General features: G+C 32.5%; 2 protein-coding genes across 6 annotated transcripts; one reads left to right on the forward strand and one right to left on the reverse strand.

The window, feature by feature from the left end:
* Positions 1-1881: 1881 nt before the first annotated feature.
* Positions 1882-17183, forward strand: LOC124534376 (delta and Notch-like epidermal growth factor-related receptor). The gene is made up of 12 exons (XM_047110184.1): positions 1882-2110; positions 2783-3378; positions 5422-5624; positions 5831-6003; positions 6597-6715; positions 6797-6950; positions 8024-8278; positions 12167-12309; positions 13386-13508; positions 14502-14604; positions 15041-15219; positions 15679-17183. Exons 2-12 carry the CDS (start codon positions 2878-2880, stop codon positions 15886-15888), a joined length of 2163 nt encoding a protein of 720 aa, XP_046966140.1. The 5' UTR covers positions 1882-2110; positions 2783-2877; the 3' UTR covers positions 15889-17183.
* A 2059-nt stretch (positions 17184-19242) lies between these two features.
* On the reverse strand, positions 19243-105663 carry LOC124532587 (protein grainyhead). 5 transcript variants are annotated; one of them, XM_047107688.1, is made up of 15 exons: positions 105076-105663; positions 102633-103261; positions 55719-55922; positions 46708-46870; positions 45918-46334; positions 42723-42880; positions 37176-37338; positions 27597-27708; positions 24380-24474; positions 23068-23124; positions 21955-22053; positions 21403-21737; positions 21061-21262; positions 20465-20529; positions 19243-20107 (listed from the first exon to the last, which is right to left on the reverse strand). In XM_047107688.1, the coding sequence occupies exons 2-15, from the start codon at positions 103163-103165 to the stop codon at positions 19966-19968; spliced, it is 2745 nt and encodes a 914-aa protein (XP_046963644.1). In that variant the 5' UTR covers positions 103166-103261; positions 105076-105663; the 3' UTR covers positions 19243-19965. The 5 variants fall into 5 exon arrangements, with proteins under 5 accessions (XP_046963644.1, XP_046963555.1, XP_046963786.1 ...); XM_047107599.1 differs by lacking the exon at positions 105076-105663 and adding an exon at positions 103510-103527; XM_047107830.1 differs by lacking the exons at positions 45918-46334; positions 105076-105663 and adding an exon at positions 103510-103527.
* Between the last annotated feature and the right edge of the window lie 2366 nt (positions 105664-108029).

Genomic DNA, 108029 nt, shown 5'->3' on the forward strand with positions numbered 1-108029 from the left:
TAACAAGAGAAGTAGCTCAGATGCCTCCGGCGTTCAGAGTGCGAGACATTTTTTTTGCAATATTTACGATTTGACTTCTATCGTCCTCATTACATAATTTTTTTCCCGTTATTAGTATGATTATAAATTAGGTGATATTTCAGTCAGTTACTAGAGTAGTTTTTTCCAACCCGCTATGTATCTATGTGACGAGTATACGGATAACATATAATTATAAGTTTTTTTTAAATTTCTGTAAAATAATAATAAAGGGCTAAATTTGCTGCCCTTCTAAATCTGCCGCCCTAGGCTTCAACTTATAGACTAACTATTGGTAAATCCACCACTGTCTTTCAATATTTGTGTATAAAAGAACTTAACTTTAAAAAAGAAAGTACTTTTTTGTTTTGTGACAGTACTTTTTAGGCATTAAAGTATGTTGTCAACAATATTTATAAAATCTTTCATGACATTATAATCACATTATCAATGGCTCTATTGTGGCTAACATACACTTGACTCAATGAAACTAGAAAAAAAGACTAGTAAGACTATTCTTAATATATAGTATTGTAACCATGTGGGGAGAGGGAACTGAATGAGGAACTTCAAGTTAAGTAAAAGAATATTGGTGGTGGATCCATGCAGAGATAAGGGTGGTCGGTCGTCAGGGAGTTGGCGCTCTGCCAACATCCAACCGTGCCGCACCCCCAACCCTCCATTTAGCAAATTACATAACGCCGTAAAAACGATACATTACGTCATGAAGTTTTATTCTATAGTTTTTTCAAGCGCTGAATGCTGCGTTTAGTATAATCGCTAATTAAAAATAAGTTCGTTACTATGAGATTCACTCGTATTTTTATTTTTGTCAAAATAACGACAGCGTTCTCACAATAATTTTAGGGAATAGGTATTTAAAGATTTTCACGACAAGACCCTCTTTGTAGATGATTTCACAATGACTAACTTAGATTTGATAATTGTGTCATATATTACATAGGTATTGTTATTCGAAGCATATAATAATTGATATAAATAACCAATTAAATAAATATCTATATATATTATACATAATATTGTGGGCCGGGAACTGAATTTATGTATAATTAATAATAATTGAAAAAATATTTAATTTAAACATTTACTAGTCAGACAGTTCATTATAAAAAAAAAATTGATAACAGTTACTGACTGGTAGAAATTTCGTTCACTTTTATTTGGCAGATTGTCTGATTGGAGTGCCGCTCGTTTATCAGCTCGGCAACATCGCGTCTCTTTATTGCTTCGCGTGCCGAACTAATCTTTGGGGAATGGAGATTATTGTTAGCTTGATTTAAAAAAAAAAAACTTGCAAAATATATAATATATTCCATAAGTCCTAAAGATTTTCTGTTGTAAGTAGTTACTTAATAATATTTTCGATTATATAATCATACTTTTTTAAGTAAAAGTTTACCGAATTTTATTTCTAAGTGAGAACAATGAAATGGCACAGTTTAGCTAAATGACTAACTTTTAGGTAAGTCTATAATATTATGAATTTTAGCTTCTTCTTCATTGCAGCTTATCATCATCACTTTTTATTGGACATAGGTAAGGTATGATAAAAAGTATTATATTGATATAAATTAAATACACAATTTGAAACAATAGTGGTTACCATGAAAAGTTTGTAAAATGTTTTAACATAAGTTTACCTTCTATTATATAACCTGTGTGGTATAAGTTCGAAACAAACAAACTTTAAGTCCTAACCGTTAAGATAACTTAAACGTAACAGCCTGTGGCCTTGAGTTTAGTCACGTTAAAGAAATCGTTGATATTACGGGCATGGAGTAAAACTAAGTAAAGATAGAGGAGTAGCGGGGGCGCAAGGACGCGGCGGGGCGAGGCACGGGCATTCCGCCCTCAGTGCCACGGAGGCTGCAGGCTACGACGCCGCCCGCCCTGCGTCGCGCTTACAAGCTGTCATAACACTTCTACATCCACTCATTGTTTTTATTCTTAATTAATTTTTAAATGTAAAAGGAAAATTGAATCAAAAGTATAATATGAATAAGTGATGTGCAAAAAGTTGTTGTTGGCGATTCATGCTGTACGACCGGATGAAATTAATATCCTTTTAGATGTAAGCTCGATTTAAGTTTCATGCATATGTATATTTATATGATCGCCTTTTTATGATTATTATGATACTATATAATATCTTTATTTTTCTGAATATACATAGATAGACATTCCATATATAGTATCAAAAAAGGTTCGATCGTTTGGTATTTTTTTGGAATTTTTAAGATATATTTGATGTTATACTTAATTATTATTTCTGATTATTTACTATTTGTATGTTTTATTTTATTTTTATCTTTTCATAAACAATATGTAGATTAACAAACAATAGTTAGATAGATACGACTTGATACTCTTCGATTTAAATTTTATAACAAAATTATTTTTAAGAGATTTCTCTTTTTGGTTTTCCCCGTTTTGATTTGAAGAGGGTGCCTCAATAGAGACAACAGCTTTCCAATTGTAGATGTTTTGACTTAGAAGTGCGCACCTGTACCTATTGATGACGAAAGCTTTTGGGACAGCATTTAAATATTCATTATAAGGGCCTTTGGTAATGCTATAAGCCGTTTGTATGATCCTTGATATTCTGCTCCTTATAGGTAAATAATAATAAATCAATATAATTATTAAGCATAAGTACTATTTTGAAACGTATATAATATAATAAATAAAATTAATAATATTTGAAGACAGAATAAAGCAAAGGTATATTGGATTGTTTTGGCAGGAGATGCAGTCCATCGTTTAACGTTGAACCAGTGCCAAACAAACCTAGGACATCAAAAATGCTGTAATTACAATACGCGCTTTAAATAACCAGATATGTTTTATACGATGAATGTTATACCGATTTTGGTGTTATTTTTTACGGTTATTAGTACTGGTTTTGGTGATATAAAAGATAATTTGACAAATGAAATCAATGTAGCGCCTACATCACTAACTCCGACCACATCGTTACCTACTGAGCGTACCCAGTCTACTAAGGCTAGCGTAAAGCTATTAGAGTCTACAGAGCCACTCAGTGTAGCTGCTCTGACAACAAAAGAAAGCGCTAAAACAACGAACGAAAACGTTACTACAGAGAGCCCGACCACGATTCGCAAAGTAACAACTCAAGTGTACGATAGCACAAAAGGCTCGCTGAAAAGTGCAAGAAGGCAAAAGTTAAACACTACATCTAGTGCACTTGGGAGTGCAGTACATTCTTCAACGCGGCTTCAAGATCGCCTAGGGGCTTTAGACTGCGATCTACCCGTACTGCCGAGAGAGTCGCGTTTGTGGCGAGGCAATGAGACACACGAGCTTAATTTACCGGTCACCGTAAGTTTTTAAAGATCTTTTTAATTTATATTAATCTACATAAATTTAAATAGCTAATTTTATTTTATAGTTTAGTAATATTTGTTTACATTTGTTGACTTTATCCTTTCTATCGGATTTATATATTTTATATAGGTTTAGGAAGGCACAGGCTTTGTGGACCTCCTGATGAAAAGTGGTTAACATTGACTTAAATTTTGACAATGGCCGGATAATTATCTAAATGTCAATAACACTTTCATTGCGCAGCAAACCACGTAGACTAAGATGATATGTTGCTCGTGCCCACAAGCCAACTGGCTTTAAAAACAGAAATATAAAGTTTGACAGTACAAGTACTTTTTGAAAGTAATGACTTTTATCTTCCCTAACCAACTTGCATAAAACTTTACCACGTGTAAATATTATTGTGTCTTGTTACTCCTACTAAAAGCAACATAATTATGGAAAAAATAAAGAGTTTTTAAATTAAGGCAAACATATATGCCTCAAATCGTCAAGTGGAAAAGGTTTTCTACTTAAATAGTTTAAGACATTCAAAGAAATATGTCGTGTCCTCATTTCTGTTAACAATCCTAAGTGTGGTATTCTAAGCTTTAGCAGAATAAACGCATAAAGATATTTTTTCTCATAATACGCAACTTATGTAGTATATGCAATTTGCATGCAAATATTAAAAATGTAGTATATAAAGTAATTTGTAAGTTGCAGGTAACATAATAATGTTAGAAATATTCTTGATATTTTCACATGTATTTTATATAGTATATCTACATGTATAAATTTTTATAAGTGGTATATTCTAATACTAATAGTCGCCCGCAACTTCTCTCGTGTTTTGGGGTGTTGGTTGTCATGTGTGTTAAGCAAAAAAAGTAGCCTATATTTTGAAATAAAATTAGTTTTAACGGATTTAAATCGCGTAGTAATCGGGTAGTCTACCCGCGACCACGAACGCTGTAAAGTGCTCGAAACGTCGGGATGATAAAAATAATTAATATACGCGATTTAAATCCGTTAATAGGTACTAGTTTTATTTCAATGTGTAATAATCACGAAAATCTAAGACAACATTAGCCTATGTTTTTTTGGAGTTCAAGTTTGCATCATACCAAATTTCCTCAAATTCGGTTCAGCGGTTTGATCGTGAACGAGCGACAGACAGACAGAATTACTTTCAAGTTTATAATAATATAGATATTAACATAATAACGCAATTATATCAAAGCTATCTATAGATATATAGTGCACAATAATAATAATGAAATGTAAATCTCCACTGTCATGATAAAGTATTAAATTAAAATAATAATTTTTCATTCACACAAATGCACGTATGAAAACTTAAACTAATTATTATGTTGGCAATGATTTTCAAATTCTATAAGTATAAGCGTATTTACTTGCATAACAAAGTTAAATAAAGTTATAATAAGAAACGAGACTTATAACAATTATGCGCTACAAAAGAAAATTAACATTGAACTTTAACATTAGCTAGAGACGGAGCATAAATAACAATATTATGTTGCCTACGCTCCTATTTGCAAATAGAATTGCATGCACTTTAAACTATAAAATAAGTATATATGTATATGTAGCATCGGCTAAATTCGTAAAGCCGATCACATCCGAATTAAGTACGATATAACAAATTATCAATATTTATTTCGTATGTGAATATGATCTTTGCGCAAACGTAATACCTTGTAATATCATATGACTTAGGTATATTCGTCAATTCGACACGTCGATTTACATGCACTTGCTTTCTCGGACTGAAGGATCGGTCGGATCTGACGCGGGAATCTATAGCGACGAATAGCGTCAAATGGCGCGATAGGGAGCTATTTCTATTGGTTGTGTAAATCGGCAGTAATCGGTTTTATTGAATTTCCCGATGCTACATCTAAGTTTTGTCGTACTATACTTAACTGTAAATCGTATACTTATTCGTATTGTTTTTCTAACATATGTATGGTTATGTTTATAATGAACACACACACACACACACATTAATATTGGTGTAATTTTTTGGTATGGATGTCGGAGGAATGTATGAGCGGACGCGGTGAACGCGAGGAGGATTGTTCTCCGGTTATCGTGTCATGGGAGGGATCTGCTGACATTCAAAGTGGTGATATCCTTATCGTCCGCATCGCATACTTTACTCCAGTTGATACTTCAGTTCACATCGATGGTGCAAATGAAACAACTGACTCGAACTCTTCACATAACGAGGATAGGTGGGTTCATACATATTAATAGAAAATCTATACCTGGTACAGAGGATTACTCAGTGACCCGTAGCGGTCGCATGATGCTTTTAACATTTATATGTTTATTTATGGTAATGTGGGACGAATATTTACATTTATTTATTTTATATGTCGTTTAATCAGAAAAGAAACGATAGAACACTATTTTCGTTTACAAAAATAATTCCTTGTAGATCACACCATGCTATACTCCAACCTGCAGTGTATCAGGTAACACGGCAAGGTCATGAACACTGCGATGTTTCTGATGGAATGTTACTTGACATTACACCTCTCGATGAAAAGGCTGCGAAAATTTTTACACTTTACGATAAGGACCTCACAGAAGGCGTGAACTTGTTAATAGGTGAGTTAGTGAGTAGAAACCTTTGTTATGAAGTTTTAAACAGGGTTATTGGTAATTCGACGTATTACCGTTAAAAGGTGATAAGGGTGACTATTTGCGATAATTTTAACCCCCATATGCATGGTGCAAAATTGAACAAATTTCTCGAAAATGCAACTTCAAAAATGTATTTAAAAAAAGTATTAATTGAAATCTATTTTTTGTTCTGTGTTATAAACTGTAACTATTAAACACTGGTTATTTGTCAATATAACTAAGACAGACTAAGTTATAACTAAGACATTATTGTATTTCTACACAACTAATATTTTATTTTGAAATAACATTTCGTACTATACATCCGCGTGAAATATGATGAAATATTGCAGCAAAAACTGAAATATTACTAAGCAACCAAACAAAACATCGCGTCGGTTGGTAAAAACAAAAACTATCAACAAAATATCTGTTTTATTACTACTATTAATACGCACTGAAAACAGTCAATAAAATGTAAAACATATATTCCGTGAAATTAAATGTAGTACTTACTTTTCGGTATTTGCATTGTGAGCTGTTTGTAACACCAGGAGACAATAAAAATATTTTTACAGTTGTATCCGAGAACTGGGGATCCCATTGCGTCCGTTTAAAGGTAACCGTAAAATCGGATAACTGCGGTGAATCTCAAGACTGTTCCGGAAAAGGAGTTTGCTATACTAATGTTTCTATGGTAATTCAATAAATCATAATATATTTAACAGACATTTATTTATCATGAAACTATGGGAAAATTTATAAATATCTCCTACAGGAAGGTTACGAGTGCCAGTGTTGCCTAGGATACGTTGGGCCGCATTGTGAAGACAGGGACGTGTGCTATCCGTCACCGTGTTTGAATAATGGCATATGTGTCGACCTCACGCAACCTCTAAATGGCGCAAACTATCATTGCTTATGCCCATATGGTAAATATCCACATACAAAATATCTTTTGAAGTTTTATTTAAAGTTATAATTTTATCCTAATATTCCATAAGTAGAAAAATCTCATAAACAATCAAAAGAGAGCGTAGGCTTAATTTTGTTTTTATAACTAACTTAATAGAATGTTTATTTCTTAGTTATAGTTTTATCTACAAAGGCGCTAACATTTCAAAAATATGTATTAAGTTATTAAGTTAACGTTCTTTACGTTAACTTCATCCGAATATATTCAAGGTAATTTAGCTGTACCAATATATTTTCCGATTGCAGATTTTGGATAGTAGATTATTACGTTCTAATATATGTACTTTGAAGTATATTTAGCGTACTATAACTTCAGATCGCTTTGAGTTCATTTAAAAAATATATCAGTTTAGATTTTATAGAAATTTATTTCAATAATATTTTAATAGTTAGAACTGTCTTATTTAGTATTGCATTTTTTATATATTTTTTCTTATAATGTTAAATAATAAATTAAAACTTACGGTTATTTAAGACTTATCATTACGTAATCAAAGAGTCGAAAATACAATTCGCATTTGCGTAATCGCACACCCAATTAGCTACGCGGTACCCTTAAAAGGTTTACTTAAATTCGAATAGCACCGATAAATTTATTTTGTCCATATTAAGCTGAAAGTTAATTTTATTAATTAATCTTGCGTTCGAATTACCTTTAAGTTGTATCTGTTTAATTATTTTTTTTATTTCTTATTAAATAACACAGATTGAGGTGCTCAGTTAACATAATAGTTTTTATTATGTTAAAATACCTTTTTTATTAAATACTAACGACTCGCCCCTGCTACGCACGGGTGCAATGCTGAAACTAAATATACTAAACAATGTGTTTATTTACGACAACACTTTAAACTACTATTTATTCTACTATATTGTGTATGTATTTTATACAAAAAACCTCCTCTCGAATCTTTCTCTATATATTAATAATATTAAAGACCTAACCATACATAAGGACAGACAGCGGTAAACGTCTTTGTTTTATATTATGTAATGATAATGGCAATAATGATGATATAAATGTGTGTAGGATTTACTGGAAGAAAATGCGAAAAAGATCCATGCTATTCAGGACCTTGTATCAATGGAGGATCATGCATGAGTATGGCAATGAATGGATCTACAACTTTTCACTGCGCTTGCACTGAACAGTGGACGGGATCTAATTGCGAACTTCCCGTTACCGGAGGCGCATGCGCATCTAATCCTTGCAATAAGGGTATTTGTGTGGAACAAGTTGATAATGAAATAAAAGAACAGAAATATCGCTGCTTTTGTAAACCAGGTAAGGATTATCACGTTTTTAATATACATTATGTTAGCTTTATTAATAGTATCTTTATATATTTTTCTTTTATTTTTCCTATGTTCTATGCATTCTACAAAATATATTACATTTATTTGGGTATAACTTTTAAGATGATGGTTTTTCTACATACATACAACACAGTGTTTCATATAAAGTAAGAATAAAATATTATACGCGTCTAATGTTAATTAGAAGTTCCGTTTTTAACAATTTCTTAAAAATGGAACCAATATATTATAAATCACGTTGATAATCATTAATAAAAATACTTAAAATACTATATTAGGTATGTATATTGAATATATTACATTTTTTAACAATATTGCTTTTTATTTAAGTAACATTTCAGCGAAATTTTTTTTACATAAATATTTTAAATTAGAATGTGTATGTAGAAAAAACAGCTTCTATGTAATAATAATACCCTATAACGAATCTGTTAGAAGCCTTTTATTACACGTCATCATTTCTTAATTATATTGCACAGTAACAGCCACGGAAAGCAAAAAGGGTCAGGATATAGTGTAATAAATTGTTCAAACTTAGTCAATTACAGTCAAACCGACAAAGATCCGGGTAGCAATATTATTTGGGTGATTAATATGAAACGCTTTTGGAAGGCTGCCCACTAGTTCTCTCCGAGCAACTTCTCATTTAACGTCTTTTTTAAAAGTGCTATTTAGACAAATTAAAGTAATGAAAATTGTAGCAAAATATTTTATCATTATTTTAATACTAATATTAGGTAGATGATAAAAAAGCTCATTTATATATACGATTCAAAATATCTACTTAAAATTTCATTGAAAGTTTTGTGTTTTTATGCTCTTAGTAGACGCACAGGCTAATGGGCTACCAAATATTATTTGGTTACTTCTGCTATGGGCAGTGTGCATTGTCTTTGAACATTGGCGCCGTAAGAAATTTTAGCCTTTCTTTACATCGCTCATGTGTCACCAACCTTGGGAACTAAAATGTTATGTCTCTTGAGCCCATAGTTACACTGGTTTACTTATTCTTCAAACTGGAATACAACAAAACTAAGTATTGCTGCTTGGCAGTAGAATATATGTTAATTATATGGTAAATACTACATACTTATGTTATTCCGCAGCACAAAGCCCGACCACTGGTACTGCCACCAAGTAAAATTAAAATATACTAAGAAAATATACTAAGAAAATTAAAATAATTTCTTCGTAGAAAGGTCTTTTTTTTTAAATGGTTGCGAAACCGAAAATATTTCTTTCAAAAATATATGTTGATTTTGAATACATAACTAAAACTCATACACAAATTAATATCTGTTTGATTTTTTTATTATATATTACTATAAATGTTATTTATTTACAAAGTTTTTATAGTTGTAGTGATGATTAGTGATAAACTTATTATTTTTATCGTTATCATTACATTTTATCATCTTCGCCGTCTCTAAATACATACGTATTCATCGACAGTGTAAATATGTATAAATGTTTTATCGTTGCTTAGCAGATTGGCCTAAATTAATGAAGACAGTTGTTTTTCCGCCAGAAAAGGAAATTTAGGAGGAATGAGGGCAAACAGTCCCTTGGGATGAATACGTAAAAGCAACTTTATAGGTTACCTAGCTGCGTTCAAGCATATAAAGATATTTATTTAATCCTTTATTTTCATCATGCTATTTTTTAGGGAGAAAGTAAAACTGAATATAAGAATTCCCTACATATTTTGAATATACTGAAAATAAACTTCGTATTTTATTTTCTGGATGGTCTCCAATTAGAATAATCATAAAATTTTGTAATATAATTGTAATCCGACTTAATGGGTCGGTTTACAAATACTCTATTCATAACTATTCAAGAACTTGCAATGAAATAAAAAAATAATGGTAAATAATAGTATTTAGTGGATTTATAACATCAATATACAATTATTCAAATAGCTCTTAAATTCATAATTCCATCGTCCAATATTCTGTTCGCCAATCCACGTTCAATCGATGTGAAGCTTTCTTATTGTGTTTTGGCATATTGCCATTTTTTAACTCTCATCCGTAAAAGTCGAGTAGTTTTAACATTTACGATACAATATTGGAGAGATGAAAGGAATGCAAATAATAAAAATACGAATTATATAATATTATATTACTTAATATCACTTTAATAAACTGTTTATATTTAGTATACGATACCAAAGAAATAGGGTACCCTAAACTTATATTTCTTGTTATTTATATGTTACATATGGGCCAAGATATAGTTGATGATCACAGCCTCAAATACGGGAAAGTTTCACGGAATCTTCGAGTGCTTTATATACCTGTGTTAATATAATAAACTATTTCGTGTGTGTTAAAGGAGGAAATATTGTAAGAAAACTTGCAAGCATCGGAAACAAGTTATATACATACATATATCCGAACTAGAGTAGCTTCTTGGAATACACTCCAAATATTTTTCTTAAGAGAAGAAGGCTCTTGTGGCTCTTTAAGTAATCTATTAATCACAATGCCCTAAAAAAAAACGATTTACGCCTCCCTAACATCATAAATAGTGCTAATCTTAATGTGTCGACCCTTCTTTCCAAGTTACGAACCATTTCACTTAACTAAGTGAACGATCTCTCTACTAGACTTCATTTAATAGAACAAAACTGACTTTGGGATAATTATTAGTATTAATAGTATTCCAGAGATTAATTTGAAAATCTTTTGGTAAAAAAATATGCACTGTCATTTCACGAGAACGAGACACGAAGTAACCCAAGACCGAGTAAATACATTTAGACGATGTGTCTTTAGTGTATTTGTCTATCAATTTTACTACAAGTCATAGTAAGTAAATTTGTATGGGCAAGGTTAATGTGATATTTAACTCGAATCTTACTATACTTACTATATCGTATCATTCTACTCATACATATTGTACGAGTATGTACTAGTATTACACAGTGCATTTACTAGTTGTGAGTATGTGTTTGGTTTTTGTAAAATACGTTATTTAAATAATCTATTTTTGAAGATTTTTAAGACTATACCGAAAACTAATTTAAAAACAATATAAAAAAAATACTATTTCCGTTTTCCTAATATCGTGGCACTGTTTGTATTGTTTGTGCATGCATTACCTACGCGTAATAATTGCGTACATAATTAAACGAGGCGTGGCGTGCTTACCTAAATGAAATATTAAATTTTAAAATGGACAAGGTCCTGAGGATAATAGTACGTTTAGTTTTGTAGGACATGTGAACTGTAAGAAAAAACCAAGTGATCTCGATTACAGCCAAGCTTTTAGCCTCCCTTTTCCGCTTTTAGCTTTGCAATTCTAACATAATGTGTATACATAGAGCGCTTTTATGGGCTTCTGTATTAAGCCGTGATATTCGAGCCTGAGATATCAAGTCTCATGGGTTTTTCTATGGTGTAGTTGCTATCAAGAAACAAAAATAGTTATATTTGCTTTGTAACGTCTAGGTTAAACGTTTTTATATACTAATAACACATCTTCATTTCGACCGATATACCTAATTATTAAATAAATAATTTAAATTGATGAATATGATAAGTTGGTTTTCAAGTTATTTTTAAAGAGCCCGTTAAAGATCGTCAAGAAATCATTTTATTTTATTTATGAATAAATTAAAATCCGACTATCCGATGCTAATGTTAATATAAATATGTAGATACTTCTTATGTATATATCAGTGTATTTTGTATTATTAATTTAAAAAAAATAATCTTCATTTATATTGATAATATTTTTCTAATATGAACGCATATATCTACTTATTTATAACTATTTGAACAGTAAAATATAAATATTTATATAATAGCATATTATATGTTTGCAAATTAAACTAGCATATATTATTTAGGATATACGGGCGACCAATGTGAGTTGGAATACAATGAATGTGAATCGTCACCTTGTGTGAACGGCGGCACGTGCACCGACCGCGTCGGCGCATTTGAATGCTCGTGTGGACGCGGCTACACAGGCGACACTTGCCAATTGAAGGTGAATAAATTGATCTCTAAATCAATATTCTTAATATAAGGACTGCTATATTGAATCTGATAATCGTCAAACTTATTGCAATAATTTTAAGTATATAGATGAATACGTAACGATTTTCATTTGTTTAAAGCCTATATTAAAAACATTAATAAAGAATTCGTATTATTCTAAATGTTTTAAAAGGGCATAGATTCGAGTATTCTTTTTATTGTGTATGTTTTATGTAAGTAATTAAATAAATTGCCAAATAGTCGAGTAGATTTGCATGCCACCTATGATTACTAGAAATTATAGTTCCAATAATTGGTAGTAATTAATATTACATCAAATAATACCTACTTAAATAAATTACAGCTGTCTTGATTTAATCTGATATATTTAAATCAAGGTATTTTACCAAGTATGGTTATGTAATACTTTTTGACTACATTTAAATATTTTCGTATACTATATATAGTATGTTATCTTTAAGAGAGCGTCTCGCTATAATTTATTCAAGAGAGAGGAAGGGCGTTCTTTCGTTGATATATGCACTTAAAAGTAGAACGATGAAATTCAATAGGTATAAATTATACATATATAATAAGATACCGGTAAATATAATCAATTTAACATTGACAAAATTTAAAAAGTTTTAGTAAGACTAAATTAATAAATAAATCTTATTCATTAAAAGAGTACTTTTTAGATAAAAACGCCTGGAATTAGGCTCGGATTCCAACACAGAACACTAATTATTATAAAGAACAGCATTGTAAATATGTTTATTTGAAAAGAGCAACTATGCGAGTTTTTGTCGTTTCTCGCTAGAGGCTGCCTTCCGAAACGGTGGTAGTACACATTTAATTAACGACAATTCAAAAATGCCTCATTGTGAAGTTTATTCAAAATAAATTTGATTTGATTTAATATAATAGTATTTAAAAAGATTTATTACAAATTTGCTTAAATATAAAATAAAAATTAAGATAAAGTAAATCGAATTGTTTCGTCCAGTAATTAATAAATAATTGAAATTAAGCTTCAAGAGAGTTAATTAAAACAACGTTTTCCAGTCTTTTAATTATTTTCAATAGGTTGATCTGTGTTCTCCTAACCCCTGCCCTCCACAACGGTACTGCACGGACCATGGAAATAGTTACTCTTGCGAATGTCCCAGTGGCTTCGTTGGAGAAGAATGCCACATACCAGCCACGTCGGTAAGGTTTACATAATTATTTTTAACCGCAACATTTAATTTCATGGTAATTAGGAAAAATATTAGTTAGTATGTCAAGAGTATTTTTTTTTTGAGTAAGAGCTTCTGTACCATATTTCTCACAACTGGTGCGAATTTTAATTTCGTTTAACAGCATCGCGTTTGGCTTTTCGTTTTGAAAAATTAATTAGTTGAAATTTAGTAACTTTTTAAATTATTTAATGACGATATTAATTTATGCTAGTGGCTTAATGGCCATAATTCATTGATAAACAAACGAGACACGAGATTTTAGAAGTGTAAGATAGAGATAATAAGAGAAGTACAAAAGTTTGAAGATATGCAGCTACAAAACTTATATGAATTTATTATTGTTACGTTTCGATGTAACCATTATTAAAGTATTTATAAAATTTGAAAGATCAAACAATAAAAGGCTTGGCTCGACGAAAACTTGTCACTATTACAATAATAAATCAAGTATATGACAAAAAATGCTTTTTGTTTTTTAATTTTGACATAGACATGTTTTATTTTATTTAATATTTGTAACTTATATTGTGTATATATTTTAGCTTTCTGCATTCTGAGTATTTTTTCCCGTTACATATTGATATTAAGATATAGATCTACATCGGATTTATCATTACAATTTAAACGAACGTAATCTCATGTATTTGTTTCTGTACTAGAATTGTTGTTTCAAAACAGATTAGAAATCGAATGTCATTTAACAACTGAGAGATCAGCACAAAGCGCCCGCGTGTAATATTATTATTCTTGACTCGATTGTTCATTAGTTAACTAGAAGGCTTTCAAGCATTAACTAAGCGTATAAAGCTTCTCTAGTATACTGATATAGAAACATAATTATTCTATACATACAAACACTAATAAGTTTTACAATCAAAGTACATACATGGATATCGAGTTTTAGAGAGACAATTGGCTTTGCTATACAGTATGAAACCATAACGAACAATTTACCATACAGGCTTGCGATAATAATCCTTGTGCTCATGGCGGTACGTGCTGGAGTGGCGTGGACTCCTTTTACTGTTCCTGCAGACCGGGATATACTGGGAGACTTTGTGAAGGTTTGAATTACTATATATATATTTATGCGGTATTATGATAATCCAAAACTAGTTTTCTATTGTGTTCTCTTTATTGTAACCGTTTTAGTTTTAGAATGAAACGCGTAAACCTTTACATAATAATAATCATCTAATGATATGATCTAATAAATAATTTTAGTGATAACATTAATTATGCAATGTTAAACAAATAATTATTCTTAACGCTGTTATTAAATGCAATGAATATATAATTATAAAAATCTTATATATCATTGCTAGATGTACGAGGCATTTGCTTAATCACGTCTAAAAGCCTCTTTAGTCACCTAATGGACTCAATTAACTTCATCGAAATGCATATAAAAATATCTTTTATATTCGACATACATACATCAGGAATTAATAAGCTTTCAAATGAAACCTTATCAATGATAGCAATAACGAACACTTTCAGAGGACTTCATTCTCGAATCGGTTGTGGATGGTGAGAGTGAGTTAGGCACGGAGTCCCGTGGTGGCGGAGGCTCCGTCCGTGAGCTGCACTTGCCGCTCGGTCTCTACCACGACCGTCTGCACAACGTATACATCGCGGCGGGAACCCTCGGCGCGGCTATTGCTATTGTTGGTGTCGTGGTAAGAATTACAGAAGAATATTTTTATTGTATGAGTATAATAGATATGTGAGACATACTTTTACTTGTAATAGGACTTTGTGCAAGCCCAACTGGGAAGGTACATCAGCTAATTTGCCGCGAAGCAGTACTTAGTGTTGTCGTACTCCAATTTGAAGGGTGATTAAGCCAGTGTAACAACAGGCACAAAATACATAATATTAACAGAATGCTTTATATATCTCACAGCGCTAGTGTCTATGGGCTATGATGATGACTTGCCATATCAATATTATGTGAATATGGCTTAAAATATTGCGATTGAGATCTGAAATGTTAAAATTGAAGTAATTTAAATGTTATTTCTATATATCACGATGTTTATAATATGACAGTTGCAAATTTTAATTGAATTTTCTCCTTTTGATTAACTGAAAACTTATTTAGAAAATCAATATAGTTTTCCTTGATATCACTTCAGGTGACAGCGTGTCACTGTCGAGTCAACAAGACATACTCACGTCTCCTGTCCCGCTTGTCCCGCGCATCGGAGCCGGGCCCGCCGCACCACTGGTTGCAGGACAAGCGCGCCCCCGCCGCGCCCTTTCACCCGCCCGCTGCGCTCGACACCACCGACATGTACTACACCCTCGACTTCAGCGATAGCCAGAGCTCCCCGCTCATACAATAGCCATCACTCGCGAACTGTTCCGATGGGGAACGGTTCAAAATACAAATATAACTCTCTTACAGTCGGAGACTTCGATTAGACGTACCGATAAAAAGCAATAAACCTATGAAACGATCATCAAGATCGTTTGTAATATTTTGATGTCTAAGATGCATTCGAGCCACTAGAGAGGCTTCACTCAATGTGCAAATATTATAATTCTGAAACACATACAGAGGTGAAATATTATGAAGTGCTATTTGTGTTAGTGCATTTATGCAGGTATTTTATAAGAATATCTAAACGAACATTTAAATGAATCGATGGTAAAGTTATTATTTTACTCTGTGATTATAGTAATCATGCTACACGAAAGCTCAATAAATTGTTGCTTGAATCGCTTCTAGTACGATGTAGCGAAGCCATTAATGGGCCCGGAGAGTGGAGCTTGAAAATATAAGGATAGAACTTTCTAACTTTAATGTAATTTTAGAAGATTTATAAAATTAATTTACTTTAAAAATGAAAGTTCTATTAAATATGTGTCGTGTTCGATTAAGTGTTTTATGTGTATTTTAATGTGTTAACTAACTTAAGAATCGGAATATTTTTAACTACAGATTTCATATGATATTCATTTTAGTTATAGAACTGCTCTTCAGATGAAAATCCAAAGTCGATAGAAAGTAATGAGTGCTAAGTTTATTAATTTATTCTTGTGACATGTGATAGAAATGTGGAATATAATTAATAAGTATTTGGTGAAATACATTTCTAGTTGTATTTTTTTTTAATATTCATTATTATTAATGGACAATTGAAGTGCCTGCATAGTACTGAAATATGAAGGCTTTTCGCGCCTGAATATAGTATGTGTTTATATACGTAGTCGGTAGTACAGATGTTTCTGTACGCACCTGTACCTAATAACTGTCCACTAAGAACGCACAAAATATGTATTACTACATCTTTGTATAATAGGAAAGGTATTCAAAATTGATAGTTTTTATATTTTCTGTGTAAACATTAAATAATCTATGGAAAATTATTCTTAGTGGATAGTAAGCGAAATGAAATGACTGACCTTCAGCATAGTTGCTTTTACTGAACTTATCTTTAAATCTTGTTCAAATTTTCTTCTTAGTCTAGATCATAGAAACTTCTACTTTTTTTCTTTATTCAATCATAGATTTAAAGAATAGATCGGAATTTCTCAAATATATTTCATCTTCATGCTTTTGTGGACTAAGCTTTTTAATGTAAATTTGCGATAATTGTTGTTGTAAATCGTAATTAATAAAGTTTATTAAATGAAACATTTTTAGTATTATTGGTTTTGTAGACGCATTCTATCAAAATTAATTTATTAAAAAAATAAATAGGTACCAATGTATGACAATCTTATGCTAATGGGTAAGTTATATTTAGATACCTATTCAAATACTTTTAGGTTACTTAATTTTTTTTTTCGTTATCTTATTCATTTATGTTTACTTTATAAAATTATTTTTAGACAATTCGTAGTATAAGGATAATGACAATAAAAATACCATTTATGTTTTGAAGAAAAACATTTTTATTTAGATTATAAACTTTGATAAAAATAATTATATTAATAATATTTTTATGACAACTTACAAATATTCATATAAAAGAATAACGTAACATCTATTCAATTTAAACTTAAGTAGATTAAAATTTTATAACGAAAATGTGCTACCACTTTCGGCATGTGTATAATAACTAGTGTGACTATCTCCACGAGGCGGCGGGTCGTGCGCGTGCGCCGGCGCGCCCGCGTCCATTTACTAACCGATTTACGCCGTCGTCCACTCCAATCGTCCAATATACACACGTTTTATAGTTACTCTGATAAACTTAAGCATTGCACAACAACGCCGCGGCGCACCGGCGACGCCCCGAGAACACGCCCATTGAACTACTATACTGAATTACGTATTTTATTGCTACTGACGTTTGTGACTTATGACGAGATTCAGAATCACGATCTAACATCAATGTGAGTAAACATTAAAGCTGCACAATTTATAACCATAAGTACATAAATAAATATCATTACGACGATACGTATAAGTAAGTACAATATAACACGATGAAAATCTTAGAGTCCGCCCCGCTCCGAACTAAATGCAGACTTTGAGCAATGAAATGCATAAACTTATAACATTTATAGAGATTCCAAATTTCTTAAAATAAAGTGGGAAGATATCAACGAGTGAGTAAAAATGTTAATATAATATGGAAGATATACAACATGCGTCGGACGGATGTCGCTAAACACCGAACGCGGTTCGTTTTAGAAAACAAAACAACACAATACATAAAATACGTAAATACCGAAATACGTACCAAGTTTTATTCTAATAAAATTCGATTTTACTTGCAACATGCGTGAACAATAAAAGACCTATATTAAAATTCTTAACACTAAATCATCAAGTAATCTAAACTATGTCATAATATGGCAGTTATTCGAACCGTCCGCACTAGGCACAGCACTTAACATAATAACTATCTTGGGTGACTTTGTCTACGACCAATCCTTTTAAGGAACAGAACCTGGTTCTGAATTTTGAATTAATCGGTGGAGAAAACCTAACGTATCTTCTGAGTTGTCAGATAATAAAATATATTTTCTCAAATCGATCATCTGAGTTAAACTTTAGATTTAAAAGTCGGCGCGGATCGAAAATTAAAGTTCTGTACGTGATAAATCTTATAAATACCTAAGTCTTGAACGGTTATATTCTATTCACATTATCAGATGTCATGGCCCGATGACTTATGTATCGTAAAATAAAATATATCAATATCTATTATGATTAAAATTGTAACATTGTATGCAAACCACTCCCGCTTATGAATGTTAAAGTTGTTCTGATGGTCGACAATGAGACTGCAAATGACAAAATATTATATCTAGCGTTTATTATGCGAAGTAACAACATTGTCTCATTTAAAATTTTAATTCGCCTTTACTGTACATTGATTATTGTTATTAATCATTTCCCTTTTCGATTTTAAAGGCAGTATCACAAGATCGACCGAGATGACGCCAAATAGGATTGATTTCACATAATTGTACTCTATATTCACACCTGGAATATTTCATGCAGTGTTCATAACATGTTCTAGTTATGATAATATTTTTAAAATGGAAACAACATTGTGACTGATCTTACAACTAATATCAACTTTACTAAATGAATGAATTGAGCGAGCTTATAAAGCAAACTTATCCATATAAAACTTAACAAAGTGGATGGCATTTAATTTGACTTAACTCACTTACATTAAGATATAAAAATTAATTATGACAAAGGCACATTATTTTTCTTGTTTACTGTAGTAGTATTAATCTACAATATTACATTTGTGACAAGAACTTTCTTACTTTATCATCATGGCAAGATTAAAGGTACCTGTTAAACGATAACTACATAAATCTAGTATGATAACCGAGTGAATGGCACACACAATTTAATTCGGAAGCAGATCATTATGTCCTTAAACAATTCGTTTACATATCTGTAACGATTATTCCAAAAAAGAAGCCAATGTTCACACTACCAAATAAAACAATCGTTTTTCTCGGCCATTACTATCTTTTAGAATGTTTCGTAAGGCACTAAGAGATAGATATATATATACAAAATGGTCCCGTCGCCGTTTATGAAACGGTCAACTACGATTTGTGACATTCGTTTTATTAATATAAACGTATCGTTGTTTTGATGTTTTTTCCTTAATAGTAAATTTCAACCTGAGATCGACACTTTAGAGACAACCTTATTTATAAATAATGAGCACATAATACGGAATGTTATGACACTGAATTTTAACGTTCACCACATTAGACGTTACACTTCTAATTTTAAGAAAAGATAAATTAAGAACACGGATAGTGGTGAACATTTTCCGATGCAGACGAATATGTTGTTACTAGAAAGTCTATTACAATCCAGGATGTATGCGACTATAGTGTTTGTATAGAATTTTTACAGTATATTGCTTTATAAATTTTCAATTCGTCTGCATGGGAATTGGGTAGAATTAAACGCGAATGCAGCACTAGCGTTAATGTTCTAGAGGCAACTCCACGAAGGTGATATCGTAGAGAGGCTCGTCTTCACTGGAGCTCGCTGGCCGCACTTCCAAGAGAAACAGGTCCTCGTTGCAATAGTATGCCAACATCTCGTCATCAATTTTGGCCGTAATCCTACAATAACGTTTTTGACAATTAGTCCTGGGAATGCACACTTCAATAATCAAGATAATAAAGAATAATTCCGTTAAAGATTAGATAACTAGTTAAGATATTAATATTGTATTTATGTAAACATTATTAATAAAAAGGAATATATTACTAATGCCACTCATTAGGGGGAATTAAGGTCAGCTAGGGAAACGGATGATGATATTTAATACTAAGCAAACATGAATTCCTCAAGGGGTCTCTTCATATTACAAGCAAGTGAAGTTAGTGGCGCGCCCTCTGATCAAGCGAGGCAATATTTAACGCGAGGCGGCCGGTATGTGTCAACAGAACGTTTAGAGGCCAATGAAAACCACTTACCCTTTCTTGTTCTTTCGATAAAGATTATTAATTGCCGAACTTGAAATTTTGTACTTATTCTCAATCTGAAAATGAGGAGAAAATAAAACAAATTACAATGGGCCTTCTGTTTTTAAACCGAGACGTCTCGTCTAACGGATCTAACGATGGCTCGTAACCGGTCTAGTGGTTTCACAAGAACAAAAAAGTAAGTCGCGCGAGGAGTGCGGGATCCGGTACGGCGGCCGCGCGGGTGTTAATTACAACATGCAGTTATGATGATCGTGTGGATTGTATTAGACGGGGTTATGAAGCACCACATCGGTAAGAGCGCGGCGCGAGCGGCGGCCGCGCGGCAGCCGCCCGCGCCGCGGACGAAGCGTCTCGATTCCTTTCGTTTACGTTATTGCGGAAGTTAAAAGTCTTCCTAAACGAATATCGAATAACGAGTAAAAGAGAAAAATGAGCATGTCTCGTTTACTCGCGCTCTGCGGTTAGCCGACATCACCAAGGTTATTCTTGTGCTCACCGAGTCCTTGATACGTAACTTTGACTCGATTGTCTACCGGTCAATGTGACGTGTCAAGAGTTGCTGAGTGATATGCGGTGGAACTTACGGCGTGCAGAAGACCCTGCGTGGTGGGTGGCACCACGTGGAGTGGCGTGTACACGTCGTCAGTATCCTGACGGACATAGAGCATGACGCGTTCGCTGAGCGGCGGCGTAGACGTGCGCGCACGCTTTCCGAGCACGCCTTCCAGCTCCAGAGAGTCTTTTCTGTCGCTATATGGTGACAATCCGCCTACATCCGATCGGTACCTGTATGGGTAAAAATAGAATAATGAGATCTCACGTAAGAAAATATATATACGTATTAAGTTACTTTCATATTATTTTCATTTTTGTATTGCTATTTGATAATTTTTTTTTGTAAGAGTACATGACTGTGGTATACTTACGCCGGTGCATCTGGTGGAAAGTGATTGTGAAACTTGAGCGCAGGTGCTTGAGGTTTCGCTGCGTGTAACAGGAAGGGGGAAGCACCTTTGAGGTGAGCTTCGGCTAGGGCCGCTTCGTCGTGGCCATAGAATCCCTGTATGTCCATTCCTGTTAACTTATCGATGTCTTCAGCCGGACTGAACAACACTGGCGGTTTTGATAAATCAGCCATAGAGTAAAATTCGCTTCTTTCGGTCACTGGATGATAAATCTCATCCAATTTTTTTCTGTTTGTCGCCGACATTTTTCTTTTCGCTGCTCTTCTTTCTTCGTCTCTTGTTTTTCTTTCAGCCCCCTTCAACGTACACATTAAATATGAAATGCTGATCATTACAATTTATTATGTCTTCAAACTCTTTAAGACTTATTAATGCAGCTATTTATAGCCACTGCAATAAGAGATCTTTATATTCAAAAATAAATTAATTGTATTTAATATTTTAATTTGAATGTGATATTAATGTAAATATAAATGCAAAATATAAAGAACGACATATTATAATGATTCTTACTTTGTCGCAAAAAACTTTGATTTGGCAGTATCCTCTATGATAAACTTGTGAGTCTCGTGGATCTTCAAAAGTGTCGATCTGAATATGTAGTGGTAAGCCCTGTAACCAAGAAATAAAAAAATATTTAAAATAAAACACGGCGATATTATTGAAAGAGACGATTTTTTTATTAATTTGTGAACAATTTTGCATATATGCCTAATGTTATTGTTTCAGAAATCAGAATTCTTAGAACTATGAACTCATACATAAATTAATAAATATTATTTGATTGCGCGTTTGTGAGACAATATTTTCTTATTGTATTTACTGCTACGTATGTATTTTAATTGATCACTTTGGTAAATCAAAGTAAACAAACAACAAACGCTATTTCACGCTTAAAATCTATTACTGCCTTAGCATTGAAACAAAAAACAGTTTAATAAACGTACATAAGGGATAATTGCGTAAAATTCACGAATAAGGAAAAAATATGCACGTGTCTGAATCGAATCGCTTTAAAAACTTCTTAATTGCTTTGCTTCGAGGTCGTCGTAGCGGCGTCACCCCACAATCACGCCAAGCCAAGAGACGATTAATACAACAATGTGGTGAAAACGGAAATAGCGGTAGAACAATATTGGTTAGCGATTACCGAACGACATACCTAAGTATTTTTCACGACGTTGATGACCTTACGTCAGTTGCTAGTTATCGGGTAGTCGCAGGCGACAAAGCGGTTACCGACCCCGAGCCTTGATGGCGGCGACGACGTATCGTAACGTTAATTTAAATACTTTCAGTGCCGCAAGTTCAATTAAAATTCTGCTATATAAAAAATGTGATTACATTTGTAGAGTACGCGTATATTTTACTCCCCGCGTATTTAAAACAAATAACGTGACTATCGGTAACTATCATCGCTTGTGTTTTAAGTTGAAATCTGTGCATTAATCTTACTACTATATAATTATGTCTAGTGTTTTATGCAAATGCCAACGTAAATATTTATTAACTTTGTTTTCCTTTATATGGTATAAAATACTAAATACATAAGTATATTTGATGGGTAATTATTGTTATTTTGTTTTGCAACCGTAAACTCACATATACAGCAATAAAAATACAAACCTTAACTCCCTTCTGGCTACTGAAGTCCGTACTCAAACATTGCACAGCAATATTAATCTGAAAATAAGCGAAAAAAAAAATGGTTATTCATATAGATTATATGGAATTAAACATTACATGATAGCTTGCAACATTCGTTATACCTAGAGGACGTAACATCGTATGTACTAAGTACCTACAAACGAGATTTCTACCTTACGCACTTGGAATAAGGCGCACATGTATCGACTTTTTGTGCGAAGGGCAGTAAAAAGCTTTAAGTGACAAGTTGATTTTAATGAAACTTATTGAAGGTTCGACGTAAGTGTGTAATAGCGTAGCAAGTCGACGCCGGGAGGCGGTAACCGAGGCTGAACCGAGGCAAACTCATTACTGTGGTCTATGCAAATGACCCATCGCGTTTTTCCTCGCCGCCGCCGCTGCTACCGATCACTGTCAGGGTGCATATTATATGTCGCAAACTACTTGCATCCGCTACGGCTATTCTCAGCAATCGTAAATAATTATGAATATCGATAACCGATTATTCACGCTTGAATTATGTGCCCGAGTAGAACCAAAACCAATTTTAGAAAACGGCTAGCATCACACACACATTTCTGTTTCGCGCCTTAAAGCTAAAATAGATAGATACTTAAATATAGCGTTCTCGTGCTGTAAATTTTGAAATAAGTGACGTTTGTATTGTTAGAACTGATATTTAAAATAAATCTGTTCCGCAATATTACATTTATATGAAGCTGTTTAAAATACAGACATTCAATAGCCTTTATCTTGTCTACAAAATTAATGAAAATCTCATATTAAATTGTTAGCCGTACAGTTTTAAATCAAGGTAAATCAATTATGATAAATGTATCACCGGCGCAACTGGAGACAATCACGTTTATATAAATTATAATATAAATGTGTAAGCTTATTAAAATGGAAATATTTTAATTCTTGTAAGTTCAACCTAAGACATTTGGTCAAATATGAAAAAAATGTTTTAAAAAATGTACTCCGAAACCGAAGTCTTTGTCTCGTATATTCAAGAACGACGAAATTTTTTGCTTCATTTGCAGCAAACCCAAATAAGGTTGCAGGATTTTATTCTTTTTTCAATTAGTCCTTAATAAGTGTAATCAAATTGTGATCTGAATTTAAATTTCATAAAATAATGAGCTTTTTATAAAAAAACGTTAAGGTACAAAGCGGTGTGTTTCATGTCTACTTTTGGCTCTGTAAGCATTATTGAATTATTTATTCCATTTGGAGAAAGCACGTAAACGCCAAACCAAAACATCGTATATTAATCTTCATGACTATTTACCTTGGCTGCACTTTCAAGTGGGTTCCAGTAGACGGCAATAGCATTATGAGCTACCTCTTCGATGCAGCCGGCGAGTCCGATGCTGTTCTTCGTGTCTGTAACAAAACCACAAGTTGTCATTAATCTTGTCTTCAGGTAACTGTGTACTAATGCTTGCGGAGATTTCGATTAAGATATCAACGCACAATACGTCATCGGCGACGGAAATTTATTTGCGGGGCGTGAATAATCATGTGATAGGATCGTTTCATCGGCAATTGCTATGTTTTCATTTCTGTTAGTATGCAATTAGTATGCGCGGACCTAAATTCCTATCAGTCCCACCTAGCTAAACGGCGATAAATCCGCTTAAGATAATTTATTTTAATTTTAAAACTAAATGTAACTCTACCTTTTCAAAATTACTGCGATTTAAACTGAAATATGTCTTTATAATGTTTTTTTGCGTTTTAATACTCCATAAACCATTAGTCCCACTGTAATAAGTTATCTTTAAGATTTGCAGGTGTTCAGGTAAATCAGCGCGCCGCCTTAAATAAGTCACAAGTTGATTTGTATTTTGTTACAGTTGTTTATTGCATTTTGGAGTACGAGGGCTGCATTAACAGACAGGCGGTGGTCGTTAGTGAGTAATCGTGGTGCGGCGCGGCGTGGCGTGGCGCGGCGGACGGCGCGTGGGCGCGCTATCAGTCGCTCTGCAATCTGTGCGGGCGCGCGCCCCGCTGACGTGTTTACGAGCAACGGGAGGACCGCCGCCCGCCCTCACGCACCATATTGTTTAACAGCTTCTTACAAATTTATGAGTTGAAATGACAATGTTCTTTTAAGAATTTACATCTCTACAAACTGCATAATGGTCACTTACAAATTTTGCGTCTGTGATTTATTGCGCTTAATAGGAAAGATGGATTTCCACTGATGGAAATACACACACTGCTTATTTAGTTTTATCTAATTTTAAGTACTGACTAGTTAATTCTAATTATTGAGTAAGTAGCAATTGAGTAACTTTAATAGAGTTAAGGGGATTTCATATACTTTTTGTTTAAAACATTATATAATTAATATGGCACAACGTTTATGACATAGTTAAAATAATTTTGTACTTTTTTAACTGAAATATGAAAAGAAGTGTACCTATATATAGTTCAGTATATTTAGTTCAAGGATTTTATTGCGTGAGTATATGTTTAAAAATAATAAATAGTTGATGTTTTTTTAATCGTCAATAAGTGTAAATATGCGTCAGAAAAATGCTGAGTCTTTTATTATTTTCAAAACAGTACGTTTCAAGAGTCTAATTAGTAATCACTGAAGCGTGGTGTAATGAAAACTGACAAAAGAAATAAGTGGGTAAACCAAGGAGCTACGCTGCACTGAAACGGCCAGTGGACACGCGATACAAGAAGACACGTACGTAATCGGAGAAGGTATTGTGTAGAGGCGCAGTGCGTTGCGGCGCAGGACCTCTCCCCTCTCACCTCTCCCCTACGATTGCGAGTCTCCGCGCTTTCACACGCCTGCGCACAGGTGTCCAATATCGCCCTTGACGCTGCTTCCAAGTTCGTTGCATTTGTTAGACGTCTCCTCTATCGTAACATCATATAAACACCTCCTTTTGATGTTCGTTTTATAAAAAGCTTGTTCTTTGTGTAGATTATTCAACTTTATGTATTTTTACTTACTAGTGATAACTAATTTTATGAACGCAATAAAGATAAAATGACGTCATCGTTATTTTAATATATGCAAACAACCTAAGTATATTAAGGCTATATTGTAGTAACCAAACGTTTTTAACTATGTTGATGCGCGTATAACCAAAAATGAACACGAAAGCAACGGAATTCCTACGAGTTTAGACATCATTATTCTATATAATAACACAACAAAGTAAAAAATAAAACTTGACTAACATCGAGATAAGCTAGAAACCTTGACATTAAACTTGGCCCGGCCGCGCGAATTAATGGCTTCCATGTTTTTATTTTCCTTGAGATTAAATTTATAGGCACTGCTTGTGGCCGCAGAGTCACTCATTACAAATGCTTTGAGTCGCAGCTAAGTAATGTTAGATCGTATAAAGTGTCATATATCAGCGCTGTTTATTTCAATAAGCATGTCAGAAGATTAATAAGCGACCATTCTGTTTATTACACAATATTTTACCTAACTGCTTAGCTTGAAATTTAGGTCAATTTTCATTTAACTTTACAACGAGTTTGTTTACAGCTACGATCATTTATATGATCACTTATTTTTTATTAAATGTTTTACAAATCTTATACTTATTCGCTTAGTGTAATACAAAATTATTATCATTGTAGCAAAATACGGTACGCGGGCGCGGGAGGAGGTTCGCCGCGCAATTAACATGCTAATGAACGCGCTCCTCGATATCATCGCGGTAATTACGTCCGCGCGCGTCTATATCGTACCCTTGCTTATATCTTGACTCTTCATTTTAGACAACTCAGCAGATATCATGCGATCTGTTGCCGACTGATGGCTTTAAAATGCTCGTTGTATATTTTAAGTTTGTTACGACAAATTCAATGAATGCCTTCATATCATTACTAGAACTGTGATTTCTTACGATTTTTTTGTGATTTCCTGTTACTCTTTTCCCGAGTTCATAAAGTCGGCTATCTGTATTAAATATCGTTTTACTGAACCAAACTACCGGGAAATGGGAACGCAATGTAAGATTTTTAATTAGTTATTATGAAATGTTGTCATGATGTGAATGCTACGCTAGAGAGTAATAGAGACGATGTTATTCGATACCGAATGCGGCGCCACTGGTTTTATTTTTAGACGTGAGAATTAATAGATCGTTGTGGGGTGTGGAAGATCCACTCGTTGTGCGTTATTTATGCAAATGGCCTAACGACATATAATGGTGGGTAGCGTTGTGCATTTGCGTCTCCGCGGCTATCTGCCTCGCAGCACGGTAATTAGGTCCTGCGTGGCGAGCAAGTGCCGCCGCCCGGGCAGCCGAGGCCACCGCACGCAACCTCTTCTACATGTTTCTATGTTGCCTCGAGCACGACTAACTATGTTTTTATAGTAATTTGAGCCCTTGTATTAGCTACCGTCTTAACATTTTACTCACACGAGTCATTGTTTTCCAATTAAACGTCTTTACATAAACTTATTTTAATTATTGAATCTCACGCAAGAATACCGTTGTAATATCTCCTAGGTTTAAACTTACCGGCATCTAGTATCCTCTGCTTGACTGAATGTTGTCTGCCATGCCAAAACTGCCATGCTTTGATTTCATCTTCTGGTGATTTTTCTTCTCGGAACATAAGCATTACGACGCTCTACAACAAAAATAAAAATAAATAAACATGGATTTTTTTTTAACACTTTTGACATTTTTATGTACGCATGTTCACCAGCATTGTCGGTTTTGGGACTTAACGACTCAAGCAGTGTGTGAATTTCATCATTTGTTAATTACATTGTAGCATCTTTACGTTAAATGAATTATTTTCATACTACGTGAACTTTGAATACTATTTCCATTTAGCCGGTAGGTGAAATATGCTGTTAAAGCGATTTCTATAGACAGGTTAGAAAATAAAGTGAAAAAGAAATGGCTTACGCCAGGCGTGGTGCCAGGCTGGCCATATAGGGCTAACGACGAGAAAGCACCTCCGATCGTCGCCTTTGATTGATGGATCGGTACGTTGTTCGGCGACGGTCGGCCGCGCCCTGCACCTCTATGCCAAGTGGATATACGTACGTACCAATAATCCTTATAAAATTATCACTACCCCGTCACTGATTTCTTTTTTATCGCATTATCTTTTACATATACATACATACGCCACTATCAAATCAGATATGGAAATATTCAGAACTAGCGTAGAAATTGACTATTACCTAGGACCGCAATTAAATTACGCAAGGATACATGGTTACAGTGTTAGCAACGGGTAATAAACACAATGTTTTATTGTGGATAGATGAATTTATGAGTAATTTGCGCCGGCGAATAGCTCTGCGTTTCAATAAGGGGGACACGGGCTTTCTCCGTAGATCGGGCGCTGCGTAAACTCAACGGAACCGCGCATACTAATAGATACTCCACGTATAAAATTATAACGGTATACTCCGCCTCTACATGGGCACATCACATCGATATTAATAAATATAAATATTTACTGCTTTATTAGAATTCCTAAGAGACATAAGTATTTTTGAAAATACATAATGCATGTTTAACTGTAAATGAGATTTGACTAGGCATATAATTCGTTCCAACGTATTCAAAATGTCATTCAAATTTGGGTTTATTGCTTGTAATAAATATGGCGTTTATTTGTTTTGGTATCGTTATTCATTCTGTTATTTAAGATTTGTATTATAATATAAATATCGACCACGAATAAATGATTCATAACACTTAGCGACTAATTTAGAGCCCAACTGGTAATGCTTTACGTAATTTAGTGTCTATTTTAAAGTTGCGATTGATAATGAACAATGTAGCTATTGTCGCCTGACAGAGATACATTGCTGTAATCAACAATCTTAAATGTCTGAATTAGGTAACAATTATAGGCAAGTCACCATCGCATTAAAATACAATTGTTCTTTATTATTTTTGTTATATAAATTATTTGTCATAATGAGTTGATAATATTTTTAGTGGCAAAATACATATTGGCCTATGGTTTTTGAGTGAGGTAATACGAAATAAATATTTAATAATATCCATTCAATATTGTGGCTTTTATTTTTAATAAACAAATGTTCTTTTAATTTTAATTTCAACTATATTCTCTAGTTTTTAACTACAGGATTCCTGTATGCTATTTAAATTTATTTATTCTAAAAACATATGTTATTCTTTGTTTTGGATTTTGCTTATTTATAGTTATTAAATAACCAATACATTTATTGTAAAAAATAATATATGTATATTTGTACAAACCTACATAAATATGGATTAAGCAATTATACTTTAACAATAATACTGAAATAATGTACCATATTAATTATACAATTATTAAACCAACTTCAATGCTTCGTGGTAGGTTTTTGTGACAGCCCTAGATAGGTGAGTTGGTGGTTCATTGATGATTTAAGGACTGGTCAATGTATTTTAGAGTGCCAATATAAATAAGAAGTAATCGCTCACTATCGGGTGTTTCATTTTTATCTGCCTCCATACTTGAAACAAAATAAGTTAATTCAACTGACATTTTGTCTTGTACGAAAACAATATTTTGCTAAGCAATTTGATGAGGGGAATTACACTTTATGATTAAATTTAACGTGGAATACTTTATCAAGGAAACGAACTTTTACGAGATATTTTTTTGTATTAAAAGCAATTCACGTGTTTCACAACAGTTTTGCCTTTACGGACCAGTTACTTCCAAGTTTTCGGACCGTCAATTAATTAATCGAGTGTATCGACATTCGACCCGATTTCAGGAGCCCGAGTTCGGTTGACAATCTGAGTTATCTGATTAAGCACGCTTTCTCTTGCGCCCGCGCCGTGTGTCGCACACGAGCGACCGCTGCCCGTGTCGCCCATTACGCTCTGACAACCCGAATTCATTTCATCACTCCGCTTAAATAATTAAGCATTTGATTCAAACATTTCATATATTAGCAAAATCATCGATTTGTTTTTATATCACGAGACCTTTGAAATGACTTTGATTTTCAGATTTTTAATGACACATTATTACAAACCTTGAAACCAAACTACCAGCAATTTAATGTGTAGCAAAAAAATGTTTTTATTATTATTAATTGCTTTTAGCATTCATGAATATAAAACGTTTTTTTTTGTTGTGAACTTAGTATGTATGTATATTATAAAGTATAAGCTAAATTCCTATCCCACAAAACATTTTTGATAATTCAACTCAATGGCGCCAGTATATATGTACATACATTATGATAAGTATATATTTTAATGAATGTTTTATACATATATTCGATTTGAAGATAAGACTTGGTTGAGATTTTTTTCGAAAAACCTTTAGCACATACTTGTTGTACGACATACCTACAATTCTTATTACATTTTGAAAGTTGAAACAATAGTTTCCTTTTTTTATTGAAGATAGATATTTACGTAATATTGAAATACATATTTTATATTCCTAAGCAATTTTATCAAATTGTTTTTGTTTATTATATTTTAAGTAATGGAATTGACTCAAAATCAGTCAGAGTATTCGATACTTTCAAATAATTATCGTCTAACTTTATAATACCGGTGCATAATAGAATTATTACGTTTATTAAGTTGAGACATAACAAAAAGTTAGATTACAATAGCTATGTATACACAAGTAACAACTATTAAATACACGAATTATTTCTGTAATTTAATCATAGCTATCGCGTTACGCATTCGTGCACCTTCGAATCTGTACAGCGTAATAACAATCGTAGCGGAACGTAGTTGTGTATCGCATCATCTGCTTATCAACTCGTTTGTGCGCAACATACGCGTAAGTCATTAAATAATAAGCTACGATGTAATGTAAACAGTATTGTCGCTGATCGAGATTTCTTTGTGTTCGCTTTTTGTACCGAAGCTTCCTCGTTAGCGCCGTCCGCCCATCTATCAGCTCTATCTACTTTATGACAATTATTTATGTTTACTGCGTGGTAAAACTATTTCGCTTACAGTTGAGCTTTATCGATAGCGCTAAAGTAATGCTCTGCCGTCTCGATATGCTATATCTGATACGGATACGTCTGTTTGTTAAGTGAGCCAGTTGTTTGTGCTAGTTGTTTTAACGCCTAGGTTATTTGCTGCGAATGTTCTTTGCAGTGAATGTCGGTTTCGACATAAATTCTGAGCGGAACTGTGGGTGTAACTGCTGTGCAGTTGCCTACGGTGTACGTGTCGGTATTTATTTCGTTTCATATCCAATACCTTATATCATTTTTTAATAACATTATTATAATTCTACGAAATTATTTAATTAAGAAGACTCTCTACTCATAAATAATTCTATTTCGTCAATTAGTTGTTAATCTATAAATGTAAGTTACATGACAAAGTGTGCGAGAAATTACTTATCAGTCTTACTCGGCGATTTCATTTCCGCTAGACGTTAATTGACGTATCTCATATATTAATTAGACTTCTTCATCTATTAAATAATTTTTTTTTTATAGATGATACTAAGAGTATGTAGGTATATATATAAATCGAATTGTATAAGTGATGCCCGTATATGCATAATGTACTTATAATGTGAATTATACTTGACAATTGTTTTAATGATTATACATTTATTGTCTTCACTTTGGTATTTGGCTACCTTAATATTATGAGAATATTATCTTAATTTCACTTATTAAGTAAAATTGAATAGTATTATCGGTGTCAGTCAGTGAACACTAAATCTCGATTAAATGGAGTGATTCTTGCGATCCATCCAGCGTCGGATTAACATCCGAAGTCACGCTGTAACGCTAATCTGCTTTAATGTCGAAAGGAAATGTCAGATTGTAAAGTGCAGGGCCCCGCTGGAAGCGAGATGCGGCTTAGAGTCGTACCTACCACCTACAGCAGAGACTAATTACAAGCAGTGGAACCATTATTCGTACTTAAAAAATAATATATTTTTAAAGAACTTTAACTGCTTTAATACATTTTTAATAGATATTAAAGCTACCACGTCGCCGTGAACTTAGAATAAGATTTACTTAGGGTTGCACAATAGCGTCGAGATCGCCGAATGTCGCTGATTACAGTTAGCTGTCTGCCGCCGATGCTATCGAAGATTGACGCTAAATACGCGCGCGCTGTGACAGTTTCAATATCGAAACAATGACGAACTTTGCATTACGTAACGCCATTTGCGTCCAGCTAGCTGTCAGTCATTGATGGAATTAAACCAAAGTGAAAGTTAATTTAAATACGAGCATGAATTTAATTTTCAAATGATGAATATGAAGCGCGTGAGTGATCTCTAATGTAAATATATATTACAGGAGTGATTATAGTTTCATAATTCGTTTCAGCTGTTACGTTGATGTTACCGAATAATACGTAATATTTCGAAAGCGTAATAGTTATCGTATGGCGTTACGAACCTGAAATCGAACGTGGAAAATTCACGCTTCGTCGAGCGGCGCGGCGTGTACATATATGTACATACACGTAAAGCATCTACATACATATATATCATAACCCACTATAATATAAGCGAACCATTGAAAATTATAAACGAAAAAACTAGAGTTAATTTTGCAAGTATTTTTTCCCAAAACTGTAGGTATGATAAGTTTTATAAATAAAAAGCTACATTATCATAATTTAAATTACTCCGAAAAGAAAAAGGAAAAAAGTACATTAACCAGATGCGAGCTGAGTAGAGACCGCAATTTTTTATATAATATATTTCATATTAAGCAAATGTAAATGACAAGCAACAATAGAAATAATTTTATATTCATATACCTACAACATTTAGTATGTTAATTACTCATTTGATTAATAGAATTTAATTCTTATATGTAATAAATTATAGTATTATGCAACATTTATTAATTTAATCCGTGATGGCAGACGTTTTAGTGATTACTATACTACTCGTAGGTATATAACTGATCATATTAGAGACCATATAAGGAATATAAAAAAAGTATTCTAAATAATTACAAAAAAAAGTTTGAAAAGGATTATGAAGAATTCATATTTAATGTTAATAAAGAAACGCCGTTAGCAAAGACTTTCCGTTGTATAATTTCGCAATTTATAATCATTAGTGTTTTTCTGCGACAAGCCCAAGAGAGCGGTGCGTCGCAGTGCGATGCGGTGCGGACGAGGGTGCAGCTAAATTGAGACATCTCAACGTGTGATTGATTGCGAACATGATTGGCGTCTTCCAACTATCAACGGAGCGTATGCTAATTTTTGTGTTCGATTTTTTTAAATCCTTTATACTTATAAAACTTCTTTTGGAGCTGAATACGAAAACCTTCCACGTGAATGCACCCTCTGAGAAATAATCAATCTGTCTCATATGACAGCCCTTCACTTGCCGGCGTCCGCGATGTCGGTCGAAAAGTACGCGGCGGTAGGGTCTACTCGCTGCGAACGAATGCCGACCGTTATAATCCCTCATCAAGCGTAACATGTTAAGTGTAAAAGGCATCATTAACGATTACCTTAAAAAGTTTAACCGGAGCAATCATTAAAATCGTAAAATATTGCAAAAAAAATAAATAATACAACATGTCTCGTTACTCGAGTTTCCGTTGCTACGAAAGTGAACAACAGTGATGTCAGTACAGCGATAAAAACTAGAGTAAAAAGTGTTCTGAATAAGTGTGCGCTTTATTCGTTCAAGATACGGTTTAATAGAAGCGAATTGTATAATGATTAACACATTAAGTCTACAAAGAAATCGTTTCTTTGTTCCTGACAATATAACAATTACGACGTGAATATACATTTATTTTTATAAATATATTTGTAGTTCTAAAGCTAATATTACAAATATGATCTGTCATTATAATGTAAAACAAGAAATTTATTGAATCCGGGAAAATTGTTAAGCCAACGGATATTAACTTTTAAGTAAACTAGCAATAGGTATTTATAAGGTATAAAATGACATTCGTATTTAAATTACATCACTAACTCGCATGTAAATGTACCGTATTTCTACATGTAGTTTGGCATGTGTATGTGTATGTATGTGTAATATAAATTTAAATATAAGCTGTATGCTTTTAGACTCAACTTTTACAATACTATTTTTAGACGACAATTAAGAAACAACTTGTTTTTATGCGAATAAAAAATCTCCGTATTTGTTTATGATATTCATTTTGAATAAGTTTAACACAATACAAAATAGCAGTACAAGATGTTTTGCTATCCCCTTCAATATTACCTGAACTCAGTGTAGATGATTAATTACTACATATTTTGTGATTGATGTTTTGTAGAACGTTCTCTTTCATTCATAGCCCTTAACAGGACATCCTTTCGACTACACAAAAGAATCATCTTAATAATGTATTTGTCATTTAAGATTCAAATGCAAATATTTGATAACGTCGATATAGCGTGCGAACGTTTTACGCGAATTTAGAGCGTCCTACGTGTATGTACATATCTACATACATACAGCAAGATGGTGCTTAATTAGGTGCAAAATTTCCAGTACAGGTTGTGAGTGGACGGAAATCGGCTGATGATATCGCGAGATGCAAAGTTCTGCCGAAACAAGGCGGTACCATACGTAATTACAGTCGCGCCACGCACGTCTCTCACACCAAATCTCTCTTTTTACTAAATTTTCTCATATCCTCAACCGCTTTACGGCACGCAAAACATATTTGCATCGCGTGTGAATTTTAAACTGTCAGCTACGCTGTATAACAAATGATCATAATTGGTCGTATAGACATGTCTGGTGAAGATTATTCAACCTTTTTTTAATAAATAACATTTTTGAATCATAATTAATAATACAAATACGATTTTGTTTTATTTTTAAAAACTCTTCTTTTAAGTATTCGATCGTTTGATTGTTTTAATAGCTACTAATATATTGTTACTAATAACGTCAGATTAAATCATTATGGTTTATAATAAAGCCTTCTCATACTCGTACCTAATATACATAGGAATGTGTTGATGTTTTTCTCCTCTCATTGAAAATTGCAAAACAGCTCGTTAAGGAAACACGATGTTTGCCGCATTGAAATTATTTTATCATAATACAGTAAGGTTATTGTTTAAAGAGAGCGATACTATCCGAGGAGCGGGCCGGGCTCCCGCGGCGGTCATTGTGTTCCTATATGGCGAATGTCAAAAGCGTCGTCTTAATTATCGGGCGCGGCTATACAATGCGGACTCGATTGCGGCGAGATAAGCGCTCTATATCTATCCGAGTGGTATTGAATGCGCCGGACTCGCGGCCCACTTACTGCCTTAATAATAACTTCAAACGTATGTCGCATTGTATTTCTGATTATTTCGATCTAAGCCCATTGAAAAGAGATAAGCCGTGTTTTCATGTTAGCTCTGCGAGTGAGACCGGAGAAATGTAAATAAGAAAATGTTAGTCATTTTAATAGATTAATAGATTAATAGGAACTAGATTGTTACTGTAGTCAATTATTATTTTTTTTAATTATGAAATGAAATCGATGTGAGTTAGGAGTTTCCATCTCTAAACAATAACATTTATTTTTGTTATTATCGAAACAGGATTAACCTGATTGACGAAGCTTGAATTTCTGGTTTTTCAAGATATACTAACAAACTATAAAATTAATGCAGTTTAATTGTACCGCAAACTTATTTATTATGTCATTTTCTCGGGAAGTGATAAAACAAGGGGATTTCCGATTTTTTTTTTAAATAATGTGTGACCAACAATCTTTTATAATTTATCTTTTGTTGTCTTTAAGTAATTGTTTTCTCATCGGATGATAATAAGTTTCCCATCACGCTAGATTTACGCTTAACTATTGTAACCGGTCTCATAAGCTTCATTATTATTGCAACTTAAACGTAAATTATATCGAATTTTGTCACTTTTAATCTTGTCATAATTTGTTATCCGGCAATATATATTTTTTACATAGATCTTAACCGAATATATTTCAGCTTTGATATTTAGTAACACTGTATTTCTGTATCGCTTTACTGTTCACATCAAATTCAGAAAAGAAAAAACCTCATAGAAAAAGTATAAAACGACGCTAATACATTCATCCTCTAGCTAGATGTGGAGATAGTGGTATGATACAAAAATGCTTCTCCTTATTCAGGTACATATATTAGGTGTGAAAATGTGTCATTAATCTGCCTTTCCATTATGTTATTTTTTCATTTTTATTATTTTGTATTCAAAATAATTTGAGCACAAATTTAATTTTTTTATCCAATACCATTTAACTGGCTATCGAATTACGACAAAGTATATTATTATCCTATCTACATTATTGTAAGACAAATAAAAAACACGATGAAAGTGAACGTTACGAAGGTAAATAAGAAACCCTAACCGGGAGCCGTGTGAAATGAAATTGACACGAGGATTCTGCGGTCAGCAACTTGCTGAGAGCATGTAACTACACTAAAATTATTCCTACTAAAATGTATCCTCCATCGCACATATAATATACATATTGATTTCAATCCGCACTTACAATAATCTCGGCTATTTTATTCGTACTGTGTATTAAACATAAATTAAATAGAGACGTTACAAGACATGCATATGCGACATGCGTGTGTGCGTGTTTTACGATTGCTCATACCTCTAAAGTACGTGGTTAAGCTTTCTAAGGTCCGAGCGAAGTAAACATCCGGTCACTAACCGTTAACTGGCTACATGCTGCAGCTAAATCAAATATCTACAAATCCCTTGTGTTAATTACATATTAATATTTTTTCCATAATTTGCTTTTTAACACCCACTAATTCCTGTACTTTTTAAATTTCGTGGGATGTTTTTAAAAACCTACAGTAATGAAATACGTAGCTCAATTTGAAGAATATATTTTAAAATGATTTTTGCAAATGTATGTTTTGAAGAGAAATTACTCATGAGCAGAGGACTGCACAAACCCTCAGGCGCATCTACTCATACTGATATTCATTTAGTAAATGCACATTACTCAATAAATCACGAATTTTAAGATGAAATACCACATAACGATTATGGTAATAGGCAATGTTTGCATTCTTACATACTATATGTGTATAAATCTTCGAGTTAAATTACATTAATCACATAGACGTAAATATTACAAATGCATCCGGTTGTTTACTTACCTTAACGGTTTGGTTCTTAAGTGGTTTGTCTGGATCATGGACATATTCCAATGTGATGCCATAAAACTGGCCCTTATTGATGTAAGTAATACGGTCATCTTCACGGCGTTGCGAACTGCTACTCGCCGTCTCCAGGTGATATTTGAACCCATACGGAGAAAACCTGTCAGAATATGTCAAACATTACTAAAAATCATGTACATCTTACTCGGATACAGAGTACGTAACAAAAAGAAAATGCAATTTTATTTTTAGTTTTAGTAGTCATATCAGATTTCTAACAGTGGAATAAGAAAGTCATTGCAGCTAAAATTCGGTAGAGACGTATAAACTGCACAGTAATCTTGCTTCTTAAACATTTCGGAAAAAATGCGATTTCTTCTTTGATGTTATCTAGAGATACATGCTCTCGACAATAAAGTTTCCATGAAGTAAAGTAATAAAAGTGCGCAAAAAGTGGAAATCTTAATTGCACAGCCGGTAGAGCTTGTCACTAGCGTCGTTACATAAAGGCGTGGAGATCCAGTTCGTTGTGCGCAATGAAAAACTGCGTTTTCTCGCGATTTCCTGCGCGTGGGATCAACGGAAGGAAAACCCCGCTAATTTAACTGCATGCATCGCGTGCTGCGGCTCGTTAACGGCGACGCTCGTGAGTCTTGCGACATCGCGACACGACTCCACGCGCCTCTCTGCCTTGTCGCCGCCGATCTCAGCCCACGCCCGGACAAATTCACGCACCCTCACTATTCAGCCAGACCAGGAAATAGCAAACGTCATTATCAAAGCACTCTATTGTACCACGCCTTTACTTTGAGTCGTTTACTTATATAACTCGATAAAAAGCTATAAATTGTAACAGAATATTTAATCCACCAATAAATCTCTTCGTGAAATGTAAATAGCGAGTTAGGGTCGGCTCAATAGTTGACTTGCGGTCGGACCATTACTTTAAGCTTATTGAAAACAATTTGGTAAACAGTCCTGCTGATGTTAGCGATTTAAAGTGAGCACAGCAGATAAAGGCCGTGTAATGCAAACGCAACCGACATTGACGGATCGGCCGCAGCGGTTCTCGCCTATCTGATTCTCTCCGAGTTATTTCAAAAGTAATTTCCATTTGTGACGTGACTTGGTATTGTCATTTCAACAATTCTGATATGCTTTGTTAGATAGTGCACAATTATATCTACCAAAGTTAGATGCTAACAGCATAGCAGAATCTTACGGAATGAGATTTTTAACGAAAAAGTATACTAAGTAGAAATTGGTTTTAGAGACAGAATTTATCGCTATCCTGAAATTAATGGCAAGCTAGATATAGAAGCTGCCAAATGACTATCCCTGTTTTCCTTGTTCTGTGTTCTGTTGTTGCTTTTGCGTGATATGTAGGTACTAAGCAGATGGACCAATTAATTATATTTAAAAACTCATTGTTAATAACAATAGATAACCTCATGATAAGCTGAGGATCAAGAGACATACGATTCTAGTTCATTAAATAAAATTTATTTCTCTCAGAAAAAATATTTTATATATTGGCAAGAAACAAGCAGATATTTTATCACCTGGGAATATACGATCAGATCGTACTCAATAATAAACTACGCATTGTTTTCGAATGAGCTTCATTACAAATTTCAGCAGCGCAGCATCCGAAAAAAGTCACTTCCTGCGTGAAGACGAAGGCCTTTCATGAATAAATCAATCGGTGAGGCGCGGAAATTGATGAGTGCACAAAAAGCTTCGGATCGTAGCGACAACAAAGTGCTTGCAATAAAAACGCATGCCGCGATAAGAGTTCGCTGGCAACGAGCGACGTCCCGCGGAGCCCGCGCTGCACCGCCAAATTAGATGCGCATAAATCTGACCCTTTTATACTTACAATACTATTACTGACCACGACGCTTTGTGTTACAAACACCTTGTTAAGGGAGTATATGTTAATAGTCGGCTATTGTCATAAATTATTTAAAGTATCTACTTTGCCTTGTCTATTTTACGTATTTTAATAACATTTAATGAACCTATTATAACTTTACATTTTTATTAATAAAGCAATTCGTAAATGTAAAATTTTAAAAAACCGCTCGGTAAAATGATATTGTTTTTCATTCTAATTTCGAAATTAAGCTATTCTTAGCAATTTCTATGAGTTTATCAATTTAAAAGGCGTAGTCTTGCCTCCACATTGTAATTTGAAAGAAAATAAATTGTTATGTCGCTATATACGGAGAAAAGTGCGTGCATGTCCATCGTATCAATCGCTGATGTAAATTGAAGGACCATTGTGCGCCTGAGACGAATGCCAAGACTGATGAAGCGTTCTGTACAGTCAGAAGACCGTAAAAGTAAAATATATTTGTGTTGTATATTTTGTATTATAACGCTTCTTCAGTCCTATACAAAAATTATTGAATACATATTAAAGTTATTTAATTATTTCGATTTGTTTGATTTTGAAGGATATCGGTGATTAGGATAATTGATAATATTCAAATTAGTAGTTCTAAGGAGGCTCTGTATCGCGATATGCCGTTGCGGTGTTGATGAGAGCGTTCAGGTGATATTATATAATAGCGGGGAATGGACAGCCGACTGCAAGTCGCGCCGCCCGACACTCATCGTCAATCGTCACACTTGACACTGTACTATTATTTGCTATCAACATTCTATTTAATGACTCATACAAGTGTTTTCCGCGGTACATTATTTACAGCGATATATAATATATTCAGAAACAATGAATAAAACATCGTATCAGTTATTTAGGAATTTTGCTGCATTAACATAGCTAATTTAATATAATTTAAAAAACTTCGTTGATAAAAATATTTTATACGAGTTTAATAATAATTAATTAATAATCATACTTTTTTAAATATTGGAAATTAACAAAAATTATGGAACGGCGAACTTATTCGAATTCGATATTTTTTTTTCTAATATTAATTCAAATAGATGCACATTTTGTGTGAAATTGTATTTATTCCTTTTCAAGCAGTTTCCTCGGCCTCTTTCTGCTGCGAGTATCTATTAATAGTATTCATATCTGTAGTTCCACGAATATTTTGTAAATTTTAAATACTACTGAAATACATAAAGCTAAAACAAACGCAAGTCGACACAAAAATGTAAGCATATTATAGCTAGCTACTGGTGGAAACAATTACCTTTAGTTGTAATTAAAAGCAATTTTTGAGACAGTCTTATATTATATGACTATAAATAATTGTTGGAACATATTTAGAATTTATTCCTAAACGTCCACTTAGTACATAATTATTTATGAACTATATAAAAACAAACAACAGTTAAAATTACGTGTTAAAAGATATTCTACTAAATTCTACGAGGCATAACTTTTGCACTTAGAATGTGTCATGGATAAACATACAAATTACCTAACAGATTAAGGCCAATAGATATCTACATGTACATTACCTGCATTTATAGTTAAGATATACGACGATGTTTAATGTAAACATTCGAACTAAGGATACGAAAAACAGTATAAGTGATGTAGATTTCCCATTACTACAGTTATATAGCTCTCTGAAGTGATAATCATAAATGTATACATTAGCTGATTAGGTTACAAGTTGTAAACTGTTCAATCCTGTGTTGAACATGTAAATAAAGTGGCTATCGGGGGCATCCAATGAACAAGTGAACATTCGTCGGGTACTATCCTCGATAAGTATTCGTTCAAACATTTGAGAAGAAATTCTAACGCGTCAAAACAAAGTTGAGAACCAGTAATTGACTACGAGTTAATATAACTCGAGAGCATAAAAAATACGTAGAAACGATCGAATTTTTAGGCCAAATGCAAGCAAGTAATTATCGAGATAATAATGCTAATGCACTTATCATGTTGACGACTGTTTCCGCCGCAACATACAAGTCATTCGAATAACGATTTTGGGAGTTCAAATTTAACTTATTTGTTGAAGATTTATTTTATTCGACAAATGTTGGCTTATAAACCAAATACAATAAACTAGAACCGTGGGATGCAATGCTTAATATTTTGTCTAAGCGATACGGAATCTGCGCTTGTCAATAGCACGTCGCAAAATAATTAGGAATTTAACAATAAAATTAGGTGTCATTATTTGTCAAGTCGATGTAATATATGTAGAAAATGTACTAGAAATTAGTAATTAACGAAGCGAAACAAAACAAAAATAAACAATCGAAATAGCATACAAATGTCTGCAGAGATAGAGAGAGAGAGAGAATGTGATACATAATTATGTATTTACATATTTAACTAACAATAAATAGCAACGCTGTCTAAGTGTAAATGTAAAGTAAACTTAAAGTAATTTAGTCTAAATACGATACTCACATTTCTTATAACGCCTTCCAAGCATGAGGCGGCGTGGAAATAAAATAATTTTCATTATTCAATAGTTACCTAATAAGGTGCGTGCAAAACGGTTCATTACTGGATTCCAGTAGTAGAGTAAATCACTAGTTAGTAATATTTCTTATATATTACGGGAGTTTCTACTTTATATTAGCTTTGCGTAACGTAGTTATTAAAATGTCATATCGATAAAATTAATCTTATATCATATTGTTTTGAAGGAAATCAGGCATCCAGATAAAAACTGTTTAATCTGTACAAAATTTCTACTGATAAAGCAGTTATACTATATTTAATAGCTGCGAATGACGATTTCTAAGTACCTATAGAATTAATTAAGTCGTATAAGTAAATAAGTGAAACGTATACATATAAATGAATCAGAAGAAGGAATTCGAAAAGCGTTTCTATCTCTATACGGAACGTTGTAAATAGTTTACAATAATTAAGCCCACGTCAAATGTAATTTTTTTCATTCAGATTTATATTCATATCAAACAAACTACTGTAGGGTCTTTAAATCTCATCTCACTTCTACAAAATTATCTTGTTACAAGACAATTAACTAAGAAAAAATAGGAAATTGACAATTAACACACACTTTCTGTTGCATTCAACAATCACGAAGTTTAACTTAGCACCTCGCATAATCAAACAAGTTACGAGATGTGCGTACAATGATCCTGCCTTTACCTCTAAAATGTACGCATATTATCATTGAAATTGATAGTATATTAAAAACTCCGACCTACTTGGAGGCATTTTAAAATATATTTATATTGCAACAATGCGTGTGCTACGCATTTTCAACATTGAATAGTAGTTTGACAGTTACTACATTAGGATGTTACAGGTGATTCGAGAAAGGGCCTTTTTATCACAAATTCGAGAAGTGCGAAGTGGTACGTCAATATAGTTTCACGGGATGTTTGTTGTTTTCATCTATTCACACTAGCGGCACGCATGTAGGTAGGTTAGGTTAGGTTATACGGTAATAAAATCATTTTTACAATTTACACAAGCCATTAGAGTTAACTTTTCAACAGCAGGAGAAAAATACTTTTACCACTGTTAATAATCACAGCAGACCATCCTTAATTTAGTCAGGTTGCTATCCTTTAGTCGGTTAAGTACTGGATATGATAATGATATTAATAAGAACAATAATAACTTACAACTTAGCGATTTGGATCTTGTCAGCGTCATTTTGCCGTCCGAAGTCGTGCCAGGGGCGCGTCCGGGGCGGTTGCGCGGGAGAGTGGTGCGCTGCGGGGGTGCCGCGGCCGTCTTCTCCCACGCCGGGCTGCTGGCAGATTACCGTGTACTCGAACGACTGTATGGACCACAAAAACGTCAAATATACAAACTTATACAAACACATAAATCTTATCTCTATTCATTTTTTCACTTATTAACATAACTAATATTGTTGAAATTGGATATTTAATGCACAAATAAATAAATTCATCTTAAAAAAAACGAGTTAATTTTGGATTTTTAGCGTCGATGAACTAATTAACATACAAAATTTAACACATTAGCTTTAACATTTTCGCATATACCAATGGCAATTATAAATTACAAATTAATTTGGTATTCTATATTTAAATAATTTTACATAAGATAAAATTGGATGGTAACTTTATTATCAAAGAAGAAAATAAACCACAACGACTGACACTAATTTGAAGTCCAATTAAGACTACAAATTGTTTTCGTTTTCAGATAATTTCTTTGTATGATGTTGAAAATAATTACTTATTAAGGACTGTGACGATCGGACTCTTCAATATGAAATAAGTATGTACATAACTATGATTTCGATCTTTTTTTATGTGCATACTAGTAAAGATAATAAACAAACAACTATCTAGTCGATAATTACTTCACTGTTAAGCTTTAAATTCGGATACATGTTTGTTAAAAACTGTAATCTTGAATATACATTTTATATAGAAATAATAATTATAACATAAAATAAAAGAACTATTAATATAATTAGACCTGGAGCTACTTAGCTCTAGATAAATAATTCAAACTTGTGTAACGAAATTATAATGAAAACGATTTTAAAACAGGCAATCATTCATTATTCGACCATTATTCAAACAAACAGTAAGTTATCCATTTTCGTTATATATATTAAATGAAATACAGACAAATTGTAAACAATTTTAATTTTAAGAGGTAGCTACTGAATTTTGAAAATTAAGTAACACTAATAATAATTTTATATCATTATATCACAATATTTTGTTTTATAATTATCATTATTCAAGTCGTATTTCCCTAATAATTATTTATATAAAAATAATTTAATTATTTAACTAATACGTATCAATGTAGACCATTTTGAATAAGTCGTTCTTTTGATTGTTCGAGGTCACCGCTGCTACACGTGTATCCGAACTTAGCATAAATATTACAGTATTCTTTAATGTAGGTATCTACGTTCCGCAAAAACTTAGGAAGCGAAATGATCAAAGTTTATTTTTTAACCATTACGTATTATGTCCGTAACTTTAATATAAATTCTTGTATGTATAATTAATTATGTAGAAAATCAATAAACACAAAAAATGTTACGCTCATGTGATTACAATGAATACTCGATCATCTGTGATGTTCGATATAAATTAATACGTTCGTTGTTCTAAGTATGTTGTTTGTTACAGAACTTAATGAATGAACTGATACCTTGTAGTATTTTATTGTTTTGCCTGTCTATGTAATCGTACGCTAACCAACGCCGTAACCAAACTCATTTAGCAATTGGCAATCGTTGTAATGTACTACATTACCTAGTCTTGTTAGATTTTTCAGACGATTGTTTTAAATAGATTTTTCCAAAATCTTTGGCGATAATTATATTTGCAATATTTTTGCGAAAATATTTAATGTCTACATATATTACGAAACGAAAATATTATTACATCTCCTACACATGTATATAAATTCACTTATTCAGAATACTAATAAAAAATAATAACTAAGAAACTAAGTAAAAAAAATATATTTATTTCACGATTAAATGTGAGCGAAGTTACGGAAAAATATTATGTAGGTATGAGAACTGTTATTTTGATGAATGTGATACCTGCTAAAGTGTTGTCATAAGAATTTTATAGTTTTATACAACATAAATAAAACTATAAATTGCCTTTAATATATGTAAATTGTTTTAGCAGATTTAATAAAAGGCGCTTAATTTAAAGTTTACAGACGTTTTGATTAGATTTATAATAATAATAGGTATGTTCTAACAAGACCGTTGCTATCCAATTACACAGTTCTCTTAGATATTTTCTATGTTTGTGTGCAGCACAATACAGATAAAATAATTAGATTGACACAGTGGCCAGCTCGTGAGCGCCACACCTAGGAATGACAAGTCCTTCAAACGCACTTAGTTGAGACTGATTATACAGTAGGAGTCATGTCAATTTGTTATTTGAATTATTCTAACTTATAAATTTTAAGACAAAACACAAGCTGTTCCTAGTCATGTCGTCTGACGTTGCGTCACGACCGTTGTTTCCAAGTAATAGCAATTAATAAAGATAAGTTCATTTATTATTGTACAATCTCCTTTTAAAACAATTTACTAAATAACCGTTACAGGGACCTAGTCGACATTAGCAGATTACTTTTATGAACTTGTTATATTAATGTAATTTACGGAATCTAATTAGGTATATAAATGCTGCTTAAGTTTTAAATAGCCTCGTTTATTAGCGTGTTATTAGTTACACCTAATTATTTCAATTAAATAAAATCAGTATTATATACGTAAACGTTTGCAATTTAGGTTTTAACGTTACCTAGTATTTATTACTGGTTTAATCCATATCTAATACTAAAAGTATGGATGTAAATTACATTTCATTTTATTACCTATTGATATGTTATGAATAACATAATATAACCTTTTTAAAACTCTGTAATAAATTATACATATCGCTAATTATGAAGAGTACAGACACAACACATTTAGATAATTAAAAGATAAAGAGCGCGGGAGGGCTTCTGTGATAGTATTGGCTTAATTTAAAAGCAAAACAAACATGTTTCCCGAACTGATTTAGGATCCCTGTTGGTATACATGTTCAGAAGCCTAGTTTTATGTCATTGGTAGTTCATAAAACAATGTATTACAATTATCTACAAAACAATGTTCATAACAAGTCCCTATTTATTTCTTATATGAAATGAATATTTTCACATGCATGAAATGAATGAAGTGTTCTAATAAGGCTGAATAAACGAAATGTGAAATAAGATACTTTAAAGCAAGTGTGTAGTGTAAAAATGTGCGTAAGTATCGAGTGAGAAGCCCGCCAGCCCGCGCCCTTGTCTCTCGTAGAACCGACCTGCTGGACAGTGGTGTGGTCACGAGGTGTGACGGCATCTGCACCGATGCCGCTGTCCGGTGATGGCAGATCCACAGTAAGGCCTGCGGCAGCGATCACACTCTTGCTATGGTAGCGAGGCGCTGAGTATCGGTCACCGAAAGCTGATGCTGATGCCGACTCAGTGTCACTGTAGGGTGGTGCAGCCCTTTGTTGATATCCATCGCCGACAAAGTACTCTCGATAGTAGGGCTCGCCAGCAAAAGATGCTGTTTGCCGTGGGTACTGGTCCCCATAAGGTGTCGGACTGGGCGTGCCTGGAGGCGCAAACATTTGCGCTGCATACATTGCCGCGTCAGGCAAAAGCGAGCCAGCTGAAGAGGCCCGTGACGGTACCGGAGACGGCGATGCTGCTTCGCCAGGCTCGCCGACCGCCACCTGCGGACACACGCGTCTGTTACACGCGTTCTCCCACGACAATTGTCCGCTCCGTAAAGTCGACGCGTACATACCGCGTCGACACAGTCACTGCTTCACGTACACTAGGTTTGTTCGTTTAAAACACAGTCACGATAGAGGTATATTAAATCCCGATATGTTTATGTGGTCCGATGGTTCACCTAAAACTACATGCACAGGGCGGGCAGCGCTGGCCGGCCGGTTTAGGGCGCGGGCGGGCGCGGTTATTTTGACTCGAGCGAGATGCTCGGCACATCGTACGCTAACTGCGATAAATTATACATGAATAACCGGTAAGGAAAGTGTGTGAGTGCGTGCGCGCGCGGCGGCGGCGTGCGAACGTGTGACGCACCTTGTGTCGCGGCGGCTTGAGCGCGTGCGGCTCGGGCTCGTCGACCACCTTGCGGCTGAGATCCTCGGGCTCGCGCTTCACGAGGCCCGCGTGAAGCAGGCCCGAGAGCTCGCCCAGCTCCGCCCCGTGCGCGCCATTGGCCGCTTTCAGTGCTCCGCCGGCCCTGCGGAGGGGAGACAGGCGTGATTGGCGATAATGCGCGCGCGCCACTATTTCTACGGCCGACCTCGTTGTGCGCGCGCAATATCGCTACACTATCATTTTGCTCTATGTGCTACTATCAACTATATACCAACAAACAAGTCATTTTAAGATGTAAATATGATAGTTGTTAATTTTTTATTCAGATTGAAATGTATAGATGAATTGATGAGTTTATTTCATATTAAATTTAATTAACTGCAGCACATATCACAAATCTAAAAATATTTTTTAAACAACACATATATTATTATTCATACAAAAAAACCTGTCCTCTATGGGACTTTCCTAATTAGGTACATCAAATTATTCGGAAATATTATATGTATTTGTTACTTTCCTAATATGGCCTAAAACAATAAGGTAGGTACTTACCTACATATGTATCCCAAAAAAGGGCATATTAATGAATAAAAAATTACAGTTACAAAAAAATTTACAGTTTTTTTGTATAAGACTATAAATAGGAACCTATCTATATATTATGCACTTGCAAAAACATACTCTAAGATTATTATGTTGATCACCTGTATTAAATCAAATATATTTTAGTTTAGTACTCAGGCTTAATTATTCAAAAACACTAAGTATATTGCCTTAAAGTCTTGTGCCATACTTGCGAAAATATAAAATTTAATAAAGTAATATTTTGCTAAGTTTTCAATAAAATTTTTCTTACTTATAGGTTCATATTCGATCATAGTCTAATTATCATTGGAAGAAATGTCCTGATAAGATCTTTTAGATATTACTAATACGAACAAAGTGTTACTTAAGTACCTAATAGTTCTTTTGAAATACTTTATAAGTACCTATATACACGTAAATACTTAATTTTCTTCCCCATTAACTTAACAAATAGGTATATTTCCCACATATCTCATCGTCTCGAAAGAAAAAAATTGGGTCATTCAAAATTAAAATCAAATTTAACTTTTTTCTGGTAGGATTTGACAAGCACTCTTGAATCGTCATTATCTCTTATCTACATCCTAAAAGAAATTAAAATTGATAAACTAGAGCAAAATTTCATTTTAAATGGTCAAATAGAACTGGTTAAATCTCAGTAGTAAAATTTCACCCACACTTGAACACCTACTAACACTTAGAATGAAAAGAAGATCAGTAAGTAGGTAGGTACCTATTATTGTTATTTTTATTTTTTAAACATATTTCAAATTCAAGCAAAAGCTACCTCAGAGTTAAATTGAGATCAAATACATAATTAATCTACTTTAAATACCTACTTACTTATCGAAAAGCAAAACCGTAACAAATTATAATTAAAACTTTTTAATTTACTTTAACTTGGCCTTTTTTTTAATATTTGTTTTTGTTGATAAAAGATAATAAAACCTTTATATTACGTTACTGTAATACTTTTTTGTGTAAGATTTTCCTTAATGACAATGACATAACTCATCAAACTCAGTATCGAAATTTATTTAAAAAACTAAAAAGGAACATATATGAAGATTACCATTTTCTCGGTGATCTTTAATTAAAAAGTCTAAAATTACAAAAAAGGACAAATTTTCGTCGCCTAGTAACCTAATCCAAATTAACTCCCTTCCATCTACTGAGGGCCTCATTTTTGGCCAATTGGTCTATCAGAATGGTAAATATATCGCAACAAATCTACCTCTCAAATAAACAAATAGCAAAACTTATTAAAAGAAACATGTTTATCGCTTGAGGGCAAAGGTCCACAAACTGTATCCCGAAATCACTTGCTGTTTTTTTTCGTTGTTTTGGGTGATCGTTTTATAAAGTTGACCTTTTTTCGAAAATTTATTCACTTAGGTAAATGTTACGTAGGTGAGTTTAAAATATATAAATATTAACACAACGAAAAGCACGCATTATAGTGTTTAATTATATTTTTCCGTGTTGGCAACACGCAACCCTAGTAGTTTAGGGTTAAATGTCTTTCATAAACAATACAATTGCATCTTTAAAACAAAATCATTAATTTTGTTTCACATTACTTATTATTTGAGAACACAACACGTCAGATTTGCTACCAATTAATATATTCAACACGCAGGTCAAAATTGTTCCAACTGAACTAGGTCACCAAAGTCTATAGACATTGGCGTATTAAGAAATAGTAACCATGCCTTACGTAGCCAACGCGCCACCAACCTTGGATGATACATATATCCCTTATGCCTGCCTTCACAGCTTTTCATTTCATAAACAAAAAGTAAAAATTGTCCCAGTTACATTGTCTTATCTGACCATTAATTAGAGGTAAAAAACAGTCATAAAATGACGAGACGTAATATCCTACCTACCTAGGCGTAGATAGGTAGGTAATGTAAAACATTATCCTGATGACTGTGAGACTGTTGCTTCTTACATTTTATTCGGCAACAGTCTTTATCCGTGTATAAACCGAATCATTCGTTCGTTGCATTCAAATAATGGAGATATTAACCCTTATATGGACCACATGGTCATTTTCGTCCCACTGAAAATGACCTACAAATTACTATTATTATATACTTTAAAGTCTTTAACATAATAATGTTTGTTTTTCATAAAAAAAATAACTTATCTTTCTTTATTTGTTTTGTTTGCAGTGTGACATTTAACAAAAAAAATGTATTTGTTTCTTGAAAAAAAAACATGCATTTATGTTTTAAGAAAAAACGTCAATCAAAAACAATAATAAATAATAATATAATTATATAAAAATCACAATTTCTAATGATTATTCATATTTTTTTCATTGAGTATGTAGTTACTTGATTTTTTTTAGATCATGCCTATGAACAAACAAATATTTTATTTATAATATTTTAATATCTGCATACGAAAAGTTGGTACTAGAAGCTGATTTAAATAATTTACTAACAAATATAGATTTCGAAAGGAATTTATCGCATTTGGATATTCAATTGGAAAATCTGTGGTGAATGGAACTGATAATAGTGTAAATACACTGAGACGTTACCGGAAGTATTTCACCTTTGTTAAAAACATGCCTAAGGGAATCTCGAGCTCTGAGATGTTTACAGCACAAGAGCGCTAAAACACATTTTTCACAATTGAATACAGTTTTTGCAATGTTAATACAATGTAATATGCCGTTAGATATAAATGTGTGAAAGTAAAGAAAAAAACCTTACAGGCAGACTAGATTTACCTCTGAGGAATAAAGATTTCAGAGGCTTTGAGAACTCTACTGTATTTTTGAGTCCCAAGTCAATTATTCCTAAAACACTGTGGTCACAACATCTATTATCTACATAACATTTTGTTGTTTCTAAGTGAAGTAAAACTTAAAACCAATCTAATTGTTATAATTATAAATATGTTGATCGGTTACATATCAACGATTTGTTCATAAATTGATATTTGTTCAGAAAAGCTATCGTTGTGTTCAACGAGTAATTCCCGGTAACGTCGTACATACGAACACTTCGGTCAAGGAGAAGATGTCGAGCTATTCTTAAGCACTGATCCTTAACAAGTTAGTATGCGTTTACCAAGTTTTTTTGTAGAATTTGATTCGTTATATTTAGTTATCCTCACGATATTTTCCTTTACTGCAATGTACGAGATGAATTATTTTATAAACACAAGATTAAGCACGATAACTCATTAGCAGATGAACGGATTTGAACCTGCCATCGTTGAGTCTGCATTCATGAGCCACTAGTTCATCCCATCTGTTATTGTAACACATATTTGAACACGTATGTTTATGATGCGGACTGTCAATGAGATAGATATATTAATCTGTGCACACCTACTCCCACTAAGCATTTTCTTGACACTTATCGCGTTGTCGCAACGCTCTTAATTTAAATTTCAAATTAAGCAATTAATTGTCTCGATTGAGTTTTATCTGTTTTATAAAAAAATGAGTAGCAATCTTGACATAACAACACAATCATCTAACTTTATAGTTAAGATATATCATTTATATATATATGTTATAAGATACCTATTTAGTTTAGTTATATGAAAGCATGTATACTTTTACCAGTAGTTCGTAATTATAAATTTTAAGATTTAATTATCATTAGAAGATATTCGTTATGGCTGTTTATATATACCTCGGAGACAGCAACATTAAATTCGTTTGATTTGTTCGAGTGTAGTGAACACAGCCACCTCCGCAAGTGGCGCGGGGCGCGGCTTTCGTCGGCCGGTGTCAGTGCGCGCCGATTTATGATAATTGAAGACATGTTTCATTGGCGCTCAGATGTTTATTTTAGATAAGAGCCTCTCATGGCACTATTTCATGCGTCCGAATTGGCCGGGATGCGCGACCTCCCGTGAGCTTCGAGCTGCGACCGCGTCCGATTGCGATACTCGTATTGTTTTTTTCAACTCGATTTATAAATGCAATTTTCAAAAGATCGCTATAAATGCAAAATTTTAAAACACATAAAATTTAAGATCCATGCTATGATCTTCGTTTTGTCCAATAATGTTGTATGTACATCTTAAGTGAACAATATCACTGAGAATATTTATATTCGCTTCTTGTATATTTCGGCTAGTACAAATTTAACGGTTTGTTATGACATTGAAATTTATGCCAGTAAAATTTTAGACGGCATGCAAATTGAGTTTGCACTAATCCGAGCACGGTGTGCCGGAGGCGAGGTTGAGTAGATATCGTTATTCATGTGTTCTGAGCACAATGACTTGTTTACTTGTCGACATTCTTTGTATGAGCCCAAAGCGTTACGATGAAAAGTACGTTATACTAACAGCTCAGCTGTTTAGAATTAGCTTGTGAAATAGAAAAATATAAACTTATTACGCTACATACTAATGTTGACTGATACTTCATAAATTGGCGGATATTGACAATTAATATTAGCTATAGTTTCTCTTTTACTTCTTTATATTATAATTGCATTTTGCTTGTAGAAAAGTAACAAACATTACCAGATTTATTCTTGTTATAAAATATAAACTTATAATTTAATTTAATTAGTCATTCAAAGTATAAACAGATGTCTAAAAATACGTTAAATATATCAAATTTACTTTCTCAAGCATCTATAATCTGATATTGGTGTCATGCTGCCTCGAATTAGCATAACACTGTCAGTAATAGTGATAAAAACGAACTCCATTCTTAGAATCCGAGCCAGGTTTCGCATGCAGATATAAAATTGAATTAATACACATTTCGAATGTACCTACTCGTATATCACTCGTATGCAATCGGTTCTATAATTATTTGCAATGTTTACTTAACACCCTTTCGCACATGACGAGACACGCATAAAGCAAAGCTTAGAGGGTGAGCTACCCTTGTTGAAACGATACCACGGATCAAGAAATTATCAAACTTCTTCATAACAACTTATATTAAGTTAATAAGTATAAAAGTTTACGTTTATAAATTGTTTTTTTCTTATTCAAATAAATTGAGGTTAATGGATACTGACGCAAGGCAATAAAAATAATTTTCTTAATAATTTATAAACAACATTACTTGTTGATAGTTGTCTTATACAGTTATATTAAAGACTTAAGTACTAGGCACTACCTACTCGTGAGCGTTATAGGTTAAATGTCTGAATACTTAATTAAAGCGAACATTAGTTAAAGCATATACCAAGTCTGTTATCGGAGATAGATAAAATCTGAAATAAATAATTATTTCTTATTCTATGGAATCATGAGATAGGCAGTTAAACTTGGGTTGCGCTATCACGATTAAAATCAGAGGCGACGACAGTTTATACATCGTTTGACGAATAGATTAAAATCTATCGGAGCATTAAAGCGAGATGAAGGAGGCGCATGCAGCGGATGTGAGAAACGTTATTCCATTCTATTTGAATATATCATTCTACCAAATGTAGGTTTATTGCTACTTTTCTCACGGAACTAATACATTATCAAAAACTTTAATTGAAAACGATTTCGCCATTTGTCTCAGCCATTAAATGTTAAACGTCTGATTGCGTACATCGTCTATAACAAATAGCTAATAAGTTATCAGATCGCTTTGAGCCGCATGTAGTCGTCATATACCTACATGTGGTTGTAATATTTTAAGCCACAGCTGTAGGTAACAATTCGCAACGGATACTATAACGGCATTAATTGTAATTTAACTTGTCGTCATTTGAATAGGATACGTGCGTAGATAAAGACTGGTCAAGCCCCGTTTTCATATTTCGCTATACGATGGGCGATGGCGAAGTCTGTCAGGGACATAACGATGTTTCTGTCTTTTCATGCATTCTTTTTATAAGAGGGTCGGATGTATACTGGGGAAATGAATAGTATTAACTGTTGTGGCATTAACAATGCAGATATATCTTCAAGAGGAAACCGGTTTACTCCTAAATGGGTCACACGGTTCCTTTCTCGACTTTTTGCTAAGCAACCGCTACCATGTAGAGTCACCACGGATTTTGCCCGTATCATCGTAACATGCAAAAATATTACAACATGAAATACTCATATTAAAATAAATTATATGTTTAGTTTTTCTGTTTGTCATAATTGAAAGTTATAGTAGCTAAAGCACAACATTAAAACAAGTCATTCTAATAAAGAGAGTTGGCCTTATCTGCTGATTACAATCATTTTAGTCGGTATAATTATGTAACAAATCAAAACGTACCAAATATAAATAAATAAAGCGTTTTATGAAATAATGGTAATTAAATGCGCAGGATGTTTAGATTCATGTATAACAAATAAAGTAAAATGTTATACCGTTACTTGTTAGCTTGGACAGTGACAGGGTCGCGAGGTCGAGGCCCTCCCGGAGCCATCCTAGCGCGTTTCTATGCTAATCTTAGTGTTAGCATTAGAGAGACGCCGACAACTATTAATGGTTATAGCCGACGATTTCACTCAATACGCCTATAATTTCCGTGGTCTCTGGTCCTGAATATACATACATAGGTGGCGAGTTGCGCTCGCGCTCCACGCAATGCGTTTACGAAACATGTCTACGCCTACGAATTGGAAGTAACATAATATACAAACCAAACTAGTTAATTTCTACATCTATCGTGCATTCAATTCAAATATTATGAGCGATTTAGACAACAAATACAGCGTACCGAAACTGACGATGCTGTGGCACTGAACTATATATCGGATTAGCATACAAACGCGAGCGGCGACACTGCGCTCACGGATGGGTGCGGGCGAGTTGGAGCATTCGTTATAATTTTGAATGTATGAATGAGAAATAGCAGCGCACGTCGCAGTGGGCGCGTGGGACGCGTGCCGACAATGCGCTCAGACAAGTCCTGGGCGTCCTTGTCAATGTGAGCCGCTTCCAGCCACATCCGTCTATTGTCATTATTTGTGTTTGTGCACTCCCGTAAACATTGACAAGGATGATAAGCCAAAACCTCTCAAGCGCCCGATTGCAGAGCAATTACAGTAATAAATATTATATTTTAATCAGTAAACGTAACTAAATTATAATGAAATAAATTATAATAAGCTTTTTTTTATTTACGCAAATTGAAGAATAGCGAAAACGTATTTCTATTATAAAATCAAATGTCATGATAATAAAGCGTTGGCGTTCTTTTATGCTGATGTTTTTTTTACTCAGATCTGTCGTAAAACGCCAAGGCCGGTTATAATTAAGTGTATCTACCTAACGTCAAAGTTATAAACCAATGAATATATTTTACATTTTCGTGACTTAAAATCTATGTTTGTACAATATAATGTTTTTATAAAAGAATACTAAAGTAGCATAGAGTGTGAAGTTAATATTATGTATTCTTTACAGAAATAATGTGACACGGCGTTTGCTCATTTTTGTGCCATTACACAAAGGATGCTGTTAACAACCTCTTTTAAAGAGCGAGCATAATTTGATCGGGGTCGCATTTCTATGGGAATACCGGTGAATGCGACAACTATCAACTCTTTTTCATAGAGAAAAAGAGATAAACGTTAAAAACGCTTCATATACATTTATAAGAATTTCGTTTTTTATAAGAAAATTAATGTTGTCTGAAATTTATACAAACACATAAATCCTTGTTTCTTAATTTACAATAAAAATTAATTTTTATCCAGTACCGAACTACCATATAACAAAAATAAATTAAAATATTGAAAAATACATACTTATTAATTCAACCGATAATTCATACAAAACATAGGTTTTAAGCTTTTTTATAAAAAGTCGAGATGTTTGTGATCAAAATGCAAAAAATATGCTAATTTTAATATGATATATACAGACGTAGATGTAGGGGATAAGATGTTCATTGCAGTAGCGAACTCTTATTTCGATAATCCCGCCATACGTATTCAAATGAGCGCCTATGATTTATTGAGTGGAACATTAACATTTTTATTATTTGTTATTCTTACACCTTTCTTTGGGGCGGAAGCCACGCGGCTTCTGTCTCTGGGTACTCGGCCGTGAGACTCGGCAACATTGCACCCCGTCTCAAACTGTACTCGTAAAAAGATAAAAGATCGAATATTATCATAGTTTACATATAAATTTTACGCGAATTCATTTCGTATTCACTGTGCTTCGATATTCGTCGATTATAATGATAATTGCCTCTATACACGAACATCGACGTAATATACGGCCGTGAGAATCGATGATTGATTTTCCGGAATCGACTTCGGTTCAGACGAAGATCATAAACATTTAATATTGATTTTTCGACTTTGATATAATTATCTTTTCCGCATTGGAATAACATTTATAAACGTCGCCTTTATCGATTTTGTTTATTAAGTAGTTACCCACTATGCCAGCATGTCGAGTTGTCATTACAATATTATCTGATATATTAAGTAATATGACTTTGCATGATTTTACTTACGACCAAACTTCCTTATGAAGATTGAGGTGCGTCTCTTGCGCTAGTGGAGGCAGCTTGTAGTACTCAGTGACGAGGGGCTGCGGTTGTGAGTCGTCTGCTACGCCGAGAACTGCAGAAGTAGCAGCACTCAGCGGATGTTCGGCTCCACCAGTGTAATAAGCGCGCCAAGATTCACCGCTGACTTCCATCATTTCCTTGCGTCTCCTATTAACAAAATATATATTATGATTAATATGCATGAAAAACTTAATTGCAGCTAAATGTATGAAACAGTTCGTATCGAGCTTTACAAATGTCTTTAACATTTGTTAATAATTTATAAATATTCAAATTCGCAATAGCATTAAACATATCTCAAACACTTGTGTTATTTCATGAATGTAGTATGAGTCAATTAAGTTTAATAAAACTTGTAATGTGCAAACCTAAGTCAACTATTGACGTCACACATGAAACGACAGACCAATTTTCATTGAGTGTGTCGTATCAATGAAGTAAACGTAAAATACTGGTATCCCAAGCCTGTAGTTTTACAACTGGATCGACTACATCTGACGAACCAGTTATTAGGCGTGACCATTTTGGTACGGATACTGACCTTTGATGGTATACATCAGCGGGCGTCATCGCATAATACAACGATATAATACGTACGCTAATTGTTGCACACAATCGTGAGTCAGCGACCCGGGTGTCCGGTTCAAACGGGCTTATTATCAGAAAGCGGACTGGCTCAACAACCTCTCGATCTAACGAAGATCCTAATTGGGAAATTCGCGATCTTTCAGTGACTATTTGAATGGATGGCCATACGTCACACGGGTCGGGTCGCTTTCTGCTGCACAACCTGAATGTAGAACAGGTCCAAACCACTTGCAGAACCGGAAGGATACAAGGCAAATCCCTGTTCCCTCGCCAACCAGTTTAGGTTGTCTGACGTCACAACCAGCGGTATCCGACGATGCAGACAAATAAATAAAAAATGTTGGAAGCACGCGTTGGACGAGTTTGACCGGATAGTAGTTCTACTCTACCTGATTCCTGTTCCTGGTGGTTTGTTGATATCACGGGAGGTCAATATTTGTTGTTAATTTAATAAGTATAACTAATCAACTGTGTCTTAATACCGAGACCGCAACGTTCTAAATCATGTTTTATTTTCTGTACTTTATAAACGCAGTACTTACAAAGTAATCTCAGATAAATTGTCAAACTCTATCAAAACTAGGTATTTCTTACAAATCGAGGTCATTCCGTTAGTCACTGAACCGAGTTGATAATAAATATCTATATTTGCGATATTGTTGAGTTATTTATAAGCTGAAATCAATTCACCACCGTCTATTTAGTAAATTTTGTAAAGTATAATTGTAATTACAAAATAGTATAATTAAATTTACATTTATTTGTGCTGATAACTGTCTACAACTTATCATTTTAATACGCTACATAAAACAGATACAAAACATTGTTCGTATACGTTTAATTTCCGAATCGAGTAGTTTGGTAGCTCTTCAAAATAATTAACATAGGCTACTTAACATTAGTGTTAAAATGGAATAGAAATATGCGAATTGGTTCAGAAAACTGGAAAAGCCAGCTTCTGGCATTTAACCGGCCAAAGCGTGAGTCATTTGACGAGTTAACTGGCAGGCGGGCGCTACGGGGCGCGGGCGGCGCGGCTGCACCACGTGAATGAGATTCCGGTAGGTGCGCACGTAAAAATCGTGCAACGAATCTAACAGGTTTGCTGGGGTCCTTGCGAGGCCATCGGGACTGGTCTAACCTGCCCTGCGCACATGAACCTCGAATTACCGATCGTTTCCTATCACTTTTGCTTGCAACTGATAAGAAAATTAAGTAATGGAAAATAATCAATCAAACTACTTATATCTATTTCAGTATCTATAAATAATTAATTGATCAATCTTTTGTCAATTGTTCGTGCCATTTATGTTTCGCAATTCGCCTTCTCCTTGTGTGTTTGTTTGGGTTCACTATTGAATGGAGCGATTAGAAAGTATCACGCGCAGCTGTCACCGAGACGTGACGTATGCTAGAGCGGAACGGATAGCTCCGTGAAAAGGGTTGAAGGAAATATGCCGTAATGCAAACAAAACATTCGATACGGCCATTCATCTCCGAACGTACTAACGTAGGCATCTCAGACAACTGGCGTAACCTTGGTTAAAAATCATGCGAACGTCTTATCATTTTATTTAAGACACGTCGATTTTGCATCTGCTTTAAGGTCAAATGTCATGATCGCTAGTTCCATATTTTAGCGTTAGCACTGATCATGACATCCATCAATGTCAATTTATATTATATAGCATTCCTATCGCGAATAATTTAATAGTTAACTTAATGAATATTCATCAAGACATAACTGAGATGAAATTTTTAAAACAATTTAATATGATATTGCTTAATCGATTTGTTACTTTTAATAATAATAATAACAATAATTTTCGAATGAAATGAAGCATGAGTCATTTTTATCTGAGGTCGCAACGAGTTGCGAGCGAAGTGTCGGCAGTCGGCGGCGGCGGTGTTTCGAAAGGCGCTCGTCCACATCGTCCACGGCGACGTCCGGTGTCGCGTCCAGCTATCGATCATTCGGTTCGTTAATAAATAACACGTTGGCGTCGCTCGTCGCTTATCTCGGCTGTTCGGGCATGTGGAAAAATTTGGTGTAGGTGTCGTAACGGAGCGACACGCATGTCTCGTAGGGTTGCGTGCGCCCGCCTGGCGTGCTTATCCTCTCCGGTCGTTGCCTCGCAACTCGATTGCTTCATTATTAATCTTTTAATTAAAACAACCACAGCCTCGATATAGACTTAAGTATCATGAAAACACAGTTTTTAATTACTTAAGCCTCTTTATTTAATTAAAAACGGTCATTTAATTTTAAAATATAAGAATTTCAATAAAAGCTTTCTTCAATGACCGAGGGTAAAAGTACAAAACAGATCACAGAAAAGATCATATAGAAGCGAGTGTTTTATTTCAGAAACTAAATAAATACTAGAAATATAGTGTTGTATATTATATTCATTAAAGTAAAGAATTGCATTGCGATATTGCAGTTAGTTGAGTTGAATTACGCATTAGCCAGGGAACTAGCTTTGCAGCTACAACTCGCTCGGCCGACGGTAAGGCGGCAGGTGCAGCGGGCGCGAGGGAAAGTGCAGGGAGCGGTTAAATCTACGCACGTTTTATCATCTCTGATAAGAGAAACCGGCGTCGATCCCGCTAATGACTCATTAAGCCGAACCGACATTACAACTTCTAATACTCTAAAAGACTATTATTATTCTCAGCGGATATCGTAAATATCATTATATGATTACATAAACGAATTGGATATCTATTAAATTCTTTTGAATCGTTTATTTTAATAAAGCAATGGAAATTAATCAATTAACTTTCATTAATAACTTGGTAATCACGTACATTTCCAAAATTTCTCGCTAAGCATTAGCAGAACCTAATTAGAAATAGTATTGGTACTATTTTTACTTTGCGATGATGACATTGTGTCATTATTAATACATTTTATATTCCCACATCGAAGCTAACGATCCGAGATGGAATGTAGCATTACTGCATTTCGTCAATTAAAGAATTCGCTCTTTCGAATTGTGGCTATATTGGACGCACGCTGTTATAGTGCTACAAAAAATTGAATTCTTCATACCGGGATAAATAAATAAGGGATGAGTACCTACTGCTCGCGAGCTGCATCGAGCACAGAACAAACCAAATGAGAAACATTTTCGACAAACCTCTTTTTGTGCGATGACGAGGAACGCATATGCGATGATTCATTTACGGAGTTCTTCACCGTATATGTATGGCTAACATTATTACTTCTGTTTTCTTGGCAGTATTATGTACGGACAACAAGAAATGTTTTCTTGGAAATATGCGCCCACGCAGATTAAAGATGGAAACGCAACATGGGCACTAAATAAGTCATGTCTCCCGTCCGCGTAACTAGTAGATCTTAAGGATTTTAAATGTTATAAATAAATGCTAGTGAACAATTACGAATACACAAACGCACAAACGCTAATACTTTTTTGTACAGATTACTGTTACAACAAATTTATATTATAATTTATTTATTTATCTTAATTTTAGAATTCTGTTCCGAATATTAATATACAAACTAGAAAGAAAAATATATTCTTTAAAACCAGATTGATTGTATTTTTAGTCAATATAATCACAGACGAGATCATGGGAGTATCTACATTTGATTGAACTCAGTAATATGGCGATTTAAAAGTACTTTGATGAGCGTATTTGTATAAAGATTTCGATTTGTTTTTTTTTTGGCAATGAGAAATTGTATTGTTCTTTATTTCAACATTATAAGAAAATGCTTACTTGTAGATTTTACAAGAATAAACTAATATAAGTACGACGCATTATTCAAAGTAAACTATGAAAAAAATTGCATACTAACAATTAACATAGGACATTTTGAACTTATTTTTGTATGACATTTGTAAAACCGTTGACCATTGATTGACATCATTCACGGATTTGACGTCACGTCATTGAATTTTTTGAACATTATTCGAGGAATTTTATATAAAATTCCGTTTTATTCGTTCTGCGTACTCTAAACCCGAGACGTGGTCGCGGTTGCTTAAATCTGAATAGCCACTTCACTTCAAAGGTTTTATTATCATAAAAATCTTTGTAAACTTACAAAACGCATGACAAAAGATTAACTTATCCAAGAGGAACATTTTTTTTGTACTACCGAATTATGTAACTATTGAAATCTGTTGGATTTAAATTCGACTTTAAATCGAAGGGAGTTTTTATGGCAAAATAAAGCTATCCAATGATTTTTGATATATTGTATGTTATGATATTGGAGGTAGTAAAAGAGTAAATATTTTTTGCCATTATTTATAATAACAATGAATTAAAACGAGGAAATACAATTAGTATCGAAGGTCGTCAGTGCCTCGTTGTCTATTGATCGAAGTTGAATGGCTCGACGCACCCGCTCCGCTCTTTGTGCTTGCAATTACTCCAACGAGTAAACTAGACAAAAACTACCAGACGTTTATCGCAGATCAATTTAAAACGACTTATCTTAAGCTGCCGTTAATTCTACCGAACAAAAAACTTACATGATGGAATTTAATTTTTATTGCAACTACGCTACTGTCTCAAATATAATGTTATCAGTTGATCTTTAAAAATAAAATATACTTTATGAATAGTAGTCCTTTCAAAAGTTATTATCGTTTTTACGAATGAAACTTGAAACGTAACTTCTTGGTTACAAATCAAAATGAAATATTCGATCGATGTTATGAGCACTAAGCTCTGGTATATTTAGTTTAGCTCGCGTAAAGTGTCTTATTAAATGAGTTACGAGTTTAGAAAGAAGGAACGCCCGCGGCGCACACTACTTACCGAAAACTATAATAAATGCATCGTTTCCGTTAACTTAGACTTTTCTAATTCTATTGCGTGCGTGTGGTCCATGTTTTACATAATCGCATTACTTAATAGCTCTTTTCATACGTTAACATTACATACATTTCTGAAACAGACGGTAATATTTTAAGATTCAAAGCAATAGTATAATATACAGGTATTATTATTATTTAAGCAAACTAATACATATTTAAAGCAAATATAATTGATAATTGAGTATATAGGATTTACATCAAATAAACTATTTCAAAACCACAAGCCGGCGCTAACCAAGCTTGCTTTAGCACAAATTCTTAGCTTTAAAGTTCAAACAGACAGCGCCAGGCGGTACATTTCATAATTAATGATTAATTTTTCTCATTGAATGGTAGTGTTTACTTAGAAAAATATTTTACAATGACACTTTTTAAATCAAAGTTTTTTAATTGTTATTACACAAGTTTTTAGGGTATTGATGTAATTATGATAACTTCTAATGAAAACATATTTACGAAATGTTCAATTTTAAGAACATAAAGTTAAGAATATTATAAACCCTCGTTTTTCTTGAAAATAAGTAAGTACCGTATTTATATTCAGTCGAGACCATTGTATAGAAACGATTCAATAGAAATGTTAATGTTTTCAATTTTGTGTAAAATGATAATATACGTACAGCGAATAAAAGTCCTTCGAACAATGGCACGATTCTTAATCTATAAATTTTATAAATAATAAAATGTACAGATAACAATGTAAACGGATTCACGACACTTTAAAGGGTGACTATTAAAAAAATAAAGCAGTTCGGATGCTGTCTGAAAATGAGCATGAAGGTATAAATTAGGAACGACATGGCCTGCACAATGCGGAGCGCAGCCGCGGCATGCATTGTGCCGTGCGAATTGAAACAGGTTGTGCCTGACAGGTATCTATATAATTTGATTTATGACCGATTATGCTGAACTCCGGCCACTATAATTAAATCGCGAAGCTATTAGGTATGCCCGAAAGATCGGCGACACTGCCCACGGATACAAACCGAAAGTGATTTAATGCTCCCAGCTGTGATATCGCTTTGTTTAACTACAGAATTTTAGATAAACCGTCGAAACTGTTGAGAAAATGCAATAATTTAGACCGTTCGAAAATTTACGATTGTACTCAAGGATAAGAATAGAAATTATTTGCGAAACAACTAGAATTAATTTATCAAAATCTTTCCTTCGGAATTTATGTACCGTTAGATAAACACATTACTATCACACGAACCGTTCTGACAACAAAATTAAAAAATGTGCAAAACGATTATAAAATACCTCAAAAAGTAAACAAAAAGTCAACAAACTACAAGGCAATATAAATACTTGTCGCATTAAGATAATTTATAGGAAACTGCCTTATGAAAAACGACAGAGTAAAATAAAAAGGATTTCATTTACAAACAAGTATCTGGTATCTCGGACAGAAGACGGCGCCTTACGACAACACGAATTTTTTAATACTGTAAACTTGCAAACAACTCGTCAACAGACTGACAATTGTGAGAACGCGATCAATTATCCCTTTGCAAATAGTAATTGTCAACAATAAATACAGTATGAATTAACGACTCGGGAACGTTTTCATTATCGATTTGCAGTTAAAATTGTATGTCAATCATTTTACGAAGCAATCAGCGATGTAGCGATGGCGAGGTTGCGATGGCAGGGCGAGAGATAAGTTTTAATTACGTCCGACGCCTATTTACATACTGTAGGAGATATTGACGGATATCTCGCAATTAAGGGCGTATGCGTCTTCCTTTTATGCATCGATGTTAGGTCGTTCATTCGTTGCAACAGATAACATCTGTTTGACGGTACGATTAAACGGACTAACTGAAATATTTTGTTAAAACATTCGCACATCTTGTCTCTTACCGCTTCCGTTTAATAATATTTAGTAACATAATATCGACGCCACTTAACATTGATTATAACTTAAAATATGCCTATCTTCACTATAAAATTTGCATGTCAACATTTAACTTGCAAATTAGTAACTTTATACGACTGGGTACTAGCTTATTTGCCAGTTAATATGGATAGGTATAAATAACTGTCTTGAGAATACCTACCACGATTTATAAATTAAATTTTGTAGAGTTTCTAGATATTGGAAATATTATGTAAGCGATAATATTTATCCGTTGTAAAGGATATTTGACTCTATGAATCTATAGCAACCAGATGTATAATGCGCCAAATCGGCGCCTGCTAATTGCGGAGGTCGATAATTTACGAGCAACCTGAATAGCTGCGCACCGCCATCAGCCTTCCGCCGCGCGCCTCGCGCCTCGCGCCGCCACTACCTAGAGCCTGCAACCCTAGACGAATTGCTATGCTATAAATTAGACTTAACCGAGATGTATAGCTTGATACAATCTGTAATACAGAGTACTATTGTAATTACGGGAAATAAATTATAATAAAGAACAATTATAAGCATTATGCACTGTCATAACTAATAGCCATTGTTGGAACAATTTTTATATTTAAAATGCACTATGGTGTGCATTGTTTGTTAATTTATTCTCAGTCGTCACTAATAGAATCTGACGATTAACTACTAGTTTTTGATATCATTTTTTATAAAAATAACTGTACAAAAACAACTCTTCGGTCAAGTTAATTTATACTTCTAGTAATTAAATTTACATGCAACAGGGTAAATTACGACGATGACGGACGTTCCGCCCGCACCTTCCGATACGTTATCTAAATGCAAATCGAATAGTTCAGTCATCAATGGGTATCCACAATAAATCAGCGCCATTCGCAACCGTTACACGGTCCACCGCAGAAAGCCCTAGGGGCTTCCGATCTCACTCTACCTCCACATTTCGTATTAATTTAAATTTACGAAACGCTCTCAAAAATATTAACCTCAATATTGTTATTCACGATTGGAACATTTTTTACAGTATAAACTTAACATTAATTTCTACAAGTACAAGAAAACAGTGCAATTTTTGACTTATTTTATTAATTTTTTAAATAAACAAATGAATATTTTTTTTACAGAATACAAATGAAAACTAATACGACGATTGGTATTATAGTCAGCACATTGCATTCTTATGTTTAGTACAATTCACACACGGTCTTTTTGTTAAACAATTACACTTATCTTTGATTTTTTTTAATCAAAATAACTTTGATTATTAATTAAAATATTATGTCCAATATTTTACTGTGTAAATACAATCAATTTAGCCAATAGTAATCTGTTCGTTTCTTAATGTAAATTAAAACTAAAATAATCTTATCAGAATTACTTACTGCAAGTATTGCTTTACACTTTACTACACCATATTTTAAACTCCGGTTAAGAAATTCTTATTGGAAAAAAATATAATTTTATATTTGTAAATACCGTTATTAAATGTTCCAAAGTCATTTCTCGAATAATTTTGGAAGAAATAAACTTATTTTTATAATTTAACAATTTTTAATAAACTTTATGGACGGCATGAACAGATTTGACAACATCCAAAAAATGCTCGAAAAAAAATCAAAATCAAGTATAATTACATCTATCCGACTCTACTATATACTCAACTAAACTAAAGTGTATAATTTGATTAAAAATATGTACATGCCTAATCTGTTTTTTTTTCAAAGAATTTAATTTATAATGAACTAGTTAGAATCAAATTAGATAAGATTCGTTAAATATTTTAGTATCTATTCTTTTTAATTACACCTAATTAGTGTCATCGCAAATATCAAATACTACATTTATATCACGTAGTAACTTTGATGTCACATATTAATGATGGAAATGATTCCCAGGACTTGTGAGAGTGAACGTCATTCACATATGGAGTTTCCGTTCTTCTTTTAAGGTGCTTATGCGTAAGATTATAACCCGAAGGTTGTCTGTCAGTTGTATGTTCTATGGATTATTACATTACTTAGTATAATCGATACAAATAGAATCACGTTTGCATATTCTCGTTTAATATAGATCGAACCTTCGTTAATGATTCTATACATTTATTTACATCTTAATTTTGCTTAATGTAAATATTCATTCGACTTACTAGCTTTATCTTTGTGCCAATAACGGTGAAACTGATGACTATAAATTTAAATTACCAGAATTGCTTGTTAATTTTAAAATATTCTGTTGAATATTATATTTTGATGTGTGTATTAACCACCTGAGTTTCGTGTGTACACTTTATTCGACATAGTATATTTAATCCACTTTAAACATGGAAAATTTATCGATAATTATTTATTTGAGAAGTAGAATAAAAAAAATTAGGATATCTATGTTTACATTTGTTTTATACAAGCAAGGTTTGACGTCCGCATAAAGTTTTATAATATTACTTTATACAGCTGCCATCATCCTTTAAACGATTTAAAATAAAAATTGTCTTAGGGTTTTAGGGCCACTGAGCATAATTAGGACAAATGTACGAAAATGATCCAAAGTATTACTTTGGCTTCTACTTGAACACAAATATTAACTTACTAAAAGAAGATTTCAAATTAATACGTAATGTTTTTTTGATTAACAATAATATAACGATATTGAAATCATATACACTTTATTTGCAAAACAATAATAGTTATTCTCTTGCGTTCTTACTTACACGCTTATTTATGAGAGAAAACGTAAACCATGAGGTGTAAGTATAAGAGGTCAAAGTGGTCGGAGAGACGGTAGACATTATTCATCTTATCTTTTAAATGCCTAAGGCGATTCCTATTACTTCTATTAAATACAAGAGGATGTGCAGTGGTTTCCGTTTCCATGTAAATCAAATTGTCGGAATATTTGCTTACTTTACATACTACTAAATCCATTATTTATTATTTATACAAAAGACAGGGCAACCTCACCAATTCTATCTTTAATTTTTTTAAATCAATTTTGAATAGAAAACATTCATTTATAATTTTGTAGAATTTTGTAGAATATACATAATGTTGATATAAAAATGTACCAATATTTATATAACATACTCTTAGTATTTCAAGACTGCATTATATACCTTTTTTAAATTTGGGTATTATTATGAACTGGGTCTTATATAATACTTAATAACAAAGTGAATTTACATTTTGAAAGATATTTACCATAATTATACAGATATAATCTAAGTCTATTATATATGCGTTAATTGCCAATGCAAAATTTGGTGTTGTAGATTATGTATTAATACTTTACATACTTAAAAAGTTTTATACAGTGATATTTTTTTAATATTGTTTTAAACGTTTGTTTTGATTGTTTTAATCGTCGTACGTCATATCAAATAAGATTTGTATAAACAAATATATATATATATATATATTATATACGAGGTATATCCGTAATTTAAGTAAACATTCCACTTTTCATTACAAGTTTCTAGAAGAACAGAAGATAATATTTAATGAAATCGATTTTCACGGCGTTTAAATATAGAAGAATCATAAAAAAATCAGCAATTTTATGTAGATATAGACACTTAGTGGCAACAATTATGCAAATATGCAACGTCGATTATGGCCTAGTAACCACAGACTAGTTACAAGAATTTATAGTTTTACTTATTCTACGCACTGACTTGGGCTGAATGTCCTCAACGAGAGACTGCTAATTACTTATGCCATTTAAAAAATATAATGAATTGCCTGTAGATAATCATAGACATCCATACCTACAATTACTATGTAATTCATAATAGAAGAATGTTAACATGGATTTTTGTAGCTAAATTTGTAAATAAATTGTGAACATACGACAAAAAGTATAAAAAATCTCTCAAAAAAAAATAAAAAATAAGTTTTAAACTATTTAAAAACACACACTAAAATCTTTTAAGTTTGTAAGTAAAGACATTTTAATATATATTTTGTATATTAATATTCATTATAAAATGAATCTTTAAAACTAAAGTCATATATGCAAGCAAGCGAATTACGTCAAAAGTATGTACTTAATAATTTTCACGAAATTCTTTGTATATGCAATTATAAGTGCATTTTGTCGGTGTGTCTGTCATTAACTTAAACGTACGATGTTATTTTAAGGGCCGTAATGGCCGCTCCAGCAAGACTCCGCAATTTTTTTTTCGGAGCGCTCACGGAAAGCTATGCATTTAAACGCTTGAATTATGAAATTACAGTATTGAGGGCAAACATGGGCTGATAGGAGGCTAAACGTGCGATTAAGTCAGTTCCATTAAGCTGACGCTTTTTGTATAAATATTTTTATATTGCGTAATTAGTCTTTATTTTAAAATTGACTTCTCTTAAATATAACGTTACACAATAAACAATACAGAATCTCTAACAAAAGCGAGGGTATATTTCTTATTGTTTGCAATCATATCCCAATACGTTGTGTAAGTTCGACACTCAGAAACAATGGCCGCCTATAGATCAAATCACTGTATTGATTCACAATGCGTAAATTCATTCTGTTATGACAGGCGAGCATAAATTCGCGGCAGGACCCTCGGAGGCTGCAAGACAATACGTATCCCTATTGAAGCTGCGAGACATTATCATAGGTCGGTATAACGCTTATGGACACAGGCCGAAGAAAGGGTGAAGATACAACAAAAGGGATGAGGGTTGCAATTTCTTCATTATTATTTATAAGATAAAATGGTCAAGTGTGATCAGTTTATAAACCGTGTGAAATAATGTGTGAAAGTTTATTTGCAATATTTGATATAACATCCAACCAATTTATATTTAATTCACGTACCTATATTTGAAATAAAACACGCATGAAGATGACAGACGGACAGGAATATTGGACATTGAGCATAAGTTCGCGTTTTACGCTTTAAAAAACATTAAATGGTATTAAAACATCAAGGTGAGCTATAGTAAGTTATAAACACCTGCAAACGACCGCAAAATTATAGACTCTCGGTCACAGCTCCCAGCGGGCTAGCTCGTGCACTCTCGCTACTTACAATACATTTGAAGTTTGTTAGTGAATGATTGCCAAATTACGGGTTAAAGCGACATAATCACAGGCTTGGGAGAGGCCTGTGATAATTATTATTTAATATACCGCATTAAGAAAGCTTTTAGTAATTGGAAATAATAATTACAAGTTTTTAAGGTAACGAATAACATTTGCTGACGTAAATTAATAAATATATATTTGTGCTTAATTTGAAGTAACCTTGTTTTTTTTTAAGTATAGTATTTTTCACAAATAAACAATTATTTCTCAGATATACAAACTTATTATTTATAGTAAACACACTGGAATGGTTTATCATGTATGTATATTGCAATCTATTAAATGACAGACAAAACTCAAACGAAATTCAATCCGCCTGCGGTAAAAATATAATTATAAATATTCGTTAATGACAACATACGTCGGTTGCACAAAAACCCTTAAGCACTGCGGACCCTAATAAAGGGTTGCGCATAAGAAAGAGGCAAAAAATTAAGAATCGCCCCGATGAGCCATTATCTTCGCATGTTAAAAATAATATGGTCATAGGGTTGCACATTCATGCGAGTCGCGTCCAGGAGCGCATTTGAATACGCCTTTGTGAAGGGCCCCTGCCTGCGCCGGACTTCACACGCTCCTGAGACCCGGCAGGTACCGCGCGGGGTACATCCCCTGTCCGCACCCCGGAGCATTATACTACAATTACTACCACGATGTGTAATTTTGACTATTGAACAACTAAAAGATGTAACTTAAATAGTGTCTTAACAATTATTATGTTTAAATATATGTACATACATACCACATACTTAATAGTGGTACTATATGTAACATCAATTAAAATTTAATAAAGAAACTTAACTTTATTTCTATTAAAATATAAAAGTTTTAGGTATCGATAATTATAATTATAATTTAACTACATATATAGTGTTAATAAGAATATACCAAAAACATAGAAAATTGACATCACATTACTTACAGTAACAAACTTAAATGAGTTCTGGTGTAATGTTATTTTGAGAAATCGAGTTACGAAATCTTGTTTAATATCAAATGTCCATAGATTATTATGATAACTTAGCGCACGATAAAAAAAACACATTAAACGGTATCATATTTTATTCTACTTTGACTTCGTCAAGACGCATCAAATTAGCTAATGTCAGAAAGGCAAACGTCAAGATTTGTTTATTCCGCTATGTGACGAACATACTACGCCATGCGCGTTGCGAGCGCGGCGATCGGTAATAATATGATTATTATTAGTCGCCTCTTTTGTGAATAGCCAAAATTGACGACTAATTTCTATAAACGAATACTATGAATAGTAGCAACAAATTGCAATTTGCAATAATACGTGTACTTATATTCAAAATAAGCCGGCCTTTGTTATTTATTTAACGAAGCGTTTTTAACAATCTTTACTACACGTAACTTTCGTTATTATATAATTATTACTATACATTCATTAACATCGTTTATACTCATTGTTCTTAACAAAAAATAATTATAAAAGAAGACTCCTAATTTTACGAGCGCCTGTGTGGAGATTTATTTATACCGTTAATTAATCGACGCCTGTAATCCAATGGTTAGCCGTGTGTTAGAGCAAGATGGAGGTGCAACAGAGTTAAGGTCAGGCATACGTTAGAGGGCCCGCTTAAAACCGACGTCGTGTTTCGGAATTGAAAGCCATTTAGAAAAGTTAACAGAACGCCATAAATTTACATTCCGACCTGTTGCACAACCTTCATCTGCGATTAAGATAAAATAATCTTTTACTATATATTATTTTTTATTTCATTGTGGTATCGTTTATTGGAGGTTAACTATATTATTTATGTCACGTTTTTATTCTAAATTTGATAAATAAAGAACTGGTATATTAGAGATAATGTATACTAATATATGTCGTTTAAAACAATCATACTATTTTCTTAAACTTGGGACTTTAAAAAAGTAAGAATTCATAATATAGCCTACTTTAGTTAATACACTATTTATAAATTTGTAATATATTTTACCAAAATAAATAACAAAATGCGTATGGTGCTGTCACATTTGTATGCACTAAGCCTTAACCAAAGACCGAGCCTTAGAAAGCTCGCGCACCAATAAATACTCGTCCGATTATGATCTACGGCGCGTAGCCCGTAGCTACAATGCATTCAGTAGGTATGAATCAGCCTTCCCTTCTTTACTCTGATGATATTTACCAGTAGTTCATCCTTACTTCATAAATCTGCCGATTCAATGCGTGATTACGAAGATTTATAAAGCTTACAAACGATTCACGGCAACTAGTTTGATTAGATTGAAATATTAGAATTCAATCTAATTAGCAAAGTATATATAACATAGCTAGTTTGGTTTGAATGCGTCCATGGTAGAGCACAGGCTCCTGGGCCGCATTCCTGCTAAACTCACTCACGCGCGTACCTAGAAAAACTTCACTGGGCGTGCATCGGATTCTCGGAAAGACGCTAAGCATACAAAAACTTGGTACTATGTAAGGATACAATGAAACTCAACACACATCATTACTTTACTAAATATTTTATGTGTTTTCTCAAGAATTATATTGTAATAAAACTTCAATTATTGATTAATTAAGTCGTTAAGCTGTGAGTATATTTAGACTTAGTATTAGCATGTATTTGCATATCACTAAGTATTTTCACTTCTACATATAATGGTTATATAATTACAAAAACCCTAATTAATATTCGAAATAGTGAAATTATTAATATTTTGTACATGTATTACATTTACGGAGAGTCACGTGGTCAAAGAGAACATACATGTGGACCGTAAGTCGACTACTTTCACGCGAGCTGGCGCACCCATATTAATTGCTCCCGTTCTTCGGCGAAGCTTTATTTATTGCCCTCTCTCGTGATTGTAAAAAGATTTCAATTTACATTAGTATTCAATTATATCTCTCATGTATACTATGACATGACACTGTGTATCTCTAGACAGTCATGATATACAGTTATTATGAAGTGTATTTTGATTGGTATGCATAAAATTGGAAATGTTTTAGGATGATTTTATAACAAAATATTCCATAATTATGTACCGCTATCTTTGTAGAGCTACACTAAGTAGAGAAAAAATCAATTATTATTTTTAACTAAACAAAAACGTGAGTGGTCGCGCGCCGATGTCAACGTTTTTAGAGGAATAAACATTACCTGTTTGCACAAAGATCGCCGCCATAACTAATATTTGATATTCGAAAATACTATTCTAATGTATGTCGTGGTACACGAACCTACACCACATCTACCTGCCACGTCTTCGCTCCATGCTTTTGACACTTTGGCGGTTCTTTTGGTCTCTTCAGTTTAGTTTTATTATTACTTCCAGATTTACTTTCTACCCATTTTTTACTCTTTCGACAATTCTTCGAGATATTTCTGATAATATAAGGATGTCAGGTTTCATTGGTAAGTGAAGGTGCCTATATATTTTGCCTATATTAAATCAATTAAAATAGAGTTGTTACTTATTCTCAATAAAATGTCGTTAAGGCTACCGTCATCATATCGTTATTTTTATTCGTTATCATATTAATTACATTTAAATCATAAGTATAATCGAGGTTTCTCATTAACGATAAAATGTGAACAAAACTTGATACATATTCATTAAACACATAATAAGCGATAGTATTTATGTACGATTTTTTAAATTTTGACACAGATGCCGGCTCTCAACATTAACTTCGATTTTTTTATAATCAAATTTTAATAAATAACACATTAAGCAAAAAACAGCTACGCTTCAGGTCTCACGGTCAAACTCGCAATAAATTTGTTAACGAGCGCGGACTGAGCCACAATGCGGAAACGTAACGTTAGGCCTACCTTATTTTTAACCGTAATAACATGTAATAAGGAATTAAAAATATTGTCGGTTTATGGTTAAATCAATAGCAACCTCTAAACATGTAATACGTCTTTTCTTAGGAAACTATCATAAATTAAATATTAACACAACATTTTTTTCTAAAAACTAGTTATTAAGTGTCAGTTAAAAATATGGCAAAAATCTTTAAATGTTGCACATTACACGAAGTGGAATAGGGTATCAAGGTTATTTACTTTTGATTGAAAAATTATAATACCTGTTCAAACAATATAACCAACACCTTAAGTTTAAACTACTATTGAAACAAATCGATCTCAAAAATCAAGATACTAACAAAACCCTTGAACTTTTAAATCTTAGAAAAACCTGACTATTAACATAAGAATCCAATGACCTTAAAATTGAAATAAATTTAAAGTTAAAGTTAATGGAAAATTCATTCGCACGACCACCTGGTGTCGGTGATATAACTTAATATAACAAATATTCAAATAAATACGAAAGATATATTTCATTTGTTTATGCAATCTTAACGTGATAGAAATAAAGATTATAATACATTAATGAATTTTCTACTATGGATGACTGTTACGTTTTTTAGGCAATGGTCAGAACAGGTCAGATAAACAATAATCAATAATACCTGCAAAACGGGTTGAAAACTGGTCACGGAGGGGCAGCTCGGCAACCCCGAATTAGCGTTCGAGGGCGTTTTGCATGACGCCGTTGGACACCGGTCAGTTGTATAAGCAATATGATAAGGGTCACGCGTATACAATGCGATGACCGGTCGTCCCTATTGTCCGAGGGTCCGAATCAAGGATAGGTAAATCCGTTCGTCACGCGGTCCGTCAGTGCATGGCCGGCGGCGGTGCGGTCCGGGTGCGGCGTAACTCGCTACTGCCCGCAGCTTGCTACTGCATTACTCGGCGAGCGATGAGCGGGCTCGGAGAAGGGTGACATTGCAACTCATCCTCATTGTTTAATAGCAAAGGGTTGAAACCATGAAATAAATAGAACTTTTGTGTACACAGGCTATGCACCTCAATATTTCGTCTTATTTAAATTGTTTAGCAGACATTCAATTATGTTTAAAATATCTCAGTTTTCTATTATAATGTTTTATTTTTTATCGTGAGCAACCATAAATAATGACTACACTTACTTTCAAACGAATCCAGACACCACTAATTGCAGTGTTCAGATGAAGATTTTTTTTCAAATAATATTATTTGAAAAAAAATCTATATAGAATATATATTCTATTTATATATTTGCCGATGTATGTATGATAATACATTTCTTTATAAGTTAGTGATACAAAGACCGCATATAAGTTTTAACAACACATGTTGTCGATATGCATTGACGTAAGTGAAAGTTATATCATGTAATTCGTTTTTTCAACAAATTTTTATACAATATTATTTCATATTCAATAAAGATTAATAAATTGATAAAAACTAGTAATTATTGTAATGGTTACAAAACAAATTTTAATATCGATAAAATATCTAATGACTAATACAAAACATCCGGTAAGCGATGACGAGGTGTGTTTGTACACAAACAGTCATATAAGACAAAATCGAAAAGACTCCATTTTCAAATTAGATTTAACCTTGTTCGTGACTTAAACCTAGGAAGCTACTCATTACCTTTATTTTGATCTACCGCTATACTATCAAGATTATAAATTTAAATATACTTACTCCTAACATCGGTGTAATTTAGTTGTGATACCGCGTGAGAACAGTTCGAGTACGCAAGAATTAATTAAACTAATGGGCAAAAGAAGCATAAAACGCCGACAGTGGCGGTTTAATTAGAAATTTAGGGTCAGCGCAGACACGAGTCAATATATCAAGAGAAGTATCAGATTTATTAATTTATAAGTTTAGTTTTAAAATTGAAACATATTTATTTATGTTTTGATGTATTTCGAGATACATGTACACTTATACAGCACATAGAAACATCTTGAATTGTTATTATATTATGCTCTGGCATTTACGGTTAAAATATAGAGATTAGGCCACAGAACAACTAAATCCACTATTGGTAGAGCAGTTAAAGTGTCAAGAATTTAACAATGATGATATTATTAGAAAGAAGTAACCAATCATTGGCAGCTACAGTAGATAAGTCCTACGAGTTAAACGTAAAGACTTTGTTTTGCATAATTCATATTTAAGCAGGTATATTACAGTCTTAAAATATGTACTATTAACTATACATGTATCTGCTATTCATGTAACCCACTAATTGCATTATATTGTAAAAATATATAATTGTTTTATCCTCCATAGCGAATTGATTAAATAAAATAAAATTAAAGGCATTGCAAAATGCTTTAATTTTCCATAGTGCAGTAACTAATATTAGTTGTCACTCATTAAAGCATTATTTTCTGCTTAGATAAATAAGATACATTGATTTGAAAGATAGGAAAATTAAGACCAGCAGAAATATAAATTATCTAATAATCTAAATTTAAAAAAAAATAGGTTCCTAGAAAGTTTTCTATCATGTATTTATATATAGAAAAAGAAATTTCGTTTTACAAATTCAAAAACTTATGTATATTTTTAAAATATTGAGGTGATAATCTACAATATTTACTTATATAAAATAAGAGATCGTCCTAGGTTCATAATTAACATGAATCTACTTTTATTTTGTTTTTGATCTACAATCTTATGAAGAGGCACAAAATAATTAAAAGTAATTTGTTTTCACCTCTTATTGCAGGGAATATTTTTTTATTATTTAAATTTATATTTGAGATCATTTTTCGCTCTACCTCGCCGAATTGGTCGAGCACACTTTTGATGTTCAGATAAGCCAGATTAATATTTAAACAGTTAAATATAGTTCATTAATTTCTTAATGGAAAATATAATAATGAATCAATCAAATAATATGCTGAGCTTATATTGCAAAGTTAATCATTCTTGCTTACACTAATGGCCTTGAAATCATGAAATATTCTCATTCAAATAATGGCATATATATTTATATCGTAACTTTGCTTTGTGACAATTCGAAGATTCCAATTAGTAGTAAGGAAACTTACAGAATAAAGTTGTCTGCGAATGTTGTTCCTACAGTTCAATATTACACAGCAATACATTCATTAAAGTTTATTCACTATAACAGAATCCCTTTGCGTTGAAAACTGGTTTAATTCTTAATTTTAAATAAAATAAAGTTATGAAATAGATAAAAAATATACTAAGTTACGTGCACAGTATTAACTTCTTGAAAACAAAAAAATATATATTTAAACATTTAATAAAATCTTTCACATCAATTATGTGTCGTAAAACGTTCGTTTCCTTGATTTTGGGCAATGTAAACTTATATTAAAGTCTAGCATTAATTAAAGCTACAATAAAATATAAAGTAGAACATTCACGTCAATTGATTAGTCCTAAATCAGCTTAAAAGATTTGCCGTCTTCAAGTTTATTATAACAGCCATTAACATGTATTGCGTTACAGATAGCAAACAATTTGGACTTGTTTTTTTTACCGTTTTACATAATTACAAAATTATGCCTTATATTGACGAGAATACGCAGCAGCACGCAGTTGGCGATAGGGTTGTTCAATAAATACATTTCTGTTTTACGTATTAAACTTTTCCACTTAGAATATAAAAAAGAGAGGTAGAGTATTTACAAGGAAAATGATTTACAATATGATCATTGATCTATATTTTATAAAAAAAAAACGTAGAATAAGATACAATCAAAAAAACAAAATAAAAAAAAAATTAAAACCATGGATGACAATAAATAAATAACATATTTAAACACACGGCGTACCTATATTTTTTATTATCGTTTTTGTTTTTAAATAATTTAAACAAAATTTAATCTATATTGTAAGATATGTGTAGGAATCTTTACTATTTTAATGTATAGTATCACAGTGACAAAATTAATAATTTATTAAAGTTCTTTATATATGTATTTAAATATATTAGTTGACAACCCTACTCACAACCGCGCCCACTCACAAGCGGCTAATAAGAAAATCAGAGGAGCGCATTTGACCGAGATGGATTGTCATAGATAATGTGTCATGTTATTTTTTAAGTAGGCAAATACATTATAGTTGCAGTCAAAAAATGTCTAATGGAATATTTTACATAATTTCTATTAGCATGGGATTTTTACATGCTTTGTCGTCTAAAGAAATTTATACACAATCCAGGACCATTATTAAAACTTATTATTAATTCAGTTCAAAAATAATTCATGTTTACAAGGATATAACGTAAGTAGGTACTTATAAAAATTGATCTCGCGCAAGTAGTGACTGTGTGATTGGCATAACGAGCACAGATACCGATTTTGGTCAATAATAACCATAAGTATAGTGAGTACTTTCGCGTACCGAATGAAATAATAATTGGAGGGTCCGATTTATCACATCACTGTTCTCCGAAATGCCTGAACAGTTCTTGTGCAAGCCCTTCACGTCGTGCGCACGAAAATATCTCGAGTCCATGCCGAGTGCACTTAATTATAGGTAGAAAAATAAATTCATGGGAAGCTTGCCGGAGAAGATTTTTATCTTTGTTATTTTACCTAACCGTTGGCGATGCAAAAAAAGACAAATGATTAAGCTACTGGAGTTCCATAGTGTAAGTTGACCCCTTTCTTAACAATAAAGAGAATCTATAATATTACAAAAGAAGGGTCAAGCTTTTTCAAAATGCTTTCTTCCCACACTGGTCAGTTATCCCTAGTACTGGTCATCGGTGGTCATCAAATGTTTTGTTCCCATATTGTCTCCCATATAAAAAGAGCCCCTTTAGCTTTTGATATAATTTCAAAGACAGTACTTAGGTGTATGACACCCCTTTGAATAGAACCAAACTGCTATTCTTCGTGTGAGCTATACCCACAGGTGTGTCTATAGAGGTATTATTAAATCGTATCGTAAAAATAACGATCGTGTTTTTTTTTTGTAAATATAATAAAAAGAGTGATAAATTGTACGTGTGTGGAAAGAGTTTTAAATTCTTTAAAAATTTTATCAACGTTCGTATTTATTATGAAAAGAAAGATCAAAATTGTTTTAGCAATAAATGCTGACCCCTACGTCGTACATGAATTCAGCTTGCCGGCTATCATCAAAATATATGGTTTAACGTAATACGTGTAAAATTATCTTATAAAAGTTTTGTGTATTTTTGAATTCTATATATTAAACGATTTTAAGAACAAATAAACTTTACTGAACGTAGCTCAACGATTGATTTGTTTATTTTATTTTGTTTATAAATATACATATCAGTTTTATTATACAATTTAAAAAATAATAACTATGACAATTAAAAACTTATTATTATGTACTTTAATCCGTTTTGAAAGGTATTGGTTGCATAATTATATAAATAACAAAGATATGTATGAGTTTGTCATTCAATATGAAAACTAAAGCAATAAAAATAATATTTTATTACCTGTGGCTGCGGATACTTCGAAAGTTTGTTTATATTAAGAGCAACAAAGTTATAAATGAAATACTAAGTTCAAAACTGGCGTTAAATTATTGTAACAAATATACAATTCTGTTGAATATATACACAATCCTATAAATAATATCAAGTACCATTTTTGATAAATATATGGGACATAATCAATGGAATAGCATTTCTGAATTTAAGTATTTTGTAAAGTCAACATTTTTTATAGAATGTACGAATATATTTCGGTTGAGATATAACTTCAATATCATATTCTACAGTAATGAAATCCGTATGGGCTTTACATTTGGGTTTAACACAAGAGTTATTTTATCCTTTACAATTTGCGCGTTACAAAGAACGTGATGCTAAAACTCGAGGCAGAGAGGGTTTATCGACATCGGAGAAAGTAGACATGATCATGATCATGATAAGCCACTCCCTGACGATAAATTTATGCGCCCTTTGTTTCTTTTCGACGATTTATCAAAAAACTCTCTTTTGTGACCACGTGACGTTAATCTTATATCTTAAACGTCATTGTCAGGTCAACTGGTCATGTTGCATTGTTTTTGTACACAACTATTATATTAGAGACGTAACGGTTTTTCGTCACGATATATTTTCTTTGTATGTAACCATAATATCGATTTGATAGAAAATGTGTTTCGTTATTAAATAATGAACATGGCGTCAGATGATAATACGGCAAAATAATAACAAAACCCGTAATGCATGTGCCGTAAATTGCTTATTTTGTTCACAGGCCTCGGGCGGATCAATTTGACCCTTATCGAGAAAATAACCAATAAAAGCGAAGTCCTATTACGTGCTCCAAGAAAAAATTAATTGTTCGTTATTATGGATTGCAGATAATAATTGATTGTTGTCGAGAATGGTATATGTCGCTATCCTCCTTGCGTGCAAAATTACCTTAGCTACTTATAAAGGGGCACCATGATATTAAATTAGTAACGAGGTTCGCCATTTCTTACAATTCAAAATCAAATGACTACCTTAGTACTCCTGCCGAGACGGTTAAACAATCGTAATCGGAAACTTGAAGTTGATAGAAAGCAAAGATGAAACGTATATCTTAAGGTGATTTAATCCATTTTCGACTAAGACCATTGTATATCGATTCTTATATATATTTTTTTCAATATCCCATTAATTCGTGGAAAACAATTGATAAACATATTTAACGTTAGACTGCAATTTTATCAACATACGGCTGATGCATTCTCTAAATATTTTGTACGATGTTTTTTGATATATTTTGTAAAATGTATACATATTTATAAAATATTAAGACATCATCAAAGCGTCATTTATGGACCATAAAGAGCTCTTTCACTGAGACAACTGTTAAAATTATCTTATTTCAATATTTATGAAATATAAAGAATTGATTGGCAGTATAAACATTATAGGCTGATTGGTTTGATTACGCATAATCAATTTTATTATTCTTAACTTAAGTATAACTTTAATCAGTGTTATATGTATATATTGTTCTTATTTTGAATGTGTCAATTGTTTCTAAAATATCTTCGAATAACTATATTTTTTATCTGTACAGCTATATGCACGACCCAGCTAAAAGTACCTATAGCCACTCCCAATGGGCAACATATTTTTATACGCAGTCTCTCGCACACGAGCATGCCGCAGTAAATCATGTCATTTGACAAGCATTGATAAATTGACCCGATGCACCTAGCGAAAATGACATATGTCTATTTGTAGTATAAATTTAACTTGTATTTCAACACTATAAAAAAATCAAGATAATCTAGCAGTTCTCAGAAAAATATGTGATACTTGAATCATACTTTCACAATTTACTTTTTTTTACACAAGTATTTTTATTTGGATGAATAAAAAGTTACGACGCAAGAGAGGCAACATGATGTTTCCCATAAACTAGTTGGCCTTATGTAGCCAGTAATCGCTTGATAACTCGCAAATCGCAATTCATAAGTAACTTAAAAGTAATTCGACTTGAAATTAGTTTATCACGATTACTATGAATATTGATTATCGTTCGATTTGTAAACAAGCCTACTTACTTCCTTTGTATCTCGTGTTCTATACCTATTAGTTTCAAGAAAAATATCTTCTCCATAAAAACATTTAAGTTATTTCACTGTGCACTGATGTTAGTAATACCTATTCACAGAAATCATAAACTTGAATTGCTCACTAATAGTATCATGAATTCTTAACTAGCTTCCTAACGGACACCGCCGATAAATAGGCGCGCATTTATGACAAAGTAATCGAAGTTGAATTGTTAATTACGTACGTCGCATGAATTTAAAAATGCATGGCATTTAAATGCCAGCTCAGTCGCCATTTTAGCGCTACACGAAAGAGAGAGACTACCACCTTGGACATGATTTAAATCTGACAATCTCCAATGTCACTCTCGCTCGAACCAATTATAATTAAATTGTAGCTTAGTTTTGTGACAATTTTCATTTTCGATTCGTATCCATATCCAAACTACTACTATATACTCGAAATATCGTTAACTCACGATTTGCGTGTTTTGTAAAGCCTTAATACATCGCATTGAAAAAAAAATTTGTACAACTTATTTTTTGTGCGACACAATCTTTTTTGAAATTAAATTGTGTCATACAAATAAATCGTTTATTAAATAAATATTCCACTTGAATTATCATAATGACTTGTTGAAAATTGTTGTTTGTTTTTGCGAAATAACAAGTAGGTACTTTATGCATACTATAAATTAGAATCTACTTAAATTAACCATATAAAAAAGATTCTAAATTACCATAAACATTTATATTTCATGACTTATATAAGCCGCCTTGATACAGTTTATTTAACAACGTTTATAAGGGTCTCATAACCATTCAGGTATTTTAAGAACACTTAAGTTTAGTATACGTTTTATTTAAATAACTAATACCTGCCTTCTAAACAAACATAACATCTATACTTCGTCGGTTTGTATGCAATTGCATGTGATAAAATAAGACTTCTCTAATTTTTTTTTTGTTTTTTTTTTTAGAAACTTAAATAATAAATTGGTATAACAGTTAGTGACACATATTACATGATTAAACAGATAACTTTTCACTACACCTTAACAAAAAAAATGTGACGATATTGCAGCTTTATGGTTCATTCATCTAGAGATAGTTATCATTTCTTTCCTAGTACCGCTAAATTACATTTCTAGTAGCTGTGTAACACGTTTACGAGGTAGTTTGACGATGGCCTGGTATATCCGTAATGGCTATCACAGGATTATATGGACAGATGCTAGAGTGATATAAACGTATTCTGTACTGTGTAATTTATATCTGTAAAAGATAATGTGACCGAGGTTAAAGAAATGATGTGTAATGTACAATGTGTGGAGTTTGAATAAGATCAGAGATCTAACTATTCTTAGTAACTGAGAAGACCCCAAAGTCGTAGACACTAATATAATTTGAAGTTTTTTTTATATATCAACGTTAGTAAAAAAGCATTTTAAAAAAGGAGTAAAAAACAAAGAAATTTGTACAATTGCCATGAAGAAAATATAAAAACAATTACTAATTAATTAAAAGTTGTTGTATCCTAATTGTAAAAACATGTTATTTATTTATCAAAGTTTTTTATATAGTTTGAATAAAATTGCCATTTACAAAAAAACAAGAAGGTACGAATCGATGCTCCATAAATTAATTTTGGCTTCAAGAAAGCAATCAAAAGCTTAAGAAACCTCATTAATATTTCGTAACTCAGAAGATTCGGAAATTTGTAATCGATGTCAACAACCTAACAACAAATTCATCTATATCTATACCTAGCAACCAATGACTCGATATCGCTATAAAATTTATGGAGGCTCTATTTAATACTGAATTAAAAATGTGATGATCATTAAAAAGTTGGACCGTGAGAGAGTGATAAAACCTATAAGTAATTAGAAATTTAAAATTGCCGGCAATTATAGTCATCGTCCTTTAATATATAGTTTTTTTTTTAAATAATTTAATGTAACTATATTAAGACCATTTAATTAATAATTAATGTAATTTATTTTGGTTGCCGTTTTAAAGAAAGTTTTTAAATTTAATAATGTTCTATAAATAAAATTTCGTTTTAGTTGTCTTAATGAAACATAATATGAATATTGGTCTGAGTTCTTATTGACGTAGCCCTCAATTTCCCCCTTTGTCCTAACCGAGATAAAACGAAGTCTCCGTATAGCGTCCGAAACGAAGCAATCGATTTCATTTATCACGCTATTCAGGTCCCTATATTAAACTTACGCACGAACGATTTCGAGTTAAAAAGGGACCCGCCAGGATATTTATTGTGACTCAGAATGCTAAATCCTCTGTTCATGGTTACTGCAGACTAACACTGTGTAATAACTCATTTTATTAATATAAATAAATATGAAACTGTAATATAAAAGCATGAATACGTAAGCCTTTTAAAATTAATGTATTAGTCTCAAAAAAAGGCCTATGATTAAATTGTTATTACCAGCTAATTATATCATGCGTTGTTTAAATTAACATTTTAATGCGTGTGAGTATTTAAAAATAGTTTCTAGCTTTAAATTTGAATAATGTATTCTACTATTATTTAACTTTATTCGGATGGTATTCTAATACTATATAATTTAAGTTATCTACGCTTAGTGAAGTGACTACAAGACAATTATTATATCTTACTAATATTATAAATGCGATGGTTTGGATAGAAGAAAGCCAATCCCTCCTCAGCAGCTGAACGGATCTGAACTAAATTTGCACAGAGATATAGATTATAATATGGAATAGCACATCGTCCCAAAATAATGTAGGGTTTCCGTGGGATTCATTTGTATATTTTTTCACAGAGCCAGGGATTATTTATGTCTAAATCTAACACCGACACAAAACCATAACTTTATTATGTATATATTTTTTATTATTCTTGATATAAAGCATTTCAATTATAATAGTTATTTAATATATGAAATGATGAACTATTATATTCTTCAAGCTAGGCATATAGTATTTTTTGAAAGATTGCATCACAATCTCAATGATACAATGCAATTCCACAGCAAACTTAGTATCGTATCGAATTACAACGGAGAGAAATAAATTTGCTTAATGAGGCGTCTAAGTGGTGCGTTTAGTGCATTGTAATAACCGAATCACGTTCGTTTTTCAGATGGCAGTCGGACAACGGTGACGAATGGCGACAAGGTACGGTAAACGTAAAGCGAGATTTATGCTCAAGTAAATTAGCACGAAGGGCGGAGCGAGAATAAGTAAAATGCATAGAAAAACATTGCACGCGTGCTCGTATTGACCTATCACTCCGTCGATCTGCTTGATACGCAACATGCGCCAGCGCATGCACTTTATGTTTAACGTTACAAATGGAACCTCCCACAATGCCATATTATTGAAGCCGTGGTTGTGTACTGATAGCGATCAAATAACCCTCAATATAAACAACTCATTTGAAAATGTATGTAATTTGCAAACTTGTCGATTTCAACGTTTTGACGGGCGACATACCGCATGCATTATAGTTAGTACATGATATATTTATTGTTTTTGTTCTTTATAATTTAAATAAAACATTCTGGTTGTGCTCATTTGTCAACATAAAGATTTTATTTACTTTTATCACACAAAAGCTAATACATGTTTTAAAATGTAATCATGTCCAAATTACCGCTTGGATGGCGCGGAACTGGTGATTACACGTTAAAGTAATTAGCTGTAAATCTCGACATACGTGAAACTAATTCGCCCGCAGGCAGCGTCGCCGACCCAAAGGCTGTGCTGCAGTTAATAAAATGTTGTGAATATATTACTAACATTACGTAATATGTTTTAACACCAGAATCCTTTTAACAATATAAAACGTATACGGTGATGTAATTTTATGTGCTGTTATCTGAATAGGAATCTAAGGTATAATTTACATAGCTATTTATGTGACATATTTGTTGAAAATACCGACTGCTAATTTATTGAAAGTTTAGAAAATTCATCTTACCTTTATATAGCTCTCCTATATTTAAAACAAACAGTAAAACATGTTCTATTAAATTTAAGTTGTAATTTAATATTTGGACACTAATAATATTTTCTATATTTAACCCATTAGCATTCTGCTTTACAGAATGTTAAAAAAATCTCTAAAAGAAAGATAGTGATTTTTTTCAATACAATATGACCATTTAACAAAATTAATTTAAAAGTTCAGGTTTGAGGTTTTCTATCTTACATTCCCATATTATATTCCATTTATCGATCAGATCATACCTGATTATAATCGACAACAGAATTTCTTCAAAATAAAAATGGAAACGTCCATAACAGCTCAAGGCATCAAAAAACAAGTGTTGTAAAAATAAAATTGGATATATACACTTACACTGACTAATAATAATAGATTTTTTTTATTTTTAAATATAAAGAATGATTAAAGTATTCAATCCCACTTAGAAAGAAAATTAAAGGTTAAACGAATAAGTATAAACATTTTATTATAACGAAGTAACTTGTAAATTGCCCATAGTTGGAATAAGGTAAACTCCCTGAGAATATTGGGAGATTATTCCGTTATTTTTATAATACAATAATTTACTATAATTGTACATGCATTTATCTTCAATCATAAAGTAAATGTCAAATTAGACAAATTCATTACATTTCATTTTTTAGTTCATCAATAATGCTACATTACAAATAGAATAAAGGCATTGTCTTTTGTGTAATTCATTTATTAAGTACCTAAAGCTCAAGCTCGAGCTGTTTATAATAACTTTAAAACAGCAAAAACATTACTCCGAGAATTTATGAGCCCTAATTAAGCTTCTTGTTTCGCGAATCGACTCCATAGGCACTGAAACTAATTATTAGTTCTCTGTGAACTTTTTATCAGCCGCTTGAACAATGGGAACGTGACCGCACTAGCGATCTGCCTCGCTTTATTATTAAAGCGTCTCGCAATGTCCACTACCGCTCTCAGTAAAGACCAGATACATTGCCTTCTTCGTATCTCGAACGCACAGGACCCTTCATGACGATAAGTAAATGGCAAAGCTATATATATGTAAATTACTTCAAACAAGTATCAAATCAGAACGGTATTCAATGAAACTATAAAAACAACAATATTGCAAACTCAACGCATTATTGTATTTACAGCTGTGATTACATCGGCGTCGATTGCTTATCGTAATACCTATCCTCGGTTTATTTTCGTCTCGAAACGCATAATCATACGCTTTCGCAATAATCGTAATGAATAAATTATAACAAATTGGTTGTTAGGTCTTTATTTAAATGTTATAAATTAAATTGGTTTTGCGCAATTTAAATATTAACCAAATTTAAGATTAAATAAAATAAATCAGCTTTATACACTTGATCCCCAGCTGCGTTAATATGATACATGTGCCTTATCCTTCCACTCCTCGTTTATACTGTATTGTATAACGATTACTTACCCCTTACGTGAATAACAACCTGATTTTTATTACAAATTTTGTGAAAAGATTTTATGTTTTTATATGCAGTCATAATGATTGACAAATAAATCACGATCGTATGATATAAATGTGTAATAAAAAATATACTTATGTATTAATACTCTAAGCTTTTGTTATTATATACTACATGGAAACTATGTATAAATAATATGCGTACCATGCTTGTATAGCGAAACAGATTAAAAGTAAATAATTATTATAACAAAAAATATATCCCAATAATTTTCCTGCCTATAATTTTAAAGAATACTGTAATGATTGTCTACTCTACATAACCATACATTAAAAAGATTAGGGTCAATAACGCGAAGGATATCGTAACTAAATACTAGGTTAATCAAAAAAAAACTTCCTATAACGTACGTTTATATGTCATATTAATTCATACAAATAATACAATTTACGACAGAACATATTATATTTTTTAATTAGTGTTAATTTAAAGCAATATGTATATATATTTAAAAAGATCTTGATCGGTCATATTAGTCGTAATTATTAGTATTATGTATTTAGTATTAGTATAATGCTGAATTATCAAATAAGCCTTTACCTTTACTATTTGATAGTTTCATTCGATCTCATTTTGTTTTTTAATAGTGAAGCAAGCGCCACCTATTAGCGACAATCCAAATTATTTAGAGGCTTGCTTGGGTATCAGAGACATCTAGTGGTACGAAGGTTGATAAACATTTTTTGGCACTCTACAAATAGAATAATAATACATTAAAGTTCAACGCGTGTCTTGTTTATATTTGCAATATTACTTTTTTGTTAAATGTACTTAATTCATATATTTTAGATTATATGTTATTTAAACATAAATCTCATCAAGCTTTTAAGAATTGTAGGAATGATAATGATGTATTCAATATAATAATAAATATGAACAGTTTTTTTTTTAATTCAACATTGATTGGCGAGGGAGACATGTCTGTCGCATGCCCAGCCGCCCGCGCTGTTGTATGCCAGACACGTCCACTATTGTTTTAAATAAAATGCAATCCAGGTATAATGAAACGTAGGAACTGACTTGGATCGCTGCCGCCTCGTTAGCTGAGGGGTTTTCTCGCTTCCATGTGACATCCCTCAAGATCGATTTTACCGTTTGTTTCAACTTCTATAATTGTATTAAAGAAGTTAGGAACTTACATATTACGAAGACTTATATTATTAGTTTTCTTTCTTTCGAATTAAAGCATTGAGGAAAATCAGATTTACTATTCCTATAATGAAAAGTTAATTATTATTATTTTTAAAGTAGTAGGAAAAATGACCAAAGCGATTTCTAAGAAAACCAACATAAAGGTATACACAAAACACATCTTTAGTAGTTTTCACCCATGTGTTAGAACTATAGAGTAGAGATTACATAGAGTTGTATATTTTAGGTGTAAAAATGTAGGCTATGTTTCTTGGCGTCCGAGAAATCTTTTTCATGGTGTTTTAGTCCTGAAAGCTTGACAGATATAAAGAGTTACTTTTGCATTTATAATATAAATGAAGATGTCAGATCTGTTGTTCTCCAAAGTGTATGAGGATTTATTCTATGCACCTATTGCACATTCTGATATTAAAAATAAAAACATATTTACTTTACGTTTACACTTTTTATCTTTCTAAATAACAAGTAGATTTGTAAGAAAAAAGAAATGGTGCCTAAGGATGTACAAGCCCAGTATGAATATTTTTTGCTAAACGGTTGGCTAGTTATTTAAAAATGATCAATATTAAATATTTTTTTATTTTATTTTTGTATTTTGTTTTGTTTCACAACTATTGGCATTATATGAGTATTTAAGTCTCATTATTCCTTAGTTGGTACTTTAATAAGTTTAATGAAGCAACGTACATTATTAATGAATGCCAATACCTTAACAGTACAGATAAAATAAACGCTTTTACAGATTTAGTCGATAGCTTAAAGGAATCTTAAATAATGTTCTTAAATGTTTATTATTTAAAAAAAAAATAGTTGAATTTATAAGTTAAGTTTTTATATTCACCTACATACTTGGAAATTTGTTTTTATTGCTCTATAATTGAAATTTACATCCTCGTTTTTAAATCGACTTAATTACGATATATTGTTTTTTTATTATTTATAACCTAAATGAGACAAAAACTATTTTTATTTGCGGATAGTTAATGTTTAAATTTAGTTTGTTTATCATTCAAATATGCGTAATGAGTTGTAAAAGCCGGAATAATATATTCTCTTCTCTGAAGCCGCTGTTTATTACGGAGTTGAAAATCTTCAATAATAGAATGATAGATATATAAGAATTAATTATCTGTTTATTAAATACTAATAATAAATTCATAGTGAATATGAGAAGATAGTGTAAATAATGAGATAGCTAATAAATTTCGAAGATAATTTTTTTTTATTACTTTCGAAAGGTATAAAAAAATTAGAATAATAATTTATAACTATACTAATTAATAAAATCTAAGAATACATAAATACGTACAAATGAGAATTCGATACAGCCGAAGATGCCACGAATGAACGTAATAGATGGTCACATTTGACTTATGTACCTACATAACCTTTAACATATTGCTTGATCTTATATCTAACTGTTTAGAGAGAAGATGGATTATTATAGTTTTTGTATACAGACAAATGTAAGCAACATCAATCTAATTTTGTAGCACGAATAATATTTTATCTTTATCGTAAAACTTACATTGAAGTACAATAAAAAAAAGTTTTAGATACTATTATTTTGCATCTACAAATCCTATTAAAACATATTACGTATATTTATGTACCTAGCAGGTACTACCTACCCAACTTAATTCTGTTGACAACATGTTGAAAAACTGTTGAAACCTACCTAACAGTTCAAAGTACAGTACCTTCTGTTGGTCAATTATATTCATTATTGTAGAAAAACATATTAAATAAAAGATTGTTCCTTGGGTTGAGCGCTCGAGTTATTTAATACATTAAAATTGGTTTATTCTTTTAAAAGTTGTTATGAAAAGTATTCCGAATACGCGTGCATTGCAAAAGTCAACTATTAAATGCAATTATATGACCGCTTAAACAAAGTACTTCTCTGCTTAAACTCCAATTACTCTTACCGGATTTTAACATTGTACATTATGCCAAGAAAACGACAAGATTTCTGAAGAATTAACGACTAAAAATAAAAAATAAAGTTTTATACATTGATTTGACAAGGGCAAGACTTCGATTCGGAATCTAGATTCTACCGAGAAGAATCTGCAAGAAATTCAGCGGTAATTCTTTTCTTCCAATTAAATTACATAGATACGTTAATTAAATACAATTAATTATTATTTATCCTCAACGCTCTAAGCTTTTTATCATCTGTACAGTCTTGTATCGAGTAATAGACCTTATTTATCAATGTTTTTTAACAAGATATTTAAATGTACGCATAGGCAAACTCTCATTACATCTCTCGGTAGACTTATTTTGTCCTTCTTTAGAAATAAAAACTAACTCGACAATTATAAACATAAATTAAAACCTTTATCAAAAATGGAAAAATACAATGTTTTATTTTACGAGCATTATTGATTTTTTTCCGTTAATTGGTCAAACGAATAAAAAATCTAATAGGTACATATTAAAATTGAAAGGAAGTAAGTCTAATTATGAATAATAGACATTCGATGTGGCTGCAAATCAACATTTAGAATGTTTATCAATGAGATCGTTCCAAAGAGTTATAACCACGCGACCGTTATTTCTGCGAAGGAGTTTGCGGTTATTAATAGAAATAATATTATAAATGCTGATGAAATGAAAACTTGCATAATTCGGATGAAACTCTACTTATAACCACGACACAAGAGAAGCAGAAAAAGTTCCAAATTGGTGAATAATATTTTCTTTCTTTAATGATAGATTAGATATTTTTCTCAAATATAGTATAATTAATAAAACGACAATTGATAAAACAGTAAAATATTGCCATTTTACAAAGTCCGTAACAGTAGATACAATTGTAATAAATAAAATAACAGTGCTTCCGTTGTCTCGTCTTGGCGAAGGCACTACCGTGTTACCAGATATTACCTGGTAAAAACTCACTTAATATACATACGTTCTATAGACCTTATTCAAATAAAAACAAAAAAATGCGGAAGAATAATTCAGATTTAAGGCTTAATACAAAAATAATCAATTAAAGTCATCATAACAAAATAAATAAATATTTTTTACAAAAATATATTATATATTATATACAACTAAACTAGTTGTTGTTTTTATCTAAGAAATATGTATACCTAGTACATTTAAAGTTAATAGCGTGCACATGTCGGTTTATAAATACGAAATATAACTTTAAATATAATCAATAACAAGAAAGATTATATTAAAGTTAGATGATAGTAAGAATGCATTACCTTTAATGTATTTTGTGTTATTAAAATTTTCACGGCCACTTTTATTAAGGTCAATGATCTGATACCATCTTTAATTATATTTACTAACCGCTGTTACGCGACCCATTCGAAGTTTACGTTTAATGCCGAGTATATGTTTGCGGGTTTATTACAAATGCATTAATGAAATGCTAAAAACATTATTGGAAGATGATGCCATATCAAAACACTAAGGTAAGGTAGTCTATTGGTTTGAATATGAGCAATATAAAATAAATTACTAAAATAATATTCTCTTAAATATATTTTTAAGTACCTACCTGTATTAAAAACAAACTCAGTTAGTTATTCAGTCAACAACGGATAAATAAATTTCTACCACACTGAGTCAATATATGTTAAGAAATTATGTAACTTTTTCATTTCTCCATTTGATTTCTTGTTTAGCAACGCCGTTGACATATTCACAAAATGATCGATAGGTAACGTCAAGAATATAATAATGATTTTTAATTTTTAAAACAGTGATAATTCAAAAGCCAAGCCAAGTTGTAATTTTTTTCTTCGTTCGATTCATAACTATATATATTTGGTATCCACTCATATATTGTTATCGTACAAGGTGTGAAGTGACCATTCAAATAACTTTGGTTTAGTAGCACGGTTACTGAACCCTATCTTAATTATTTGCCGACAAGCAGTTATTTGTTGTTTCTTTTTATTAAGATTAAAGATACAAATTGAAGTTCCATCGAGTATGTAATGAGGAACATTAGCATTTGCAAGTAGTGATCTTGCTGCGAATTCTTACCATCTTCGGGGGATATTATTATCCAAGTACGGGCATGAGTACTGAGAACTTTTTCATGATTTACTGTAAATACCTAACCATTTATAAAACTCTCAACAAAAGAACAAATAAATCGATTGGTAGCGAAAAAAGACCATAAACCTTAACTAGGTACGAGTATGTTTGTATGTCAGTGAATTATTATACTTCTCGTAATCTGTTTGATAAAATTTTATTACGTAACCGACTTGACTTTTATTATTTAAAGGCTTGGCTGAGATTACTTGCACCCGTGTCTCAGAGCGAGTCTTGTCAAGAGAAAGTTAGCAACGCCCTGTTATGGCGGCATTTCTCATTCCTCAGAACCTTTTCTCCTTATTACATTAGTAAGTCCTTTGTAATTAATTTGTTATGAGTACTGTTTCGTAGCATTAATACTAGTTTATCTGTGATATTTTAAAACTTACCACCAAAAATAATTATAACAATAAAACTAAGAATCAATTAAGAAGCAAATATATAACTATTAATGATTACTTAAAAAATCTTCTATTGTTCCATTTACTATTATTATTGATAAATTTTATAAGGTCATTACAATCAACGAATTTTTTTTGATTAATTTGTAATTTAAAATGTCATATCTACATGACTGACCCATGTACTACACATAAGTACATGCAAAATAATATACAAATAAATTAAATCTAAGTTATTTCATTTAACACAATTTGCTAAACTTTGAGAAATCTTTAATTACATAAACTAGTACAAATGAATAGTATATATTAATTGTTTATTGATTACTCCCAACAGTTATTAATTAAATCAACTATTAGTCAATTGTTTACTCTTGCATCATCAGTAATTATTTAAACTCGTATTCATTTCATTTTAATAAAAATAAAAACGTTCGAAATTCAAAATTAAATTACACAATTTACAAGTTTTTTCCGCCCCCAAAATGTAACATGAGCACGATCTGTATAAAAATAAAACTTTAGTATTTATTTTTAAATTCACGAATACTAAACAATATAAATAAAATTTTAACAAAAAGAAAAACCGACTTCAAACAAAACAGTATTTTAAAACAAATTAAAATGCACTAAAAGGTAATAAAAATAATTGCATATTTAACACAGTTTTGAGAGTCCTCCTAGGTAAAATGAAATGAAAGATATTAGACTACTTAAAAGTCGATTTACGATTATATAACGTAGTTATAGTTATTGTTATATTTGGAGCCGGTGTCAGCCACAGGCACACGCTTCAACAATCAAAAGAAAGAAGCGATACGACCCTCTTGATTGACCCAGTATAATATCGTATAAAAGGTAATTTGTAAGAAACATTTCTTAAAGTATTCTCGTATTGTTTTTCATAGGTGTATATAGGGTTGGCTGACACCGACTCCAAATATAGCAATAATTATAACTACATTATATAATCGTAAATCGACTTTTAAGTAGTCTAATATTTTTCATTTCATTTTACCTAGGAGGACTCTCAAAACTGTGTTAAATATGCAATTATTTTTATTACCTTTTAGTGCATTTTAATTTGTTTTAAAATACTGTTTTGTTTGAAGTCGGTTTTTCTTTTTGTTAAAATTTTATTTATTTTTTGATTTTAAGTGAAGCTGATGTAGACTAACATTTTTTTCTTAATATGGATAGATTAAGCGTGCCGTTTATATGAATCAGAAACTACTTCAGGGACAATTTCAAAAGAAACTTTCGAATAAAGCAAAAATACACTTTCGAAAATGCGGCTTTAATACGTCATGCGGCATAAACTACGAGGTACCACCCTCGAATGAGCTGTAATCGACCTCAGTAAAAAAACTTTGCAAAAGAGCTATTCGTATGCTATGTCGTACATCATATGACATCACATCATATACACAAAATTTGATTAAAGACAGAAAGAAATTCTGCCCCAAATCACACCCTAACTGTAAGCCGTTTAGGAGTTCCGTCAATACATAGTATAAAACAAAGTCGCTTTCTCTGTCCCTATATCTTTAAAACTACGCAACGGATTTTGATGCGGTTTTTTTTAATAGATAGTGTAATTCAAGGGGAAGGTTTGTATATATAATAAATGAAAAATATAGTAAAGAAACACTGACAATTTTAGAAGTTTGCAATGTGATTTCGTAAATAAATAAATTCTTTAGTATATTTAGTATCAGTATTGCACCCGTGAGAAGTCGGGGCGGGTCGCTAGTTGATTATAATATTCGATTATGACAATTACATGAACATAACCACGTTCCGGAAGGTGATTCAAATATCCAAGTAACCCATAAATAAAAGATTCGACCGAGTATTGCTAACGTGCTCCTCAGAATTGTTCCGTTCCCTCCCGTTCCCTTAATTTGCCATGGATCCTGTGCTCAGAACCTTACCAAACTTTCACCAAACTACCCTTGAAGTATATCCTTTATAATAAAAAAAGAATCATCAAAATTGGTTAACGTGATTTTGAGTTATTCACCTATTTGTCGCGCATATACATAATGCAAATTTAAGACTTATGTCGTTTTCACATGGATACCATCATCGGAAAAAAAATTAAAAAAAATGGGACCCCACGGGAAGCACTACCTTTCAAACAAAAAAAAAATTATCAAAATCGGTCCACCCAGTAAAAAGTTATGAGGTAACAAACATAAAAAAAAAAAAAAAAAAAAAATACAGACGAATTGATAACCTCCTCCTTTTTGGAAGTCGGTTGAAAACATGCATTAATAAAAGTTAATTTCATCATTTTGATAAATATGTTAGATATATAAACTCTATATAAAACTATTTTATCGCCATTAAAAATAATTTGCAGCATCGCATTTACTGTTTGTAAATTAGTACAACTGTATAAATTGTTTAAAGGAAGAAAACTACCAATGTTGTTGAATGTCCCTAACATTTTTTATCATGAATTTGTTATTCGTGCAACAATTCTGTAAATAATGTGAACAATACAATGCATCTTAACGATAACAATAATAATTCTACGTTTTCCTACTCTATATAGAGTCAAAAGCGTATGGTTTACTTGCGATAAATCAGGGAAATTATTTGACCCCAATATAACAGCGTTAAAATTCAATCAAGCTTTACATAATGCTCGTTTTTAATCCTAAAAATATGACTGTGTGACTTCCACTTGAACCATATTTTAATGTTAGCTGTACTTTATGAAATAATCGAATGCACAGAAATCTAAGAAAAAATATAAAAATGCATGCTAAGAACGTCCGAAAATGAACAATTGCATTTGTTGTTATAATTAATATCTATAAATCGTAATGCGAATTAAAGTCTAGCTAAAACAAAAACCGTTTCGTCTAATACACGGGCGCATGCGCATCATCACAAGAGTGTGACCTCTCCTCGGCGCGCAAAGCAAGGTCACGAACGCGCGTGCGACTCAATCGTGACCCGCTCGCGCACAACACTACACTACAATACCAATTTCACACCACACAAACTGAACGTAGAGTTCATTATCATTTGTAAACTCCTTTGACACTGCTTTATTGTACGTAACATCGTCGTTCAACGTCTTAGCTCAAACATTTATACGAAGCGATTTGATTTGAAATGAATCTAACTAAGTTTAATAAGGCTCAGAACATAACTATTTTAGGTTTAAAACATAAAGCTGCTCGTTGATATCAAATAGCGACACGCTGAGATCATAGACTGATTTGTAAATTTTAACGGCCTTATATATGTGTGCCTGAATATAAGAAATGAGTAAGCAGTGAAATCTAGAGCTTAATAGTTGATACTTAGAATTTATATTGCTAAATTAACTTGTACCTTTAACTCTTAAAATGATTCATAGCCTATAAATTAACAAAGTAACATATTTTCTTTGATAAATTGAAATCGTTTTTTTAATTAATATTTTCGTATTTATCGCACATACGAGAGCCGAGATGGCCCAGTGGTGAGCACGCGTACATCTAAACCGATGATTGCGGGTTCGAACCCAGGCAAGCACCACTATATATATGTGCTTATTTGTGTTTATAATTCATATCGTGCTTGGCGGTAAAGGAAAATATCGTGAGGAAACCTGCATGTGTCTAATTTCTTTGAAATTCTGCCACATGTGTATTCCACCAACCAGTATTGAAACTGCGTGGTGGAATATGTTCCACTCCCTCTCCTAAATGGAAGAGGAAGCCTTGTCCCAGCAGTTGGAAATTTACAGGCTGTTGCTATCGCACATTAGCAGAATAAAAACATTTTGAACTATTACAATACAATACTTGCTGCTAATTTGTTTATGGAATACAACCATAACTTTTCAAGACATTTAACGATTTTTATGTATGAAAAATAAAGTAAAAAGTCTTAGAAAATTGTAATTTTTTACACATATAGTAATATCAGTTATATAGTAAAAAATATTGTGTCCCATTTGCCACCGATAATATTTTTGGAAACCCTTGCTACAAACCAAATAGTGTGAAAATATTTTAATATTTATCTAATAATATAATAATAGCGTATAATAAAACCGTAAAAAGGCTATGCATAAAGATTAAAAATTAATATAATTCTATCAAACTTGATTTTAAAAACATAGGCAATCTGCTTAACATCAGGTAAATTACTTTATATATAAAAAGTGCCTATGACCTACGGACGGATAGTAAAACAGACAGGTATGACAAATCCATAAGGGTTTCGTTTCTTGGCTACGGAACCCTAAAGATGAAAAATTCAAAAGATGTACCTTATTAACACTGATATTTATTTATTGAATATTTATAAGCAAATTATTGTAAAAAAGTATGGTATTATTTATACAATAGTAATTTTAAGATAAATATTTTTTGAATATTAATTGAACTCGTTGCATTATTAAATAACGCTTAACAAAAATAAAAATTAATTACCGCAGCGGTATTTATTTTTTAAATTCAGAATGATGATAGTTAATGGTATATTAATAATTGGACATACAACGGCTTTGGCAATTAACGTACTTCTTTGCGAGTTTATGTAGATAGAAAGCGGTTGGGAGTAACGGTTAATTGCCTTGTACCTTATATGATTGTAGAAGAGCTGACCAAGAATGGGATACATTATTCAAGGGGATCATTTACATCGCAGTGCAGCGGAGACGTGGCGGATTGCGACTCCTTGTATGTAGTCGGTGGCGCGCACGGCACTCACTGTGACACGCAAAAAACAGACCATATCGTCCGAGTTTTTCTTTTTAATATAAGTATAAACAGTAAATTCTTCGACTGAGTTCTAAAAGAAACTGTCCTTGCATAGCATTGAACAAAAAATATAGACACTTATAAGATGCCGAGATATAATTTATCCCACGTACACCAAAATCCTTCACTCCAAACAGTTAAGTATGAAGTATATTTTATTTTTTGCACCGTTTTATAAACCTGACCATCTAGGTTACCGTCGAGACCTAATTAAGAATGTAACTATTGTGCGTCGCTTAATGAAGTAAATAAAAATTCATTAGCCCGTTGCAGTCATGAAAAAATGCATTCGTAGTCGATTCTCGATTTAAAAATAATTAAAGCATTAATTAAAGTATTGTTATTGCAATTGCAGTAGCTGATATCGATTAAGTGCAATAATTACATCGGCATCCGAAAACATTGGTGCGACGTGAGTGAGAGGCGCGCCCTTGTGGCGGCAGTGGTCCTTGCCGCAATGTCGTCGTTTCGGCCCCCATACACGCACCCCGCGCGATTGCGATCTCATGCTTTAATAACATACTTTTAATTCTAATTACACATTTTAAAATATGAAGTAATGTCCCTCCAATACGATAATGGTTTTATAAAAATACTGTAGAGTGAGAGAAACATAGAAACATACGAGGAGCAAGTATTATGAATGCATAATTCTTAATTTGTCCGTTCGTAGTCATATAACATTATGATACTTAATTCTAAAAAAATATTCTATAACGCGGGCCGATACAAGCGTTGTTTATCTTCATCATAAACTTTACCAACTTCAAAATTTGAATTTCAAATTAAGCCGCCATCAATTCAAACCATATTAAACAAAAAACGCGATCCAAAGGCTAATATTGCTTAATCGCCAAGAAACCAATCTCTTCTGGCGACTCGACATGAATCACCCACGTCTTATCTCGCCATTCCCTACTTTGTTATCACGCTATTAATATTCAAATAATGAATTTAATTAACGAAATGATATCGACTAAAATGATGATGAAAATATCAAAAATAATTATGACATTGAAGACATATTCAATATAAAGTTTTGCTACGCTAATAATTTTGGTCAGTCAATAACGAAATAATATTTTATACGCAATGCATACATTCCTTATAATATTAAAATATCGTGCAGTATAACGAATCAAGTTTATAAAATCGTACATTCATATACTTATATGGCAAAGCTAGCCTTGTTGACGACTGTTTCTCTCAGTCGCACAGATCACCTCTCTGTTCTCCGTCTTTATCCTACTAATAAGTACGACACACACACACTTATCCACACACACACTCGAGTAATGTCCGTGTCGTATACACGTATACGATGTCAGTGCGATGAATAAACAGTTTCTCCGATTTTACGATTCAATGATTACAGATACCTATCTATGCAAAGTTGGTTAATGATTTTGAAATATTAAGGTGCTCTTACGTTATCTATATGCTCATTTGTATACGGTACAAAAATAAAATTTTAATCTAATATTTTATTTAAAAAAATATAAGACGTGTATATTAAATATATACAATGTAATACATTCATAAATATATAAGTTGTATTACCTTGAAAGAGTAAATTAGTAAGCGTGTCAACAAACATGTAAACAGACTATAAAACAACAAACTCCTTTGTTTTCTAAAGTTTAACGAAATGCAGAACAAAAACTCAATGGTATTTTATAAGGCAAATAACGGATAACGAATGATACCTATTAGTTTTAATCAAACCATCTATTACTTGCTAATGTTTTTTTTATCATATGTATTCGAAAATCCGGATGTTATCAATTATCATAATCACTTATATGACCAAGTGAAAACAATATATTAATATTTAATCGTGAGAAGATTTTTATAAAACAGCCAATGACAAAAGCGGGACATCGACGGAGTAAAAACGTCATCAGTTTGCACTCATGATTTTGAATTCAATTTAATCGATACATTTTTACAAATCAATATTTTAAGCTTAAAAATAAATAAAATAGTTCCTAGTGCATTTAATAAATAGAGAGAAGGGATTAAAATCTAAGTAAGTCGCCGATTATGAAATTCTGACCACAAAGGGATCCCCGTGTATAAAAAGGTTGCATATCTCTATGAATAATTAATATGGGATAGTCACTAGTAATATCATTTCAATCGTATTTACTTGACCATAAGAATCAATTTTAAGCGACCTTTTCAAAGACCTTCCACTATAAAATGCTGATGTCTTACAATCCCAACTCTCAATATAAGATAATAAAACACTATAATGGATGTGCTGCTGTTCGTTTCTCTTCAGTAACAGCATGTTGCTATTCAAAAATCAACTCACGTTTTATTATATTTAGGGCTAAGCTTGAATGTAATAAAAGACAAGGAAATAACAGTAAGCCTATATTAATATACCTACGTATTATACAGGTACATCAAAAATGTATGAGTAATATGAAAACCTTAACATATCATAACCATTATATTTTATAAAATATTCCAATAACCAAACCCATACTATTCTTTCGACCAAAAGAAATTTTATCCCCCGTCGAGATTTCTGTCGGACGCTGCCGCTTCGTTGCCTACAATATTGTCGGTCTTACACGTGTGAGTTGTATAAGGATGTGTGCGTGACTATCTACAACCTCCATGTGATGGGAAGTGAACCCTTTACGTGAGGGAAACCGTTTTTTATTTGCACTCGGACAGCGGCATCAGGTAGAAAGGATGATCGTTAATTTTTAAAGGACACACTGAACTTTGTATTTATCCACACAGGCGATTTGAACCGCAACTTGTTTTAAAATATTTTTCTCTTTAAATTTGTATATTATTTCTATATTTTAATGCGTAACTTCGATGTAGTACGGAATAGAACAAAAGCGATATGATGTAATAGGCAAGCGCTTCCCGCGCATTTCAGGGGAATAAATAGGAGCTCGTTGATGTCTTTTGTTATAATGATTTAACGCTTGGCTCAACCACACTCGTGGGTGATTCTGTTTTTATAATTATAACACCATTTATTACGAATGTATATTCATATTAAATGAACCTTTCTTTCTCTAAATAATGTGATATGTATTATATTATTTTTTTGTAGACTAAGTAGAGCAATAACTAAAATATCCCTTTACTTTGTAATCTTCTCAGACTTCAAACTTCGGCTTAGATTAAGGTTTATATTTTTGGTGAGAAGTCTTAAATTTGCATAGTTATAATTATTATGAAGGTAAATTAATCAAAAGGTATTTTAAATTGTGAATTCATTCATAATCATATTGCATTACAATTTCAAATATACGCCTGAAACCCGGTACTATTAAATTAAAATCGGGATTAAGAACCCAAAAATAAAAAGTATAACTATTATTATTTAAAAAAAAGTAGTTTCCGACCAAATAATCACATTAAATAATGATCTGGGCGAGAACCCGAGCGATGGTAAACTCATCTCGAGGGCTCGCCGCAGCGAGTGCGAGGCAATAAAATAAGACTGCGCCGGGAAGCGGGGCTGTCGCCTGACCGCGACCCAAGCTATCGACAATAGCGGAATTGGATAAAAATAGCTATATACGGCTTGGAACTTTTAAAAATAAAAAAAAGTTAACGTGTACCTTACACGTTCTCAACAAGAGATATGAATCTAATAAAAACATTTTTTTCACGAATAAACTCTCAATAACTTTGCTTATTATATTTAATCTCAATTGTCTCTACGCTGCGCTCGCGTGACGGAGACCGCATATCGACAAAAAGTCATCATTAAAGTCTCAGAGGCGCGGCGGGTGAGGCAGCCCAGCCTCTCGCTCCACGTCCTAAACGATTCAGTCGACTTTTTATCACTTACCTACCAATCCATATCGAGTTTATTTATACATTTTTACTAAGAGCTTTTTTTATTTTATACATGCTTATCATTAATACCTGCGCGCCGTATAATACTATTAGTTGGATGCCAATTATGACTGCAGTAATCTGAATGTACCTCAGCTTTAAGGCTTCGTTCTATCTCAATGGCATACGTTTCTACATGGTATTTCAATTACATTAAAGACACGGATAGAACAGTATTTATTTATTTCAATAAAAATTGGGATACAGTCTACTACTACTCATTTGCATACGTATTCGTATATTCATTTGATTGAGGAACAACGTAGAACGATTTATACGAACTAATAATAAAATTTTAAAATTTAATTAATTATTTTATTTCAAAATTCAATCAAAAATTTTGTTTAATTAATGTACATATTTTTGTGACAAGGATTTACTTTATAAAAAATTATAATATTTTATAAGTAGAGTCTCTATCATTTGAAAATAATTTTGAGCAACATGTTCATGACTTTGAGATTCATATTTCTGTTAACATCTATGGTATAATTTATCCCTTGCGTAAACATTTGACACGATATTGTCAATAGAAGTCTGTGTTTATTAGGATAATGTGAATTTGAAGAGACAATATAGGCAATATATTTAATTCTTTGACTAAAAATAATAGTAGGATCGCTTTGATACGTTTGACGTAAGATAATATTCATTGATCATTAATTAAAAATACTCATAATATGTACATTCAACATATATTAACGCTACGAACAAAATGTGCTTACACTAAGATTAACACTTAAACTATTTTCGTATAGCGAACAACGGAACATTATTACGTATTTACACAGCGTAGTCGTAAGTGATATTAACCTCAAATTATGAATGACAAGCACGTGGCATCTTTAGCACGGATTACGTTCTGTGGCTTTAAACTATTATTATGCATGCGCTATAATTCTGTCAAGAAAATGTACAGTACGAGTATTGTATACTATATTAATGTTAAAAATGAAATAAATCCTTTCATTGTCTATCGTTTGATCGATTGATTGCATTTAACTAAAATGACTTTGAATTTTTTAAATGTTGAAAAAGAGTAACTACTGAGTTTCTTGCCGGTTCTTCTCGGTAGAATATACTTTTCAAACCGGTGGTAGTTTCACTTAATTGTAAAATGACGATTCAAAAGTCCAAAAGTGCTTGTAAAAGCCCACTTGAATAAAGTTTATTTTGTTTTGATTTAATAGGTTAAAAAATATACTATACCTAATAATATACATCATAGATTTAAAACCAAAAATATCCATAATTGGGTCAAAGAGAAAAGTAAAAAATCAAAACAATATAATTATTTTCAACAATTACCTTTTGTTAACAAGAAATCTTCGCACCTAGACAATGTCATAGGCACTAACATCACAATGGGATGCTTATACCGGCATAATGGCCTTTGTGTTAGTGGTATTAAATAATAAAGTAATAGTATTCGTATTTATAGAAACGAAATATTTTTCGATACAGATTAAAACATAATAAATACTAATCATTGTGTTTTAACTATTCTTTACTAAAATCAACAACTTTTAAGATACGGTACGTGCTCTAAAACGAGAAAATATGCGTAATATTTCAAAATAAAAGTTAAATGTGGTTTAAATGTAAGTGATAATATTATATACAAAAATAAAATAGTAAAAAGTTAAATAATTATTAACATAAATTCCAATAGATGGTTATTATAGTAATGAATAGTCAATTTAAGTAAGGTGCCAACTTATAAATGAAATATACGAAAAGTTTTAAATTCAATATAAATTTTTGAAATCTAAAAGAAGTAAATACATTGTTTTAAGTTGTCAGTAAGTTTATTATGAAAAGATTCAAAACAAAAAATGAAACTTAAAAAAAGGCTGGTATTAATACACTGCCATACAAAAGTCCAACGCGGCCGTGTTCCTAACAGAGTATAAAATTACACGTTTCTTATAAATTGCTCAACATTTTAAATAAATGTTCAAATGTCCTAAGATTTTCCTTGTATCCATTTCGATTCTTTTTAGTTTGTTATGTGAATAACTTTATTGATCAATAAAAAAACGTGTTAGCCATATATTAATTAAATGCAAGAATATCTTGTCAGCTATGTGTAATATATGGATCTTCTGAGTAGCTATGTTTTACCTTTTAACTCTTGAATGTAGCTTTATTTAATTATTTTTTAAAGTATTTCAAATTTAATGAATAACAAATTTTATATACGCAAATTAATAGCTTAAAATATTTAATGGCTTACATTTTAAAACAATTTTGATTTATAGTAGTAATGATGACTGTTAAAGTGGCGTTACAATATCGTAAGATATCAAATGTGATCGCACTGGGCGAGCGGCGGCCGGAGTAAGTTTGAGTCGGCCGGACACGGCTCTCGCGGCAAGTTCAAGGTGAGCACGTCGCTCCACCCACACGCGCCGCTCCTAGCGAGCCCGCAACCGTTACACCGAACACCACGGTGGACGGTGGACCTCCGACACAAATTACTAAACACATACTCGTGCACCACTCACTTCCACAAACACTCATTTGTTTATAACTCAAACATCTTCGAGGTGCCAACACGAGAACAATTTCTGTTTGGTTCCTCATAATTAATACTATCACATAGCAAGAAAATTATGATAGGGAGATAATAATTGATTTTTTCACCTAATGAATGTGATTATTATTATTATTTTACAGTAAATGGAAAATACTATAAATAATGAGGTTTATTTTACGAGTGTGTGCAAGTGGTCAATCTAAAACTACAAGAAATGCTCTAAGAAATTATAACTCGAGCCTATTGAACCTGTCGAAATTTGTAGAACAAAGCTCTCTGTATCTGCATAGATAGCTTACCTTTTCGCTAATAAGGATTAATTTCTGAGATCCATTGAAATTGTTCGACATGATGCTCAAAGCATCCTCACCATTACTAACAAAATTGGCTATTTTTTATTTCTATTATTGTTAACAAACGGAAACATAAGGAAAATTTCTTAATAACAAGTGAAGCAAGACCAAAGACATAGTATGCTTCCAGTAGAACGAATTTTTAACTGTTCATCGTATCTATTTGTATGTAAATACTATTTAATTTTTCTCGAGAGAAAATGTGTTAAATTTCTGTATCGAAATATAATAACATTTATTAAATACTATATGTATTAGAGGCTATTGAGGCCATACCAAAATAAACTACATGTAATACTAGATATGTGTAAATAGACCTCAAACTATACATAAACACTAATGTATAGTACATGTAGGGTGAAAAATGTTTGAAATATATTAGATGGCCTTTCGTGGAAACTTAAAATATATAATATTTTAAATGATTACCTGGGTATTGTTATAACTTGTCCTAGTTCATCAGCAAGTACAAGAACAGTTCCTTGCCCGGGTGCTCCAACTACCACCGATACTCCACCATCCACCAGCTGGCCGGCTCCACTGACCAATTGTCCATCCTCCAGTTGTCCACTTATCATTTCTACTCGCTTCTGATCCGGAGTCGTTGTATATATAACAGTTTCTTTATCATCTTCATAAATAAGATCTATAGGAGTCTTTTCATCGATAGACTCCATACCTTGATCATATACATCTGGCTGTACAGGTACTTTATTGTCAGGAGCGTAAGCGGCGAGTTCATGAGGTGAATGACGATAAGAATGTGCTTCAGGTGGATAGCCGTCATCGGAGTCCATCTCTACCTTATGTGGATAGTAATCATGAGCAGGTTGAACAGGGGTCATAGTAGCAAGGACGGCGTGCGCAGGCGCAGGCGAACGTGGTGCGGAAGGCGGCGACGCAGCAGCTCTAGGAGTGCGTGCACGCTCCTCACAAGTGACCGGCTGAGGCGACGCGGACATGACGCCGCGTTGCTCTCCCACAGTGACGTTTTCTGGCGGGCGGAGGCGCCACTCTAGAGCGCCCCGCACTACGCTTGAATGCCCCAAATCTAATAGCTGAAATACACATTTTTCATAACATTCCTGATATTGACAGATATTCTATAATCCAAATAATTCCAGTGGCATGACGTGCTCATTTTTTTTGTCGTACGATTGTTGATAACATTTGTTACCTTTACAACTATCAAACTAATCCATATCGAATCTAACGACAACTAATCTGATGGCAACAAAATCTTATTTATTTTACTATGACTCTCTCTCTCTCTCTTTCTCTCACACAATTCATGACCAAGACTCACCATGTAAATGATCAGATTTATAAACCTACACGGAAATCAGAATCAAAACAATAATAATTTTATTTTTGCAAATACTGCCTTAGATAACAACAAAGGTATCAGCTGATCCAAGTCCAGTTAGAACAGAACAAGTATCAAGTGGCACCTGATTGGCGAGAAGTGCCCGAACTCGTTCAAGAACTGCACTGCCCTGGCGCGGGCACACAGAAAGCACCACCGAACGGTACAAACTGGATACACATTGTCAGACTCACGTGCCTTTTCAATTTGTTCACTAAAATCATAAGATCAAGGCATTGATCAATATATAATCAATATAGAGCTTATTAATATTACATTACAAGTCCCTAATCACAATCGATATAACCTTAATGACCAAAAAATATTTTATTTCAAGTATCATATAACATGTACGTTCACAATTTCCAACAACAAAGTCATAATTAATTTCTGAAAATCAAATAACGAGATTGTTTTGAAATTGTCCTGTCATACTTCTAAAGCTTTCACGAGGTCTTTTAAGTTGCGGAGGCTGCGAGGGCCGCGTAACAGAGACAGAAAAATGAAAGCCTGTGCCGAGTATAGAAATGTACAAGTTAAAGCGGGACAAATACATTCCAGATCTTACAAGAATTCGATACCTTCCAAGATACCTACTTACTTTATAGTAGATCTTTGTTTCAAGAATAATTTACTAAAAATATTTGAAGTTAACGAAATTTATACCAGCCTTTTTGGATATAATAATCAAACGAGACAAATAAACAAATGAGTGAATACAATTTGTACTAATTAGAATAACGATGAATGATATCTTATAAAAATTTCGTATCCTACGGAAAATTTATGAAACGCTAAACAAAATTCTAGTCAAAAAAAAAGTTTGATTAAAGTCACGAAAAAAACTTTAATTGGGGAAGACAATATTTATGGTAACAACACTATAGAATTATATACACCAAAGTCTTATTTCTGAAAGTGAACTGGAAAAATAAAATCACAAAAAGGCTCCGCCGCGAAGCTGGAGCCTCAAAGTGTATGCTCGCACACATTGACATATGAAGCTCGCCGAACACTTCGATACAACAAGAAATAAACACACGTAATTCACTCACACAGAAACTTCAATATGATTCGTGTGCTGTCGAAGAATTCGTGTGGATACACATACTTTTTAAACTTTGTGATATTTCACTACGATACGAAAATAAGCAAAACGTTATTGAACAAAGGAAGACACGAATTAACATGTATTTGAAATATGATTGCTTATTAAATTTATTTTTAATCACGGTTATTGATATGGTATTTATCTTCACTTCCTAAAAAAGGTAAACGAGCACGTCATTGCACTGGAACTAAGGTCGGGGGCGGCAGCGGCACGTCTCGGGCGTCCTGGCGCAGGCCGTCACGCACGCGCGTCAAACTAGTCTCGTGACGTCACGGCCTGCCCGGCAAAATTACAAAACCGGCCAAGCAGCCCAAGCGAGTGCGCCAAGAAGCGGCGCGTCGCAGTGACGAACGCGCAGCCGACCGACCCCGACGCGCCACTGGGATATCACATACCGTGGGCGGCGTCACGACGCTGCAGGCGGCGCGGGCCGGTGCGCGGGCGCGGGTACACGAGCACGCGGCGAACGGCGCTACGGAGCGCGGGCGCAGGTGCTCTGAGCGCAACAGCCTCCGCGCGCCGGCGCCGCCGCCCTCCGCGCTCCCCCGCACCGCCCGCGCCTCGCTCTCGCACGCACCAAAACGACGAATTTATCTTCCGTGCATGCTGACCCTCCTACCCGAGGACGTTGCCCAGGGTGCCTTCGCATCCTGATCAAAACTTATTTATAAGCGATTGTACCTATCTGATAAAAATATTGAACTTTTAATCCATATTTAATAACATAAGAAATTATTTGTCTAGCATACCTTTCAATGTAGGTATTAAAAGTTAGTACTTTTATCTTAAATTAATAATTCAGCTAATTCTTATATGTGAAGCTGTGTGCCGTCCAGACAAAGATAATTTAGGTGGATGAGTGCCAGCGGCAGTGCTCGAGGCTACGCACAACGTCGAAACTTGCAAGTAACCGTTTCCACATAGCACTTATTACAGCAATTTCAAAATCTTCGATAAAAGTCTTTATTTTTGGAATGGGTCAACGCCAGTTAATATGCAAAATAATCATTAATATTTTAACTTAAATTTAATTTTGGGGTAGTAATTTAAAAATAATAATGTAACAATTTAGTAAAATAATTTATATTTCATTAAGTTACGGTGCGCCCAAACGTACAATCATTTATACAAAGCAAAATTAAAAACGAGCAGCGTATTATTAAACTCTTTTTAAATACTGTAAATAATTTATTAAATGTCACTTCATATTTATGGTTGAGACTTCTACTAAATTGTATAGTAGTTCAAGTAATTAAACGCATCGATACACGATAAGTAAGATTTTTCTTGTATTTATTTATACATTCCTCTACTTAAGACTAAATTTATTAATTACGCATTACAATTTTCATTTTGTCTTATGTTTTTACCGTGTAAGAGTAAGACTTTTGTCTAAAAAAAGTTTTCATTTTTTTACAATTTCAAAATTATAAATACAAACCTTCATCGTTTACCGAATGTACATGTACTTTTATAATTATTTCAAACAATTATTTAATTATTCTAAAATAAAAACGGTAAATGAAATATATTAACGTTACATTTTATTTATGTAGAGTTCTATAGCATCTTATATAATTAAATATGAATTAAGATTTTAATTAAGAAATCCAGTAAATCAAATATTCATAGACTAACTTCAATTCAAGCAGTGTAAAGTGTGTACTTAAATTAGTGGATGTCTATAAATTGATCTTAATAATGTAGGTATACTGCATTTAGCTCATCATTACATTTACGAGCCATATAGCTACAGTATATTTGTATATATTTATAAAGGTGCAACTTATATTTTTAAGAGTTTGCGATACTTATCTTAATTAATATAAAATATAATTATATCATATTGAAGCTGAGATGGCCCAGTGGTTAGAACGCGTCCATCTTAACTGATGATTGCGGGTTGAAACCTAGGCAAGCACCATTATATATATATATATATATATATATATATATATATATATATATATATGTGCTTAATTTGTGTTATAATTCATCTCGTGCTCGGCGGTGAAGGAAAACATCGTGAGGAAACCTGCATGTGTCTAATTTCATCGAAATTCTGCCACATGTGCATTCCACCATTGGAACAGCGTGGTGAATTATATTCCAAACCATCTCCTTAATGGAAGAGGAAGCCTTATCCCAGCAGTGGGGAATTTACAGACTGTTACTTACTTTCTTTTTTATATCATATTAATGTGAAATATATCATATCATATTTATATTATAAAGTTGAAGATTTTAAATGTTTTGCGCTGAATTCTCATGAAGTGCTAGTCATTTCTAGGAAGTATGTTTATTGAAGACTGGTTCTACTCTATTTAAATTCATGTTAGGATTCTAAGTAAAGGAGCAATATTCAGAAACATCAACCCATCTGGCAAATTATATGAAACAGCCAAGTAACTCACGTCTCGTGTGTATAAATAAACACATCAGTAGACGAAATAAAATTACTTGTGATAATTGCATTATTGGTCTATGGATTGATGCCATATACTTTCGATACTAACCGAAATTAATACTATATCCAACTGTTGATGTTATCTAATTGTTTTTAGATACAGTTTGTACGTTAATATAGTGTTGTGTTACTGAATGAAGCAATATGTGTATATTTTTTATTATATGAAATTTTTGTACCTACAAACATTTCCTTTTTATACGTACCTTTACTTAAAACTTGTTTTCTACTGTTTTGGGTTAATTGCCGATTTTAAACAGCGCCGTCACCTGACAAACTAAAACTTGTATTTAACACTACATAATACACATATGTAAATATGTAATATCATTTTTCCAAATTACATTCATTTTACGATGATATGTATGTATTATCTTTATTATCTTAAAGAGTCACAATAGTGAGTCTTGTACTATTTTATTTCACTTATCGTGTCACCAATTATATTTGGGATCCGGTAAAAAACCGCGTAGAACAAACCGAATATTCTTTTCGAAAGAAAGTCTGTTACGTATCCAGTACAAATCTTGGTACACCTACTTCTCACTTATTCTACTGACAAGCAGCAAGAGTTATTATTTTTGTATTCAAGTTTGAAGGCTGAGTAAGCCAGTGCAACTACAAGCCTACATGACATAAAATTTTAGCTGCCAAGGTTGAAACCGCTTCAGCTGTAAGGATGTTAATATTTCTTACAGTGCCAATGACTATAGGCGCTGATGACTACTTACTACCAGGTGATCCTTTTCCCAGTTTGTCTACCTACATTTAATTTTTAAAAGTACTAATAATACATTAGAAAAGTTGTCTTATCGTTTTTTTTTTGTATTTAAGTTGATCTATATTTTAAAATAATTTTATTATTACATACATACAATTATA

This window comes from Vanessa cardui, chromosome 1, assembly GCF_905220365.1.
Source record: "Vanessa cardui chromosome 1, ilVanCard2.1, whole genome shotgun sequence".
Taxonomy (NCBI): domain Eukaryota; kingdom Metazoa; phylum Arthropoda; class Insecta; order Lepidoptera; family Nymphalidae; genus Vanessa; species Vanessa cardui.

Excerpts from the sequence above, each read along its gene's own strand:
- LOC124532587 (XM_047107599.1), bottom strand. Across the intron at positions 46,335-46,707 it reads TCAAGCCGCCGCGACACAAG|GTGGCGGTCGGCGAGCCTGG; the intron begins GTGCGTCACACG and ends GTGTGTCCGCAG. Across the intron at positions 20,530-21,060 it reads CGCAGGGTCTTCTGCACGCC|ATTGAGAATAAGTACAAAAT; the intron begins GTAAGTTCCACC and ends CCTCATTTTCAG.
- LOC124534376 (XM_047110184.1), top strand. The coding sequence starts at position 2,878 with ATGTTTTATACGATGAATGTTATACCGATTTTGGTGTTATTTTTTACG. Across the intron at positions 13,509-14,501 it reads GCCACATACCAGCCACGTCG|GCTTGCGATAATAATCCTTG; the intron begins GTAAGGTTTACA and ends TTTACCATACAG. Across the intron at positions 14,605-15,040 it reads TACTGGGAGACTTTGTGAAG|AGGACTTCATTCTCGAATCG; the intron begins GTTTGAATTACT and ends GAACACTTTCAG.